Source organism: Lampetra planeri, chromosome 6, assembly GCF_965212315.1.
Source record: "Lampetra planeri chromosome 6, kcLamPlan1.2.h2, whole genome shotgun sequence".
In the NCBI taxonomy this organism is placed as follows: Eukaryota; Metazoa; Chordata; class Hyperoartia; order Petromyzontiformes; family Petromyzontidae; genus Lampetra; species Lampetra planeri.
In genome coordinates, this window is record NC_136112.1 from 13,891,305 (window position 1) to 14,021,972 (window position 130,668).

Consider the following 130,668-nt stretch of genomic DNA (forward strand, 5'->3'; position numbering starts at 1 on the left):
AAGTTTAATCAAAATATGAACCTGGCCCTTTGATTTTTGGCGTAATAATTGTATTTTCTTTCTCTTTATTTATCCACTGCTGGATGCAGGCCTTCCTATTTTGCGTCGGGCATCAGGGCTTATTTAACCATACTTCCCCATTTCCGATTGGCGCCGGTCAGTGAAGGATGGAGCACGGGGACCGGTTCAAATATCACTCACCACTTCATGTCAACCGTAGCCGGGAATCGAACTCAGGTTGCTGGGTTGATAATGACCCAATGCACCAACTTCTGTTTTTGGAGCGTGCGGTGAAAAATGCAGCTTTCTTACAGCAAATTATATTAAAACATTCATCGGAGAATTATGCTAGGGGTTCGAACACATTCCTGCGGAGGGAGCTGGTAGGAACGTTGGGTTGCTCGGTCAATGGCCAGGGTCAACGGCGGCGTGGTGTATTCCGCAAATATGCCCGACTGTGAGAGCGGGCACAAGCCGGCGTGAGTAGGTTAAACGTTGAGTTTTATAAGGGCACCACGGGGTGACCAGCCCCTCCCCACCCAGCCCCTCCCCACCCTCCTCACCCAGCCCCTCCCCACCCAGCCCCTCCCCACCCTCCCCTCCCCACCCAGCCCCTCCCCACCCTCCCCACCCAGCCCCTCCCCTCTCCACCCAGCCCCTCCCTGCACGACGGACACAATAATCCCCTGTGGGCTGGTATAACCAGGAGGTTCCTACCAGTATAATTTTTTTTACTGTCGAGCACGCGATGTGCGCAGTTGGCCTTGCACGCTGTTGCATCATCTCTCCCTCTCTCTTCAGAAGTCAACACAGGCTACAGCCGTGATGCTTTTAACCGAAGCGTAGGCTTGTGGAGGGAGAACGGAAACCAGCCTGCATGGCACTCCTCCCCATCCAACCTCCTGTAATCCTCTAGGGCATCCACCACCATCATCATTATCATCATCATTATCAGACTTAGGTCAATCTGCTGCCAAATGAATGCCACCCAAGTCGTCGCCATCTCTTGGTCCAACGATGTAAAAAAATATATCTACTACCGCTACGTGAGCTGAATTCATCGCTCCATCTCCATGGTGGACAACTTGGTTGTGGTTCCTCCTTTGGCTGCCACTCTCAATATTTAGTCGCGAGCATTGGCCAGAATCCCTTCTATTTCTGTGTCTTGCCCAGGTCCACTTATTTTTCTTAATCGTAAATGATGGATACAAACAGTTTTTTACAATACACAGGATAGCATCTGGAGGGGCTGGCTCTCGTCATATGAATGTGTAATGTACACCAATGGCTCCAGACCAGAAGTTAAAATTTGAGGTCTGCATGGTCTCATTGCCTAGTTCACGAACTTGAATGACCAAATAGCTAAAATGTGTAAATGTGAATACCTATCAATCTACATATTATTCAGCTATCTCTTGGGAAGGAAATAATCTCTGGAGATTTTCACTTGAGGAAAAATATTGTTATCTTAAATAAGCTGTCATCTGATTAATGGGACATTGATGGTGGTGATTTAATTAGTAGTAATTTTAATTAGGCTGACATCTAATTAATGACACGGTTTAGAGTGAAGTTCATTTCCTTTTTTTAATCTCTAAAACGAATTAACATTCTTTTTCACACCTTTGCGAAGGAGACCTTGAATTCAAAACCGGTGTGGAAATGGTCACCAACGAGTACAAAGCTGATGAAGCAGACGTACATGGAAATCCACAACTATGCTGTGTGGCTTGGTCGCATCTATTCAAACGCCAACAATGGCTATGGGCTTAGCACAGGAAACCACTCATTCAGCATCATAATGGGCCCTACATAAGTGTGTGACACTTCCTGCGATGCCGTTTTGCAGTCACATAATAAAATGTAACTTTATTGTAAATATGTTCATGAGGTATATATATTTTTTTCACACTCAGTTTTTTTTCTGATATATTACTTTTTCTCATACGTTTTATTGCTAAAGGAATTCGTTTTCAATCTATACTTAAAAGTGCATAGCTCCAGTGGCTTCCTAATACAGTATCGAATTTCAGAAATGTCCGTGTCAACTTCGCTCATGTAAAATGTCCCACTTTCATCGGGGGCAGCACACTTGTGCGGTCTCAAACTACAACTTCAACTCTGTGTGCCCCCCCCCCTCTTTCTCGTTGGGTTTGAAGAAGGCCCATTTATTGAAATGTTAGCCGGTCTGTTACGTACGGCATAGCGATCCATGTATAGATACCTCAGTGATTTATGATACGCTAATGTTCTTCTGAGCAGGTCATTTGATGTTGTGAGAAATTGATGTAAGATGCGAATCTTAAGTCTATTGAAATTCGTGGGGGACATGCAGAGGCCTTTAAATAAATTGTTGATTTCCCTGTAATTTACCCCACATTATTTGAGTGAGGTAATTACACGTGGATCATCACCCTGTGTTGTGATGTGTGCTGTAAGGCAGTAGTGACAGTGGACGAGTGTGGTGGATGTATTGTTTTTGCTCGTGCTGTGTAAACAAAATCAAAACACCATCACAACAACAACAGCAACAATCACCACCACCACGGAAGCGTACAAGTAGATTGTAGCAATACGCGCCCATTGTGCTCTGGGAAATAATTTCCATTGTGTTGGGAAGCGAAGTGCCGCTGTTTGTTAACACCGTTGTGGGAAGCCCCTCTGTATATACTGATGGTGGTCTCCACTCGTTGTTATGAGCTTGTATAAAAACTTATTTTGTTAGCAGCGTTTCCATGAAGGATGAGTAATGTGCCGAACGCAGACCCAACGCGCGCGCGCGTGTGTGTGGACTGTATAGAGCGAGCTTGTGTTTGTGTTTCCTTGTGACGCTGTCCAGAGAAACCGGTTTACAGTCGGCCACGTTTCTTTGCCACAGCACCAGGAAGTTTGAAGCCGCCCTCCCTCCTCTACCTACTCACAGAACGTTTGAACAAAACAAATGGGCACACAATAATGTCTCTTTCACACATTTACGTCTGTCCACATCATAACAAAAAATAACAACGGTGATTCTTACGCAATCCATCAACCGATACAGTTGTTTGGGGGCGCATAAAATCAGCAATATTGATTCGAGACAAGCAAAACTGTACCGGTTTCGACTTCTAGTGGCTTATCAGCAGAGTCAGGCTCGCTTGAATCAATGCTGGTGAAATGTCAGATATTACCAGCCAATGACCTTTGCTTTTACAATATGTGACCAGCGATTTTAAGTCATAAAAAAAAACATCCACGAAACTCAACAATCTTACTGCCGTAACAAACTGTCAAATCGAAAGTATACTCTTTGGTTCTTTCAGTAAATCAAGATTGAAACTATCACGTTACATTTTATATTCTCAGTTTCAGTCGCAGGCCAACGAAAATACATCTTGGGTGTGATACATTTCAACCGTGCCAATAATAAAATGTGCCTTTCACGATCCCTGGTCTGCTCCCCTTTTAACGGAGACAGCATTTGAAATGCGTCCCCACGATTACGCAATCTCACACTGGAAATGTAACGGAGACAGACGATGACCTTTATGCGTGTATAAGAGGGTCAAAATAGTTGTGGTGCATTTGTACACAATATGAGACAGCAGTTGGAACTGCGGTTGAATGTTTTGCGTTCAGTGAAGGGGTAAATAAGGTGTTTGGCACAAACCAAAGAGAAAGGCAGAGTGATCCTTATCAGCGCATGACAAAGAGGAGTTGACACAATCACAAGTATGTTGAAGAGCACTTGGGACTCGCATCTCAATGCGATGTGTAACCAATAGGACGGTGGACACATGAGAGGTGTTTCGGGATCAGACTTTCACAATAAAAAAAAATACTTCATCAATACCAATGAGTAATTTTGTCAACATTGCTTAAACTATACTCTTTGGTTCTTTACGTAAAGTCACGTAGGTATAAAATATAAAATCAATTAAACCACGACGTTTAGATTGCAACACAAGCAATCATCATCAGGTGTGAAAACTACAGCAAGAACATTTTATACCCACGTGACTTTACCGACAGAACCAAAGAGTATGGATCCCTGCAGTCACGAAAACTTCAAATCTAGATTACTTAAATTGCTGTCTATAACCTCTTTTAAAATAATCGATTATACCTATACTGTATGGATAACCTGCATTTGTAACTGCATGTGGCGGAATGTGAAAAACATTCTGGACATTTGTGATAAAAGAGCATCATAGCTCATCGGATTTCTTCAGGATAAATACATGTTCTGATTCTATATCACCTGGAATGCGCGTCGCAATCTCGTGGTGAGATCTGGGAAGGCAAGCTGGGTTTGAGCCTTGCTAATGCTTTGATGGGTGGTGACTCACTACTCACCAACGTGCTGTCATCATAAGGCTCGGGGCTACGATTGGCATAACAGGGCCATGCAGCTAAATTGTTGTGCAAGCACCTCCCATACACATTGCTCATAAAATGAGTTGAGGTACACGTTGCAATCTCGGTTAGGGGTCGACTTAAACTAATATTCATCCTTAGTGCGGTATAATAAAGAACCAGCTTGTGGCTGTACTTACACTGAGAGACTGACCACCATCATGGGAATGTGGAATTTCCACAGCCGGCTCAGGTCCGACTAATTTTGACGCCTGCTGTATATTTGGAGTTTGCGTGTATTTTTCTCCGGGTCCTAAGGGTTTTCCCTCCACATTTAGAATCAACGTGCTTTTCGAGTATTTTGCTGCTAGAAATTTCCACGTGATAGGCTACTTCCTTAAACTATCATCTGTGATGTCCAGGTCGCTTCTGAAAAAGAGCTGCATAGCTCAGTAGGCCTTACCTGGTAAAATAAAAAAAAATATTCTAGAGACAATTAGACACGCATGTATGAGGGTGCGTGGGTGGGGGGGGGCATAGAAGTACAATACAACGATGATTTCGGCTGGCGATCTGTAAGATATCTGCGCATCCGGCACACCACATCCCACAGTCTACCCTATTTGATAGTTCTCCGTCAATTCACGTGCCACTACCTGCCCTACCAGTGAGGTGGCGATAATTGTCATCAAGTATTAATTATTTAAACCGCATCTCCCGTTCAGCGCCTCATTTCGAAGCGTCAGAACAAAGGGCTGGGCGGAGGGGGGAGGGGGGCATCTGAGAAAATTACTCAGTGCGTTACGAAACACAACGTTCAAAAAACAAGACGGTATCGGACATATACGCAACAAAGGTGAAGGCGCAGCCCCTGCAAATGCTCGCACACGCCGCTGCTGCTGGCAGAAGAACCTCCACCACCAGAGAGAGATAATGTTGGCCCACTCTTCCACGTTTACTGGACGTCTCGGATGAGGTGGTGGGAGTTATCCACATTTTACCCCACGCATTGTTTTTTTTTCTCTCCCTGATAGGTGGACAGGCTGCAGGTAGGGGCAGAGGGATGTGGTGGTGCAGGTGGGGGGGTTCCCTTAAATTGAACTGCAGCACCGGGAGATCGAACCGACGACCTCTGAATGAACGTCCGGTGTCACGACGGAGATTACGCACCGAACACGATGTCACACTCTGTCATGTACATACAGTATTTAAAACAAGTTTTGCTGTCTGGCTGGAGGGACGGACGAACGATTGATCACGTCCAAAAGAACGTTGCTAGTTTTTGTTCATTTAATAAAATATACATTTGTTATTGCCATTCAAGAACCCAGGATGAAAAATAGATTTTTTTTAAAGATGGAGAGAGGGGGGCGTCGTTAGTTTTTAGTTTAAAAAACGAACGATCACGTCCAAAAGAACGTTGCTAGTTTTTGTTCATTTAATAAAATATACATTTGTTATTGCCATTCAACAACCCAGGATGAAAAATAGTTTTTTTTTAAGATGGGGAGGGGGGAGGGGGGAAGGCGCGTTGTTAGTTTTAAGTTGAAAAAAAAAACACAAAAATGAAATCCACTGCAGACGACATAGACACAACACGGATGAATAAACAGGCTCGCAGGGAAGCGCAACGAACGTCGTGGGCTCGACGAGACCGTGGGAGGCCCGGGCGCTTTGTGCGCTCGGCATTTGCGGAATGTGGATGAGTCACTTGGCAGCAGTCACACGCCCGCCGGTCGCGGCTATATTGGGGCTGTGGGGGAAACATCACGCAGGAGGGGGGTGGTGGTGGTGGTGATGGCTGCTACACTCACACACTCACAGGCACACACACACACAAAGGGCAAACACACGCAAGAGGGTGATGGCTGCTACACACTCACAGCCAGGCACGTACGCAACACGCAAAGGGGAAACATCACGCAAGGAGGTTGATGGCTGCTACACCCACTCACACAGCCAGGCACAGGCACACACACAGGACACAAAGGGCAAACATCACGCAGAGGGGGGTGGGGGGAGGGGTGATGGCTGCTACACTCACAGGGGTACAGGCACAGGCACACACAGCACACAAAGGGGTAACGTCACGCAGGGAGGGGGTGATGGCTGCTACACACAGACGCACAGGCACACACACACACGAAGGGGCAAACATCACCCAGGGGTGGGGGGGGGGCTACACTCACAGGCAGGCACACACACAGGACACAAAGGACATACACACCCAGGGGGGGGAGGGGGGTGATGGCTGCTACACTCACATAGACTTAGACTGTAGGGGCAAGTGCTGTTATCGAGTAGCAGCACCTATGAAAGTCGGCGCGGCACACGAGGAGGTGGGTGGCCATCACCTCTCCCGGCCGTCTTTGTCTCCCCAGTGCTGATGTTTAGACACCGCACCAGAGACTTATTAAGGCTGAGTAGACCTAGGGGATGCCCAGGAGCGGTACAGATATTCCTCGCTGGTGTTAGCCGGGTTCAAAGTGCAACGCGCTAACCACTGAACCACCGCTCCTCAAAGGCACACACAAAGGGGATATACATCACGCAGGGTGATCGCTGCCACAAAGACAAAGATCCCTCGTGTAGCCTTAACAGGCTGTGGGGGCAAGTGGCGTTAGCGAGTAGCACCTATGAGGGCTGACACGGTGGGTGGTCAGCACCACGCCCGGCCGCCTTTGTCTTCCCAGTGCTCACGTTTAGACCAAAATAACGCAGACGCTCACAGAGAAGTAGACGGGACGTCCCGTCCCAGCCGAGAGAGATCTGAGCAGAGGACTTTGCTTCTGTCGTGGATTGTTCCTTTATTTCACCACGATAATAAACGAAGCCCATTGAAATCCATGAAACCGCATCGCCTATTTTACAAGGGCGACCAGGGTTACATCAATTTAAGAACGCGATATTTTTTTTAAAGTAACAAATAAATTAAATTATAGCTTCAGGAAATTACTACAGGAGGCAATGGAAAACCAGGAGGCCTTCTGTTGTAATAGGAGGCTCAGAATCTTAATATTTATGATGGAGGAATTCGATGATCTGTAAAGCGCTTCTTCGCAGATGTCCATTGAGGCTACGGCTGACACATTCATAGCTGGTGTTGTTGTTTGCTTAGGGGCCGTCTATAAATGACGTCACGCACTTAGGGGGGGGTCAGACAATTGTGACGATGTGTGACGATGGGGGGGGGCGGGGGGTTGAGAAATGTGACGTCACATCAAAATGCGCAACTTTAAATAAACATAGACAACACGTTCTACTTAATTAAATATACTTTTTAATAGATGTTTTCTCCTACAACATCAGAGTGCAGCGCCACATTAAATACGCACTACAATGACAATAGTTTAAAGCGATTTGAAGCATGTTTTTTTTTTGGGGGGGGGCAGAGCTTTGTGACGTCATATTCGAGGGGGGTCTGACTTTGTGTGACGAAGGGGGGGGGGGGGTCAAAAATCGTCCAAAATCGCGTGACGTCATTTATGGACGGACCCTTAGAAGCAACGGCTTGATTTGTCACTGAATACGCGTGCTTTCTGGGTTGCTGGGAGGCCGAAAGTAGGTGGCATGTAGCCACAGTCATTGCCGCATACTGGATGTGGTGTGCCCGGTTATGGATATATGTTCCAACATCACCAGACCCGGCTGAAATGAATGAATTCCCTTAGCTTCCATCCAGCCCTTTGTTGTATAGAAGAAGCGTGGGTCTGAGCTCGTCAGAGGTCACACTGTACTGTACTACTAAACATGTGCTCCCCCCTCGTGGTCGGAGTGAGAATTGCACCGAGTGAGTTCATCACCTTGCGATGGTCAATGCCCGAATTGTCAGTCCACTGCTGGTTGAGGTGGGTGAGCTTCTCCACACTCGCCCAGTAAACGTGGAAAGTTGTGGCCAACGTTGGGCCAACGTTGGTCCGATGGTTCCCTCTACAGCGCCACGGTGGCGAGATGTTTGCATGTTTTCCCGGTGGTCGCGTGGATTTTTCTTCGGGTCCTCCGGGTTTTCCCTCCACATTTAGAAACGCGCGTTTCGAGCATTTGGCTGCTATAAATGTCCACGCGGTGATAAGCCACTTCGTTGAGCTATCATTTGTGTCCAGGTCGCTTCTGAAAAAGAGCTTTACAGCTCAGTGGGCATTGCCTGGTAAAATAAATAAAAATGTGAATCGTTTATAGTTTTACACTCCAACAATGTGGCCCAACGTACTGGGAGGCCGCCTATGACGTACATCAGCTGGAATGCGCCCGATCTCGTCGAAACATTTGGAAGAAGCTTAACAGAGTTGGACGGGTGCTTTGGTTGGACAACCACCGTGAGTGACATGTGTTAAAGGCTACGGGGTAGGTCGTGAGTTTGTCGGGGGGTGGGGGGGGGTATACCACCATACTTCACCACGTCGGTCAGGATGCGTTGAAGGCTACGAGCATAGACTCGGGAGCGTAGAAGTTGAGTACAACACTGGATTTTTCTGCACCGCTCTCTGTTGTCCATCACAGATTATATCGCGCGTGCTGTGTTCAAGGAGTGCTGTAAGTTCAGTTGAGACCCGAGTTTCTGTTATAATTGGGTCAAAGGTCACCTTAAAAGTGTCCCCACTACGATGAGCGTGGGACCGTAGGGATACTCGTCTCCACTGGTGGCCCTGAGCCAGTGGTGAAAATTCCACATTCCTATGACGGCAACCAGGGTCTCCAAAGTACTGTTATAATTATACTGTTAGCTGCACTGATGTGATCATCGTGGAGGAATGATGGGCCAAGCCAATCTCTAACCACACTCTGAGGACCTGGTATCATTAAGAGTGATCATCTGACCAAATCATTCGGAATGCACCAGATCCCATCACACGCCTTTAGATCTCGATAGCTCAGCAGGCCCGAGCCTGGATGAGTGCTCGGTTGAGTGACTACCAAGCACCAACAAAGTTGGCAGCAGAGGGCTGTACATCTTCACCAACCCGCAGTGACCAGTGTGGTGAAGTATGGTCAATTAACACTCACGGGCTCACACGACCCAAAGATACCCTCATCCAGCGCAGTGTATTTGACAATGCTTGTGATTAAAAATTTTAACATGCAAACAAACATGCTCCGCACCTCCGATTAGCACGGTTGGCTACGTAGGGCGCGAAAGAAGTTCAACATACAGTACGTGTAAGCGGGCAAGTGCATGGGCATGCAGAGAGTCCGAATCCACCGGCGCCAAGCGCCCTAACCACAGCGCCACCCACCGTCACCTCTAAACCACGGAGAGTCACTCAGCTGGGCGATGCCAGGTCCACCCCCCCTCCCCCCCCCCCACAGAAATATCCCGTAGCAGCATTTACTGCGGGCCAAACAAAGACGTGCCCGAGCAAGTCCAGGCCAGCAGGGCTACGTGAATCGGGGTCATATCCAGGCAGCGGCAGCTGTTGTGAGCGAAACATCGGTTAAAAGTGTCTGAGTTTTATTCTCTTTCACGAAGATTGTATATTTTGTCTTTTCCGTTCAAATGTGATCCGCATTGTGCCATGGGTGTCACGTCGTGAGACCAAAGTGTCTACAGGATATTTGAATATCTCACCAGAGAGCAGCGCAATCGTCGTTTGTGTTCGTAAACGGCTGCAGAAGTGGATATCACAGAGCTACGTCTAAAAGCTATTTAAAGTGAACGTTGGTCCTCACAATCCGAAAGTACAGTGACATTAATGTGTCGTATGACACTTAAACTAGTATTTTTGGTTCTAGGGGCATAAATTGAACACATATTAAGGTCCGTAAAGAACCAAAGTGAATGTGACGGATGCTTCTTGCGCAATCATTGGCGAATGGGCTGAGACCATCCAACTCTCGACATTCTCTTGACGGTGCCCTACGTCTCTCTTCGTGGGCCCTGTCTTGCGCGGTAGCGTCGAGGGCGGTTTGGCTGAACGGGTTGAGATTTACCAGAGTCGGGGTCCCAACTGGTGACCTCAATATTTACTGCCGGCAGTCACGTGTGCGTGGTAATACGGGGGTGGGGGGCATTTGCTGCTGCTGTTTGGGTAATTTGTTTGACCTTTCTTGTACTTTGCACGACTATTGTTGTTATTTTACAAGCTTTCTATGAACTCATTTTGTCTGTTGTTGTTGTCGTATCCTCAAATCTTGTAGCTCAATTTTAACCCACTTCCCAATGTGGTATCGACTACAAACTTGGTATACTTATGTCATACTGATGACAATACTATATTCTATCATAAAAAAATGAAAAAATATTTTTTTACAATTTTTTTACACGCTTTCTATTAACTCACTCTGTCTGTTGTTGTTGTATCCTCAAATCTTGTAACTCAATTTTAACCCACTTCCCAATATGGTATCGACTGCAAACTTGGTATACTTATGTCATACTGATGACAATACTATATTCTATCATAATATATATATATTTTGAAACAATATTTTTACACGCTTTCTATTAATTTACTGTCTGTTGCTGTTGTTGTCGTATCATCAAATCTTGTAACTCAATTTTTACCCACTTCCCAATATGGTATCGACTGCAAACTTGGTATACTTATGTCATACTGATGACAATACTATATTCTATCATAAAATATATATATATATATTTTGAAACAATATTTTTACACGCTTTCTATTAACTTACTCTGTCTGTTGTTGTTGTTGTCGTATCCTCAAATCTTGTAACTCAATTTTAACCCACTTCCCAATATGGTATCGACTGCAAACTTGGTATACTTATGTCATACTGATGACAATACTATATTCTATCATAACAAATAAAACAAATATATTTTTAAACGTACTTTTTTATATGTTATGTTTCGCTTTGGGCCTAATTGTTCACGCTCAACTGACGTTGGCTTTAAATCACCACGGGTCCTTACGTTATGGCAAGCTTCGGGGCCACTTGCTGGAGTCGTGGAGTTCTTCCATTACTAGTACGGTACATTTAATTAAAGCGTGTTTTAAAAAAGTATTTCTTAAATATTACTTTTTGTACTGATTTGTTCTTGTAACGTTCTTACCCGCCCCGACTGGACATCTGTGAAAAAGAGCTTTATAGCTCATCGGGTTCCTGCAGTATAAATAAAGACTCTGTTCTGCCGTCGTAGTGACAAGGGAGTGGTCCTTCTTAAGTGATTAAGCGCCAAAATAACCATTCCATAAGTGGCCTATATTTAGCCGGGGCGAGAACGCTATGAGATTACGTATTTCCCTTCCGAGGAAATACTTTCACCACTGTGAGGTTAATTTTGCTCAAACAATTGGGGTGGAGGGGGGGGCTCACATACCCGTAAAATTAACAGCACATACGCTCTAAAGTTGAAGAGACCAACCCAACATTCCAAGGGGGCAGATGACGATACAAGGCCGCCAAGTTGAACTTGGTAACAGCTATTCCGTTCCAGAACGATGGCCAGACAGAAAGATGAGCATGCCCGACACGCCCAGGATAAAACGAGCAATTCGAAGATCGCATTCGATATGAAACAATACGTCTCCTACACATACCTACTATAATCACCCAGGAATGTCTGTCCTTAACGCTCGTGACGTCACTCCACATCGACCAGCCCCCCTCATTAATATTCATGGTCAGGTGACGTCACTCCAAATGGACACCCCCCCCCCATTCATGATAATTAGCGGCTGACGTCACCCCACATGGGGGGGCCGAGGCGCCTCCTCCCCCCTCCTCGGCGTCAACTTACAACCCTCACTACAAAGGCAGAGAACCCTCGCGTCACGCGGTCTCCGTAGCGCTATTGAGACATATAAGTAAAAAGGACGTCGTGATGAACAAGGGATTATTACCTTTAAATTAAATAAGTCTGTGACACCGCGGCCTTACAAATTGCACACGAATGGATGCAATGAATATCACGTCGCGGTCTGCTTTTCGCTTGCAAGTTTCAGATTTACTGCAATACACCCGTCCTTGGACGGGCAAAAGGCTAGTATCCATATAGTCTGCGTACGAGAGAGGACGTATTCAACACGTGGTCCGACACTTAATACCACCCGTGGAGTTGACGTTACACTTGCGGGGTCAACTTAGCCCATCGTGGCATCATTGTGTGGGCACATCCCAGGGTCAATAACGTGAGCGCCACTCGTCCTTTGACTTCGCAGCCACTCAGGTAAAAAAACAATTCATGGCATAGGAATGTGGAATTTCCCAAACATTGGCTCGGGACAGTCAAAGGAGATAAGTGCAACTGCATTGTCGTTTGTGCAGAGATGCTATGCACGAGGCCACCTGTGATTCAAGAGCCGAATGGCTCGCAGGGCTATACCAAATAAATGAAACTGAAAAATGAACTGAAACAGCATCTTTATTGAGCGCTAGAGCACCCTCACGTGCATAAAGAGCGTGCTTTACACGAAATATAATTTACATGGATTTCCAACGCTTTTGGTTTAAGTCTTATAAAAATAAACGCACCCATGGCAATATAGTAACACACATAACAAGTGCTTATACGGTATTATAATTCGGACCAGTTGCTAACATCAAGGAATAACATGGCAAATGCCAAAACTCAGCTCTCCCAAATGTTTGTGGCCCAATGTAGATGCAACAAAGAAGTACGTTTTGAATGACGTTTGCATTTCATGATTTACTTTTTGGGTCAGAGCGCAAAAGTAAAATGTGTGTTCAATCCTTCTCCGCCCGACAAAACCGATTAATGAAGTTGTCACGTTATTCAAACACTGCCAAGATGTTGAGGAGTGGAGTGCTGACGTCAGGTCACACTCGCCTCGGGGGGAATACCGTCAAAGTAAAGTGACGTCATGCCCCCCGGGGTATTTGAGGGAAGACCCGTGACGTAGACGGGGTCTTCGCCGTGAGCCAGAGGAGTGGATCACACGTGTGTGTGTGATCCACCAACTCTCGTTGCCTCCACAGTGCTGGATTACAGGCCACTCGCTTAGCCACCACCACCGTCCAGCTATTCTTAGTCACGGCTCGGCTGCGGCTTGACCTCTTAACATGGATCGGCTCAGATTCGAGCCGCTAATTCTCTTCCAAAGAGGCATGGGCGAGCGGCTCAGCAGTGACTTGGACTTAGGCTCAACTCATTTAAATCCTCACTCAGCACGGCTGGGAACATGCTCAAGAGCCGGCTGGAAGTTGATAGGCATGGATTTGAGGAAGCTCACTTGAGCCAGAGTCATAACTGTCAATCCATACGGCTTACCCGTATCCTTGTACATGGAAATTAAGTTATCAAGTCCATACGGCGTATAGCCGTTTCAATACGGGCAAAAAAAAAATGTGTCTATTTGTTTGTGTTTCTCCCTTGTGATGGGACCTTGCAGGATGTGATGGGACTTTCTAACGTTGAGATTTACAAGGGCACGGGGTGACCATTAATGTCTGAAATTGTCTGTAATAAGGTAGGCACTGATAAGCGGTTTACAGCTATGCAGATCCAAGCCTGAGCCGAGCGGCGGCTAAGACCAAGGCAGTTGCATTCTTTACTGGCTGGAGACATTGAATCGTGGTGACGTTGGCTGAGCTGCTCATGGAGCCGCCAGATCGCCGTGCGGGTATGACGACGTGGAGGCTGAGACTCACAGTGGAGCAGATACCACGAGTAATTGCTCAAATGGTGATACGCATTATCTCCTCAGGTCCCTTAATAAGAAAGAAAAAACAGTGATCGGGAGCCATGTGTGTGTGTGTGTGATGAGCGACGTGCGTGCATGGTGGTGAGACCACGTGTGTGTGTGTGTGTGGTAAGCCACGTGTGTGTGCATGTTGGTGAGCCATGTGCGTGTGTGGTGGGGAGTCGGGCATCACTATAGCGCTCAAAATAGCACGGCCGCCTTTGTGTTCCTGCAGGACACGAAGGAGGGGCAGGCAGGGGGAGGCAGAGTGTTTTTACACACACACTACCCTTCATGACAATACATAATACGCACAACACACACAATGCATTACATAATCACAATACATGACACGATAAATCAATTACGTTACCGACAATATATACAATACGTTAAACACGATATTATACAGTACCCAATGATATAATACATTTTATACAAACTACGTTACATCATCCATAACAAATAGTACACAAAGTAAAATACAATAAGCTATATACGATTTATATCTAACGCGTAATATCATCTGGACAAAAACAATCATGGTTGGATTTTTGTAGGAATACACTCATTCCTTTGCACGTCCTGACAATTGTTTAATCTGTCACAGTTCAATTTCCAAATACAGCGAGAGGCTTTGCACACACGAAGCTAATAAGACGTGCCCTGAACGTTGCGAAAGCCCCACTCTGAAATGCTCTGGCAGTGTGGAAATGATTTGTCATCGGCGTTACTCAATGTTACAATCGCACATTCAAAAACATGAGCGGAAGTGGGATATTATTGCGTATGACTATACTTGCGAAATAAATTCCAGAGTTCGTGTGGATTCGCTTTTCCTTCTCCTTGATCCCGGTCTTCAGAGCAACCACCAACCATTATGAACATGCCATGGAGGCGGAGGGAGGGCATTCATCTGGAAGTGGATTGACAAAGGGCACGAAAGTTATTATTACACATGTAACCCAAGTTCTCGACACGATAATTGAGTTTTCTTTTGTAAATATTGTAATCTGGGGCAAAAAAGTCAAGCTGTATTTGCTAAGTACCAGTAACCTGATTAAGCACTCATAACAGACCACTTGTTACTGGTAGGAACCCACTGGTTACACCAGCCCACAGAGGATTATTGTGTCCGTCCGTTCCGTCGTGCAGGGAGAGGCTGGGTGGGGAGGGGAGGGTGGAGAGGGGCTGGGTGGAGAGGGTGGGGCTGGGTGGGGAGGGGCTGGGCGGGGAGGGGCTGGGTGGGGAGGGTGGGGCTTGGTGGGGGGTGGGAGGGGCTGGATCACCCCGTGGTGCCCTTATAAAACTCAACGTTTAACCTACTCACGCCGGCTTGTGCCCGCCCTCACAGTCGGGCATATTTGCGGAATACACCACGCCGCCGTTGACCATGGCCATTGACCGAGCAACCCAACGTTCCTACCAGCTCCCTCCGCAGGAATGTGTTTAAACACTGGATTACTACTCGTACATGATGACAGCAAAGTCGTACTTTCCAATGTACAACACGCACTTCCTGCCCTTCTGTCAATCCACTGCAAGACGAGGGCCTTCCCACACCCTGACCGCGTTGTTCAGTGCGGGTCATTGACAAGTACACAGGAGCGGTTCGACTATCGCTCACCAGCGATGTAAGTCTTGGTTGGGAATCAAACTCAGGTCACTTGGGTGGAGCGAGCCATTGCTCCACCAAAAACCAGGGCTTGGGTGAATGCAACACAAAAGCACTGTGTATGACTCCCTCCAACAATTGACAGCCATGCATCTACAATCGAGTTTAATGCAGGATATAAGGAAACGAGGTACGAATATTTCAGTGCTAAATGAGAACAAATACATTTTTATAAATTGATAAGTATAAACTGTGGAAACGTCTAACATTCGTGCCGAAATTTTATTTTAATATTTGAATGCAGAGAATGGTTCTCAATATTTAGCGAGGAAAGCAGATCGAGTCTCAAGACCGATTTCCAGGAAACTCTTGCAGCACGATGTTTGACTAATTACCTTCATGAGTGCGTGGCATGGCGGAGGAACTAAATATGATCGGTTAAAAAAGAATAATCAGCCAATGTCTATCTACTGCTGGATGAAACCCTCCGATGATTATCGTCATCTTTTATGGTTCGGAGATTTTAAACACTATCAATTTCCCTCCTGCACATGAACTGATCTGATCGCTCTATCGCGTTGCTGATTTCCCCCCTCGATACGTTCCCTCTTTTGGCTGCCATTCCATCACTAGTCTCGCCCATTTGATTAAAAAAATTTCAATTGAATGTGATAAAGCTTTACAATGTAGAACGAATATTTAAATCTTTACCTTTTGGCGTACATAACGAATACACATGGTATGGATGTACAGCATGTAATTTAGCAATCACATCGTTGAACGGGAGAGAAATAAACGACGAGAGTTTTATTTGGCACTTCACATGTAGCTAGCTATGTTACGCAACAGTCTTCGTGCCGCGTTTGTGTTGCTGATAAAGATGAAGAATATTTCGTAGATTCCGCTGCGTACGGGTTCACGGTTGTGCTGCACAGCTGTCCGTAGAGCATGTTGCTCAGAATGACGTCCAACGTTATGCTCCACGTGCCGGGATCTTCTTCACGAACTGAAACGTCAAAGACGTCTCGAACAACGTGCGGAAACACAACCCGAAAACACACATCGGAGTGCTGTGCTTTGTCGATTGCCTGACTGACCGTCGGGACAAAGCGACTTATTTTCACCTTCACCCTTCATCATGGCTTGAGGTCTGTGCCTCTAGAAAAAAATAGATTAGCATGCAGAGCGCTCAGCTGCGCGAATCCGTTTAGGGCCAATTGGGAATTCCCGACGTATTTTTTTTTATTAACGCGATGAGTACATGGCTGTTTCATTGCAGCAAGTAATGCCGTGTTGCACGTTTTACGTGTTCCGACAGTCATGTGATACGTAACGCATTCATCTTACCACTTCAGTCGATAAGTACATGACGCACGGCTGTACTGTACGCGAGCCGTTCTTTATTTTGCAAGGTTACGAGCCAGTCTGGTTCACTCTCACTTTTGAAAGACCCTGGTAACCATAGTCATATTTGGGACTTCATCATTTTTATCGGGTGTTATTTTTCCCCCAAGGTTTCTCTTGAGAGAGAGAGACCTTGGTATACCTAATAAATGAGAAAGACATGCATCTCAATGGTCTCTTACCTATGTATCCGACAGCTGACATTTCATCACGTAGCTGCCGACAACAACAACAATGGATATTCACACCAGGTTCAGCAGTGTCCACTTTGCAGCACATCGCAGGCTTTTTGGCAAATCCTGTAAACAATAGCAATTGCTGACCGGAAAACCGTAAACTTTGGGCGCAATTGTATCGTACACTACTCAGATTGTAAACAATCCATTCAATTATAATTGAGTTATACACAAACACGTCTGTGTGAAATTAATAAACCATTAGATTTGATCAACCGCAACATCCAACCTAAGTAATGTTTTTTTTTATCATCGCCACTAAAACTTATTTTGCCCAATTGCCCTTTTAGGTAAAACAAATGTAAACGTATCTATTGGCAGTTTTTTCATCATCGAATTTCAGAGTAAATGTTCATTGCCTCATGGCTGTGGCTTCTGTTCCAACCACGACCCCCATACTGCCCCGGTGTTTTCATTCATGTCAATGTGTGTTGGGGGGACATTTGGCCTATCTTAGTAGGGCGTTACTCGGGGCCATCTGTCAACCGAACAATTGGGCCAAGCCTTGGGAAACCCTGGCCCGCCCATGGGAACGAAGGCGCCTTTGTCTTGCCAGGCTGTTGTTCACAGTGTGGCGCAAGTCAGATTTATAAATGTGGCTTTTTGGAAGGGGTTTTTAAAAAAAATCAACGATTACATTCTACCACGGGCTGTCACAATTCTGATGCTGGAGTCATAGGTGTAGCGACTTCCTCTGCAAACGACCTTAGGCAGCAGAGCCTCACTCACATTCACTGGAAACCGAAATGAAGGCACAAGATTCACGTTTGTGGCAGATTGTGTAAAACACGTTACTACTCGATATTCACAGAAGCTATGGCAAAAAAACTGAAGGTGATTTATAGGCACAAGAGCTTATTTAATGGGACTTATACATATCGTAGCTCTTATGGTGAGTGAACGGATGTACAAAATAAAATCGCCTTTGTCAATTAACTGTTAAAGCCACCTTCCCCCCCACAAACAATTCGGCCAAAAGGGTTATTTGAACCTCATGGCGGGACACCGGGGTCCCATAAGCCCCCGGCTCTCGCATAAACTGCGTTGCGACGTAATTTGATGTCTGTGGAAGGCGAACGATACGGCAATCTATTCATCTCGACGAGCTCTACACGATGCGCTAATAAACCTTTCAAAGTTTAGTTTATTCTGCGCATTCGTCCTCACTGTTGCGCTTGGACATGACAACAGAATGATCCGCGTTTATGTGCGCGGTGGGACGGAGTCGCCAAAAATAAACAAATTCATTACGATTTTGACTTCCATTTATTCGGGACCCCGGGGTCCCGCAATAAGGTTCAATTGACCAAACCACGCTGGTCAGTGCGGATTCAGTCTACACTGTATATCACTCGTCACTGATGTTAGCCGTGGCCAGGAATCATAATCAAACCGATGGGTTAATAATACAATAGATTTTTTATGACTTGTTTTTTTAAAGAAAATGCTCCTTCATTCTCTTGAAATTAAAGAGCGATTTGACGCATGTTCGCTGTTATGTCCATTTTATTCCTAACTAAACTCCTGAAATTAAACAGCGCCCCACAGCGCTTGTGCACGGGATTAGTAAAAAAACGTGAGACCCCTGGCTTATAACGTATTGCCATACGGAATAGATGTTACAAACACGCTGTTATATCTCCGTAGACATCTATACAACAATATATGCGGTGTGTATTCGCTCGGATGAAGGGACAATGCCTGAAACGTCGCCTATCGTGTATATTTTTTCATTTAAAGCAGCGGCGTTCATGACGAATGTTTCGCGTTTTTTGTTGTATTCATTCGGGTCACTTCCTGCGGCCACTAGAGGCGCTACATTGACCACTGTTTATTAAATTAAAGATATTCCTGCGGAGGGAGCTGGTAGGAACGTTGGGTTGCTCGGTCAATGGCCAGGGTCAACGGCGGCGTGGTGTATTCCGCAAATATGCCCGTCTGTGAGGGTGGGCACAAGCCGGCGTGAGTAGGTTAAACGTTGAGTTTTATAAGGGCACCATGGGGTGACCAGCCCCCCCTCCCCACCCAGCCCCACCCCTCCCACCCCCACCCAGCCCCACCCCTCCCTACCCAGCCACTCCTCACCCAGCCCCTCCCAACCCAGCCCCTCCCTGCACGACGGACGCAATACTCCCCTGTGGACTGGTGTAACCAGGAGGTTCCTACCAATATCACGACGTTTCGGGAGCAACACAAGCATCCATCATCAGGTGGGAAAGCATGGTCTACTGCTGAGGCAGACTGAAAGAACCAAAGAGTATGGATTCCTGCAGTCACGAAAGCTTCAAATCAAGACAGAACATACACAAGTTCCACAGAAAGGTGCTCGAGTCAGGAGTCGAACTCTGACCCATCTTGCTACGAGGCACGCGTGTTAACCACTGTCGCCGTGACATCCGTAGCAATGGTTCGTAGCGATACAAGAGTGAATTGAGTGAATCGGTGAGTTACTATCACTTTGAACACTACTGCTTTAAGCAATAATAGAATAAGTACGATGGCATGTTATACTGTGATTATGGCAGCATGACTGACACTTCATGTGGAATGTTAAGCATGTTAATTATTCGCCCCCCCTTTGCCTTACTACATGTCACGACTTGTGGTCACGATGCAAATAATGATACTGGTAGGAACCTCCTGGTTACACCAGCCCACAGGGGATTATTGTGTCCGTCGTGCAGGGAGGGGCTGGTTGGGGAGGGAGGGGCTCGGTGGGGAGGGGCTGGGTGGGGAGGGGAGGGTGGGGAGGGGCTGGGTGGGGTGGGGCTGGGTGGGGAGGGGTAGGTCACCCCGTGGTGCCCTTATAAAACTCAACGTTTAACCTACTCACGCCGGCTTGTGCCCGCCCTCACAGTCAGGCATATTTGCGGAATACACCATGCCACCGTTGACCCTGGCCATTGACCGAGCAACCCAACGTTCCTACCAGCTCCCCCGCAGGAATGTGTTTTATTTTATTGGATGTTCTCCCCAATGTCTGCCAGGGGTTTCCTCCCAAAGCGAAAACAGATTGAATAACTGGCAAAAAAACAGATTGAATAACTGGCAAAAAAAAAACACTTCACTGGACGTGTGGAAAAAAAAGCTTCATAGCTCATTGGATTTCTCCAGCATAAAGATTCTGATTCAGACTTGTATTTGCTCGCACACATTATTGTAAACCTGCCTGCTTTAAGAAACATAATCCATGCTGCTTGCAATTTTGGGTCGTTGAGCCTGTGCTCAACCTGTGTGATACAATTTTTTTTTTCAAAGTTATTTAGAATTTTACTAAACTTCATAACACGATGCTACCATTAAGGTTATCACCCATATGTATGTCTACTCCTGGAGGAATCCGATGAGCTACAAATCTCTCATTCCCAGTAGTTTTCACAGAAACATCAAGACGAATCCACGTGCTCCTCCAGTGTGGCAAAGTGCCCCCCCATACCCCAATCATCATCCATGGTCGTTTCAAGTTTAATTTATTTGGTGTAGCCCTGTGAGCCATTCGGCTCTTGAATCGGGTGCAACCGCAACAAACAAAAAACATGAATAAAAAAACATCTTAAAATGACTATGTGCAAACAGAAAATCCAAGAAAAGACAGCTAAATATTGCAGAAAAAGCACCATACACCAACGTTGTGTGCAAAAATCCCAGTGGGATGCAAGTCAAACAACAACCACAAGACAACTTAGATTAAGGCCATCAGTCTAACTCCGTACTACAACAAACAAACATGGCCAAACCAAAAAAAACTTTTCGAAAATCACCAAAATAAAGCCATAAAATCTATGAAACACCACACTCAGCACAGGTCGTCGTGAGCCACTTGTCAACACGTGGCCTCCTCCTTCAACCTAAGAGCAGCAAAACGACACGAAATCTCAGCCACAAGTCCTCGTCGGTGTCGTGGCGACAGCCCTATAACAAGGAAGGGTCATGGGTTCGATCCAGATGCCCGACGCCTGCTGTGTATTTGGAGTTTGCGGTGTCTCTCTCGGTTCCTCCCACCCCCCACCTCCACGTTTCGAATCAACATCACCCACGCGTTTAGTATAATTTGGCAGCTATAAATGTATCCATGTGAATGTTCACACGATAAGCCGAGCTATCGTTTGGGATAGCCAGGTGGCTTCTGAAAAAACAGAGCTCAGTTGCCCTATCCCTGGTAAAGTCAAAATAGTGAAGTTTCTATTTGTAGTTTAGCAATTGTTGAGGTCTCAGTTTAATGACAGGCAAGACGAAGAAGCGACGTCACCCAGACTGCGTTAGCCGAGTGCGTGGTGTGAATGACATGACGTCACGGTGTGAGATGACGTCCGTTTATCGGTGGGGAGGAGGGAGGAGTTTGAGGAAAGGGGCGAGGGGAGTGACATGACGTCAACACGCGGGGTTTTTCTTACGGGGAGAGGAAGTGACGTCACGGAAATTTAGCGGGGTTTTTAGTCTGAGCAAGGGGACGATTGGAGGCAGGTCACCAAGAGGTGTTGGAAGTGACGTGACGTCACGGGGTGCGATGACGTCAGTTTTCCAGTGGGGGGGTCGAGGAAAGAAGCGAAGGACGTGACGTCAGCGCGGCTTCTTTCCGGGGAGAGGAAGTGACGTCACCATAAGTCGGCGCCGTTTAAGTCTGAGCGAGTGGACGCGTGGAGGCAGGTCACCGAGAGGGTTATCGTTTGATGTGTGACGAGAGGTAAGTGTCGTCGTCGTCGTCGTCGTCATCATAAAATCGGCGGGAATGAGTGACTGTACCGGATTGTTCAGGTAGAGAGGAAGTGACGATCCCACGAAGAGATACGCGTTTGCATGGCGGGAGGAAGTGACGCGAACTTTACGCAGCCTGTTTCTCGATCCCACCTGAGGACGATTGCTTGCGTGGCGATCGAAACATCGCGATCAATTATTTTTTATACCTACATGAACCAAAGAGTAGGGAGTCAACGTCTTTGCTGAGGGGCGGGGGGGGGCACGGAGTGACACGGAAGGATGGGGCGATAGGACGGATGTGACGTCATCAGTTTAGGCGGGAACACGCAAGGAGGAAGTGACGTAGCAGGCACGTCACGTGTTCCCGTTGTGTGACTGGACGGAAGTTGTGTGGCCGGAGGGGGGGGGGCGGTTTACATGACGTCAACGCGCGATTAGCGGAAGTGGGTGAAGAAGGGGGCGTGGCTTAGTTTTGTGGGCGTGGCTGAGCTTGAGGGGGCGTGGCTACAGGGAGCGAGGGGCGGGGCCTCAGCGCCGCCATGTCGCGCTCGGGGCTCGCGGGGGGGAAGATGGCGGACTTCTCTCTCGGGGTCGCGCAGGCGGCCGCGGCGGCGGCGGGCGTCGGCGCCGGGAGCCTCAAGCCCGAGGTGTTTGCAGACGCCGTGCAGCGCGCGCGACAGGTCTCGGCTCGACACGCACTCGTGGCCGCCTTGCGGAGGCGTCGGGGGGCGGCCGCGACGGGGGACGCCCCGAGAGTGTGTGTGTGTGTGCGCCTGCGGCCTTCATGTGCGCTTGCGGCCTTCGTGTGTGTGGCGGGTCTAGGGGTGGTCTGTGTATGGGTCGGGGGTTCCTTTTGTGTCTCTAAGCGTGTCTGCTAAGGTGTGTGTGTGTAGGGTCCATGTATGTCTCGTATGTGTGTAAGCCATAAGTGTGTCCATGTAGGGCCCCCGTGGGTGTGGGGTGGGCCGTGTGTGGTGTATAGGGTCAACGGGGTTCGGCGTCTCTTACATTCACGTGTCTCCCCCGTTTGTAGGGTCGATGTGCGGCTGTGTGTGTAGGTCCGAGTGTCCATTTAGGGTACGTGTTTGCCTTTGTCGCATTGTGTAGTATCTGTCCATGTGTTGTAGGGTTAATGCGTCTTCTTTTGTAGATGTACAAAGCACGTGTCCGATTTCAGTGTCCGGCTCTGTCATTGTATGCCAGTGTCTGTGTATTTCGTCTCCATGGGTGTGTGCCATAAAATATCTATACAGTCCGTGTGTGTCCGTCTGCCTCCACGTGTCTTGTGTGGGTCCTATGCTGGCCCATGCTTCTCGAGGCTCGCTATCATTCCCGTGCCGATGTACATTGAGTTGCTTTGCACGACATTTCTCCGTGCAATCTGACCCCTGGCTCGTGATGCGAGTTTGTGCGTTATTATAATCGGTGCTGTGTGTTATTATAATCGGTGCTGTGCGTGCCATTGTAACCGTGGCGAGGCCTGGAGCTAGGTTAGCGGGCCGCGCTTTGGCGCGAACGCGGGCGATCGATGGTAAAACCTTCGTCTTGGGGGGGACGACGTGGGGCCCAGGGAAGGGGGTTACTTGGGGCCCATGGAAAGGGGGAACTTGGGGCCCAGGGGGGGAACGTGGGGCCCAGGGGGGGAACGTGTGCCCCAGGGGGGAACTTGGGGCCCAGGGAGGGACGTGACCCCTGACGCACGGGGCCCAGGGAAAATCTATCCGCGGCCCAGGGAGTGTGAGACCTGGTGTCGTGGCCACTACTCGGGGGAGCGAGGGGGTAACGTTGTAACCGCATGTGAACACGGGTCGAGTCAAACACCCGCTATTACCCAGGGGACAAGTCCTAACCTAGTTTTGTTTAGGAGCCATGGAACGGGGGGGTGGGTGGTCCATGATGGTCGACCTGTCCCGGAATACCGAGATTCGTGTTAAACTCCCCACCACCCACTCCCCACGTTTACACTGGAGCCCCGCCTAGAGGGGGCGGGGGGTGCTTCGTCGCGTCCCCCGTGCCCCCGTGGCTCACGGGGAGGGGGGGGTCCCTTATTCTAAAGGAAAGGGTGTAACAGACGGCTCACAGTGAGAGAGAGAAGAGGGGGTTACCTGCTACGCCAGAAGAGGGAGAGAAGACCCCCCTTGCCCCGATAACGTGGACACTTTAAAGGAAGATCGTGGAGTTGGGAGCCGTAATCTCGTCGCGGCCTGTAGTACAGTAAGTCAGCGGGGTGGTGTGGGAGGGCCTTGCCGAGGTCGTGTTAAGCACTGCGAGGCAACGTGTCTGTAACCTAAATTTAAACCGTGTCGCCGTGAATGTTGGCATCAGCAGTGGGTGAGCGCGAGAGAATAAGGGCCCGAGTTGAGTTGAATCGGCGGTGGAAGGCGGGGAGAGTGTGGGGATGAGTGCGGGAGGCGTGCGCTGCAGCCCTGGGCCTTTCCACGTGGACACGTGTTGAGGCCTCCATGCAGCCCGCATCGTCCTAGCCGACCGCTTCTCCCGCCCGCGTGTGCGCGTTCGTTAAGAGTCGTACTGTTTTCTAGCCACCGCTTATATTGATTTATCCGTCGTGTGCTAGCGTTCGAGCCGCTATACGCTAGCCGCGTATTTACTCCGACTGCTACTTGAGTCGTAAGTCTCTTGTGTGTTACGCCGCATTAGGCTACCATTGTTGAGCCGTTTTTGCTCTCCAAATCCGCAACAATGCGTCTGTATTTTTTCGCGTGTTTCGTTGTTCTAAAGCCGCCTCTTCCAACTTGAACGTTCGCTTTAATCGTTTCGTTTTATATTTTAAGAGGGGCTAGTAATTTGGGTTGAAATCAAATCGCGCTGTGTACACAGCAACTACTGTACGGTGTCGGGTTCGAAGTTTTTTTTTGCGCGGCGCGTTGGTTTTACCACTTGTTAGGTAGATGGATATAACGCCGCGTTACGACTGGAACTTTGTGCGATGTGAACGTTAGGGTTTGTCCTTCGAATAGACTGACCGCATTAGGAATGTGGAATTACCGCTGTCGGCTTAGAGGGCCGCCCATGGTGATCATTTGAGCCGGTGGTGCGGTACACAGGTAAAACCCACTCGCTTCGTGTAGGTTTTCTCGTGCTGTATTTCTTTAACCGGGAGCATGAAACCCACGTAGTATTTGTTTCTTGTGTAATTGTCCCTAAATTAATCCGCACTAACTAGTCTGGTTAAATGAGGTCAAACCCCCCCCTCCCCCCACATGATCGGCGGCGTGGGTAGGGGGGGGGGCTCCATTCAGTCGTGGATTAACAAAAATGTGCAGTGAATGTATACAAATTAACAAGTCCTGGTATTTATTGTCATTGTATTTAAGTTAACTTTGACCCGTCCTTTGGTAAAAAAAAACGTATTTATCATAGTTTGTCTCGTCCGATTTATGTAAAGTTTTAAACAAAGATATCTAAAATGTGCAGTGGTGATGAGGATATGGGGTGTACAGTCCTTGTGCACTTAAGATACCGCCCGACTAGTTTAATGACGGTCTAAAAATGCAGCACAGTACAATAGACTTGTTACATTGGGGCCGCACCTCGAATTCAACCCCTTTGTAGTTCCAGGCAATGCTAATTTTGTATGACTATAGGTAAAATTTGATCGTGATTCATGATGTAATGAGAAATGGGAGCAAAAAGTGGCTTGTGTTTTTGCACCGTCATTGAGTGTGCAGTACTATTTATTACCTGCCGGCCGATTTAACAGCAAATGATTATAATTTACCCAACGTTTGGAAAATTATTTGCAGAAAGTTGCTCTTTCACCTGCGCTCGTCATTATAACAATCTTCAAGTCTTAAGTATATTCCTCTAGACGGAATGGCTTTCGTGGGAGCTAAATTAAAACGCAAATGTTCATGCTCCTATTATATAAATACACGGGGGAACTTGATAAAAAGGGTATGCAGTACATGCAAGGCGAACAATGACGAGGGTAATGACTGCTACTCACACAGGTGGTTTTCACAAAGTTTCTCGAACATGGCGCGCCGCAGGGGTTTACGCGGGCCAACTGTAAAGTTGGCCTTTCTGATCGTTATGTAGCTGCGAAGAGGCCGTGCCACAGATACTCGCATGCCTTGCCGTCCGCGCGCTTTGTCGTGTGCTTACAGTTGCCCATGGGGAGATAAGAGAGCCCATCGCCTGGCACGTGTTCAAGTGAGCACAGGCGAAGCGCACGCGTGGGATGTATCTAGAAAGGCGCATTGCCTCCCCTGCCTCTATTGCCACTTGTTGTTGCGGACAGCTTTACAGGTGTGAGAGAGAACCACCCCCCCCACTCCCACCACCACGTAGGGTGAATGAAGCGATCCGCTTGCCGCGAATCAAAAGACGGCTCTCATCTTGCGACTGGCCCCAAGCGGCATCAAAAGCGTCGTAGCAACGAGCACGTGATGACGCCGGCCCCGCTTGTGCCCACTGAGCGTCGCGGGGCCTGCCAAGCGTGATGAGAGAGGCCGGCCCCCCATCACCCACCTCGCTCGTTAGAGTGTGGAGACATTGCGACTCGACTTTACTCTCATCGAGCAAATGCGAGTGGGGGAGGGGAGTTGAATTCGCACTGTAACTCTTACGTAATGGCCCTGTATACATTCTGGAGTGATTTGCAAGGAATTTGCACGGAAATAATTTGGATTAGGCATGTGTATTCTAGTTTTTGTTTTGTGTGTTTCATTCTTGCACTTTTGATTGACTTGATATTTTCTGCGAAGCATACGCATTCCAAATGTCTTTGGTTTCGGTCTCCCAGCAAGACATTTGATGTGCACTTGCTTATATGTTTCTAAAAAGTTATTTAAATGTACCTGTTTATGTTACCCCATGAATGGCGATGGATAAAAAAAAATCCTGCTCTACTGGAACAGGCATGCTTGTTGTCGCCTTCGGTGTCGTTTTTTTCGAAAGCTGCATGTTTAATTTGGCGCTGTGACGGCATCCGTTGAGAAGTCTGTGCTGTTGAAGTTGTGATTTGGCTTTGGAGTAAAGTATTTATGCGATTGCGCTGCATAGGCACAGTACACGGTCACATCAAAATGACCAATCGTACGTATGTATTTACTGTGTTGAACTGCTTTCTAACCATATATAGCCAACCATGCTCATCGGAAGTGCGGTCAGTGCCGCTGTAGAGCACATTTTTTTTCTTAATTTTTACTGCTCACCTAATTGTGTATTTTAAAGGTGCCGTAATGTTAAAATTGAGATGAATGATCACTCGGTGTTAAAGGCCAAGGCATTTACTTATACCTGACAACGTAGTTAAAAGCCACTTGTTTGTTTTACGGAGTCATATTTGGCCAAAATATCTGCTACGGCATCGCTCGCATATCCTTGAGTTTGTTGGCCTTGTTTTTTAAGCGTTGGTGTGAAGCCCGGCATTGTTTTCTTTAACGAAAGCACACCGCCATTGAATTGACGCTGGATCGATTGCTTGGCACGGCTTGTTTTTTATGCATTGCGTCATTACTCAAAAACACAGCTGCTTTGGCCACGGCAGCATAGCTTGGCTGCAAGCTGGCGACATGAATCAGTGTCGATTTGCACACGCACATCTGGTCATGTGTAACGTTAGAGAACCTATAATGGAGGTCGTTAAGTAATGTTTTCGTAGGCCCCGGTAAACATACTTGCATTTCTCTTAAGTTGAAATTAGGAGTGCCAGGTGTTTTTTTCGCACGTTATTGAAATGCTCATTTATTAGCGGGCTAAAGTTTCTACCATTAGAGTGTGTGAAAATGGTAGCTGATTAAAATGTTTTAAATCTTACTTTGGGTTTAATCCCACCATGTGTAGTACCGACGATGCTCATTGGATATGCCCAAGTTAGTGTATGCCTGCTCAAGTGAGTAATGGAGCTGCACTCATTACCATTGACAGTCCTGAGCCAATGTTGTAAATTCCACCTTATCCATGGCTGAGGTCACTTTCACATAAGACAATTGCTGTTAACTTCCCACTCACCGACCACAGAGAGCTCATATGCCGAGTTGACCCTCGGACAAATCGGGATTTTCAACCTTGTGATTGAGTCAGGCTTTTGAGATTAGAAAATTGTATTTAAACAAGTGCAGTAAAAATAACGTGCCATATTTGTATGCATGATTAAATTCTAAGCAAGTCTGAAGTGCAGCACAGTATGCCAGGCTTGACGAAGTTGACGAGACAACCATGTTTGTGCAGTTGAGAAACCTGATTGCAAACTGTTTTAAAACTTTCCACAGTGTTACTGCGCTTTGCATTGACATTAGATGCATTCCTGACGGGGTTTTTTTTCTTGCACAGTGTGTTCGGTCTTTTGAGATGCTCAAGTTGATGATTTGAAAATGCCCTTTATTTCTCAATGCTGACCCGTGTTGCGCTGAAGGGAACATAATGGCCGACTCATTGCACTTCACGTGGTCCTGCAGGAGGGAGGAGATTTTGTGTTCCTGGTTCGGTTGGTCTGTCGAACTCACTGGTTTAAGTGTCTTAGTTTGATGTGTGCGTTTCCCCCTTTTTTTAGTAATAAAGTAGTTTTGTGTTGTAGATAAAACGTATGGGTTTTGCATTAACGTGATAAATACACGCTACCACCGATTGTAATCCGTGAGTCATGAATTTAGGACACTGCACAGTAAAATGCTGCTTCAGCTACATTTCTGCCTTCCCTGTGTGCTGCTGTAAGGCAAGGCCGTTGCTCTTAATGTTATTGAATGACAATACATTTCTACTCGGAAGGCAGAGATAGTTGTACATGTGGGAAAGGAGTTTAGAAGAGACATCGCCACCTTTGTCACGTGGGAGGTACACCATTGACTCGGCGTCACTGAGATGAGTGCGGCGCCATTGCTCTTTGGAGCAAAGAGGGCCATTTCAATCGCGTTTGACTTGAAAGTATTCTCAGTCCCGGTATATAAGGGTTAGGGTTTCAGCCTCTGCTTTGTACAGTGACATCCATTGGTGTGTGCCTGTCACGTTTTAAAAAGTCCAACGAAAGTTTTTAGCCGAATCTTTGTGTTTGTGTTACTCAAGGAACATTGTGTTTGAAATCTCTTGCACGTTTGTGTATCGGTTACCGACCCTTAACCAGGCGAATATCCACGGAGATTGGGAATCTCTAGTAAGGAGAGATGAGGAATTATGTGCCTAGCGTCTGGGACGTCCGCTGTGACAGCAGCATGCATTGGCCCGTTTCTGCGAGTAACAGCGTTTCAAGATATTTCATTTGAATTTAATGTTTACTGCAGGCTCCAGTACTGATGTCTAGAGATGAGTGCATGTGTTAGTGCATACGAGAACCGCCTGGCATGACTTGCCTCCTGTGGACCTTGAGACTTTTAGTGTACACCTTGCTCGATAGTTTTCATGCAGGAGTGCATTAAATTACTTTGCTGTTGTGGTGCTCGTGTCAATCAGATTCGAGGAATCGCATTGTAACGTTTCCCCGCTCGCCTGGAAGGCTTGCTTATTGAGGAACTTGTCAACGTAAAAAGTCTGCGTTAAGCCGCTGAAGGTTATTGCTGTGACTAGCTGTGTCGAGCAGTGCCATACACACCAGAACGTTTACGCTCCACGCAAGTGTCGCTTGCCCTCCCACGGGTCCCCCCCGCATATGTAGGTCATGCCCACACGCAGTGATGAACGCATGCGCTGGTGCCGTCACGGTGACTGACAATCGCCGAACGTGAGCGCTGGGATTGCACAGAGTACAAGCACTAGCATTGAGTTGAAATGTTTGCAATAGGTGTGCTTTTCTATATTTATTTGCTCAGTTGTAAAACACATTAATCCAGCAGAGGAGAGGTGAGGTTTAAAATACCATGCGCATGATTTGTCGATGATTCAAAGCTGTGTCTAGAGCCATACTGTGTCACCACTTCTCATAAAAATAACCGCCTTTGATGACCAAACGATGACTCCTTCACATACAGATGTGTGTTGTTATTCCTGTTACAGCTGAATTACAGTTCTGTTATTTTGGAATAACCTCGTTTCATTTATGATAAAAAAAAATACCTGGCCCAGAATAGCTTTCAGTTGTCTGTGTTGTAGGATTGAAACGCTTGCAAGAGAATGCCGGCCTTCTCTGTGTTGGCCATCTTAAAAATTGGGGTGCCAAACGCCTTTTAAATAACTCGCACATTTCCCGACCACGTTATCACCGTGGCTGAGCCCCCCCCCAACCCCATGAAATGCAGACTAAATCTTGACACTGGATGGGCCAAACTGGCAAATTGAGCATCAATGTTAGTCCCACGCGGTACAGCTTGGCCTGCGGTCGGGTTGCAAAGATGCTCGGTTTATTATTGACTCCCCTTAAAAGTTTACCCCAGAGGTTTGCAACCATGAATTAATTGTCGGTACACCCTGCGTCAGCAGTCTGTGGACTCTGTCCATAATGCTCCAATGTTCCGCTGCTGCAGCTATCGGTTTAGCGACAGCGCTGCTCCGCCAGGCATTCCGAACATTCACACGCAAGTTGCGCCAGAAGAATACGTGCTTATTGACACGAAAGTGAGCTTGGTGGCGACTGGTCTGGGGTCTCATGTACGCTACAGGCCGTACGAGTTAAAGGGGGGGGGGTGGACCCTACACCTGCTGCCCCGTACGCGCCCGTGCGTGTGACGCACTGTAAATTAAAACGGCCTTTTAAAGCGAAAGAGTTGCGTTGCTCAAGTGGGTGGCACACAATCTCTGGGGGACGCGCGTGCGTGAGCGCGGGCCTGTTCTTGTGCGTGGACACCCCCCGGGGGAAGGTGAGATCGAGTTTCCTGGGCGTGCACACTCGTGGGGGGGCCAGGGCGGGTGTGGACATCGGTCGCGTCCTCGCGTTGTTGCAGGCGGACGAGCAAAACAGAGCCGGACGGTTAAATTCGGTCGGCTGCTTGGGCACGTGTGCGTGAAGCACAGTCTGTGTTTTTCTCGTCTTTTCGCAGTGAAACCGCCCAGTGTGTATGGTGGCAGGGTGGCAGCAGCGCACGTGTTTGAGTTTTTTCCCCCCCTCAATTCTTTCATCGCTGCCCTTGCCGGAGGGTGTGAAATTCCGATCACGAGGGTGAATGCTGTCTATAAAAGGCTGTTAATTTCAGCGTCAAGAGTTCCTGCCCACTCGAATAGTTTAGTGACTTGGTATAGTTTTAATGTATCTTGTGGCTGTTACTGGTACCAGCTTAGCCTTCGAAGGGATTTTAAGACATTTGTACTATCCCTTGTTTACTGCTCGACACTTACACCCGTGGGATTTGACAAACTTTTTATTTCTCCCATTTGCCCCTGGTTTATGCTTGTCCTTTAGGTCATGGCACTTTTGGCTGTGCACCATTATTATTCATTGACTTTATTTCAAATTCACCGATTGCAGTAATGAGCATCATCTAACAGGTGGCAAATATGATAGTGTAATATATTATCGCCGACGGCAGAATGCTCGAACGTTATAAATTACCGTGGTCATTATGGGCAGTATTAACGTGTAAGTCCTATTATATTTGTATTTAATCGTAGGTACTGGGGGGTCACGTGTATGATGCGTGCATTCATGTAATCCAGCTTATTTGCACACAAGGGCGAATAGTAGAAGTAAGAATGCTTCGTACTGTTATAAGTGGATGTTATCACCGTATAGGCTTAGATTACAACAAATGGGAAACAAAACTACATTTTGGCTGTTAACACCAGTCCCTCAGTTCCTCCCCCCTTCCCCCACTAACCTTGTCAAACCAACAAGCCACAGTTAAAACCAAACACGTCTGTAACGGTCATACACGAAAAAGTGGACTTCTCTATCACAAAAGGCATGATATTGACCGTTGGATCTGGCCTCCAAACATGCCTTGCATGTCATATCACTACACTTCGTGAATAATACAGACTACCTTGTTTTAGGCCAGCCTCCAACTCGGAATCAAAATGATCGCCACGTTATTATAGACAGCAGCAGTACAATGCGACTACTGTATGCTGTTTTCCATCCTCTTTAGGACACGTCAGGTCCATGATTTTTTTTTATCCTTTACAGAAATGTTGGAATTGGTTTATACCCAGTCGTCATTTACACTACTCGTCCAAACCCGCCTCCAGGTTTCCCCCAGAAAGCACCATCTTGTGGTGACACCGCAAAGCTGAATGTAACATTTTGCAGCTTTCGGGCCTTGAGTATGCATTGCCGGTGTGTTGGGAGTAATTGGTTTGCACAGAGCACGCAGGGGTGCATTTACGGACACTGCTGCGTGTGCAGTCTTTGAGGGTTTGCATGTCATGTGTAAAGTTACTGTGGTGCAATGCGATTCTAGTACTTGTACACGTATAGGCTTTTTTTCGTATTCCAAATGTTGGATGAGGGGCCTCCTGAAGTCGTGCGTATAGTGGGGGTCATTTGAACATGCTTCTCCACACTGCTCAATGTGGTTTGGTGAAGGTGGGGAGCAAACGTTGAAGCAGTCGACATTGGACGTATACAAGTACCGTACGACTGAATTTTTCGAAGTTTTCTTGTTGGTAAAGCCTTTAGAGACATGTATAATGTAATGTGCCCGTATGAAAAAAAAAATTCTGTTTGTAATTTTAGCATGGTAGTTTTTGTGCGTGGAAAATGGAAATCTTGCCTGTGTTGGCATAAGCAAGCGGTTGCAGGGCAGGATCTGTACCTTGGTGCCTAGGTAAGTTCATTTTGCCAGTTGAGGGTAAAGCACTGTCTTTGGCAATCCTACTGCAGGGCACGGTGGCCCTGGGTGTTGGGAGGATGCATGATGCATCGGTGTGGCCTCAAACAATAGCGTCACGTTTGGCAAGTAATATTGGTGCCAAACCTCAGGGGGTGGGGCGGGCACAAGATGTACACATTGGTTATCGCTTCGCCCTAAGACACTTGTTCGCTCAAAACTAGTTATTGCTTATCCCACCTGTGGGTTTGAACCCGGAGTGTGCTGTGTCGAACCACGCAGTCGTTCTGTTTATTGGCAGTGCTTGTAAATATTCAGAATTGGAATCTTTTTATTTGGACTGCAGGAGGAATCCGATGAGTTCTTAAGCTCTTTCAGAGATGGTCCAGTACGGGTGGGTTTGTAAGTTACAACATCAAACAAAATAATGATAGGAGTGCAAAATAGCGAAAATGGTAAACAAAGGCACTAAATATAATTCATTACTTATAAAAGTCCGATTTTATCAGGACTCTTACTCTGGTAAAACGTGCATTGCAATCTGTGTGTAGTAATCGCATTTTTTTTTCAATCCATACAAGCGTAAAGCAAACATTGACACTTCGCTTGTCATCAGAACGATCAAGACGGAACAAAACACGTTGCAAAACAGACGGATGCAAACCAGACAGAATGCGTACGATATGAAAGATTATTCAAATGAATGATGAACCCGAAAGATGACAGCTCATATAATCTTGGGAGGGGTTGGAGTGGTGGTCTACTTACAATTCCTAATTTTCCGAGCGGATACAACCAATACGACTTCCAGTTCAGATCACTCTTCAGACATCTCTGGTGGTGTAGTTGGGCGCCTCTGTCTGACGTGAATCACCGTCGATGTGTGGCGAAGGTTGTGACGTACGCTGCGAGTAGTTTTTTTTTATCCCTTGAGCTGGAAAGGCGTGTTGCTTCGGAGTGCATGAGCACGTGGCTCAAAACTCCTCGCCCAGTGGCAGCGGAGAGAATACAAAGCTCACGTCGTGTGTCAGTGGGCTTTCATTGTGCGAGCGCTGAGAGCCATCATTTGTGACGACTTTGAGCAGTAGTCCTGACGTACTGGCAGCATGGCAGGCACTTGGGGAAATTGAGTGGTGCTATTTTACGCACCCGCGCGTAGACCTCGGCAAGGTAAGGTAATTTACCCTTTTTACCGGGTAAAAGGGTAAAGGTAAAGGGTAAAGATGTCGACATGCCAAGGTGTAAGGTAAAGGGTAGGGTAAAGGTAGCTCGGAAGAATTACCCGGTAGGGTAAAGGTAGCGTGAAGTATTACCCAGTAAATACGGTACCTTGTTTACTGCTAAAAGCTCCGTGGCGCAGTCCGTGGCCTCCATTTAATAAGTAATATTAAAACAAACTTTATAAAAAACACGCTTTTATGAAATGTACTCGTCATGGCAGAACTCCACGACTCCAGGAAGTGGCCCCGAAGCTTGCCATAACGTAAGGGACCGTGGCCAATTACAGCCAACGTCAGTTGACCGTGGACAATTAGACCCAAGCCGAAACATAACATATAAAAATAATGTTTAAAAATATATAGATTTTTTTTTATGATAGAATATAGTATTGTCATCAGTATGACCTAAGTATACCAAGTTTGCAGTCGATACCACATTAGGAAGTGGGTAAAAATTTAGTCTCAAGATTTGAGGATACAACAACAACAATAACGACAACAACGACAGAGTGAGTTAAAAGAAAGTGTGTAAAATTGGAATCATCGAGAGTATTCTATATGTATAAAGCGCTCCACCTCGCATTTACCGTTATAAACCTTGTTCATGTGTAGTAGTTCTCTAGTAATTGCCCTGTAATTGGGTAATTTGTATGGGGTAAGGGTAAAAGGTAGGGTAAAGGTAAGCTCGTTGCTTATTACCTTGTACCTTACCTGCTAAAGGGTAAAAGGTGGGGTAGAGGTAGGCTCGTTGTTTTTACCTTTTACCTTACCTTGCCAAGGCCTACCCGCGCGCATGGCATTGTTCGACTCCCACCATTATTTAGCAATGCTCGGATGTGTTGAGACTTTTTGGTCGAGAATATATTTTGTGGAAAATTCATATATAACGGCTACCATATGACACTTGTTGAGTGTAATTTCTGCTTGGGTGGTAAGGCTTTGTAACATTGGCGTACACTGAAGTTGGGGCCATAGGCGTGCCTTTACTACTGAGCGGTGAAAGCTGTATTATTTTTGTCCCCCTTAAATGTTTGGAATGTGTGCTATTTCATGTGCTGATCCAGGGCCACTTTTGCTTCTGTGCAGCATTGAATCACGTTTCTGGGGAACCAATTCAGATGGCGTGCATTCACGTTTTTGTGCGTCGTTATGGAGTTTACGAAACAAAATAATTGGTGCTGCAGAACAAAATTTTGTTTTCCACATCTGCTGCATGCTAGATACGCGTCTAATATTTTCCATTCTACACCACATTCCTGCAAATACCCACGATTGATAATTTATTTGTTTTAATTCCGCATCCTCCACTGATAGGATGATTTGCAGAATTGGCTGGTTGCGTTGAATGTATTGGTTTATTGTTTTGGCTGTTGCATTCTGCTTGCTGTTTTTAACGTAGGCTTGAAGTACTGTATATCAATAATAAAAAAAGGTGTGATGCTTTGAACGATATTTTTGGTCCAAATTAAAAGTAGTCTCTTAACTCAAACTAATTGTGTTTTGTGTGTGTGTGCCTGCTTTCCTGCATGTGCTTCTGTGCCTCCTGATGTTCGTGTTTGGTTTTTTGTGCAATGTCCTGCTGTTAATGGCTGTTTTCTCGTGTCTTCTGTGCATGCACATCTTCATTTTGTTTGTTTTGTGGCATGTCTGTTATGCCTCATCTACGTGTTTCTGTCCGTATGTGGTTGTCTGTCTGTATGTGTGCGTGTCTTTCAACGTGTATGTGCATGCATTGCTGTGCGTGTCTGTCCGTGTTTATCCACTTGCGGTTCTGCTTTATCTGTGCGTGGGTTTTTATCTTTCTCTACCGTTCTTTGTATGTGCCCATTTCTGTGTGTGTATCTCTGTTTTCAATTTATACCCATCTGTGTAACATCGGCGTTTGTGTGTAACTTTCTGTGTGTATCTCTCCGCACTTGTTTCTGTCGTGCTCTTGTGCTTTATCTCTTTATCTTTGCGTATCTGTATGCATTTATGTTGTTTTCGTCCCTCTTGTGTGCCTTGCGTGTCCCTGTCTGTGTGTGTGTACGTGTTGTGGGTCCCTCTGTGTGCGTCGCTCTTTGTGTGGGTCCCTCTGTGTGTATCCCTGCGTGTACAGATAGCAGCGAAGATCGGCTCGGACACAGTTCCGGGTGGTGCTGCAATAGACATGGCGTCGGCGTACGGCTTCCCGGGGCAGAAACGTCCACTGGAGGATGCCGGTTAGTGGGACTCGGAGCACACACGGGTGCTGCCTGCCGGCCCCCCCCCAACTGCACACACACAGAGGCAGCGCAAACACACAGACACAGCCCGCTCGTTGACAGTGCATACATATGTGTGTGCATGGGCTCCCATTGCGCATAGGAATGGGATGAAGCGTGGACTTGCGCATGCACGGCTCATTCGGTCACCCCGTTGAGTGAGGCGTCGTCATTTCACCTGCGTCTATCATGCACAGCGATCGGGCTGGTGTTAGACCTGCTCTCTGAAAGGCGGCTGCTGTGTGTTCAGAGCTCCGTTGTGGTCAACTCAGTCAATAGTGAATGTCGTATGGACAGACTGGCTTCCATGGCAATGTGGAATTTACATCGATGGCTCCGGGCCGATAGTCGGAGCAGCAACATTAAGTTTAAAAAGGGAGACAGTTTTGACGTGTAAAAAAAAAAACCTACACTTTGTCGAAATACATTTTTATTCCAAGCGATTACGAATACTGGGGAATTTTCAATGATAGATTATGCAAGATCCAGAAATGGGACAAGGCTATGATATCGCATTTTGAATAGGAATTAAATTTCAAATTGATTATTTCCAAAACATTTCGTACGGAATTTTTTGTTTTCAGTTATGATTGTAATTGTCCCCGGTCATAATTATCCAGCTGCATACAACTGAACATTGCAATAACAAAAATAACTTGCAGGCAATTTATTTTCAGAAATAACTGTTGGGGTTTAATATTTTTAAAATGGGAGAAAAAACCCCCCATAAAACTGAGAGAACACTTTGTAATACATATTCCATTATGACCTCAATTTGGATTAATAGGAAAATCTAATCTCCATAATATATGTAATTGTAATACGTTAGGAAGCAATACAAATACATATTGTATTGTAGGTTACATGTGCCATAACTTCCTTTTTATATTATACAGCGGTAGTACTGATGCGTGTTTGGAGTGTCTCTAGCCCACACGCGAGTGCATGCACTCGTTTAGTCGTCGGCGTCCACGCTCGTTTTTCGACACTAGGCAACAGCTCCCAAGTTTTCCAAAAAGTCCCACGTGTATATGCTAGTCGCTGTCATCACGCTCTAACGGTCTTTTGAACTACTTTTAAAAATATAAAACCCGGATGCTTGGGAGTGTTGTTGACCAACAACCACTAAATTTAAAAAGCACAGCCGCTCTGCATGCAGTAAATCGCCGCGGCGATCCTTGGCGACTGATTGAAGTATGAAATGACTCGTATTGACAGGGCCTCATTTTGCTAATATTTCATCATTATTGAACATTTTTTGGGTCATTGCCACAGTAAATACATTTCAAGCACCAATGCAGACATATCAGATGGGAAAGAATAGGATCATTTTCATGGAACGTGAAACCTTCTCTATGCACGCTCAGGTTCAATAGAGCACCGAACAATACTGATTTGCCAAAATCAAAATGTTTTCCTATTCAAAGAAGCAATGAGACTTCATTAATATGGTTGCCACGAGCGAGTGGTATAAACATGGCCAGTGTCAATTCACACGAGGACCACTGTTGACTAAACACTTAAGTAATAATTTAATCAACCATGGTTTAATGAATGGCTGAGTAAATTCTGACCAGGATTTTAACTGGTACACATTTTAATGTAAAAATCTGCACTTTACCAGGTTCTCTGTTCCCCTAAGCTACCATTTTCTTTACATGGCCTTGTGTGTTAGTGTCACCGCCCACTGCATGACGGTAGTAGAGTACAACGTTAGTCCAGTGGGTGGCGACACCAACCATCTCAAACACGTTTTTAACCGAAGGTACAAACCAAATGTAAAGGACAGCAACAGGTCGGTGCACTCACATCTGTAGAACATTCCACAAGCGTGTGCTTCTTTGCTGGCAAGCGTTGTCGCCGAGACGCTGTCGCCTTGCTAGTTGCATGGGTAGAGGCATGGCCGAGCTGCGCTCTGCGTAGCTGAGTAGCGCCCGACATCGCATGCACCCAACTCGCATAGCACACGCGCACACAACAAACCCGTACAGCGCACACAACGAACGTGCGCACGAGCATCCAGCACCGACCAACGTAGCCCCCCCCTCCTCGCCTGGGACGTGCGGGGGGGGGGGAGAGCCTGGAGAAACGGACGGACTTTGCATGGCCTTGCATGCACATCAACAAAATCGTTCTCAGGCATCTCATTCCTGAGCTTCATTTCCTAATAGAGCTCGTAAGATACTAGGGCCTTTGTGGGAACGTGTATTTATTGCTATGCGCTTGATGGGTGAAATTTATACTTGTTTGCCAAAAGAAAACTGGGCAGAAAGGAACATGTCAATTTATAAATTGAACCCTATGAGTGTTTGTTAATCGCACCTCCGTTTAGCGCGGTTGGCTATGTACGGTGCGAAAGAAGTTCAACATTCATGTATGTATATATATCATATTGTTTTCTTTGTTTATATGGGCAGTGGCATGGTGCTCATCTGCCTGCTGAAAGACCTCGATTATAATTCTTTGGTTAAATGATACATCAATATAATTAGTTTGGAAAGTAATGCATTTTCTGGACAACGCCTACCAAAAGATAAACCGTTTGTTTAAATATTTAACTCAATAGTAGCCCTTGTAGATATGTATTCGCCTGTTTTCTGGGATACTAGTATCCTCATTGTTGCTTTGGGGACTGTTATTCTTAACTGCATTTATTGTTTAGAATGGTGCGTTTGATAGTGAGGGTTTGGCTTGTTAAACCGGCACAGAACTGCCTGCTATCACAAATGACGTCATAGGGTCTTTGAATGCCTCGTTTCACCTGAGAGAGTGCACGCTCGGGTAATTGCATCACAAAGGTCACCAGGCGATTGCAGGAGTTGAGCCGTTGGCCGCGTTAACCGACTTTGCGGCGTACGACGCTAACCTCCAGGCTCTCGGGTTCAGGTCGTTACGTGGCGACGTTAAAATGAAGCTCTCTGAATGAGATGTCCTCCCACCCTGACCATACCCGGATGCCACTCATCCGCACGCTTTCCAAGGCGATACAAATGCTGCTGCTGTACCCATTGCCCCCCCCCCCCTTCCCGCATGTACAATCCCCAAGGCGCAGGGATGTGCCCTGCGTCAAAATGCGTTTGTGTTGCCGTGCAGGTGCACGCCTGTGCTTTTGCAGGGCCCTACTGATGCTGGTTAAGTGGAAAGTTCACTGTGAAAATTGCGCTTTTGTAAAGTTTTCTAGTTATGCACTTCACAGGTGAGGCTGTGTATGGTATCAAAGTGATCTTTCAAGAAAAGGGTTAAAAAGGTGCGAGCTGGCTAGGTAGGCATCGCCTTCGTGTCGATTAACTCTGGCGTTACGTGCAAGACAAATTGTTGGCACGATTAAAGGAAGTTCCACCTTTTGTCGAGATGCATTATCACTTAAACCAATAATGGATTAGCATTGCTTTACGGGGAATTGTGTTCATTAAAATGATACAAGTTTTAAAATATATAAATATACCGTCTCCCTGATCAATCAAACATTATTGCAGCACTCACCGCCATTGGCAACGCAGAGCCAGTATTGCCCAGTCTCTCTATAAAAACAACCACAGTTGACGTATCACTATTTTCTTCTAATTTAATTCACCCTCGAGGGTTAATGGTCTCGGCCGATCCCTGACAATGTCGATTGTCGTCCCCCCCCCCCGTTATAGTGCCACTTGACCGAATAATTACAAGCTGCGTTTTGCATAGCATCAACAAGTGAAACAAATTAATTGTTTTTTTTTTTGTAAATCCCGCAGGATGCAGTATCGTAGGAAACAATGTCCTTTAGTTTGGAAAATATTGTGCTCGATTTCAGCTTGAATTGAAACCGGCAGCTGCAGAATCAATCGACCTGTTGCACGGGGCGCAGCTTGCCAGCGCCTGTCCCATATCGTCGCCTCACCGAGCCACAACGTCACCTCGACCCCCCCGCCCGCCCCCGTGTTTACATGTTCTGTTGTGGGAAGCCCGCTCGCCGCGCGGAACCCACCCTCCCCGCTTCCCCCCTCCTTACCCAAGCTCCGCTACACAACAACATCGTGCATGCGCCCCAACGCATGTGCACATCGATCCAAGGCGCGGACTCCACCAAGAAAGCCCTTGTCTCCCCCCCCCCCCCCGACGACGCAACAAGTGCACTTACTACAGCAGAGTGTTCATGGCTTCTGATCGTATGATGCCAATTGGCTGCCGATTTGCAAATTTAAATGACCGCACTGGCTCGTGTTGATTTGTTTTTGAAAGCGCCGGTTACATAGCGACGGCTAACCGCTTGTTTGTCGAATCTGATGGAATTAGGCCGCGTGACCATTGACGCAGAACTGAAACTAATTGCTGCATTGTATCCAAATTACAGCTTGGGACATATTCGGCGACAGTAGGTATAGTAGCCGTTTTCTTTGCGTTGATTTTTTAAAAACCGGATTCAGTTTTTTTGCGCTCGTTAATGTTTTCACAGCTCTACATTTTTCATTGAGCTTTATTTTTTTATTGCTCATTTAAATTTTGAGTAATGTGAATTGGCAGATAAAGGTATTGCATAAAGTTCTAAAATGCTTTTTAAATGTGGGGGAATCCATGTGTCTTGAAACTAGTTACCGCAATGCTCCGTGCACATTTTTGAAATTGGGAAAAATGTTAATATTTGTGACAAAAATACATGCTTGCCATTCATCCGCGCTCATTTATTTTCAAACGTGGCATTTTTTTAAAAGATCTGCATTGGTCGGCTGTCGCTATCACACAACAACTCTCCCCAAGGCCGCACCGCTGAAACGCAAATGTGCCCGTCTGTGGTATTGTGAATTCGGCACCGAATTGAGGGACTGTGTGACCGAAGCCATGAAGTCGGTGTCGTGCATTTTCTGCTGTTGTGTGAGTGGCTTTGTCCTGAAAGTGTAAAGACGCACTCGCTGAACCAAAGAATAACAATAATATTAACAACGAAAGTAATGGACAAGGGTAAAGGTAATGGTAATAGCGGTGAACCAGTGGCCACTGGGGCCCTCAATGCTCTCGCCCAAACTTCACAAACCCCCCCACCCCCACCTCTGTTTTCATTTTCGTGTTCATTTCCCTTTTCTGCTTTCGTGTCGTGTCTCTTCGTTTTAAGTTTGTTTCTATTTTCTAAAACGTGTTTTTGTTTGTTGGATGTACATCTCTCGTGTGTTGTGTACTTTTTCCGTCTGTGTGTGTGTGGGTACATTTTTTTGTTCCTTAATTTGTTTTCGAATTGTCTTGGTGACTACCTAGGGTATTAGGTACTCGTGCAGTGTTGCTAGATAGATGCGTGTACGTTGCACGTGAATTGCTTGGCCAATTTTACTCACAGGCACTGCTTTTAAGGATGGGCAAACTTGAATGAAATTTATTTTATAATTAATGACTGCAAGCTATGCAAACAAACTGCTCGTTAAGAATAGAGCAGGAATGGAGTAAAAAAACAACTACAAATATTTATACAATGCCGGTTAAAATTTTTTCTAGCACTTTGCATAAATTATTGTACTTTTTCCTTTCAATTAAGAGCATTTATTTACACGGCGAAAGTGCAAGGTTTGTGCAGTTGATTAAAATGTAATTGTTTAAGCAAGTGTAATAATCAATAATAATTGAAGGCTTCAATCCTTAAAAGTTTACCGAGTCTCAAATGTTTCCCGCAGAGTTGCTTGGACTAAGTAAACAATTGGAGCTTTTTTGCGTGTTGAGTTAACGAGAGTGCACAAAGAAAACCAACCCTTGTGTGCAAGAACCTCGATCCAGAACCCGCCTGCTGCTGTACACTGCCTTCTAGAAGCACCACCATGTAATACGATCCCACAAGTAGACCTCCAAGTTGCTGAATTGCCACCACACAAACCCCATCACAGCCTGTGGCTGCACCGCTTGCGATTCTAAATGTGTTGGGTGCCGGAGTTACTCTGGGTGTGATCTCTGCAAGGTTTCAAGTGATTTGTTTAGGCATCTGTGCGTAGAATTGAATCCAGCTGAACAGCTGCTCCGAGGATTGTTTTTTTTATTTCCCGAGTGGAGAGTTAGAGAAAGAAATAGCTTTGGACTAATGAATGTTTTGATTTGCATTTGAATGCTGTAAAAACTAAACACTTGCAAATACTTGCATGAGCACGCGTCGCATTGTAGAATAGCATATGCCCGTTAGATGAATCTGTTGCCATGTTAATCTTGAAAGGTGCTGGTCGAAAAGCCGCTGGATCTCAAGATTTTTACTGCGGTTGTAAACGTGTCTCAAATGTTCTTAGCCTGCCAACTCCACTTAAATGCATAGCAGATAAAAGTCCCTGCCTGTGCCATAATGTTCGTCGCTACAGCCGTAAAGATATCTTGCGTTAATGCGAACAGAGTAGTGACACTGGTTGTGCTGCCGGGTGAAATTGCTGACGCTGGAGGTCGCAGCGAGACAGACTTAATAGTTGTGAATGGAGTAAGGACCCCTATGATGCCAAGGATGAAATAAAATATCATTGGCTGCTTGAATGGTGCATCCCCCTGAGCATCGGGCATTGGAATTTCCTGTGCTGGTACAGCCCGTTTAGATCTTGGGTTTGAGTTACATTTGGACCTTTTCCCCAAACGTTTGTACGATATCAATTAATGATTACTCGTTGTACATCATGTTTGATTTGGGACGGAAAATGAAGAGCGAGATAGGCACTCCTGTTTAATTAACCAGTTACTAATATATTATGATTTACTGTGGCCAATGTTAATGTCATCTTTATTGATTTATCAATTATGATATATCGGTGCAATTGGTGAACAGAGTGGTGTCTGCAGAAAGTAATTGTAAAATTTCACGTCATAGTCTGCGGAGACAATACCCTGCCTACGTATTGCATACCTTCTGTAAAAAAAAACGTTTCTGTAAAAAAAACTAATTTGGATCGTATTGTGAGTTGGGGGCGTTACCTTTTTTGCCGATTGAATTCCCCTAAATAAGTGTGGGTATTATAGCTATAAAATTCCACAGATGCTCCTGTGCACTTGGCCCAATGTCTTGGCACCCAGTTTTTTATATATGATTTTGCAGAGATAGCGATATTTGGCACCTGTTTTTAAATCTCAACACATTGTTAACCCCCTTGAAAACTTTACATGCAAACGTTATTAGTCCAAGTATTAGGTGGCAATCTTTTGATGACATCCCCAGATCCAAAGGTGTGAATTCCACATATCAGCAAAATTGTACAATTGAGACAGGAAAAAAATAGAAAGTACAAATGCAATTGTTAAAACGAAAATATTATTTTTATCAAGTCGTGACCCTAAATTATATTAATATATAAATTTATGTGTGGATGAATTATGTGGTAGTAGACGACACCTGACCAAAAGCATTACTTCAAAAATAAAAGATTTGAGAATAGATTGTTATTATTTTGGATATCCGTGGAGTTGATGTGGTTAGAACGCTTTATTCGCAATTGGTATCAAACTCCGATTCTCTTTGGCAACATATCCTGCTGTCCTCATGGAGGGGGTCATTAAAATGTGAACCATTTTGTCATAAATCCACAGAAGTAATCCTTTGAAAGTCAGTCCCCATTTGCCCCCCTGCAATCGGAGTGTGGAACTTGTCCCGTTAGCCAAAGGGGGCCACCAACAGAGACGTGCGCAGCATTCCCAGACTTGGCTGCTTTTTGAAGGCCCTTGTCACCGGGGTGCCGCGGTGACTCGCGAGATGTTAACTTCCCTCGCCTGGCATGCAGTAGGGCGTGGGTTCGATCCCAACCCTGCTGACGCCTGCTGTATATTTGGAGTTTGCGTGTCCCCTTTTCCGTGGTCGCATGGATTTTTTTCCGAGTTTCCTCCGGTTTTTCCCTCCACATTTAGAATCGACATGCGTTTAGAGTAATTTGGCCGTCATAAATTTCCACCGTGATAAGCCACTTTTTTGTTAAGCTATCGTTTGTGACCAGGTCTTCTGAAAAAGAGCTCTATAGCTCGGGCCTTAATCTGGTAAAATTTTAATAACTTTATAGTTTAGTTTCTCCACAGTTGAGGCGAAGGGACCAATTGACGAGAGCCCTCTCGGGGTTCGTGTTGGGTAGGTGGAACGAGCGAGCGGCGGGGCTCAAGGCTTTGCCGGACCCTGCCGTCCGTTGTGTGTGGTTGTCTCCTAACCGTGTTCCCCCCTCTCTCTGTGTCCATGCGTAGATGTCCCTTGGACGGGCCCCCCGCCCACTAGAGCAGGCTTGGAGCTCGCGCTGTCTCCTCCAGGCAGGGAGTCATGTTCCATTTCGTTTCCGCTTTTGAGTTTTTGATTTTGGACTTTTTGTTTTTAACCGAAACAAAAAAAAAATCTCTTTTGCCATCTTCCTTCTGCTTGTCTTTTTCTTTGTGCACGTGGTTGCCCTCAGCGAGCTTGAAGGAGTTAAAATTGGAACTCGTGTTTCTTGACAGGGTGGTTAAATAACAGTTTATTTAGCACGGCACTTTTGGCTCTCAGGTCTTTGCCACGATTCTTCAGCCGCCATATCTACCTCTGTAATGCGATCCAGTACCCTTGATAGACGTAGAACAGGAAACTTTGTTTTTACCACCGTTAGCGAGCATAGGCCCAAAATGTCAAGCGACCAGCAACAAAATAGCGCATCAGGCCACACCTCCAACCTAACCGTCATTGGCATCTTTTTTCATAAGAGGCTGTGAAACTGGCATTTTCCCTGCCTGATTGTTTTCCCTTTACTGACACATGTAACCAGTTTCTGCTTCAAGGTTAGTGGTATTGAGGTAGCAGCTGTACACGTTGACTCTGAGGATGCTTTCATGAGTTTGTCAAAACATCCTGATTTAATCTTGATTCAACTGGGTAAAAAAAAATATCAAGCGAGTTTTTCCCTGTTCTGAGAGAGGCCTGTGGATGCTGATTGTGTCTTTGTTGGCAGCCCTCTGACAATAGTGGATTGTTTTCAATATATTACCCGAATCAGCCACCACCTCACTTTCAGCAGGAGCTAAACCTTCAAACCCCTTGGTTCGATTAGCTTTGTACCACCTTGAAGGATGTGTTCTTCATTAGATGTTTCTCTTGAGCATTGTCCCTTTCTAGATTTGAAATTTTCGTGACTGCAAGGATCCATACTCTTTGGTTCTTTCGGTAAAGTCACGTAGATGACAAATAAAAATAATAAAATGAAAATAACTAAATTAAATCACGACGTTTCGGAGGCAACACAAGCTTCCGTCATCAGGTGGAACAGCCACAGCAAAATTGCTCTTCACTACAGTAATGTTGTAATTTTGCTGTGGTTGTTCCACCTGATGACGGAAGCTTGTGTTGCCTCCAAAACGTCGTGATTTAATTTAGTTATTTTTATTTTTCATCTACGTGACTTTACTGAAATAATCAAAGAGCATTGATCCCTTGGCTTCGTTCATGAACTTCCTCGACCGGTGTGAAGTGATCCTTTACGTTAAGGCAGCAGAAAGATTGTCGCTGCCTGCTCAAGAAAAATATTTTTCATTTTGCTTTGAGAAGGGAGATCGGGGGGCTAATTGTTAATCATTGGTGTCGCCATCTGTAACAGGCTCTTCCAGCAAGGCTTATTGTACTTTTACTCGACCACTTCGTCGTCATCTCAGTTAGCCATCAACAGTCCTGTAGGTTGAAGTCTTCCGCAGTTTGTAACGATATCTCATGATGTGGCGATCTAATAGTCCACAGGTACACAGCGAGTGTTTATCATGTTGCACCGGTGGTCTAGGTAAAATGTGAAAAATGGAGACATAAATGCACAACACAGGAAACCTGATCTAAATTGGTATAGGATATCGATACTTAACGAGGGTGACCGTTAACCTATAGGTATTGATTTATGATAAGTTTTGGTTGCATTTGGGGCTGCTTAAAGCCATTTACAGCTTAATGCTGGCATATTTTGGTGGCGAATAAATTAAAGCAATGGTGTGCCTTGAGAGGTCGCTCATAAGTACATCAGACCTGATTGATTTGTTTTTATAAGATAACATCAGTGGGATATATAGATATAATTACATGTATGCAGATGTCGTGGTGTATTTAAACTTGTGAAATTTAGGCTGCGTAACTCCGTGCGTGGTGGTTGTGAACACACCAATTTGGTGGCTGTAAAATGGTGCATCCGTTGATGGAAGTGGGGTGCCCAAATGGAGCTCTCTCAGCCCATGGATTTTAGTTTTGCCGATAATTCATTAGGCCCTGATGGCTACGTGATACTTTCCTGTCTTATATCTTCCAAACGCACTACCCCCCCCCACCCTTCCTATGGATCAGGTTAATTTAGGACGCGATATCAAATCTTGTATGCCGTTTTCGTCACTTTCGTTTTCAGCTTTACTTCATGTCTAAACTAAATGCGTTCATTGCGAAAGGTTTGCTAGTTTGGAAACACATTAGCAGATGGAGATACAAATTTGGCAGTGTTTTTTAAGTCTCAGTTGCACCCCCCCCCCCTGCCATGATATAAGAGACTTGGCATTGGTTTTTTAAAATAATAATTTGTTGAATCATACGGAGTCTTTTGTAAGTTCTGGCTACGAAGTGGGGGATTGCTTGCTGACATAATACATGGTCACCTCGTGAGTTATGGATTTTCTATTTGTCGTTGTGAGGTGGCTCTTAATAGGGCTGTCAGAAACTAGCCTGGGGTTGTTTTTTTATTGACATTGAGACAATGACCTACATACCATTGTTAGTGACAAACACAGCGTTGCGTTCCACCTTTGGAGCCACGTGTATCTTCGAAGTATCTTGTAATGCAATGCCACACTTTTGTGATGTCGGAGTAGTTGATAAAGGTGGCAATTATGGACAATTGTGGCATTATGAAAAGGAATTGAGGAAAAGCAAAATGATTGGCCCACTTGTTCTGCATCGAGGAGCCAAAAGTATTGTTGTGCCATTGCCGATGAAATTGTTAAAACAATGAAGTTCATAGTGCAATGCGTACACGTTGAAAAAGGCACCAAATTTGCCTGGAAACAACACTGCCTTGAATTAAATGCAACCTTCGTCCAGCTGAGGGCAAACACCTCCGTCACACCAAGTGACTCCTTCATCTCTCTCTTAACTAACTTGCCTTCCTTTTACTTTGCTTGCGTGTTTGCCTGTTTGGAAATGTTTGTGGTGACGGTGGTGTCGTCTTGTGATTTTGCTTTATTTTTCTCTCACATCCGCTTTGTTGTCATTTCTGCTGATTTTACCTATCCTTCTGTTTTCTTTTTTTGGTGGGGTTCTTTCATTTTTTAAAGGTGAAGGATTTTGGGCTTAATAAAGTAATGTTAAAAGAAAAATTCTTACCGGTTTTTGAAAATTGACGCAGAGATATCGTTTTACGGTGCCTGACACTTCACGTACAGCTGTGCTTAATATAATCTCTAATCGATGTATATTTTTTGAGCAAACTCTGCTGGCACAATCCACTTGAATCTCTATATTCTGTTCCCTAACCGAGCCTTGCGGGTCTTGTTCTTGGCACCGTGAGTGTGGATCTCTCAAACGACTTCCTGCCTCCCCTACCCAATCCCCCACCCCTGCTGTGTTTCCCCAGTGCCCGCGGATGCTTGGCCGCTTCCCTACCTATGCGTGTGTGCGTGTCACTTGTGAATGTCTCCCGTTTCCATGGGATGATTTATCAAGCCCCGTGCCGCGTGAGCGATAACCCCCGCCACGTGCTGCTGGCGCGTTTCTCACGCAGCGTTTAGACATCTGGGATTCGAGATCAAGGTAGTCTAATTCATTAACTCGAGAGGCTTTTTCCTCTAAAAACACGTGTGCACATTGTTGCTCTTCATTTTACTTTTTGTGGCCGAAGAAGCTGTGTGCATTGAAGTGAATGCACTGGTTTGATTATTGCTGGTCGGCGGGCCCCCCAGTGTGTGTATATATGTAAAAAAGAAATTTCTGTGAAGCCAGAAAGACAACGACATTGTCCCATGGACACCTGCCTGGTCTGCATGCATGTGTGTGTTTTACTTTGTTCTTAAGAGCAGAGTGGTGTGTAGGCACGCGTGTGGTTTGTGTCGTGCAGCTCTGAATGTTAAGCCAGATTTTAAGTGATCGCACATGTTCGCTTAGAAGCTTTTTGAATTAAAAAAAAGTAGAGAATCGTAGGTCAGATGATTAACTTTCAATAATGACCGCTCATTCATCTGGAATATTGCTGTAAGATTATAATTAGCTCCAATAACTGTTAAGGTAGAAATATATCTTTAATTTTTAGCCTTTCTGTTTCGGTGTCATTCCAGTAAATACTAACGGGGGTAGCGATTTCCCACACTCCCACCTGTCTTTGGAAATTTGATTCATTGTTGGGTATCAATTATTATTAACATTGCAGTCGTTGGTGAAAGTGGCAGCTCCTAGTGGCTGCATGGTAACGTCAACCTATCACATGGCATCTATACCAACCAAAAATATATTTATTTTTACACATCCATTTCACTGTATGTTATGGCCAAAATGCTACTTGATAACAGTAAATCTACATGTAAAACAATGGTTTAAATCGCAATTGTTTCGTAAGTTTCAAGCCGTTTGTTTGGAAAGACGGATGGCTGCCCTAACATGCGGGTTGTGCATGTGACCGCTCCTAAATAGGACCCATTAACATCAACCAAATAATTTAAATGGTGCGCTTTTATTATTTTGATTAGGTACGATACACCGAGCCCTGCTGTGTCTCTGAATTGTAAACTTAACAGCACAGGCAGTGAATCTCCATCATCAAAGACTGTCCATAATAGAGGTTAGATTGCGTAAATATTTACACGATCCAACCAAAAAACCTCTTATGGATGATATTGGTCACGAAAGCCTTCGTGTTAAATAATCTCTCTCCATTTTCGATCTTAACGTTACGTTATAAGAGAAAAAATATTTAGTTGGCTAATATTTCCAAGTGATTGCCACCAACTTGTGCTCTTAAAGGACCGTTTTCCAAAATTATAGCCTGCTGTCCTCCCATCATGAGCCAGTATTGGCGACGCAGGTGGTGATTTGTTTTGGCTTTTACTTTCTTACGCTAACTACAAAATGCAGTTGCTTAAATTTATTCAAAATTGCTGCAATGGCAATTTCGGGTGCGAGAGCCAATCTTGTTATGGTTTAGAAGTATTTACATTTCACGGAGTAGTTAGCAGCGAGCCGTTTGCTCTGCGTATGTCGCTGTACCTGTGTGCGGATTTGCGCACACGCACGTGCGTCTTCCTGTGTTGTGAGCGATTTGCTTCCGCGTAAACCGTAAAATATCCTGGTGCGTCACGCTACACGTGTGTGCCTTGTCTGTGTACCTGTCCCCCCCCCCCCCCCCCCCGGTGACCGTCTGTGTGCCTTGAAACTTGTGCGGCGTCTGCGTGTGCACATTTCGCTTCCTCTTGTGTCTGCGTTGTACTTTGGCGTCCCCGACCCTCTCCTCTGTCCACTGCCCACTTCCCTTCACTGTAACCCCAATGGGGGGGGGGGGGAGGTTACGGCAGCGCTTGCGCGCTCGCAGAAAAGGGGTGGGGGGGGGTCCCTTGTGAAGTTTGGTCGAGTTTGCAAATTCAGGCACTCGGATGTGCAGTTTGTTTGCGGACTTTCTTTCCCTCCGTCCAAACGAGGAGCCGCCACCGCAAACAAGCGAGCAAACTTTACTATACATATATTTATATTTGGTCAGCGTGTGTCTCTTTCTCTTGCAGACAATCCTGACAGCAAGAAAATGGCGCCTCAAAGTGACCGTAAGTAGTACCCCGTGTCCATTGGCATGTCGTCACCCAGCGGATTTCCTGGGTTTCTCAGCTGCCTCCTCGCCTCTCTGTTGGGCATCGTTGTCACCGTTGAGTCGTTGGTGCTCGTGAGTCGTAATCGTTTGTGGCTCCTGCATTTCCGGATATTCCGTTACGAAGTTTTTACGTGATGGGGTGGTGCGAAATTGTGGCCTAATTATTCAAAACCATTGGGTGGGAAAACTGCAAAAAATTGCTTAAGGTTGATGTCCAAAAAATATATCTTCTTTGAAATCTGATGTGGGAACGAATGGAGATGTCTGATCGGTATTATTAGAAATGATGGGTTTTAATTGTCGAAAAGGGTATGATGCCTCTTCCCCATGGAGTCATAGGGTAGCTCTCGTTTATATTGGCTGCCCTGAGCCAGTGGTGGAACTTCCGTATTTCTATGCTGGAGCCTGTCTCTTCGTAAGATAGCGACTGGTGGACTTCATACAAAGTTTTTAATTGACCTCGAAGGGGTGATAGTGTCTAGTCAGCCCTCAACCAGGATTTGCACTTGTGATCTTATTATTGCTCGTCGAACACTCTTCACCTCAGGGCAGGGAACATATTGTATGGCTTAACCAATAATGATTTGCCTCTGCATATGGGAGATGCAAAGAGTGACACGCGGTGTGTCTCCAACCTCTTGCGCAGGATGTCATGGGGTCTTTTGAGGTCACTGTTGACGTGTACTTGAAGCCTCGTAAAAATTACTCGGCGGCCGTTTGGATTAACAGTGAAATCGTACGCCAATTTAGCCCGTCTTGGGAGCGGTGGTTTTATGCGGCCATCCAAATTTCAATTGTGCTCTTCTCATAATCGTAAATAGGTGTGAGGTGCGTGCGTCTCGCTGGAAAGCACACGGGTTGAGTGGTAATGAAATATTTAGTGGCGTAATTATCCATACGGCCTCATTTGTAGTAATGTGAAGAGGGGAAAAAGCAAAAAAAATTACTTTTCACATTTGGGCGAGTGGGATTCCACTTTTGTCTTGCTGTTATATCGTAAAGTGGTACATGGTTTGCTAGGGTTGTGAGTTCAAGGCACATGTGGTGTGGGCATGTATCGCACATAATTGGCGTATGCTGAAGACCGGCAGATAGGGAGTGGGTATTTAAATTTGTTACATAGAGAATCTAGGAGTTAAAGGTGAAACGCAGGTTGTCAACAAAACGTTTCAGGAAAATCTTTAGTGTAAATAACGTCTTTTGTGTAATTTATAGAAGGCAAAAGTTCTGTTTGGCGAATTGTCAGAGTTGAAGCGCTTACTCATGTAAAAAGTGCTTTATAGCCCACCGGGTTTCTCCAGTATATGTAAATATTATCATTCTGAAGTTCAAGAAGGAAGGATGTTGGGACATATGGGAAAAGGGCAAGCGGTAGAAAACGTAAGCCACTGCTCGACAACTGGATGTAAGAAGGCGTCCACCTGACGATGTGACGAAGGAAGTGTTCATTTGAATTCAAGGAAGGAAGCTTTAAACGAAAGACCTGCCCCTTAAGCAGACAAGATGGGTACGTAGGATTGTTTATACATTCTCCAAAAGGAACATTCAGTCCATTGTGTGCTGCAGCCCTTCCAGACTACTCCATTGCAGGAGCGTTTGCCGGTACGCTGCTTCCAAAGATACTGAGCCTCATGAGCAACATGAGGCTTGATAAACCAGTGGTACTCTTTATGCATTTGTAAATGATAAGATATCCGCTAATAATGCGAGATCTCGAGAATATCATTGCAGCTTTGGGTCCATAGTTTAACAAAGCTCAATATTCTTACTACATGTATCTGAAGAAGCTAAGGGTTTAATCATCATGGGACCTCCTTTGCCAGTACCAAAATATGAGAATAGGCTTTCTTCTTTTTTTCTGGCAACAAAACAGTTGTTAAGATGTTAAAACACCAAACTGAAACTTTTTACAAGGAATCATGTCTGCATTAATCACAATACTTGTGGTCAGAATGCAAACAAAAAAACATACTCTAATATATGCATTGTCTTTGAAACTGTTGGCCCACACCAGAGACAACTTCGTCTCAAACGGTGTTGGCCCAGAGGGCGCCAAAAGGCGTTTTTTTATAATGCTCAAAGGTAATTTAATTAATTTGATCCGCCTTCCAAATTAGTGCTTGGAGTGAGTAAGGGGGAAACAAAATCTAGGTCTCCCCTGAAGAGCCGCCTTGTCCAAGTGAGCTCTTCAATCTTTCATTTGTATGCATACGCAATCCAGACACGATGCATGGAAGCATGCGCGAACATAGAATGCCGGTGGGGTGTACACAGGTCATGCGAGGCACATGGGCATATAGATGGTGTGTTGCTGTCCATAGGCAAGTCATGATTGGAGGTGGAAATCTTTTAATTATAGGTCCTTAAATACTGTATTCCAGAGACAAACGCGTGTTGGAAAGGGTTACAGGACACGCATACGCATGGTTTTCCTTATTTATCATGGGGGGGGGGGTAGCTTAAGTAACTGTAGGGGTGGCATGTACCCATTGCGTACAGCAAGGAGGGATAAACATTAATTCCCTTGCGATCTGGTGGTTGCGCCACGCGCTTAATAATTGCTGTGAATCAAGTACGGGCACCCTTCCGTAGCGCCGACCAAGTTCCACTATCGATTATCATCAGTTCTCGCGCTCGCAGCACGTGAATAAGATTGTTACTCGCAAGACTCCATTCTATGTGATTCATGCAAATGACACGCGAATGTTTACGTTTCTGATGAGGAATCGCGATGAGTAATCCCACTCTCCGCGGAGTGGTGAAGTGGGAGGTGGTGGGCGTCAGTCGTGGGGAGAAAATGCAAACTCCAAATATACAAGCGTCAGGTTCGGGATCAAACCCACGACCTCCTGTATACCAGGCGAGGTAGTTCACATCTCACCGTGGCGCTCCTATATAAGCACATCATCCCATTGGGAGCAATGCCAGATGTTTCAGATGTTGCCCATTGCCCCCAACCAGCGTGATTTCACGTAAGGGTGTTGCCTATATTAGATGTGCTTATATCCACCACCCACTGTACTTTTATATCTCTATCTCTTGTAATGGTTGCGAGTGATTGTAACGAGACTTGAGCGCGTCCTCATTGCTTGTTCGAACAGGGCAGACGGCCTTTTGAATCTGAGCAACGGGCGGCAGCAAGCGTTACTGCGAGAGATATTGGAGCGTTTCGACATTGTATACCAGGGAGATGTGACCGCTTCCTGTTTATATATGTGGGCCTTATACGTTTTCCACACAGGGCAAAGAAGCAGGGATGTGGCAATATGTCGGTTGTTCTTCTCGCGCGCATTACGTGCCATCGAATCGTTATAGTCCATGGTATCTTCTTAGGTTTTTTCGGTAAAGTCACGTAGAAAGTAAAATAAAATAAAAACAAAAATCACGACGTTTCGGAGGCAACACAAGTCTCCGTCATCAGGTGGGACCGTCACAGCCAGATTAGCTGTATCAAGTGAGGCAATGATTCAAGATGTAATCCCTTAAAAGCGAGTTGAGGGGGGAGGGAGAGGGAGGGGGGAGCTCATCAGACTATGGTAGCCAATGAAAGGAACGTATCGGGAGGGAGGGGGGGCGAGGCCAAAAGGGTGGGCGATGACTTTACCGAAAAAACCTAAGAAGATGATTCCTTGCAGTCACGAAAGCTTCAAATCTAGAATCCATGGTATCTTGTTTGTTTGCCAGTATCAAAATGATAAAACAATGATCGACTTCATCCTTTTCGGCAATAATACAGGAGGTGTTGAGATGTTCAGACACCCCATTGCAAGGCATCAAGTCTGCATTTACCACACATGCTTGTGGTAAAAACATGCAAAAAAACATGCTCCGCTCCTCCGATTAGCACAGTATGGCTATTTCCGGTGTGAAAGCAGTTCTACATACATGCTCTGATAAAAGCAGTCTTTGAAACTTATTGGCAGAGGGCCTTGTCTCACCAGTGTTCGACCACTTTGCACAGATCTCTTGCCTCAGTGTTTGATACAACAGACATGTACACAATTATGGCAGTAGAGCAGCACGGTTACTCTTTGCTGATGAGCCTTTGTGAAGCCGAAACCACAGCACAGATTCCGTGTACAATGCAACTCGCGTGATCTGATTCCTGTTGAAAGCCGTTGAATTAAATTATTCGAATCTTCAACCTTTTGTCATTCCACTATGGGATGAAGGCTACCCCTCCCCTACCCTGCCGTGTGGGTCATTCGATGTTGTTTGACCGTACTTCACCACTCCGGTCAGTGTGTGTTGGTAAAAGGTGGCTTAGGACCGTTTCAGTTATCACTCTCCTATGTTAGCCGTGGCTTAGAATCAAACTCGGGTTACCAGGTTTATAGAGCATTGCATGAACCACTGCTCCACCACTGTTTATAAATCCAAACTCTTGGCAGAGGTTCTGCATACAGGGCAACTATGAAATACTATTTATCTGTGTTTGAAAACCACTGTATCGCTTGATATGCACTCATCATTAGAGAGATTAGCATAGGCTATTGTCAAGATTAACCTATTGTCAAGTGCGCACCCTTTCTAAAGGAAAATGCAACCCTGAAGCAAACATTTCTGTGCAGATGCGTATCTGTGTTGTTGTGTCCTGGGCTGTCCCACATTCGCTGCTTTAATGGCAAAAAAATACTTCAAAGCCCAACGCCTGTAGAGTCCGAACGCTCCTTAGGATCACTTTGAAGTATTTTTTTCCCCCTCCATCTCGAACAAAGCTTCAGGCTTGTGTCGGGCAGTCCTCGCATCCACCTCCTTGATGTCTGTCCATGAAATGAGCACTGTTTGGCCTTTGGGTTGCATCTTTACGTATGCCAGCGGTGTTCCGAATGTAGTTTATCACTATGTATGTATTAATCATCATCAGCCTCGATTTGCCGACTGCTAGATGAATAGCTTACTACCCAAGCTTTTGCCATCTTTCGCTGATCATAAGATGCAACAATACATAGCTCCTGCACACCAGCTGGTTTTATTGCTCCATCTCTGGTGGACGTCGTCTCAGTAGTGTTCTTCTCCACCGGCTGCATTTCTGCCACCGGGCCACCCTTCTTAAGATGTATCCTGCCCCAAGCCTACATACTTTCTTATAAGTCAACAGCAGTGCCTGTAGAATGAGTTTTTCTCACATCCATTTGTTCCCCTTTTTTTCGTGTCTCATCGTAATTCCAAGCATGAATCTCTCCTATGTTCCTTTGTGCATTTTTCAGCTTCTGTGCCTTTTTCTTTCTCAGTATCCATGTTTCTGATCTGTCTCGTAAGGACGTGAAATTTCTTTTTCTCGTATTTTTCTTGAGCCCAACTTTGTACCCTTGGGTTTTTTTTTCAGTTTTCTGTAATTAATTCGTATTGGTTGTATTGACTGCCATCAGCAAATATTTAATCGGTAATGTTTCTACTTATTCTTTTGATCATTTCACCAATGCAATTTTAGTGAAATATCTTGCGTTGCCGTGAGTTACTTGAGCGACAGGTTATCTTCGTTTCTTACTGGTTTCTCCCTTCGATGTATATTTTCTTACTTTAAAAACGTTACTTTGGAAGTGATGCAAACGTTTTGCAAGAATAGCATCAGCAACGCTGATACCATTAAACACTTGTGCCACATGGGGAGTATCGTTCCACCAAGACCCTGATTAATGCTGCCACGCATCCTCTGTAGTGTGGATTCTAAAGGTATTCCTTTGTCATGGAAGAGTCGAATTCTTGCTAGGCTTCAAATTGAAGAGACCCAATTAAATAGGAAAATTGTTTTGTTGATTTTGCGCTGTCAGTGGTGCACAAATAGCAACAAATAATAAACAACACATTCGTCAAGAACAGTGGCTTAAGAGGAATGAGCAGTCACAGGTGACAGTGTTTGGCAGTGGCCCTTCACAGCACATGGCTACCTCTCTGGCACCTCTGCGCTGTGTAGGATGGCCATTGCAAGAAATGTCACCAATTATGTGTTTTCTTCTTGAGTAACGTTCCATTTTGCTATTGTTCCCCTCTGCTAATACAAAATGTACAAGCTTACCGCTTGATAAACATTTCAGTGGCTGTTGACGGTTGTGTATGGGATGTTGTGTATTTTGAGGCAATTTTCCTTGCCTGCTTTTCTATATATGACCTAGCTTTTTGGATTTCTGGCCATTACACTTCTGGGTTAGTGTCTTATATAGCGAAATGTTATTTTGCGTTCGTCTTGACAAGCACGTTTTTACAAAGTCCTCTGTCAATAACCTTCAGCGCTCCCAACTCCTCATGTCGGAACGCGTCTCCTACGCATTGTGCACGGGCGTTCCCGCTGTGCCGCCCAGTCGGAAGGGAGCAAAGATGCGGCTGGTTGGCCCAGCCCATCATCACCCCCTTGCACGTAAATGAGTTTTATTTTGTTTTTTCCAGTGAAGTTACTAGGCCCTACGATGTGAATCAGGATTTTCATTACTAGCACGGTGGGGCATATGGAAATTGGCATCGTTTCACGTTCATTTGAGCAGGGAAACATTTTTACTTTTCTTTATTCGGTACGTCTCCCTCACTGTTTCGTTGTACCGTTTTCATCGCGCACGTGCGAGAACTTCTGCGTGTACACCCGCGCCTCGAAGTTACGACACGTGTTCCGTGCCTGGTCTCACGGTGACGGTGAATGTTCTGTCCCCGTCCATGTTAAAATGTCCAATCCCTTGTTGGATGCACTATATATGGTTAATACCCAGGGCTTTGCACGCTTATTTTTAGACCCAAACAAACTCATTAAGCTGCTGTGAGCCAAGCCGCGTTGCTACACTTACAGTAATTTTAACCGCAGAATAAATGGCCTTGATAGAGGTAGCTGACCTAATTACGGTTTTAATGCTGAACTTCAATGTTTTGTCAGTCAATTTCAACCATCTTTGTGCCCGTCTAAACTTGTCTGATTCAAAGCAGCACGTTGGCAGCAGCTGGATATTTCATTTATTCATCTTTGAGTTCGTTAAAAGGACTCCCTAGCACTGACCTGCTATTATATATTGTTGCTGCTGTGCCATTTTATGGAAATGCTTACATATTTCGTTAAATGTGTTATTTGCTCATTTAGCGACGTTTTCGTAGATCTTAATCGCCGCTTGTGCTTATGGTAAATCATTTTTTTAAGAGAAATATGTTTATACAGTACTGTGTGTGTGTACACCGATGAACTCTATAAAGTGGTATTTAATAGGGTGACAAGCGTTTGAACTCTTGACACTTGCATATTTATGCCTGCAGTGTGTAAGCAAGCTGCATTTATACCAAAATGTGTATTTGCGTGGGATTTTATTACCCAAAATCAGCCGGGGTAGTGGGTAATAATAATTTTGGGCACGTTTGCCGTATAGTTTTCCCTCATTCGCGAGGGATATGTTCCAGAGGTGTTTGTGAATCGTAAATTTCGTGGATAATGATGTTGGCCAACGAATATTGTTCTCGAAACGCCTGCAAATGCTTCTAAAGCTTTGAAGTTTTCGCTCTCGTCACTTTCTCATCACTTTCTCTCGATGCAGTCCGTGCAGTGTTCCAGATGCGATTCGCGGACAGCCAAAATTGCGGATAGGAAGTTTGTGAATCATGAGGGGAATACTTTAACTGCAAGTTATCACTTGGCTTGGCTCTCATTCGACAACTGTTGGTATTGCAGTCTTTATTATACTCAAAGGAAACAAGGCCTCTTATTTTCTTGAGGGATGCTATAGATGGAGGAATTAATAGTTTGTTGCGGCACACTGGTGCTCGTCTGTCCACGCGTCTCAAGCACCCTCTTGTGGTAACGTTTATAATCCGACGTCGTATTCGGGGCTATACTTGGTTCCGCAAGGTTGCTGCCATCCATCGTATTTATGCCTACACCTGTGACTCCTCTATAGGAATTAAATACATTTTCTTTTGTGTATCTATCATAAAAATAATGTACTTAACATACTGCTGGTTGAATATGTTATTGCTGAGAGCTTTCCCTCAGCAATGGGGATCCTTACTCTTTGGTTCTTTAGGTTAAGTCACGCAGGTATAAAATAAAATAAATCACAATGTTTCGGGTGCAGCGCAAGCATCCGTCATCAGAACCAAAGCGTATGGATTCCTGCAGTCACGAAAGCTTCAAATCAAGATTGAATGGGGATCCTCTTGGCAAAAACATTATATGATCCTTATGGTGGTACCCCGGGGTACCAAATAATACAAAATGGCCGAGGCAATTAAATATGTTATTTCTGGGACACTATTTTTTCCAGGGGTGTACTTAACTCCGCGACTGGGGTACCAATCAATCCGAAATCGGTGCTACTCCGCGATGTCGAAACGCAGCGGGACGATTGCGCTGAAACCCTTAACGCTCGTATGCACCGTAGCGGTGCATCGTGTACAGCTCGTCGAAATGAGTTGATTGCCGCATCGCCGACCATCGACAAACTAAAAATGGCTGCTCCACGGACATTATGCGAGAGCCGGGGTACTATGGTACATCGGGGTGCCGCCATAAGGTTCATATGCTGTGTAAACTCATTATGCACTGCAAGGGAGTATTTTGCATAATTCATTATATTGACACCCAATCTGTATCTGAACATACACAAGTTTCTCATTCTGGTGCTCCATTGTCCTTCCAATATGATGCATTTTGAACGAAGACACTTGTCCTGGTGGGTTAAGTCAAGATCTAAAGAAGAAGGCTAAACCATACATTTTATATCAAAGCTCTCATATGAGCACTGCACGTATATTTAGCAATGTTGTGAATGTCATGAGCATATGTTAGAATGTTTTATTACGTATACAAGTTACATACAGTTCACATGCTCGGTATCAAAGAGCAGTTGACACCCATGTACCACCGCTTATTAAGTCAACCCACAAATCTAACCCACAGTGTTACATTCATTCCAACCCTAAACACATTGCTTGTCTTAATTTCTATCTATAGTGAAAATCGAGATTGAAGTTGTAACAGTAACACTGGTTAGTGTTCGTCAGCCACGTATTGAACATGGTCTTGCATAGGATGTGGGAATGTGTAGATGTAAGTAAAGGTGCCACCTAAGCATTGAGTTGGCATGTCTAAGTGAATTGTGATGTGTGATGCCGGTGAATTAATGCCACCATGTGGATTGTGTTGTGTTTTTTCTCTCTCGTCAGCAATTGGTGCTCAGTTGGCAGCGATACAACAGCAGCAGAGGTGTGTGGAACTCGCGCATCCAACAGCACAGTCAGCCGTCCATTTCTATTTGCACTTCATGGGCAGTTAACGACTTGGAAGCGTCGTGAAAAAGCATAAAAAAATCCTTTTGAAATCATGGCCGTGTCGACATGCAGGAGATTCACTGCCATAGTGCCCCCTAGTGATGTCGCCGCCGCATGGCAGGCCTATAACCCTTACGATGTGAAAGCTGAAATACCCACAATGTTACAATGCAAAGCTGGTAGCTGCTTCCGTGTTAACCTGTGTAGCCTGGCGCACGGGGGGGGGGGGGGGGATTTTAAAACTGTAATGGCAGCGCTCTGTCCTGTGGCCAAGAGCTCGGAATTGAGTGGTGAATCGAGTTTAGTTTTTTCAGAAGAAAATTTGGACCGGTTCTTTTGCCGTGGAACAGGACTTGTATTGATGACCAAATCACCCGGAATACACACCCTATCTCGTGACACCCTATCTCGTGAGACCCCGGAAGCTAAGCAGGTTTGGTCATGTATAGTGCTTGGATGGGTTACCATGTTCAAGAACAGGTGTTGTAGATAATGTGACCAGGAGAGGGCAGGGCAGCAAAATCAATTGGTTCTCTACTCCACTTGGTTAATTTCAAAATAATGCATTTGTGCTGTAACCCCCACGCAAAAGTAATTTACTTGTCATTACAAAGGATGTTGGTAGCACAGTGGACGTGCTTTGCTAACTCTGTAAAACTTCCAGGGCAGCTGCTGTGGGAATTGTGCAGCTCTTGTCTGACCCAGCAGTGAGCACAATGGATCGTGATGCATTGTTAATTTGGTGGGCATTTATTTATTCATAGTCTCGTCGATGAAAACAGTCGCACGTTAAGTGCATTCGCAGTTATTCAAATGATGATGCGAGAGGCGCCCAATTTACCCCTTCCCCCCCCACCTCCCACCACCACAAATTTTCCCAAGTCATCCAATCGGTAAAGGCTACGCATGTACAACCAATTACCATTATTGGTCCGACTAAATTATTTTCGTCTTTGTCGTCATTAAGACACACAAATTTAATTTCTTCAAACTCCGGGCAGAATTTTTTTTTTATGGGTAGCTGTTTATCTCATCATGCTCGATCTCTGTCCACTCATGGTCACCGTTGAATAAAACAACACACACGTTGTCAATTTAATATTTTCGTCACTAATTTCGTTTCCAAAATAAAAACTGCTTCAATGTCACTTGATTTTTCTTTCGTCTTCCATGTGAAGAAGCCCAGACCTCGTAGGCCTTTGGCATACCCACCCGTAACCGCGCCTTTGTGAGCCGCGACTAATGTCAGCCTCTCGTTGCAGCGGCAGAGGTGGAGACGCCCCCGAGATGGGATGGTCACCACCGCCCCGGTTCGACTCCCCGGACGGGGACCCTCACTGGCCACCCTCCCATCACGGTGGAGGCGGAGGCGGAGGTGGTCTCAACCCCAGGTGTGTGCGTGTGTATGCGTGTGTGCAATAGTGTATTGGTGAGTGATACTACACTGCGAACCCGGCGATCTGACTTAGATTCCTGGCCATGGCTACTATTAGTGGTGAGTACCTAAACTGGTTCCTGAACCTCCCCTAGGTGGACAGACTTAATTAAGTAACCTGGTGTGGTGTGTAAAGATCAGGACTGGAGGTGGCTGCGGTGTTGTGTTGCTGGTTACTGCCACCTGCTTCTAGCTGGTCAATACGTGTCGGTGAAGGTGGGGAGCGTAGATGTGGGAGCATTGAAGTAGAGTACAATAATGTGTTTTTTCTGTACTGACCTCATGACCCGCACAGCATGGGGCGACCCTTATCCAGCAGTACATTGACATAAGCTTTGTACCTGTACATGTGCATATTGCTGTTGCCAAATTCTTTGTGGTGAAACTGAAAAGCAAATCACGTGCGTGATTCTAATACCTCTGCCTGTTTGTTGTGCTTCGTTGACAGGGCCCAAACAGAGGAAATGAAAATCCCCGATAAGATGGTTGGATTCAGTAAGTGACGCAGTGACACACAACACACGTTCGAGGCCCCCATACGCACCGCACGGTTGTTGTTACCACCCATTCACATTACAAGTAGTGCGTTAGACGATGGGGGGAGGGAGGGGGCAGAGACTGGGAGATAGAGGGGGGGTAGAGGTGGAGCTGAAAGGTGAGGGCGCAGTCCAAGTGTGTTAGACAATGGGGGGAGGAAGAGGGTAGAGATAGGGGGAGAGAGAGGGGGGGTAGAGATCGGGAGAGAGAGGAGGATAGAGATGGGGGGGGGCATTGCACCTCACTACGCCCATCCACACTGCTGACGGTAGAGGCTGACAAGAAAACACAAATCAAGTCATGACCCAAATTGGTTGATGACATCTTTCCAATGATTGCTTAATTTCAAACCGTTGTCTGGGTTGAAATTGTGTCTTGTGTCTCTATATGGATGGCTTCGTGAACGAATCTTTGATAGCCAGTCGGCTTGCAAAGTACTATCGTCTTAGAGAAATCAATTTCATGTGAGCCAGCCGCATTAAAGGAATGATCAGCCACGGCAGAATTATTGGTCCTGCCTTGTTACAGATCTGCCTTATGTTCACGAACATGGTCCGAGACATGTCGTTTATTTTCCTCCATGTAACTGCTGCTGCAGATACAGCTTAGTTTGGAGACGCCGGGATATTGCATGTCAGGAATCTTGTCCTTCACAGATGGGATCAGGTCACGAATTTTATGCACTGTGTTAATTCGGACCTGAATCTTGTGTTCAAGCTGTGCGAAACATGGTTCCTGTGGTGGAGACCAGTCTATCCACAGGCCAGCCTACCACTGATTTCTCACATCTGGTTTAGGGGCATTGTGAAGCTGCTTTTGAAGTGAAGCACATTACCCGGGTTCGAATCCTGCAAATGTACATTTTAAAGTGTGTTTATTTAACCAGGTTGAGAACTTAAGAGACGCAAGGATAGTTATTTTTTTCAAAGAGTAACCTGGGGTGATTGTGCTTAAAACCAGATCTCCCTCTGTCAGATCCCTTAGATCTCAAACTAAGCAGGGTTCGTCCATATTAGTACAGTAAAACCTTGGATTGCGAGTAACTTGGTCTGCGAGTGTTTTGCAAGACGAGCAAAATTTAAAAAAAATATTAATTTGATAAACGAGCGAGGTCTTGCAATACGAGTAGTACGTATACGCGTTGTCTGCCGAGTGTCACGTGATCACAGCTGATATACGAGTGCTTTGATATACGAGTACTTTGAATTACAAACACGTTTCCGGAACGAATTATGCTCGCAATCCAAGGTTTTACTGGACATGTATGTGTGACTCCCTAAAAGTGCTAGGTGTTGTGCCTTGGGCCGTGAAACAAGCAGATGGTAGTATAGAAGTGGATACTTGAACCCTATTTGTGTGCAAGGCACAGTGACTGTTAACCCCTTGGGATTGTGGTGGGTTTTTTCTGGAATGTTCTAGCTCAAAGGACCCTCTTGAAAAAATAGCTTTAAGAATTTGGTGATACAAGTTTTTTTATTATGTTTTGATTATTTCCACCTTCATATATTTTACATCGTTTTTTGTATAAATACACCACCTTTACAGCCAGATAACATGGGATGTAATTGCATTGAATCTGTAACATAAGGGCTTTTGTATGTGATGATATAAACTAGCGGCAGCTGATATGTTCAACATTTTGATCATTAAACTACTTGTATAAGTGGCCGAGACATGGGCCCAAGTCAAGGTCGGTCATTTATAGGAACACTGGTATCTTTTTGTTGGGAGCTGCAAGCACAGATTGACACAGATTGGTGATTTGTTAAGATTATTTTTCTCTCTTATTCCTCCTCCCCACGTTCTAAAGTGATGTTTTTCTCCACATTGCATTGTCCACAGTCATTGGCAGGGGCGGCGAGCAAGTTTCAAGGCTTCAGACTGAAACCGGCTGCAAAATCCAGATCTCACCAGGTATAAAATAATGCACACAATGCTCTCCCTTGCTGGGCTGTACACAATAATAATGCACAGGAATAATGAAAATAACGTTTAAAGTGTGCTGCTTCCTGCTCATACAAGGCATGTGGCAGCACTCGCTTAACTCAACACAACCGATTAGCGCGGTTTGCTACATAGATAGAACTCCATTGATGGCGTTGAGCCATTGGTGAAAATATCACCTTGTTTTCGGGTCCCATGGGACCATCACGGCGGGTTGCCCGTAGTTGTAATGATTTAGTTTGATTCACAATTGGTGATGATGATAATGGGGTTGATGAGTCAATCTCCAACTGCTCAAATGAAACTGGTTGTGGGTTTACTCGCCATCACACTGATGTGCTGAAGTAATAGCTAATTGGCATGTTTTGGTCACGTGACAAGCTTCACGAATTTGCTGTATCAGGTGGTGGTGGTTTAACGACACATTTACGCAATCTAACCCAAAAATCCCAACTGTTTTTTGAGCGCTCATTCGTCCATTTGTGAGTTGGGTGCACTCAACAAAAGTGCCACCTGGCTGGATTTCAAAAACAGATTTTTCCAAACTATCACAACCAATGTGCTTGAGTAAGCGGGTCACCATGGGCCTGTTGTAATTCCCTAACTAAAGGCATATTTTGGATTCTTTAAGCTCAGAATAAGTACCTCAATGGTCCAGAGCCAAACATTTGCAATCAAATTGAGAATTGTTAGAGAAATGTCCCAGGCTGACAAATACATGTTAAGGGTCTGCGTTACAGGTGGAGAACAATCGCAAGCAAAACAAATATTACCTTCTGCATCATGAACACTGCTTTGTAACAGGAAAATATGTAAAGTAATACTCGCATTTTGATCAGTGGCCATTTTTCAGATAAGTGCCTTTGGCTACCGCTGTAAGCCATCCTTGGAAACAGAAACTTATATCCATGGGTTGACTTTTTGTGCCAAGGCCCTTCTCCTGTATTTCCTATTCGGGCAGTGTTAGCGGTGGTTCTTGTTTTGTTTCTGCGTTGTTTGATGCTCATTCCCCTGCTAGTGTTGTGTGTAACCCGTTTCGGTCTGGCCGCGTTTACGCGTGTGAGATGCAGTTGTGGATGCCACTGGCCTCATGGAACGTACGTGCATGCTCATGGGACCGCCCGAGGCCATCCAGTGAGTGACGCACTCACCGCGCGCTGCATGCACTGTAGCGCAGCGATCCTCATCTGCTTTGTCCCCCTCCTTGACTGACGTCTATTGGTCGCGTGGCTCCATCGGAACAGAATCGCACGTCAAGTTGGGAGATGACCCGGAAGTCCTATTAAATATATAACTATTGTGGGTAATTACATTTTAAATTACAGTTCTATTTTTGTTGGGGACTAACCCTGTATGTAGCCAGGCAACTTTGTGAAAGGGTTACCCAAAACTTGGCAATAAAAAACCTCTTCTGTGCGCACGCTGTCATTATGTGCAACATTATGTATCGACGTCACATGTCACTCGTCGTGTGGTCACGTGTATTTTTCTCTTGGTCGTCCGGTTTTTCCACGTGAGAAGGCACTTCATTGAGCTATCATTTGTGGCCAGGTCACTTGTGAATAGTGCTATATAGTTCAGTGGGCTTTACACGGTAAAATTAAAAGTATGTTGGAAAGAACTGCATAATCCGCATGTGGTAACCGTTATTTATTTGCTTGGCTTTGTGTGGCAGGCATGCCAAGAGTCTCATCGACCAGATTATCGAGCGGTGCAGGAACGGGGGCCCCTCGGAGAACGGCGCTGATGGAATGGTCGAGATCATTGTCCCTGCCGACAAGGTGGGGCTGGTCATCGGCAAGGGAGGCGAGACCATCCGGCAACTGCAGGTACGTGTGTACCCCGCAAACGTGCCACGCCGCCGCACGCCATGTATCCACAAACTCTACGCACGCCTTTGCTGGGCTCACGAAATTGATTTCTCATTGGATTAATCTATCCAACTGGGCTGATGGGTCTGGTCATTCTTAGGCGTCGTTTCCCAGCACGTGATGGGTCCGGCAACATCATAGACCTTGTCAATGGCTTGCCCTAACGGTTCATGAAGACGACATCAGATACCTTTTCCTTTTGCCCAGTGGTATTAAGACTTCCCTTGGGTAAACAAGCGGAGTAATAAATGCCTAATACGTGATTGTGTGTGTGTGCATGCGCGCACCCACTTGTATGTATCAGGACCGTGCTGGTGTCAAGATGGTCATGATCCAGGACAACCGGCAGAACTCAGGCGTGGATAAACCTCTCCGCATCACCGGCGACCCTTACAAAGTCCAGGTCGGTGTGCCGCCACTGCAGCAGGGCAGGCTACCTCCCAAAAGCTCGGTAATTGGTTAAAGCAAAAAAACTGTTCGGGCTAAGATGAATTCTGCTTGCTTGTAATTTTGTCCCACCCACTTTTTAATGAGTTAATTTTTAACCTGTTAATTCTAAACGGCTGTTTCTTCAGGTGAGATTTAATCGATAACCTTAGTTTCGTATGCCATTGCTACTTCTAGCTGCAATTTAGCCAATTATGCTAAACATGCATCTTGAAGCACAAGTGGCCACTGCCCCTTATCCGTTTGTCAGGAAGAATTCCCTCCATAGGGGTTAACCACTTGACGTCCCACGAAGTGGTACTCATTCGATGGACCCCATACAGCCTGGTCTATGACCAAATTGCCCGTAATGCAGCCAACCTCTTAGGATCTACAAATCCTAGCAAGGTCGAGCCTAGATTGTGCTTGGCTTCGCAACCATTCTACACAACATTTGTTATAGGCTGTGTGACTATCTTGTGGGCAGCAGAGAGCAGTGCAGCAGCGAAATGCATTGTTTTACTGTTCTCAAATGCACCGCCCCTACCAACGTCTATTCCCCGACACCAACTCGCGATGACCAGTGTGGCGTAGTACGATCAAATAGCGAAGTACGATCATATCAACCTCCTGATCCGCACGGTGTGGGGAGGCGTGCGTGGATTGATAGAGAAGGGCTCCACGTACGTGTATGGGCTTGAGCCGTGTAACTCTTAAGGGGGGGGGGCGGGGAGGGGGGCTGGTTCGCTCGCCTGCCCACCGCATCGCCCGGTGGGGCACTGCTGCCGTGTTGTCTCGCTTATATCGGCGACGTCACATTGGGTTGGTGCGTCCGTGAGCCCTTTTGTGCACATGTACTTGAGGGTGTGCGTGCGTACGTGTCTCTGCAGCAAGCCAAGGAGATGGTCATCGAGTTCCTCAGGAAGGAGGACCACCGCGAGAGGTTCGGGGAGTTTGCAGGCCGGACGGGAGGCCGCGAGTCTGTCAAGGTGAGCCAAACTTCGTTGCTTCATCTTGCGTAGATGGGCAAGGTTTAGAAGCTGATCTCATTGTACTTGAGAAATCTGGGTTTTTTTCCATATGGTTCTCATAAGTACTTGTAAATTCAGCCATGTCTTCTCAGCACTTGAGATGCTTGCGCTGGTTTGCGATATCATTGTGGACGAACTATTAAGATTGCTTGCCACTCCTACTCAGGAGTCTTCCATAGGGCATTGCCATCCGTTCCTTCAATCTTGGTTCGGTGGGAGGTCGTTCATCCTCCTTTGCTGGCTGCAAAGTCTAATTATCCCTGGCCATCCAACTGCTAACTCCGCCTCCCACCCCCATAGTCAAATCCAGGCTCGGTACTTTTGTACAGTCCTTTACTCTGTTATCCAGTTTCTAGCTGACACAATATGCTGCCCCAGCTATCTCAAGGCTTTAACAGGAAGACTTGGTCTGTGGCTTTGTGCGTGCGTGCATGCAGATCGCTGTGCCTCGATTTGCGGTGGGCGTGGTTATCGGCCGAAGTGGGGACATGATCAAGAAGCTGCAGAACGAGGCTGGAGTCCGCATACAGTTTCAGCCTGGTAAGTACCTCCCCCTGGTGCCCTGTTGTGGGGAATGTTCATCCATTTGTTGGTGCACTGCGTTACGAACCCGACGACCCAGGTTTGATTCACTCTCGTGACCAATAACGGTGACAAATATTTGAAATCGTCCTGGGTCACCTGTAGGTCCTCGCAGCCCCTTGCATGAGTACCTGGTGTGATGTGTAAACACCATTATTGATGAGACAAATGGGACCGGGCGTGGTGTCAGCCACCCAGCCTGCACGTGTGCTGTGCCGGCCTTATTAGGTGCTAACTAACGGCGCTTGCCACAACCAGTCTGTCACAGCGATTACGGGGATCTTTGTCATTGGGATGTGTTGGTGGAATCTATGCTAGCCAGTTTGCTTTAATGTTGTAGGTGGTGTGAGTCTCTTTGCTCAGGGTGTGGCACGTTTGTGTTGTGGCCGATGACCAATTCACCTGGAATGCGCTCAATCTTGGGTTTACAGAAACACGGGAAAATGGGGTACACGGCAGTTAATCCTACTCGGGCCTCGTCAACAACAGCAACCGTCATTCGCCACTAAGTGGTGGTGACGTCACCATGGCACTTGCACCAGGCCAGGTGCACGTTAAGGGCACATGAAGTGTCGAACGGCCGTTGGCAGGAGGTCACGGGGCAGACCCAGGTATCATGCTATAGGACTGGTCGTGTCTGGATAGTGCTTGAATGGGCAACAACCAGGCACAAAACATACGTGTCCAGCCAGATGATACGTGATGAACAATTCCTCATCTGTGCTGAAATGGGGGATAAGATCATGCATGAGGATTTATTGATATATAAGAAGCATTCGCCTGCAGCTTTTAACGTTTTTAAAGCCGTAACAGAAATGTTTCGGGTGTGCCACTCAGAGTAAACTTTGGGCATTGCAGACTCTTGTTATCGATCCTGATCTAGTGGTAAGAATTGTACATTCCTACAGTAATTATACATTCCTTTGGCCAAGGTTTAACCTTCGCCAACGTGACATATAAATGTCACGTTGTATGAAGGTTTAACCTTCACCGTTGGATCTATAGAGCGAGTGGTTTCGTCAACGTGCCTGTCTTCCCCCTCCCCCCCCCCCCCCCCCCGGGGCTCCGCAGATGACGGCAGTGGGCCAGAGCGCATGGCTCAGATCATGGGCGTCCCGGAGAACTGCCAGCGAGCCGCCATGATGATTATCGAGCTCATCAATGGCATGCAGATGGAAGGGGTACGGCCACTGCACATGCTCGCTCGTTTTTGCGCATGCACATCAACGCACAATTCACTCACCTGTCCACACTTGTCAGATTTGAAATTTGCCCGCAAATTGCTCTATTAATGGCTGTTTTCAGGCCGGGTGCCGGGACACCTTGTGCCCACAGGGCGAGCTGCCACTGGGGGGGGGGGGGTGGTGCTCTTTTAAATGTGTAGAGACCAGATGTTGGGGAAGTTCTTTTCGATTCTCCAGCTCATTGAGCACTGATGCTAGTTTGTTGTCCTTCCCCGATACCTCTTGATTCGCAGATAGCCAAAATCACAAATAGCAAGTTGATGACTAACGCGGGAATATTGTGTACATAGCTCACCAATGTGTTTTCGGCTCTTACGTGCTAACTTTTTGTGACCCATGTGTCCATAGTTATGAAAATCTGGTCACAACACATGCACACACGTCTAGCAATATTATAAGATGCACCAAAAACTATTGTTTAAAATCCAGGAGAAAAAAGTGCACCTTAAAATTTGGAGAATGTGGTACCACTTTATCTTGGCCTCCATCTTAATCGTGTAAATTTTCTCGCGCCGGTTTAGAGCTGTATGCAAATATGAACGGCCCATGCATATTTTAACTGATGCACACGTGGCCAAGTTATGCCCAAGCGTATAGAACGTGTTCCCCCATTTAACAAGATGCTTAGAGCGATTAAACACGTTTCTCCGACTCAGTCCCTGTGATAAGTGAACGCATGCAACGCCGACAACTAAAACAACTCAGCCCAGGCATGAGTGCAGCGTTTCCCAAACTCCAGTCTTCACAATCTACCACGCTCGTGTCTTTCTGGGTTTACCAATTTACTGCCCTTCAAATACAAATTAAGTAATTACATGCTGCAAACGCCCCGCATGATTATTAAATACGCCCCAAGGAATTAATGCTGTCTTGAGTCACGTGGGACATGTGTACACACACGCATTGAGATCTCAATCTTAATTTGAATTAGATGTTTATTTGAAATGGGGGTAAATTGGTGAATGTGAAAAAACTTAGCCTGGTGGGTTCCGACAACTGGAGTTTGGCAAACCCTGCAACCAGTGTGCGTAACTCATTTAAATTCAAGCCACCCGGTTTTACAGTGGGACATGCTTCTGGTTCACTTGGTGGTAACCTTTTGTTTCACATGGGGCAGGAGGCGCTGAGCAAATTGAGTTTGACAAGGGTGACCCGAATTAAATAAATAAGTGTGGAGCAAAGTTAAGAGGGTACACTCGCAGCGATAAATATTTTTTAATTGATGTACTGTATTTGTACTTGTGGTCTGTGTGTGTGTTTCGGTCTCTGCTTATATTTGTGGTACATACCTGCATATTTGTGGTACATACCTGCATGTATAGTTTGTCTGCATGTGATCATAGCTGGTTGCGTGTCTTTATATCCTTGCGCGTTTTGCGTGAACGCATGGTTGGGATGCGCACTTGAGTTTGTGTGCGTGTTTTCATGGGCTGTGTGTGAGTGTAAGTTTATTGAGAACGTTGACAAATTGGTCAGCGCACTGCGCCATGAATCTGGTAACCCGGGTCTTGATTCTCGGCTACTACTAATTTCAATGGCAATTTATAACAAACTTGGTCCTCCCCTAGCTGTTCGTAGCCATATATGTGTATTACCAAAGGCAGCCTGGACAATGTTGTTAACCACACTATCCTCTCGTGTGCTGGGGATTTTTTTTGCATTTTCTGCCATACGTACGTGTACTCATTGGCACGTTGCCCGTCTGTGTTTGCTTACAGCGCGAAGGACCCCCTGGCGGCATGGGACCACGAGGGAGGGGTGGCCGTGGGCGGGGCTTCGGGGACTGGAGCCCAGGGCCTCCGGGAGGAATGCAGGACCAAATCACCTACACCGTGCCCGCGGAGAAGTGTGGCATCATCATTGGCAAGGGTGGGCACGACACGCCGCAGTTCAGTGCACATCGTGGGATATATCCCATGCTAGTGCAGCCTGACTCCAGCGTGTGAATCTATACATTACGTAGCTTCGTTTGTCCATTGGTCGGTCGGGTCACTTTATTATTCACAACACTTTCTCGAGTAATTATTCTCATAATACAAAATCCAGCTAGGTCCTCGTTGTGATCAGAATAATCCAGGCACCTGTTGGACCGCATCTGATCCTCATGTAACCTGTGCGACCCTTGTACTCATCGTGCCAGGCGGGGAGACCATCAAGCACATCAGCCAGACATCGGGCGCACGGGTGGAGCTGCAGAGGAATCCTCCCCCCAACACCGACCCCAACATCCGCATCTTCCTCATCCGGGGCTCGCCGCAGCAAGTGGACCACGCGAGGCACCTAATGGATGAGAAGATGGGGCTTGGGGTAAGGGCCCGCACTGCTAAAAGCATGAGCTCCCATTGCTTTTTGAGACTAAGGTGGCCAGCATGTGAGCATATCATTGATGATATGCTCGCATACATTGTGTGGTGTGATTTGGTGGTTTTGGGGTTATATTTCATGCTTAGTCGGTGTCTGTACACTTGGCAAGCACCACTCAAGTCCTGGATTCAAATCCACCCAACATGAAAGTTACTTTAAAGGATCATGAGTTAATTGTCTCAGCCTGGTCACCAGATTTAACGGTCAAAATTTGTAAATACAAGTTCTGGAAGATTAGGCGAAGCTCAACATAAGGAGTTTGGTTGAGTGTTACCCGTGTTGGGTGAAGGATGTACATGGCACAGGCCTGTGATGTCTCCTCCAGGGCCTTGCCCTCATGACCACGTGACATTTCTGTGAACTAAAGAGGTCCACTGAACATTCGTTTTGACCTCGTGCCTTTACTGATGGCACTCTTGCACGGTCTCGTTGTTAATTCTCTCAACACATGTGGGAGGCCCTAGTTTAACAGGTGTGCAGAGTTGTAGCCGACTTAACTTTGGGGCGATGGTTGTGTGCTTCCCGTCTGCTCGTCCAATGCCCTCTTCTCACCTGCCCTGCTGCTGCTCTCGTGTCACCCAGGGACCTTCTGCTTTCGGGGGAGCACCTGCCCCTTTCGGACAGGGTCCCTATGGACAGGGACCCCCAGGCCCTCCTCACCAAAAGTAAGCGGCGTTCATTCTGCTACCATCGCGGTCGGTGGCTGGGCACTAGCAGGCAGAACACCGACCACTGAGCCAGTTTTTGTATGCTTCCATTCCCATAACTGCTCTTGCTTTCAGTGGTAAAACACCAAGGTGCGCCAGCACACTTTGCCACTCCAGTGAGCTGGTGGTGGAAATCTAACTTCACTGCGATGTGAGACAATCTCTGTAAGAGGATGAATGCTTAACTTCCTAAACACCGTGCGTTTCTTATTTTATCAAGGGTAAAGTCAACCTCTGACCAGTATTTGAACTCCCAAAATTCCTATTGTAAGTTGCATGTCCTCATCACCACACCATCTAATTGCAGAAATATCTTGTTAGCGACTGATCAGCGTTTGTGTAAAGCTGAGTGTTGGGTGAAGCGTAGGGTTACTGTATTGAACTATGAACCCGGCGATCTAAGTTCGATTCCCGGCCACAGCTAAGATCGTTGGGGGAGTGATATCTCAACCGGTGTTGGCTCCTCCCCCATGTCACCAAACTGCACTGATCAGTGTGTCGTGGAATATGTATGCTCAAACCAACCCCACAACTCAGACGGGATGTAGAGACGTTCATCCAGCAGTGGTTTGACAGTGATGTCAATTGAATCATAGTTTTTTTGAATTCGTGTTTTTGCTCATGGCAGTTGTTGAGGCCCCCTAAGGCAGTGTGGAAACTCAAGCTGTTTCATCACGCAAGGAGGGCTTATGACTTTCCCCCTATCGGGGGGACAGTAATTTAGACTTAAGAAAGTTAACAAGTGATAACTGAACCAGTGGCTGGCACACTCCCACCCCCTTCATCAACCAACACTCACCAGAGTGGTGAAGTATGGTCAAACAAACCTGTGACTTGATATAAACTAAAACCAAACTGTTTATTTTACAAGGTAAGGCCCACTGAGCTATGTAGCTCTTTTTCAGATGCGACCTTAACACAAATGATAGCTCAATGAAGTGGCTTATCACGTGGAAATTTATAGCAGCACAGTGGGGGGTCAGCGTCATCCAGCAGTAGATTGACAAAGGTCTGTGAACTATTACACCCGACTGTTGTTGAATGCACGAGTAATGCTTTGTTGCAGCCCTGGTGTGTGGTGTTTGGAGACCAGATCTTAACTGGTGCATGCGTCCTTAACACCCCCCCTACCCCCCTCCGTGCTGCAGTGGACCCGGGCAGCAGGCCTTCGCTCCCCAGGCGGGTGGGTGGCCCGGTGGATACCAACCCTGGGCACAGGGGCAGCAGCAGCAACAACAGCAGCAGCAGCAGCAGCCACAGCAGAACCCTGCTGCGCAAGACCCCAGTGAGTAGTGCTGCATGAGCGAGTATGCATGCCACCCACACACTGGTGTTTAGATGTACTGGGGAATAATGATGTGGTACTAAACCAGCAACAACCAGGTATTCACTTAAGTGAAGACTCAATTACAAAATACTTTTTAACAGCCGTTAGACTCGTGTGCCCGTCTGCATGTGCCTGATGTGCGTTTAAAGCTTTGTTAATGAGAACGGAAGTTTTACAACTTCTGTAAAGTGTGCCATTATTGCACTCTAGTGGCCTCACTGTATTGACACGGTGTTGAATTATCTGGCAGTCACATTCCAGTGACTTCACTCTGGCACACTTGACAAATTTCAAGTCATCTTATATTTAAATCCTTTATATTAAGTTTGCGTGCTTGCTTGCTTGCTTAGGACCGTGCAAATCTTTCGGTCGTTTTTTAACCCACTTCCCGTGATCCAATCGAGCTGACATTTTCCACACAGACTCGTTGTGCCAGACAATTATTGTTCGTGAAAAAAAATTCCCAAAATTTTACACTTTTTAGCCAAAAAAAATGTATTTTACATATATTCAAATAGAACGCATTCATGGCTTTGGCTGAACGTCAGAGTGTAAGAGCCCAGAGCGTAACCCCTCCACAGGCCGTGGCGGAGTAGCGCAGTTGGTAGCGCCCTCGCTTCCCATGCCAAAGGTCGCGGGATCGATCCCCGCGTCCTCCACAGGCGAATATATTTTTAAATCCTTTATATTAAGTTCGCTTGCTTGCTTGCTTACGACCGTGCAAATCTTTCGGTCGTTTTTTAACCCACTTCCCGTGATCCAATCGAGCTGACATTTTCCACACAGACTCGTTGTGCGAGACAATTAATGTTCGTGAAAAAAAATTCCCTAAATTTTACACTGTTTAGGGAAAACAAATTAAATATTTAATTACCAATTGCTTAATACTGGCAGACAATCATCTGACCCATAGGTGGCAGCCATCTCAAGCCAGAGGACGAGAAGACTCTAGCCGCCACGCATATAAAGGATTTATAGTGAAAAACTTTGTTTTTACGGGTTTACTTGTTTATCAGTAAAACTTGACGTGTGTTTTTGACTGGCAGCCTTTGTTGCATGTCGATAAATAATTGCCGTTTGATTTTTGTGACCTGGCGCCTCTTAAATCGAAATACCTGGCAGATGTGTTAGGTTTTGTTCCAGTTGCTAAGCTGCATTATAAGACCCGCTTGATTCTTGATATGAATGTTGTGTTGCGCTTAAATCTGATTTGGCCCATTACGTATAACTTAGCCCAATTTATACAAGGCGTTTGCAATAAAATCACTGGAATTTTGGCCTTGAGACGTCTGTTGGTAATAAGATATGCATGGCTCTGCTGTCCTCAAGAATCTGTTTTGTGATTCGCTATAGATTGTACAGTAATCCCTCGTTTAAAATGGTCGATGCGTGCCTGAAAAGTGCTACATTAACCGAAAATTACGTGAAGCGTGGCATTACTGAATCACGTTTTCACTTTAAAATCAGCCTGCAGTCATCCCATGGCAGGACAAAGAAGTGAGATGAGGTTACGCTGCGTACTGTATCATTCCGCGTACTGTATCGTTCCGCGTACTGTATCATTCCGCGTACTGTATCGTACTGCTCAGCCGCACAGCTCAAGAAAGTAGTTCGTTGTTGAGCTACTTTAGCTCAGAAACCGCTTTATAACGGTGCGCATTCCGTGATATGCTGAAAGTGTTCCCAAATAGAAGGACTGTCGTTAACAGCAAAAACGCGTTTCGTGAGGACTTGCCATATATACAACATGCCTGCAAAGTTATACAAAGTTTTTAGAATTATAAACTCTTAATTATTTGTATTAATTGGTCAAATTGCCTTCTTTGTACTTCAATACAGGCATCCTGCTTTGTTAGTTTCAAATGCATTTTTTTTCTATTGGCTTAATTTTAGCAAACAAGTTACCATTCCAAGAGACGTTCAGGCACAAATTCAAATGCGCAATAACTTAGAAACCTTCTATTCTCTTCACAAGCTGATTGGACTGTGCATAAACTTGAGTTTTTACCACCAATATTACACTCTAGTCATACTCTTATCCAACCCACACCGAGCAGCGTGGTGTTATGGGCTAACATCCTTCATAACTGACACGAGATGGGGGAAGCCTTCACCCAGCGGTGGATTGGAATCTGCCATGTTTCCTTACCGAATTAGTCACGATAATAATATCTGTGTGTGTACACGCGTAGGTAAGTCAGGAGACCCCAACTCTGCCGCCTGGGCTGCATACTACGCCCAGTATTACGGACAGCAGCCCACGCAACACAACCCCGCGCACACAGCAGGTGAGAGAGTCTCCCTGTACGCACGCACGTGCACACACACAGCAGGTGCGAGTACACCTCCCTGTACACACACAAGAAAGGTGTAGGTATACTTCCATGTGTACACACACAAGAAGGGTGTAGATACACTTACACACACGCGCGACAGTTTAGTGGCATTTCCTGCACACACACGCAGTGTGTGGAGCTCACCTCTGTATACACACGACAGGCACGGGTACATCTGCCTTTATGTTCACCAGTTGTAGGGGACACCTTTTCACACACAGGATGGACGTCTCCACACTTCCACTGCAGCACTTAAACCATATGGCAGGGCATTGTTTGTAAGTCTCTGTACGTGCGTGCATCAGCCGGTGCATTGCAAACAATGCTTCATCATTGGTACCTTCAGCTACTCCTGTTCTGTAATACTGGTGAGACCCGCGCTTCATTCTTCGCCATGCACGCCAACTGATCACTGCATCTGGTTCCCGTCAAGGTTTGACCCCTCTGTGTTTGTGTCACGGCAGATCCGAGCCAGCCAGCAGGCGGGCAGAACGGACAGCCTGATTACACCAAGGCATGGGAAGAGTACTACAAGAAAATTGGTATGACGATGACTCTTGGGTTACCTTTGTGTGTGTGTTTATGTATGTAGGGTAGAAATAATGTTCAAAATCTAGTGCAGTTGATTGGCTCGTAAGCTGCCATTTTATAACTAAATTAGTTAAAATCCCAGTCGGGGTTTGACGAAATCGCATCATCATTCCGGGGTCTTTAAGATGAGTGTCACCTGCTGAGACTGCACACTGTGCAGGCATGTCGACAGTGGTTGCCAAATCGTACCCACGCGTCTCAGGACAGACCCCCATTCCCCTATCCCCTCACTATTTTGTAAAGTCAAAGATTGATTGGCATGCGACAGCTCCATGCAAACAATCCCATTCCCAAGTGAACACACGTGCAGGAGTCTTAGGCAGGTGTGTGTTGTCCCGTGACTATTCCATCCATCCATCTCCCATGACCGGTCTAACAATGAGGTCATCGGGGCACAGTGTTGGCAGTTCTGGTTTTGAACTCCCTTCACCTTTGCCCCCCCAGTTCTTCCCAACCGAGCAGATCGTCTGCTTTGCGGTTTAAGCTCATCCATTCCGCCGTATTCAGAATCCTCCGTTACCTTCAAGGGGACGTTAACCTAGTTAACGTTAACCCCCCTGGTTACGTGTGCGATGACGATGCTGTTACGACTGCTTTAGCGGTGAATCACTGTTAGTGCGTGTGCGTGCGTGCGTGCATGATCGCCATTGCAGGTCAGCAGAATCCAAGCAGCCAGCAGCCTGATTACAGCAAGGCTTGGGAAGAATACTATAAAAAGCAGGGTAAGCTATGGCAAGCGTTTTTGTCATTTGTTATTTGTGAGCAATAGGGCATTTATATATAGATAGGACTTGACAGTTTTTTCCAAGGAGGCGCATGTTTCTCTGTATACCTGGGTATACGGTAGTTAAATAAGCGGTTGTGAATAGGGGGCATCAAATCTTCAGGGCCTTCCACTTGATTGTGAATAAGACTATCTTGGCACCTTAGCAATCTAGTTGTCATCAACGTTTGCCTGTGCATATTTGTTCAGGTAATCTAATACAAACACCATTTCCCCAAATGCCCTGATTACAAACAGTGCTCCAAACTATATTGGCAAAACCAATGCTTGTGTCTTGGATTTGAAGGTTAGCAGTTAGTGACTTTGCTGTCCTCCAGTATAGTTGGGCTATCTGACACAAGTTGTCATTAACGAAGCTTCGTTAATGACAAATCGTATATTACATTCATGAATACGTGTGTTTGTCATGGCATAAAAAGGTGTCACCTGCATACGCTTTTAACACACCAATCATTGATTTGATTGAATGCGCTATGTTGGCATGTCTGACCAATTATAATGTCCTAATATCTCAATAAAAATGCAAAGATGTGTTAGGACAGCCTGGAACAGGAGGCAGCGTTGAGCTTGCCCTCACGGTAGCACGTTCGCCGCTGTTGTAGAGACTCGCATTTCTAAACCAGCAGCTGCCCTGGTTCATGCTGCAGGTGAATTAACCTCAATAATGCGAACTGAACCGTCTGCTTCACAGCGGAATTAAAAGATCCCACGATGTCATTCGCAAGAGTAATAGGTTGTGTGCTGCTGCATCACGATCTAAAGTTGAAAAATTACCCGCTAATTACTAACCTGGAATGCGCGGAGTAATCATCGCCCTGTCCGTCAAAAACATGGCAGGACCCTCCTGCAGTGAGTCGGGCTTCTCTGCATGAACAAGCATAATGATAAATAGCACACGGCCTAGGTATATGTCTACGAGACGAGAGTTAATTTGTGGTTTGGGATATACATTTAATCAAGGGTACCTTGTGACACATTTGTGGGTAATTCACCTCTGTTCTAAGACAAATCTCACACGTACCAAAATGTATGTAAGTAAAACACTTCGCACCGTACATAGCCAACCATGCTACTCGGGGTGTGTGGGGGGGACAAGAAACTAAACCGATAAAGCGGTTCTCAAGAAATGAGTTCGTCAATCTAGATTATTCAAAAGTGCATAGCTCCAGCGGCTTCCTAATGTCGGAAGGAAGAGTGTTCCAGATGGCCGCAGAAGCGAGATCTGAAAGTGCCACGCGACGCAGGTAGGCGGGGATGGGTGCCTCAGATGGCTCGTGTCTGGGCGCTGAGAACCTGGGTTTGAGTCTGGTCAGCGGACGGCGAATAAACCAGCCTTTTTTCAGGCGTAACGATTCGGTGGTCTTGGTCTAGTTGCCACAGAGACTGCGTGCCAATCATGGTGAATTTTGTGCTATCATATTTTATTTGACAACATTCTTGGTTTGAATGTCAATGGCCAATACCTAAAAGCATGGAAAGTCAGACCTTGGTGTGTGGGTTAGAGGTCACCTGCATGCCACGTGACACCATCACACACACTGCGTGGATTGTATGCATGTTGAACTTTTTTCGCACAGTACGTAACCAACCGTGCTAATCAGCGGTTGTGGGGGAAGGACAACAAGCTAAAACGCACAAAGCAGTTCTATAGAACTTAAGTTTTCAATCTAGATTTTTTTAAAAAGCAGATCGTTGATGACCCCTTACAGATGCCTAACTCGGGTGATGCGGCGCTCTCTGGAAGAGCCCCGGGGTGGAAACGTCTTGCAACAGGATGCTGATAACCGCAGTTAAAATACCAGGAGGAAAAATCTCTCTCCCCGACGGATGTTTATTTTTTGGTTTTTGGTTCTACCGTGTTGGTTGGCGCGATGTCCGATGTTTTCGCTCCACTTGCTCGGGAGCATTTTTGCAGGAGCGTTTCAACAACGTACAAACCCACAGTTGCAAAAACCTACGTAGTGGTCTAATTAGGGGGGAAAAAATACACAAAACACACAGGCACATGGCTGTTGTACATGGCAGGTCACGGAATCCACTCGGGGTGGCGGGGGGGGGTCCCTTACGATGTGATTTACAAATCTTCCGCATGCTGTTTTTTTCACCCACTCCCCTCTGCTTCCAGCCGAAGCCCAGGGACAAGGCAGCGGTGGTGCGGCCCCAGGATCGCAGCAGCAGCAGCAGCAGCAGGGGCAGCCAGGGCAGCAGGGGGGCCAGCCGGACTACAGTGCCGCCTGGGCAGAGTACTACCGGCAGCAGAGCCAGCAGGCGTACTACGCTCCCGGTGGGGCGCAGGGCAACCCCAACGCGCCGCAGGTAAAGAAACACTTTTCCCCCTCCGTCATTGTCGCCTACACCAGTGGCGGGTGTCAAACACTGTGCTAACCACCCACCCCCCACAGAACGTGTTTTTTCTTAGAATACCAACTATCAGGTGCGTGCTTTGCATATGAATAAGATTAACTAAGAAACGGTGGATCATTGTGGGTGGGGGACATAGCCTGGAGTTTAGAAACATTGACCTACATTGCTTCCACTGCTGCAATTATCCATGATTCGTAAATGTAGATTCTTAAGTTTGTGAAACATATTGTAATTTATTCTATACCATTTCACGTGTGTTCCTACCAATGGAGGTTGTATATGGGGGTACAGTGGGGAAAAATAACTAATATTTACAATTTGGATCAAGCCCCCCTGAATCGCTTAGTGTCTCCTTACTCGCGCTGAAGTAATTACACACTTTTATTGAGCAACAAGTACAAAATTAAATTGGTAAAAACCATGCGTTTGAATGCACGCACTTTGATTTGCATTCAAAATTTTTAAATACATTATTTTGACCCTGGAATTAGTAAAATTTTACGTGCTCAATAAAAGTGGGTGGCTTTCTTTCAATGTTTAAGTTTCTTTATGCAAGCCACCCACTTTTATTGAGCACATCAAATGTTATTAATTCGGGGGTCAAAATGTATTTTCTACTTTTGAGCGCAAATAAAAGCGTGTGCATGGTGTATATTCACAGCTCGATCGCCCACGAGTTGTGTGCTTGTCACATTCACCTATTTACTGAATCTTGAGTTTTGCAGTGGCAACATCAGCTTCAGTGGAGAATAAGACAAATGCGGGTGCTGATGACGCATTGAGGAAAAAGAGCCGCCTTTTATTCACGGTTCATAATTTGAATTTGGTTAGATCACTGTGTTAGGGTATCATGTTAAATTTGTTTTACTTACCCTCTAGTATCCACGTGGGGCAAATATGCCAAATGATTTGGTTTATCGGCACAAACTGAAGTGTTGAAAAGTATGCAGAATGTTGGCAATTTTTATTCTACATTTTACTAGAGATTACAGTTTGGATTGTTTTGTTAATGTTTTATTTTTGCTCCGTTAACCAGATTTATATGGTGTAGCAAGTCTCCATCGAAAATGAGCATCTATTACCCTTTGGGTTTTATACCTCTGCAAAAATAAAACCATACGTTACCAACTATGAATCGGAGAGGTGCGGGCGGAAGGACAACAAACTAAACACAAAAGCAGTTTTAAATAAACTGCAATCTAGATAATTTAAAAGTGCATCGCTCCAATGGTTTCCTCATATCGGAAGGAAGAGCGTTCCAGACTGCCGCAGACGCACATCAAAAGCACGCGATGCAGTGACCATCTTTGTTCAATGGCCAGCCAAAAGCCCCTGTCACTGCGAGGATTCATAATCGTGAATCATGATATTGTGGCTCATGAATGCCTGCATGTAAAATGTTTTCTGGTTAGTCGTATTTTACTCATGGCTGCTGCCCCCCCCCCCCATCTCTGTTGTATCCCACCCCCACAGGGCCACTGAGGGAGCTCTGAGTCGTGAGCCGCTGTTGCGCAATCCCGCCAGCTGACCCAGCCACCACCCCCCCCCCTCAGCGTTTAGCGCGATTGTGTGTATTGAACTCTTGTTAAAAAATAATAATACGATTTTTTTCTGCTATCTCTTGTTTCATTTTTCATGATGACGATAATAATGTTAAACGCATTGGTTATTTTGTTTGTGTCTAATGTAATGATAAAACCAAGTGGTATTTTATTGTGATGGTAATTTCTTTGTTTGTTCAATTTATAGAATGATTGACTAATGATTTTTTTTTCTCCTTTCGTTTGTTTTTATCTCACGTGCGTATTATTCTTCGCATTGTGTGTTTGTTGGGTTTTTTTTTGGTATTTTTGGAAGAAAAAAAAACCTCAAGAAAAAAAACGAACCAAGAGTCCGTAGACGATGGGGACAGTAAATTAATCCGTAATCTGGCACAGGCCTTGCAACGCACGCGCGCACACCCGCACACAGACACTGCGCGGTGGTTTGTGATTCACCTGTTAACCCTGCTGCACCCCCCTTCCCCCCCTTTGTTGGACTACAAAACGAGTATATATTTTCTATGTGTTAGAATTGTGTAACGGCGACTTAAGGCTTTTTGGGGGTTTTGGTTTGGTTTGGGAGAGGCGGGGGGACCGCTTTTGAGAGCGCCAATACGTGTGTGCGTTCCACACTTCGAGTTTCACGTCAGGTCATATGAAAAATACGCAGCAGGACTAACTTATTTTTAACAACGTGGTGGTAATGTGTTAATTATTTCTCGTGTTTTATTTTCAGTTGGGCGGGGGGGGGGGGAATGGGTTTGCTTTGATAGTTGCCGAAATGAAGTAACAGAAAACGTGTACACATACGACTCGGTTGAAACATTTTTAATAGTTTCCGACATAAACCTGAAAAAAAACGATGCTTAAAAGAAAGTTGGCGTTTTTGGCCATATGTTTCTTTTGATTGTTGTTGCCCTAATTGTAGGTGAAATGAGTTAGCGCGCTGTGTTTGGTGGTGATACCGCTGTGTTTGGTGGTGATACCGCTGTGTGTCTAAGTGGCGTGGGTGGACGTTTTTACGTGGCAGGGAGATTTTGTTGTTGTGTTCCGTTCGACAAAGGTTTGACAGCGAAGCCCAGGGATGAGAGTTGTAACTTTCACACATATCCAGCGTTTTGTACTTCAGAGTAGTGCCGCTACTCTCCCCTCTCTACTATGAACGATTTCCCCCCTCCCCCCCCAAGTCCAGCGTCGGTCTTAACCGCCCACAGGATTAGGGGCTGTGCTAAAAATGACACGAAAGAAACATATATATAGTTGGTGACGAGGAAAACTTTGTGCTGTGCCGTTTCATTTTTCTGCAGGCCTTTTATATAGGGGAACACGCTTTACGTATTTTGTTCGATCGACCGCCGCCCCCCGACCCCCCCCCTCTTCAGTTCCTCTTGTTGCTGAACATTGACGCCTACAACTGTTTTTGGATTTTTTGATTCTTTTAAAATGTCACGCTGTGTGCCGCGATGGCGGTTTTTAAATGAGCGAGAGTAAATTCCAAGAACATATTAAAAATGAGTGTGTACCACTGTATTTCAATGATTGCGTAAAACAAATGTGATGCGTCCGTCTGCAGTCGAGACGCGACTCAAAGACTTTTTGGCGCATCTCTTTATATGACAAAAAAATTATCTCGTTTTGCCAGTATCGTGTTTTTTCGCTTGTGTTCCACTTGAAAGCTTTGGACATTGGACAAGTCGTTTAAGTGTCGTATCGGAAATATTTGGTCGGCCCCACGATTCAACAGAACTATGTAAAACGCGTGATGTGGTATTTTTGCTGTTTTTATTTTAAAACGTAGCATGTGCACACGTTTTGTGTGTGTGTGTATGCTCTGCAGGTCGTCCGTAATGTGTTGCGAGATTTGTGTTTCTGAAAAAAACATGGGAGAAGGAAGTGGATCGTTGTGGGAGAGGGGAGGTCGCAGGCAAATGCACAATGTGGTGGTTGCCGCGGTTAGAGCATTTAACTCGGAGCCACGAGGTTTTCGGATGTTAAATCGCAGTAGCTGGGTTGACTCGTGCCCCATTAAATATTCAGGGTTTGTTACATTATGGTGTTTGTACCGTAGATAAGGCCGCAGGGTGGCGCAATTCCCAGAGCGGCTGTTTGAAGATGAGCGCCGGCCCACGCTCGTTCCAGCAGGGGTGAGGCCCCTTTTTTGAAATCTCCCGCCGTCTGTGAACCAAAATCGCGCAAGTGCTTTCGTTTCCTCCTCTCGCTACCAAAGTTAAAACTCCCATGATTTTTTCAACGATTTTCTTTGGATCTTAAAACGTCAGCTGTTTGCTTTCATACAGTATACATGCTATATATGTTTTATGTTCACATCGCGTCGGCCTCAGCTGTGTAAGAGCTAAGCTGTGGCGAGAGCTAGGGATGTGTGATGCGACAGCTACATGCGCTTTACACAACTGCCTCTGCCCACAAAACCTCCCCATTCCCTCTCTCCCAGTCTCCTTCCCCCACTTGTCAGTCCTGATAACAGCCCGTTGGCCACGCTATTGATTAATGTACATTTCGAATGAGCATTTCGAAACGTCAATTTAAGTGTATTTTTGAAAACGTTGCGTTCCCCCCTCCCCCCAACCAGCCTTGCGTTGGCAGCATTCTCAATCTAATGGAGACTTGGCGGTGTTGGCTATCGACTTGAGTTTGCTTTCCCAACTTTGAGCAGAGCTGCGCGCTGGCCGCGTCGCACTGCCACCAATCGGCGACGTGCTCTTGGTGGCAGCGCGGCCTCAACGGCGAAAATTTGAGACCCCCTCTGGACCCCGTTGTTGAATGTTGCATGACCCCCCCCCCCAGTCACCCGCGAAAGGTTTCGCTCTACTACTGATCGACGGTGCGAAAGCGTACGTGAATTAGCAAGTCTATTTGCAGCACTGGGGTTGTTGCCGACTTGACATCGTCGTAGAATATTGGAGGGAGACCGTTTTGTCACAATGTACGGTGCGCCTGATGCCAAAAATGCCGTCGCTGTTTTCGGTTCGTTTCCGTTTGGTCTGTTTGCGAGTTTTGAGGCTGGGGCAAAACAAATACTTCAAATGAAACGACGTTGCTGTTTAGGGCTGAGCGATTTGTTGTCTGTGATGGATTATTTGAAACGGCATCAGGCGACGCGACACTTCCTTGCTGGTTGAACCCATTTCACCTGTTTAGTAAGTGCAATTAGCAGCACGGTGAATGTGGCCGAGGCGGCTGCGTTTCATTCCACCGAGCAATTTCCGTGTTGGCGTTTGTCGCATCGGTTTAGCGTAGGGTTTTCTATGGTTGTTTGGTGACCTGCTAGTCAGCCTTTGCACTGATGAGCCAGTTGCAGGGGGAGTTTCTGGTGCAGCCAAAAAAATAATTCCTGTCGTTGAGAGACTGAAAAGTACACACCAGTTGCGTTTCAGTGGGCAATTTTAACCTGATTTAAAAGTAACGGGTTATTGATTCTTGCGTTTACAAGCCACATTTCTCAATTGGAACGTCTATAATTTGTATAAAACAAGTTTAACTATTTTTCGTAACAAGCCCCCCCCCCTCGTAGGTCTGATTTTAAAAAGCAATCGTAAATCAACCCAAAATTTGCACGTGCATTCTCTGGTATCCTGTCGCAGGCAAAAATAATGCTGGTGCATCCAACCAACTCGGCAGGAGAGAGGGCCTCTGAGAAAGCATCTCGACACCCTCATTCCTGGGCAGAGATTCCACATCTATTTGGGGAAAAAAAATTCCCTTGACTGGGGAAGACGAGGTGTCGAAAGGCAGACGCGTCACCGCCGTCACGGCCGCGGGTTTTGGCAGTGCGCAGAGTTTGGGAGCTGTGGCACCCTGTGGTAATATCGGCGGCGTCCGGGAATGATGGCCTCCGGCAGTAAGATGATGGGGATTGCCGTACGCGGAGGATTTCTTTGTATCGCTCAGCCCTGAAGTGTGCATTTGCGCTTAGATCAAGAGTAGCGTGGGTGGTGAGCCCAGTCGTAGACACCTGCGGAATCTGACCCCCTACATAACATTGTATCTCTCGCCTGATTAATTCTTAATAAGCCAACGTTTTGTTGTTGTGACTGATGGGAGAGTCCCTTAATTTCCTCCTGCCTCCCCACTTCCTCTCCAGCGCCGCAAACCCCTTTCTCAATTTAAAGCCACGCGGTGCCGTTTTCCAAGCGATCCCCTCCTCGGGTGTGGGGGAATAATTCCATTGTCACGTTTAATAAATTGGTGTCGCGAACTTCTTGCCGCGTTTGTCGGGCTCGGGTGCGCGACCCCCCCCCCCCCACCACTCGCTATTAGCACCACCAAAAGTTGGATGGGGTGGGAGGGCCTCTTTTTTTAAAGCCGAGAGATCTGTGCCTCGTTAATTATTTTAAATTAACGGCGGACAATTGTCGTCTAACCCCCCACCGTTAGCGGATACAAGCGCGATATTTGCTGTTGAACGCTGTCCCTTTACCCCTTCCCTCCCTGCCCCTGAGTTGTGAACTTGACAGAAGCGTTTGGCATAGAAGACAATTAATTGAAAGCGCCGCCGTTTCTATCGCTCATGGAGTTGCTGCCGTGTGTTGGAATTGTTTGTGCGTGCCGCGTGAGGAGGGGGGATGTTGTTAACCTTGCCACCAAGTGCGCACGTGTGTGTGTTGTTTTGTAGTTGGATTTTTTTGGTTTTTCTTTTTTCAAAAAATGGAATACAAACTGGTGTAAGCTTCATTGTGGGGGGGGGGGGGTGAAGGGTTAATTTTTGTTTCTCTGGTGAATGAGCTTTGATGTTTGCATGGGTCATTTTTTTTATCGTTCCCCCGGTGCTGATAGAGCGAGTATCGTCTCATGGTTATCTTGGCGCGTTGATTGTGGTCGCGGATTTGATTTATGTAATGTCTAAGATTACACGAGTATATAACCACATCTCAAGTTGCTCATAATGGGCACAATTATGAAACACGTAATGCGAAACATTGTAATTTTTAGAGCGAATTATTTGAAAACAAACGAACATTACTTCCAAAGTTTCTACGGATTGTTAGAAAAATAAAAAAAAAGAATAGATCTTTTTTTTATCCAATGTATTTCTTGAGAAAACATTTTGAGCCCCCTCCCTCCCCCTCCCTTCATCGCCTCGGATTTATTTTGCACATCAACACTTGCTGGCGCGTGCATCTCTCCCAGGATGTTGGAGAATGGTCAAGGATTTGGGTGGTTTTAAGAGCGCGCCCCCAGCCCCACGGCTGCCCCCCCCCCCGCCCAAGTTTGCTTGGGAAGGACGAGGCGCTTTGTGCTGCAGACCTGTGCGGTGAATGGTTAACGGAGGGGGGGGGGGCCCGATGTTCGTTAATATAATGTGGGTTTCTTTTTTTTCATACGTTGATGACGATGGTATTAATGTTAAATGATATAAAAGCAAGTTTTTGTGTTTTTTTTCCAGCCAATTCCAAGGAGAATAAATAATTTCACGTACACCGTTGGTTTATTATTAATATTATTATTTCTCTCTCGTGTGAAGTGAATCATTTTTTAACTTTACACTACAGTTCAGTCGAACGGTAGATGTCGTTTTTGTACAAGCGATATGGGGGTCTGAACTGTACAGCTTCGTTCAGGATTGTTTAGTTTTTCTCTCTTTTTGTTCGTGCGTGTGCCGTTTATAGCATTCAGCGCCCCCCCCTGCTCTCTTCTCCCGAATTCCCACCCCCCCCCCCTTGCCCTGCGTCCTAACGTTGTAGCATGTACCGAATGAGAAACAAGCTGTCTGTGTCATTTTACTGTGCCCATGTTTTATACTTAATAAATTGATTTGGGAAACATGTTGAAAACACTGCTCCGCATGGTTTTGTGGCAATTAAATGCCCCATATTATAATTCAGTGTTATTCCTTATACAAATGAGCATGTGCTCTCCATTTCCCTTTTGGTGGAAATTCCACATTTCTTTGGTGGGGATTTCCCTCCGTAGATTGACAACTGTATTTCCCACAAGTCATTCATTGTATTAACCCCTAAAGACACGATGGGCTGGATCGACTACCAACCAATATTTGAACAATCTTAGAATCAAGTGCTAAAACAACAGTAATCAAATAAAATGCATTTAGCCATTAGCCAGTGGGCCCTTGAGAATACAACACACCCTGGTGTTATTTTTATATAAATACAAAGGCAACCTTGTTTTTATGTTAATGCCACCGAATATCAGAAACGTATCTGCAGCATTAGTGTGCGGTGCCAGTTCGCTTATCGATTGCATGTCTTTATTATAGTACTGCATACAATAATTTGAACAAAAATCTAAGTGCAAGCCCTTTCTAAATCTTCGTATATCCTTTAAAATATTGGCAGAAATTGCGTTGTTGCCAAATGTGTGGGGTTTTTTTTGGTCCCATGGGTGTGGCTTTTGTGGGTAAATAGAATATTTAATCGTCAGGAAACACGAGTGTGGGTGAAAATTACAGTGTGGAAACATTTATTGTTTGTCTGGTAATTAATATGGCATTAAAGTAAAATTAACATTACCAAAGGATGATAACCTAAGAGGCAGTGTACATAAAAAAAATACACGGCCGTGTGTTGGAATTGTGAATCCGTGTTGATAATAGTTGAACTCAATTGTGTATATGCGTTAATTTTGATGGCTAATTTAACTCCGTTGACGCGTACGTTTATTATGAAAAAAAAATTTCTCCCAAACACCGCTCAACTGCAAATATAATTTTGCATATTTGTTTTTGCTCATGAAAAATTTGCTTACAGCCGCACGAAGTCAGCAAGTGGGTTGTCGATAGATTGGCAAGCCATGGATATGTGGAATTCCCACCTCTGGCTGAGAGGCGCGCGCCAGTGGCGGATTAGCCGTGACCACATTGCTCACGTGTGCATGGAGACACCTGGTCAAGCCGACGCGTCGGTGAAATACCCAAAGCGCATCGATGCCTGGGTAAATGGCTCCCATTGTTCGTAATGGACACGAGCACATCTTTGCCACAAGTCAGATTCCACAGGTTGCAGTGTAACTCTAGCGCTTTGACTTTTTAGCAAAGCTGCGAGAGAAAAATAAATTGCACTTACGGTATTGCATAACGACGTCAAGTGGCGGTAAAGGCGCAGCCCTGCAGTTGCTTCCCCACTGCTGCCGGAAAGACCTCCGCTAGAGGGAGCTCTCAGTAGCCCACTCGAGCGATGGTTCTTAACCTGGTGGTGCGAGACATGGCCAGATATTTCTTGAGAAGGTAAATCATCGAAACAAATTAAGCACGGGCACCAAAGTACAACTTTGTTTAATCAAGCCTACGTATTTATTAACATACTTTTACGATTGAGACCCAAAGAGGCGTGCAAGGCTGCAGTAAAAGTTAAGACCCACTGCTCCGGGTGGTAGTTTGGCCTCCTCGTTCACGCTGTCCCGACGTCTTAGAAGAGGCGGACGGGGCACCCTCACTTTATACAGGTAGGAACAACAGTTCCACACTGCCCACCAGGGATTATTTGTCTTGTCTGTCGTGCATAGCCACGCCCTCGATTTGTATTTCATGTAAAGCGCTTCGGACGGGCTCAGCACCACGTGACGCACGAATGCGCTGTCCAACCAAGTTCCTACCTGCCCACTCCGAAGGAACGTGTTTCCATCGCAAACGACCCCCAAGGCGAACTGCCCTACAAAGTGTGCCGTCCATTCACTGACTTCGGTGCAGTCCGAACTTGAGCTCTGCAACCTGCATGCTCGGCAACTGGTCTTTTTTTTCGACGTCAATGACGGCGTTTACGGGAATCTTCTGTATGCGTTACACGTGGCATGTCCCACCACCCCACCCCAGGGCCACTAATGTGTTCCACAGCAGGTTTTTGAGGCGGTTGCCACCACGATTAGCCCCCACACCACCTTACCCACAATACCCTTTTGTGAGCGGTGGAGGTCGTAAGATTGTGCATTGGTCACTGTCCCACAGCCTCTAGGTTACACAATTCGGGGGGGGGGGGTGATGACGGTACGTTTGCAATTGCGGCACCTAAACTCTGGAACTCCTTGCATCTTCGAGGTCAGGGCTTCAGAGACGCGTACAGATTAAATATCGACTAAAATCCGTTTGTTTAAAATGTATTTCTCTTTAGTTTTTTTTAACGCCTTCCTCACTTCTATCCTCGGTTGATGTTAAAATATTTCCGCCGTTCACGTGCGGAGCGCCATTAGAACGATGGTTTAATAGGGAGCGTTTAAATTGCTATTATTACAGTTACTCTTTGGTTCTTTCGGTAAAGTCACGTAGGTATAAAATAACATAAATCACGACGTTTCGGGCGCAACACAAGCGACCATCATCAGGTGGGAACAACAACAACACTCGTTTGGCACTCGTCGAATAACGGTTGTGGCAAAGGCATTTGCCACTCATGTCAACACAATTTTACTTTCATTCTCATGTTTGTTTTACTTCACTGTCTGGATGACACTGCTGGCAGCTTTGGAAAGAGAAGACCCCATGTCGGTCCTGCAATTAATTCCTCCTCCACTTTGCCTGCGTGGGTAGCACCCCGTGCTATTTTATGATGATTCGCTCACCAGCGCAGCGTTCCAAGGCTATTAAACAAACGCGTTGTGGAGGCTGTGACGGAGCTGTTTGGGCGCTCGCCTCTTAACACGGCAACCTGCGTTCAATCCCCGGTCACGGCTGACGGCCAGTGCGAACGATATCTGAACTGGTCCTTGATGTACGTGCTCCTCCCCCTTCCTCTTACCTTATATAATCTCTTGTCACAAGCAGCTCTTTTGCCCACTACAGCAATTTGTTTCTCGCTGTGGCTTTCCCACCTGATGACGGACGCTTGTGTTGCTTCCGAAGCGTCGTGATTTAATTTTTTTTTATACCGACGCGACTTTACCGAAAGAACCAAAGAGTATGGTCATTGGCTTACCCACCGTCTGTAATGAGTACGACCTGACAAGGTCCCTTATGGGGTCGCACTCATTACACACAAAGTGATTGCCACAAATGAATCACAATACTTTGGTGATCTCGTCAAGGAGCATAAACCGTCATGCAAGCTCCGGTCATCCTCGCAGCGGATTTTGGCTGGCAATCTAACAAAGGCGGCCACCGCATCGCGCGATTTCAGATGCGCTTCTGCGGCCGTCTGGAACGCTCTTCCTTCCGATATTCGGAAGCCACTGGAGCTATGAACGTTTAAACCATCATCTAGATTGAAAACTAATTTCTTTAGAACTGCTTTTTGTGTTTAGTTGTCCTTCCCCGCACATCCGATTAGCACGGTTGGCTACGCACCGACCAAAATATGATCCAACAACCCCCATGTCTCGCATGGCATGGGGGAGGCCTTCATCTAGCAGTGGAGCGACAAAGGGGCCTGAATACAATTTTACAAACATTGTAGATTGAGCAATCTCCTCTCACACGGCTGTTGTAGTCTTGTGGTCAGCACATTTTCTGCTTCGGCCAGTGCTGGATTATCCTCGAAGCACTTTCAAGGGCCCCGTGCTTAAACGCGTTCAAGCTATCAATTCCAGTTCAGTGATTCTGCACTTGCTCTCTTACTATAGTACTATACCGCCTTTAACTTTTATGAACGGCTGGGTGTTTAAGGTTAGAGATTTGTCGTATTATCTGGCAGTATAGCAAATGAAAAAATACAATTAATTTACTATGCAAGTAAAAAATGTATGTGTTTTAATTTTTACGTGTTTTTATTTTATTTAGGGCCCCTTTATAACATATGCTACAGGCCCCGCACTAGCTTAACCCGGCACTGACTTCGGCCACCCATACCATGAAGACGAGGTTATTGAACACGTGCGCGTGCGCTTCTGTTCGACACAGACCCAGCGACCCCCCCCACCCCGCCTCCTTAACGAGCGTCAGCCGTTGTTGGCCAGTGCCCGCAACCCCAAGCGCTGTGAGCATTAGTGGACAAATTCTTTCGTCAAGGCGCTCTTCCTCCTCCAACCCAGCTTAAATATACGCTGCCAAGCTTGGTGGTGTTTCATTCAGACGCTGTCTTTCCGACAGACCTGTTCTTCACCTGAGGACGGCTGCTTGCGTTGTGGCCAAAACGTCGTGAGAAAAATTTTATTATGTTTTATTTTTATTATTTTATTATTTCCCTTCTACGTGACTTTACCGAAAGAACCAAGAAGATGAATCCCTGCAGTTACGAAAGCTTTAAATCGAAAAATATTAGTGGACAATTCAACGTTGTGCCTACGACAGGGCGATCCATTTATAGATACCCCGTCCCATTGATGTCCAGTGCGATCTTGTTCACTTCTCAGCAGCTGGTTGAATACAGGAACACCCCCGATTTACGTCGTCGCAAATATGTCGTGACACATACACGAAGGTGAACATCGCAAGCGATGCACTACTCCACTGCTCCTGAACGTGACTGTCTTGGGCTTCACCGCCTGAATGTGAAATTGTATTCGTTGCTCTGCACCCACATCAGCCGTACGAAAGAATAAAGACTTTATTATTACCGCTGCCTTAGTTCGCCTCGCCTCAACCCACACGCACGTCGCTGACCGCATCGTCGTCCGTCGTTTCTCGTGATCCGTCGCCTCTCAGCCTTGCGTCTTTGGTTATTCGCCGTCGCACCTATCAGGAACGCATCCCCGTCCTAAACCGAGGTATTGCTGCGTTGTGAAAGCGGTGGTTCCCGTATCGTCGGGAGGAGAGAGCGAGTGGCGTGTGTCACAAAGGGTGTATTCCAATTGGTGGGGATGAGGTGCAGTAAAATGTTTTTAGGGGCCGTCCATAAATAACGTCACGCGATTTTTGACGATTTTTGACCCCCCCCCCCCCCCCAAGTCACACGGCATCACAAAAAGTCAGACCCCCCCCCTCAAATATGACGTCACAAAGCTCTACCCCCCCCCCTAAAAAAAAGGAAACATGCTTCAAATAGCTTTAAACTATTGTCATTGTAGTGCGTATTTAATGTGGCGCTGCACTCTGATGTTGTAGGAGAAAACATGTATTAAGAAGTCTATTTAATTAAGTAGAACGTGTTGTCTATATGTATTTAAAGTTGCGCATTTTGATGTGACGTCACATTTCTCAAACCCTCCCTCCCCCTCGTCACACATCGTCACAAATGTCTGACCCCCCCCCCCAGGTGCGTGACGTCATTTATGGACGGCCCCATAGGCATCTTTTCATGTCTCAACATTGTCACGTTAGTCGGATGTCGATGTATGGATCACCTTTGTACGTCAATTGCTCGCACACATTCATTCATTAAAATAATCTTTTTTTTAAATATAGCGCGTAGCGACTCGACATCTGTGAAACTCCTTGACATCTGTGAAAAAAAAGCTTTATAGCTCATCGGATTCCTCCAGTATAAATACATATTCTGATTCTGAAATTGTACCGAGAATCGCGCGCGACTTATTTCAATCACGCAAGCACAAATACTGTACGTCGTAGAAAAATACATTCGCGTGAACATCGCAAGAGCTGATGATGGTCCGCCCTCGTAAATGGCAATTGAATAATAATACTTTGTAAAGGAGTGCAAACGTTTGTAGCTCAACTGCTAGGCCAGAGTAGTTTCAGGAGTTTAAATAACCTCGCTTTTTGAAAAGTTACTCTGTGCGCTTAGGCACTGTGAGCGATATTCACACAGCCTCCTCGATCGATGCATAATCAATGAGTAACAAAACAGCGTCGTAATTTCTGGACTTCATAAGTTTATCGTTCACACCGTGCGACCCGTTTATTCTTTCTCAACCACTGCGGCATCCCCACACTCGCGTTGCATTTCAATCGTTGATTTTCTCTTAACTCGAGTAAATTAACTCTTAGTTATTGAAAGGCGGGAGGGGGGGATGAGGAGGAGGGGGTGGCCAAGCCTGGTGACTTGTAATTCGGCTTTGAACAACGTTGTTTTTGATTATAACAATGTATGATTATAACAATGCATGGTTATAACAATGCATGGTTATAACAATGCATGGTTAGAACAATGCATGGTTAGAACAATGCATGATGATAACAATGCATGGTTAGAACAATGCATGGTTAGAAAAATGCCTGGTGATAACAATGTCTGGTGATAACAATGCATGGTTATAACAATGCATGATGATAACAATGCATGGTTAGAACAATGCATGGTTAGAACAATGCCTGGTGATAACAATGTCTGGTGATAACAATGCATGGTTATAACAATTTATGATTATAACAATGCATGGTTATAACAATGCATGGTTATACCAATGCATGGTGATAACAATTTCTGGTGATAACAATGCATGGTTATAACAATGTATGATTATAACAATGCATGGTTATAACAATGCATGGTTATAACAATGCATGGTGATAACAATTTCTGGTGATAACAATGCATGGTTAGAACAATGCATGATGATAACAATGCATGGTTAGAACACTGCATGATTATAACAATGCATGGTGATAACAATGTCTGGTGATAACAATGCATAGTTATAACAATGCATGGTTATAACAATGTATGATTATAACAATGCATGGTTAGAACACTGCATGATTATAACAATGCATGGTGATAACAATGCCAGGTGATAACAATGCATGGTTATAACAATGCATGGTTAGAACACTGCATGATTATAACAATGCATGGTTAGAACAATGCATGATTATAACAATGCATGGTTAGAACAATGCATGGTTATAACAATGGATGACGTAGCCAGGCGCTGCATTGATTTCTATGTAATTAAAACGTTTGCATAAACGAACGCGACCTCAGTTCACGTTAAACATTTCCTGATTACAGGCAAGGCACAGTCTCCTCGTAAGCCTCCCTCCGAAGACAGCGACTGTAGTTCAGTGATTTGTGGGTTTGTTCGTCCATGCATTTAGAGTAAGTTGGTACGGGACGTCTCTCTTCCTTACGGAGGGCCGAATTTCAAAATACCCCTTTGGTGAGCCTCTGATTATAATCGATAATTATCACCTCCGACGAGCGCGGTTGGCTACGTACGGTGCGAAAGAAGCTCAACACACCTACGTACAATGCTCACGCCACAGCAAGTGGCCTTCGCAGTGACAAAAAAAATAGCGTTGACGAGCGAGCCGCCCCCGGCATGAGAAACACAGGATCGTTGTCGGGTCTCGAGTGCTCCTCTCTCTCTAGTACCCGATTAGGGCGCGGCTTCGGTGCAGGAGGTCGTAGGGGGCCGTCAATAAAGGACGTCAAGCGATTTTGGACGATTTTTGAACCCCCCCCCCCCCCTCAAATATGACGTCACAAAGCTCTGCCCCCCCCCCCCCCCAAAACCATAAACATGCTTCAAATCGCTTTCAACTATCGTCATTGTAGTGCGTATTTAATGTGGCGCTGCACTTTGATATTGTAGGAGAAAACATTTATTAAAAAGTATTTAATTAAATAGAACGTGTTGTCTATGTTTATTTAAAGTTGCGCATTTTGATGTGACGTCACATTTCTAAAACCCCCCCTCCCTCGTCACACATCGTCACAAATGTCTGACCCCCCCCCCCCCCTCAGGTGCGTGACGTCATTTATGGACGGCTCCCTAGGCCCTCGCGTGGCCACGGGCCAACCCTGCAACCTGGCTTAGAGCGACAGCGTTGTTGTTGTTGTTGATGTTGTTGTTGTTGCGCTGTTGTTCGCGGATCGTCTTAAGCGTTCGCGAAGACGTACGTCGCCGTTTGTTTGGCGGCGTCTGCCACAGCACGATTCACAGTTAGGCCTTTTGCATTTTTACAGGTCAATGTAAAAGAAAGAGAAAAAAAATCACGACTATTTGGTACAGCCCCTGTCGGCTTACAGCTTGCACTAAAGCACGCGTACACACACAAAATAAATTATCAAATAGTCCGCATTGCTGAGTGGAGCACTTCGTTGTTTGCAAGAAGAGTCATCTTGCCTGAGCGAAACGCATGTAAACGTCCCGCACGTGTGTGCGTGGTGCCAAAACACCGGCACCCGAATTGTTCGCCCTCGAGCGAGAAGCGTTGGTCACTCATTCGAGTGGCTTTCAGAACACGAGGAGTCGAATGCCACATTCTTATCGGAGACGCATGAATGCCCCAACCCTCGCGTACGCAACTCTCGCTTGACCACCGTGCTGCACACAGCAAAACAAAAATCGTGCAGCTCACATTGAATTAGTGTCGGGCTCGTGATTCAAGTCCAGGTGTCGAGACTCTTCGTAGTTTTGGAACCAGCGACGGATCGTCCGGGGTTCCCATTGTGCGGGACGACAAACTCGCAGTCGGAGCCGCCCTTCAATCAACTTGCAGCCTGGAATCCAAATAATCCTCGTCTTCTTCAATGAATAAAAGACAGACACACGAGGGACGACGACATTTTCCTCCCCGGCGGATTTCACGCATTCCATTATCCTGACGTTCAGAGTCCTCTGTGACGGGCAGCAGCTGTCCACGACTCCGCTGCCGGATGACAGCACGCAGGCCGCGCGCGGTCACCGCCGCGCTCACATTTGGAGTTTGGCCGGGATGACGAGCAGCGGCTCGCCCACGCTCGGCCTCCACATGAGCACCTGCGCCCCGTTGGCGTTGGGTGGGCCTAGCACCTCGTCGGGCACCGCGTGGAGCCACGGGGCCAGGCCGCAGCGGCACGGCGCGCCGGCGGCGTCGCGCGTCCACCGCTCGCGACCTTCGCCGACTCCCGCGAGACCCCTCAGGGCCTCCTCCAGCCCGTTCAGTCCGTTCAGCCCGTTCAGCCCGTTCCCCACGCTCGGCCCGCCGCTGCCATCGCCACTGTCGCCGCCCTCCCCGCGGCCCTTCGCGCCGTAGCGGCACACGCGGGGCGGCTCCTGCAGCGCCGGCCCCAGGAGGCGCGCGCGCTGGCCCAGCGGCGCCCCCGGCTCCACGGCCACGCGGAGCCGCATGCGCCACGACACGGTGGCGAGCACCACGGGGCGCGCCGAATCGCCGCCGCAGCGCGCCGCCAGCCACGACACGAAGCTCTGGTCGCGCAGCACGACGGTGAGCGCCGGCTCGCCCGGCGAGACCAGACAGGGGGAGGAGGGCGCCGTGAACGACGACGACGATGCCGCCGCCGCCGCCGTCGTCGTGGTCTTGTCATCGGCTCCGCTGCGGCCGAGCGGGGCTTGGCGCGTCGCACCGTCGGGCCGCGCCGAGCTACAGTCGCGGCTGGGCGACGTCCGTGGCGTTTTCTGGCTGCTCGTGACCCCTCCCGGGTCGGCACTGTCGGTGGTGGTGTCGGTGGTGGTGTCGGTGGTTGTGGCGGTGGTTGTGGCGGTGGGAGGCCGTGAGCCGCACCGAGGCGGTGCTGTGACGGGCCTCTCTCTCGGCGGCCCTTGCTGCTGCTCCCTGGACGATGCTGGCATTGAACGGGCAGACGCAGCACACAGACGCCGTTCAGATTCACGCGCGGATCATTCGTGTTGCCGATCCACCGCTGCGTGAGGGGGCCTGGCCTGCCCACGGCGTGCGAGTTGCGGGGGTTGTTTGACGACGCGCCGCCACGCTGCTCCGCGCAGCTTTGTGCAGCAAGGCCGCGTAAATTGTGGCAGCATTTAAGTAGAGTCCAACAATGGATCTTGCTGCAAAGCCCCACCACGTAAAGTTATATTTAGCATTCTTAAAAATCAATTATTTGGTGACGCTGCTGCTGCATTGGCAGCGGTGCACAAAGCACGATTAACACAAAAATTACGCAACACATTCGTCACTAACACTGTGTGGCCTTAAAATAAGCAAAATTTAATTAAGGTGACTTTTAAGGCGACAGTCTTTTTTTGGCAAATCGCTGCTGCCGAGCATACGGGCCTCTAAATTACAAAGCAACCAGCGCTAGTTATATAACAATAACATTACAGCGGATTAGATTGAACGCGCGCGTTGATTTTATCGAGGATCTGGGGACGTTAGAAAAGAGAAGATGACGGGAGAGAGAGAGAGAGAGAGTTCCAAAGCCAGTAGCTTAGAGCACCAATGGTCGCGCGCGTCTTGACTTGAAGCAAGGTTACATGCGGGAAGTCGGATATCCGACTTTGTTTATTCAGGGTCTCGGCGCGAACGGATCGCAAACGTACAGTGTGCAAAGTCGCATGGAGATTTGCACATGTGGAATTCGACGATTGATGATGATGATGTTAAGAACACGGGAAGATAAACAATGGGAGGAGGGATTTCCAGAGTTTACACCTTGCAAATTCTACTGAACAGCGAGTCCTCGTTTAACGTGGTAGATGTGTTCCTGAGAAGTGCCGCGTTTGAGCGAAAAATGCGTTCAGCAAAAACAATCGCCCCATAAATGATGTAACGATAAAGTTTGGCGAGATGCGATGTACAACTACTACTGCTACACACACCGCGCAGTGAGATGGTGGGATAAATAACTGAGGGTATGCCGCCACGTTATTGCATCATTCCGTATTGTATCACAGCAAGGCCGTAGCCATGGAGTCAACATTGGGGGGACCAAATCTTCCAGGGGGTCTGGGGTCCCCCCCCAGAAAAAAAAATCTAAATTTTAAAACGAATTTCCTGCCTAAAATATAAAAAAACTTCACTAACACACAGGATGGACTTTTCATTTCTTTTTTACAATAATGTCTAATAGTGTATTGCATTACATTGCTCTGTTTTTTTCTTTTTGACCTTTTCTTGTTTCATTGTTTGTAATGGCAGAGATTAGTGATTAATAAAGTACAACCATAACCACAATCATATAAACAGAAATCTATTTTATAGCAATATATTGGGGGGGACATTTTGAGCATATTTGATTATTGGGGGAGGATGTGTGTCTCCCCCCCCCCAATATATTTTATAATTACGGCCTTGTATCACAGTACCGTTCAGCCGCGCAGCTCATGAAAGTAGTTCTTAGGCGACCGCTCAGGAAGCTCACTAGAGGGGTGTACGTTCCGCGTCACAATGGGACGCGCGTTGAATGTAGTGCGAAAAGTATTCCCGAATGTAAGAACTGCGTCCCAGTGAAAACGCCTTAAGCAAGGACTCAGCATGCACGCTTTAAGAAAAAAAAGTTAATTCGAAAAATATTATCGTAAAAATTAAACGTGTCCACAATTAAATTCTACATTCGCACTTGATACTGTGGGATGTCGGCAGAGTGTACACAGATGGAAGGCATGAAGAGAATCGTCATTGTCCTTATTGTGAATAACTGCCCCTGACAATTTGATTAACGCGTAAATTGTTAAATAGCTAGCAAACGAATGGCCGGGAAAATAAGTGAATCAGCGAGTTAACGAATCTTGATTTGAAGCTTTCGTGCCTGCAGGAATCCATACTCTTTGGTTCTTTTGGTAAAGTCACATAGGTAGAAAATATAATAGATCACGACGTTTCGATCGCAACAACAAGCGACCGTCTTCAGGTGAGAGAATCAGACTGCTGTAAACGAGACATCAACGAATTAATAGACGAATGTCTGTCTGTATGTTGAACTCTTTTCGCACCGTACGTCGACAACCGTGCTAATCGTAGGTATGGGGAAAGACAACAAACTAAACACAAAACGCAGTTCTGATTTAAAAGTGAATAACTCCAGTGGCATCCTAATATCGGAAGTAAGAGCGTTCCAGACGGCCGCAGAAGGGCACCTGAAAGCGCGCGATGCGGTGGCCGTCTCTGTTCGATGGCCAGCCAAAATCCGACACTCCTGCTGCTGCGAGGATGACCGGATGAATGGGTAAATTAATGAATAACCGAGTGAATCATGGGACCTCCTTTGCCAGTGTCAAAATATAAAATTAGGTTTTCCCCTTTTTCGAACTGAAATCTTTTGCAAGGAATCATGTCTGCATTAACCACAGAAACAAAAACATGCTTTGACAAAAAACTTGCTCTGTATATACAATGTATATACAGAGCAAGTTTTTGTTTGTATTTTCACCACAAGTATCTGTGGTTAATACAGACATGATTCCTTGGAAAAAGGTTTCATTTCGGTGTTTTTACATCTTAACACCTGTTTTGTTGCCAGAAAAAGGGGGAAAACCTATTCTTATAAACCGAGTGAATGAATGAATGAGTGAATGCGCGCGCCACCTTCTCTGTGTGCGGACCCCGTGGTGGCGTCGGTGGCGGCGAGCGAGACGGGCACGGCCCAGGTGACGCTCGGGTAGAAGTTGTCGCTCATGGCCAGCGAGAAGGTGGTGGGGGTGAGCGTGGGTCCTGTGACGGTGAGGACCTCGCCCGAGTTGCCGTACCACGGGTAGAGCGAGCCGTCCGCGTCGCTCACCGTGCGCACTCGCCCGTCGCGCAGCGGAGGCAGCTCCCAGCTCGACCTGTCCACGCGGCGGAGGGAGAAGGAGGAGGATGAAAAGGCGACGGCGTCGCAGACGTCAAAGCGGCACGACCCGACGGCACCGCCTCCCAACAGGAGCCATCGAACAAACATCGGACGCAAATTGGGAATACTTTGTGGCCGCTCAGCGCATTTTCTTCAGCGTGCCACGGCATCTCCCAGCCTGGCCCTGTGTCCGCTTGCACGCGCAGCGGTGATGGAGCGGGATATCTGAGCGCAATCAACCCATCAGTCGGACACCTGGTTTACATGGCAAATAAGGATCATTTACAATAACTGAAACTTTTGAAAAATAATTTCACCAGGTAAGTCCAACTGAGCTATTCGCTTCTTTTTCAGAAGCGGTCTGACCACAAATGATCGCTCGACGAAGTGGCTTATCAAGTGGACATTTATAGCCGCCAAATATTCTAAATAACACGTTGATTCTAAATGTGGAGGGAAAAACCAGAGGACCCGGAGAAAAATCCACGTGGCCACGGGGAGAACATCCAAACTCCAAATATACAGAATACATTTTTATTATCATCATCATCATGCACTGTCCATCCACTCCTGAATGAAAGCCTCCCCACACCGTCGCTGTCTCACCAGCGTGGTGAAGTATGATCAAACAGAGCCCCATGGCCGACACGGTGCAAGGAGGCCTTGATCCATCAGTGAATTGCCAAAGATCTGAAAATTAACAGTAAAAAATGCACTGTACACATGAGGCACAGCGATGCTTCCCATGAGCTATGTTCAATTCTGAAATTATTTTCACTTTAACGGGGTGGAGCGGTGGCGCTATCTGAACCGGTCCATGGTCCCCACCGCTTTCACCAACCCACACTGACCAGCGTGGTGAAGTGTGGTCAATGAGCCCCCGTGACCGACACGGCACAGGGAAGCCTTCATCCGGCAGTGAACTGACGGAGATGCTGTCAATTTTCATCTTCACGGCGCCACCCTCCGTTGACATCCCCTGGTGTCATGGTTAACCGCCTCTCCGCCCATCCGCCACGTGGTGGCATCGATTTTTTGAAATGTGTGCAGGCGATGCAATTGCACTGAGGCCTTCCCCACAAGTTGGAGTGGGGTGGTGCGGGAGCCGGGTCACGAAGAGGGAAGGAAGACTGAGGGAGAAAGGCTAGCGGGTGGGGGTCCCCCCCCCTCTCCCTACCCGCCTCAACCGCGCCACTCACAGGCCCAGGTCTCCGTAGATGTTGTGGAAGGTCATCCGAGTGCACGCTTGGATCCAGCCCACGTGCCACTGCTCGGCGGCGCGCGGGACGGGCGGCACGCGCACGCGCGCACGCGCCGTGAAGTGCGGCGTCACGTAGCGCAGCACCAGCGCCGAGTCCTCCTCGAGCCGCGTGGGGCACTCCTCGATGGAGGCGTGCACCTCCTCCAGCACGAAGTCGTCCGCTGAGACGTCCTCCCGACTCGGGACCTGCAAACGGTCGTGGCGGGGAGGTAGGGAGGAGGCGGGTCAAGACTCAGACTCGAATGGAATTACGCGCGGAAAATGATTTACGTATTCATGCGTAAATCCGTCAACTCAAAATTATCGGCGATTCATATTCTTTGGGTCTCATTTAACTAAAAATAAACTTTTAATTTTACCAGGGAAGGCCCCACTGAGCTATGTAGCTCTTTTTTTAGAAGCGACCTGGTCACAAATTATTGCTCAACGAAGTGGCGTATCATCATGCGGACATTTATAGCAGCCAAATACTTCTAAATGTGTGATACCACAAGCGCATGTTTCTAAATGTGGAGGGAAACACCGGAGGACCCGGAGAAAAATCCACGCGACCACGGAGAGAGAGAGAGGCCACAAACTCCAAATATACAACAGGCGTCAAAGGTCGGAACCGAACCTACAACCTCCTGCAATAGCAGGCGTCAGAGTAGTTGACATCTCGCCACCGCGTGTAAAAAGACACGCTCAGCTCGACAGATATTTCCATCGTCGAGTTCATCAACAAAGCGAACGCCGCGCTCACCTTATGCTCCCCGTGGAGCGCCTCCCAGCGCCCCAAGCCCCCCACGGAGCGAGGCCCCCCGTTGGCCACGACGCCGGCCCGCGGCGGTTGCGGTGGCGGCGGCCCCGGCTGCCCCCCCGGGTCGGCCCGCGTGGCGGCGATGCCCGTCACCGAACAAGGCCCCCGTGTCCCTCCCAGCAGCGGCGCGGCGTCCAAGCTGCCCGGCTTCAGGGCCGCGCCGTAGTCGGATGTGCACGGCGGGGTCACGACGGTGGACGAGGAGGTCACGGCCCCGTTGGACGTGACCGCCCCGGTGGACGGCTTGCAGCTTAGACAGCCCATGGTGGCAACTGGGATACCTGGTCTAATAGAGATGTGTAGGTCTTTTATTAGGGGTAGGTAAGTTTAATAGATGTGGGCTAATCTCATAGAGATAGGCAGGTGTAATAGAGGCCTGTGGGTGGTTTTATGTGGCTTCCACGCGGGTGCCACACAGGAGATGGCGTGGTTGAGCGTTCTGGCTCGGGTCAGTGAGCCTGCAGGCTCAATGGCTACAGAGGCACAGGGATTGGGACGAACGCCTCGGAAAGCCACGGTGCCATTCACCCGCGGCAGTGCACGTGATCTTCTTCCAGACTAAAGCACGGTCCGGAAAATGTCGCTTTAACACACACATATATGTTTAAATAAATCGTACACCTACAAAAACGTTCATACGACCCGGCGACTTTATTGCATAATCTCTTGTGCATCGGGCGTCCGAATTCATGGGTGATGTTGCTGGCAGGACTTCGCCTTTATGCCGGTGACGCGAGTCGCCGACGGTCCACCACCTTCCCAGGGCGTGGGGGTTCAGAGCAGCAGCAGCAGCAGTAGAAGCAGCAGCAGCAGCAGTAGAAGCAGCAGCAGCAGTAGAAGCAACAGCAGCAGAATCTATGGCTCTGTTAGAAACGCTCTCGGTTTCTGACCTTCAGCCGCAGTTTCTCGCGCTACAGACTCCGGCAGCGTCTTCTCAACAGTTCTCGAAGAGGATCGCTAAACAAACATCCTCGGTGGGACTCAGAATCATCAGACTCATAATTTATCCTGGACAAATCCGATGAGCGATGAAGCTCTTCTTCACAGATCTCCAATAGCTCCTCGTCGAGGCTGCACGTCGAGTCTCGCATGGTGGCAGCCTGTCCCCGTCACGCCGAGATGAACGGCTCCTGGATCCATGACCCGACCTCGGTCAAAAACTCTGAGCGCCAATGTTTTAATTGCTGGTCAGACATTGCCACTTTTACACCACCTCCTCCCACTCAAACGTTGATGATTGCTATGAACGCATGCCAGCTGTGGGTCTCGTGGCTCTTGGACAGCGGGGGCTTTAGTCGTCTCAGTTGCAGCATTGGTTGGTGATATCAGCAGCGCCGGGCTTGTGGTGCCCTCCCTCCTCGTCAATAGCAGCAGGTGCCACTGGGGTCTCGGCCTCTCCTTTTCAGACTATTATTTTTTTCCCTCGCTCGCTCGTCTGGGAATGCTCGCGTTTGTGCCCTGGCTGTTAGGCTTTGTAAAATCTAAACGCCTCTCCTCTTCCACTCCCCCCCCCCCCACCTTCTTCTTCTTCCTAGCTCTGCTGTGCCTGTCACGAGTTTCAGTTGCTTTGGCGCATCACGTTGCGATTAATCTTCTCGGTGTCGTTGGACTCGGAACGACGCGATGGGTGTGCGGTTTGTGCGACTGCTCCCCGTTCTTGATCCACGTCCCGACGTCGGTTCTGTGTTTACATCCTGCCGGGTTGAGAAATACAAACGCAGACAAAGACAAATTATCCCCCATTATAGCCTCAACAGACTGTTGGGGCCAAGTGCTGTTCGCGAGTCACACCGTCTCTCCCCTACTCGTCCGTCCGCTACGACGCTGTGACCCTTTGGGGAAAATCCTGCGAATCGAGGAAAACGGTCGCCTTCCCATTCATCAGGACCTCAATGGCGTCCCTCGTCATCGCTTGAAGTCACGCAAGCCCCTTTTGGAACCATCCGTGTAACCTTAGTCAATACGAATTCAAACCCGATAAAGCTTGGAGAGCTCAATGGAGTTCAAAATAACTCACAAACACCTTTTTGCGATATAGACCCAATACAGAAGATCCCCAAGTGTTTGACCTTCCACGAAGATCATGGTCCACCCTAAATCGCATCCGTACAAACCAGGGCAGATGCGGATACCTGATGCACAAATGGAAATTGAAAAACTCTCCAGGAGTGTGCGACTGTAGTCATCCAGAACAGACCATAACAACAATTAAATACTATTTGGTTCTTTCGGTAAAGTCACGTAGAATATCAAATCAAATAACAATAGAATACGACGTTTCGATTGTAACAGTGTCCAGACACGAGCCATCTGAGGCACCCGTCCCCGCCTACCTGCGTCGCGTGGCACTTTCAGATCGCGCTTCTGCGGCTGTCTGGAACGCTCTTTCTTCCGGTATTAGGAAGCCGTTGGAGCCATGCACTTTTAAATATATATGAAGCACTAATTTCTTTAGTACTGCATTTTGTGTTGAGTTTATTGCCCTTCCTCTGCACCTCCGATTAGCACGGTTGGATACGTACGGTGCGAAAGAAGTTCAACATACATACATGAAGATGTGTTCAGTCAATCGCTGAGTGTTTATGCAAGTGGGAGGAAACTGAAGCACCCAGAGAAAACCCATGCGTGCGAGGGGGCAACACTCTATCCCACACATACGGACCAGGTGAAGTTCACATTTTTGTTGTAACTCCTTCTCCGAGCGATCCATCCTCCACGACGCCCACGGGTGTAAGGAAATTTCACAATCCCATCTGCGTGGTGATCCATCAACCCTCTCTGCTGACTGCACAGTGCTGGACTACTTTCAGTGACGCGCAGCGTAACCATCATCACTGCCACCACCACACGGACTCTGCCGAACGCCTCTCTCCGCAGGGGTCTCAATCGCCTCTGAACTGCGAGTTGGGGCGACTCGCGCGACCCTGGCGTTGTGTGACGGTCTGCATCGAGACACGGGGGGCCCTCTCTTGGTTTCGTGCCCTTTGGATGAGCTCGCCAGGGCTACATATCTGGCCGGTGCATCATCATCATCATCATTGTCACGCCCCCCCCCCCCATACTCGAAGAACCGAACGGAAAAGCAAACGGGAATTGGATACACGGGAACAGATATGCCATAGAAACGCGTGCGGTTGGCGGGCACCTATGATGGGCAGATTGACAGCATCACGACAGATCCCATTGTCTGCTTGGTCATAATGTTCACACACTTCCTGACGTACTTATGCGAGGATGATTTGACCGAGGGGAGGCCCAATGGAGGTTGTGATTCGTAAGTTAATTTAAGTTTCGTCTCGCCTGGAATTGAACCATTGCCGAGTGCGTTAACTACTGCACCACCAATCCCCATGAACCATACAAATACACACGCACACGTACACGCACACATACACACGCATACATACACCCACACATACAACAACAACCGCCTTTCGCCACTAAGTGGCGGTGACGTCACCACGACGCTTGTGCCAGGCCATGTGCACCTTGAGGCCACGTGAAGTGTCGAACGCCCGCTGACAGGTCACGGGGCAGACCCAGGTGCCACGGGTCGACTGACTGAGATGACCGAGATGACTGGCTGATGCACCACCTGTGCCCCCCTCCTGTGCCAACTTGCTGTGCTTTAGCCACTCGGCGCTCCGCTCGTTGTTGTGAGCGTCGCTCCTCCGCCCTCCGTTGTTGTTGGAGGGCGACTGCCTCCAACTGCCCAGTAGCGTCCTTCACGAGCCTCCTCCACAGAGGCCGATCTTGACACCGCTGGTACCAGTCATCGGCAAGTCCACTCAGCTCCACGTCCTCCTGTACCACATCACTCCATCTCTCCTCTAGTTTGTGCCGCGCCCGTTTAGCCCCCTCGATCCGGCCGAACAAAATATATTTAGGCATGCGGTGGCTGGGCATGCGGGCTACATGGCCCAGCCAACGCAGCCTTGCCTGTCGGAGGAGCTCACCGATGGGACTTTGCCCAGATCTTTCAAGGATTTGTGAGCTCCTCACACACACATACACACACACATACACCCACACGTACACGCACACATACACACGCATACATACACCCACACACGCACACATACACACGCACACATACACCCACACGTACACCCACACATATACCTACACATACACGCACACATACACGCGCACACATACACACGCACACATACACCAACACGTACACGCACACATACACACGCACACATACACCCACACACATACACACGCACACATACACCCACACACGCACACATACACCCACACATACGCACCCAGACACACACACATGGGCACTTACGCGCATGTGCACTGTGCTTGCTATGAGTACATCAGTCAGTCAGCCACAAACATTGCGTTTGGGCAGCAGTAATTTATTTTTTTATCTCTCCCAAGTCTCTTTTCCAAATGCTGAGGAATGACCGGGGCTAATTATATCTCGTCAGCTCACACACACACACTTGTGTACTGCGATCGAAGACGGCGGCTGCGATTGCCCCCTCCTTTCTGTCACCTGTTTTCCATGAGGCTTTGCACGAGCGTGCTTGGTTACATTTTTCTTTTTCACATTTATTATTGTTCTACACGCAGTGTGTATATATACATACATCGACTTACGAACGGGTCACGTTTCTGGGAGCCCGTTCGCAAGTCGATTTGTTCATACCCTCGGAACTCAGTATTTATCTGTACGTAACTGTCAGTGTTATAAAGTGTGTTGTGTTTTGACTTACAACTTTCGTGACTGCAGGAATTCATATTCTATGGTTCTTTCGGTAAAGTCACGTAGATATCTACGTAGATATCTACGTGACAGGGAAGGGGATCTGCAGCTACAGCAGCCCTGACTGACAGCAGGCCACGTGATAGGCCAGAGAGGGATGTAGGGGAAAGGTTACGAAAGGGGCACATAGAGAACCCGCTAGTAGGTTCCAGAAGAGGGGCGTGGCCGGGGGCGGAGCCAGGCCACGCTGACAGTATAAGAGGGGCCCTGGGAGGGAACCTCGGGGCTGTCGTGTGGAGTGGGATCACCGTCGTGCTGCTGGATTCTTCGCCGCCGTCTCCGTCTTCACCATCTCGGCGTCCCCAGTCAGGCAGTCTACCAGCTGTCCTGACTGGGAACCGTAGTTACCCAGTGTGAACTGTTAAGGCTGTTTAATAAACAGAGTGCCTCCTACTCTTAGTGTCTCTGACTCAGTCACTACATTTGGAGTCAGAAGTGTTAAATAATTAGTCAGTATGTTCAAGTCGGCAAAGAAGAAGACTCCAACTATTGTGTCCTCGGATGATGAGGACGACGGGGAAGTTATCCCCCCGACAGCCCTGGAATCGAGAATCCCGGAGATTAGTCCTGAGGCGGTGATCCTTGAGGAGCAGTGTGAGAGGGACGTCGACTCCTCGCTGCCGCCAGCTGGAGAAGGGTAGTGCGAGGACAACACATGTCTCGCAGGCTTGCTCTCTGCTGCAGCGGAACTGGTTGCCCAGCTCGGGGTTGCAGTGCCTGCGGAGGATGCTGCAGCACGAAGGCAGCGGACGGGCAGCTCAACCATCGCCGTCGGGCAAGCACGGGAAACGGCGGAGCTCCAGCCTGCGCAAGTGGCCGCCATTTTGTCCGCCGTGAGCGGGGTGCCAAAATCGGCCGCCATTTTGTCGACTGGGCGGGAAACGCTTCCCGCCAAATTCGACTTGCCATCGGCGTCTCGTCCGGAGGTGCCTTCCCTTCAGAAGCGGCTGCCGTTCGTCCAGGAATTTGTGGCTGCGCGGGGTGACTGGACGGCTTTCCAGCGCCGTTTTGCCACTGCTTACGCCCTCGCGGGATGATCCGACGAGGAGGCGCTGCGGGCTCTGCCCACCACTTTGGACAATGACTCCTTGATGGCATTCAAAGCCATCTCCGCAGCAGACAGAGCGACACTGCCTCAAGCCTGTGCCCAGATGGCTGACATTTTCGACCCGCCATCCAACGCGCTTTGGAAATTCGTGCTGCGAAGATGGGGGGAGACCAAGATGCCCCCCGCCTTTCACAGCGTGTTGCTGTGACTGGGCCACGTCGCACATCCGCAGATCGAGCAGATGGCGCTGGACTCTCTGGCGCTTGAGAGATTGCTATCGCTGGCCAAGCAGATGAGCGTTTCTCTGCCTGCCACGGAAGAGGACGACTTAACATCCTTGAAGCTAGCCTGAAGCATCCAAGCCCATTTCAACTTACAGCGGTGGTCCGGGGTGGCCGCCTGCGCAGGGTTCTCGGAGGACGAGGACGAGCCGGAGCATCAGGAGCCGTAGCAAGCCTGAGTTTCGTTTGTCAGGAGCCCGCACTGGATGGATGGCGCGGGATGATGACGGGAGCGAGAACGGCAAAGAGGGACCCCCCTTTCAACGTGGAGGTCCCCGGTCACTTGCTTTAAGTGCGGCCTGCGGGGCCACATCTCCAAGGGATGTCGCGCCCATTAGGCCATTTATACATCGTCCCGGGGGTCCCAAGGAAGTCCATTCTTGTCCTGCCTGGGGGCCCGGCGACGAGGACCCGCTCTAAATCTGTTAGGTTTCGATAGCCCGCCCCTTTTTGTTGTTGACCAAATTAGTTCCAACGCCGTCTGGCGGGTGGCCGCAGACTCGAGCCAGGCTGTGACTACTGGTTGACCTGGGGTCCTTCCCGACGCTAACGGGCTGCGGCACGCTGGCGATCGTCGGACATTGTTCAATCCCTGCAGTCCGGGTTCATTACTGTGGGTTCTCGTTGGTATTTGTTAATTCTCCCAGTTGGTTTTATATGGTTCTTGTAGTTCCCGCTATGCGGAGGATGGATGCCAGGCGGGACTGCTGTTTTTTTTTTTTTAATGGGGGGCGAGGGTGATGTAGTGACATAGAAACGGTCACTTAGCAGCACAGTGCTGGCTGCTGGCAGGGAAGGGGATCTGCAGCTACAGCAGCCCTGACTGACAGCAGGTCACGTGATAGACCAGAGAGGGATGTAGGGGAAAGGTTACGGAATGGGCACGTCGAGAACTTGCTAGTAGGTTCCAGAAGGGGGGCGTGGCCGGGGGCAGAGCCAGGCCACGCTGACAGTATGAGAGGGGCCCTGGGAGGGGACCTCGGGGCTGTCGTTTGGAGTGGGGTCTCGTCGTGCTGCTGGATTCTTCGCCACTGTCTCCGTCTTCACCATCTCGGCGTCGCCAGTCAGGCAGTCTACAGATGTTTAATAAAGAGAGTGTCTCCTACTCTTAGTGTCTCTGAGTCAGTCACTACATACATATGCAGGGTGGCCCAAAAGTCAGGACACATAGGGTTATTATATTAAGCTTAACAAATCACATAGGGTTATTTAAATTATTGTAAGAATATTTAAACCGACTTCCTTTAACATTAACGTGTGTGTACATGAATTATTTTTTGGAATTAATTTAGTTTTTTTTCACGTTACAGGAATAATGTTTGAACATTCATCACTTCTGCTTTGTCTCAATTCATTCCGGGTTCTTGGTCGAATTTTTTAAGCGACGGATATAAGGTGATGCCACAGGGGAAAAAAACCCAAATATTAATAATGACAATGGATAAAATATTAACTTGAATAACAACCAAGGAATTAAATAACCCAACGGGTGCTGATTTTTTTTACGGCCACCCTGTTTTACCGTACAGTACGCGGTTTCTAAAAGTAATTTATCCGAGCCAAATTTAGTTACAGGAAGTATATTTGTATTTATTTATTTATGTTCGTTCACTGTTTTATGTCTGCTGCGGTCACTTTTGTTGTTTGCTCTGATTTTTATTCGGTTGTCTCTGCTGTTATGTTCATCCTTCTGTCTGGAGTTCTGGTAAGAGAAAATCAATTGAAGTTGAAACTAGACTTTTCCAGAACGCACTGACACACGTTCTTCTGCAGAACGGCAAGAAGCATCTTCTAGGGGTATATTGGAGCGACTCTACAGCTGGTTCTCTGGCTTTGTCTTCGTAGGCAATCCCTGATATCAAAACTATTTGAAACTAAACAAACAAATACACTTTTTATTTTACCAGGAAAGGCCCCACTGATCTATTTTTCAGAAGCGACATGGCCACAAATCATAGCTCAACGAAATGGCTTATCACGTGTAAATGTATAGCAGCCAAATACTCTAAACACACGTTGGTTTTAAATCTAGAGGGAAAAACCGGAGGACCTGGAGAAACATCCACCCGATCACGGGGAGAATGTGCAAACTCCAAATATACAGCAGGCGTCAGGGTCGGGATAGAAACCCACGACCTCCTGCATGCAGGCGAGGTAGTGAACATCTCGCTGCCATCGTGCCGAGATGTTAACTATAACGACACGAGGCGCCGCTGAGCCAGCTGATTCAGCAAAAGCGTTGCTTCATATCGTGGGTCATAGCCGTCCGATTTCACAATGAGGATATCATATGTGATGACCCCCCATCCCCCACACACAATAAAGAATAATAATCAAACAAGCAAAACATATAAACGATTTGGGAAAACGCATGTTACTGTATGTAAGTCCATCTATGTACGCATGTCAATGTGTGCATGTTGAACTTTTCGCACCATATGTAGCCAACCGTTCTAATCGGACGACAAACATGCCGACGGATTAAAACTCAGAGGTGGATCGGCAGACGAGTGGTGGAGCGCGCCAAGTGGACATCTGTGAGAAAAAAAAGAGCTTCACGGCTCATCGGATTCCTCCTGCAGTATAAACACACATTCTGATTCTGTGCGCAGGTTACGGCTCGACTACGAGGTCGGGGGCGGGGGGGTCACGCGGTGGCGCGCGAGATGGACCGCGACCGCGCGGGACCGGCGCCGCGTGTCGCAATCTGGGGGGCCGCGATTAGATTCGCGAGTGGATCATCATCCTCGCCGCGTTCGTGTTGTTGCACGTCCCCTTTTTCTTTCCGTTCGCCTGGACGTTCAGAACTCGCGGACGTTCTGTGGGGATTGTAAACAAACAATACATTCTCACGCCGTTGTGTCCACTACGGGAAGGCTCTGCAAAAACGAATTGTCATCATCGCCATGCTCAATTCTCCCGTGACAGGTAAAGACGCAGCCCTGCAATTCCCTGCTCGTGCCACTGCTGGCGGAAGGCCGCTCAAGAGAGACAGCACCCTCTCGGGGAGTATTTGTCCTCCCCTTCCACGCTAGACCAGGCGTCTTGGAAGAGCTGGGAGTAACCCACACTGTACCCCACCATACGCGACCTGCCAATCGACTCACTGTGGTGGTATCCATTGAGACTGCTGGGTGGACTCGAGGCATAGGGATTTGAGAAACTCGGGCCCCATTGTTTCAACTGTCGCACCGGGGGATTGAATCGATCCGGCGACCTCTGGAGTGCATTGGCTTCTGGTTGTCGAACGAATACATTATAAGGTCGCACCGATTACACGCAAAGTGCTTGCCACCAGAGGTGTGGACTCGAGTCATGTGACTTGGACTCGAGTCAGACTCGAGTCATGAATTTGATGACTTGCGACTCGACTTGGACTTGCATAACAATGACTTTGTCCCACCTATGAGATGTGGACTCGAGTCATGTGACTTGGACTCGAGTCAGACTCGAGTCATGAATTTGATGACTTGCGACTCGACTTGGACTTGCATAACAATGACTTTGTCCCACCTCTGCTTGCCACAAATGAACCACGATAAATTGCTGATCTCGTCAAAGAGCATAAACCATCACGCAAACTCCAGTCATCCTCGCAGCAGCGGATTTTGGCTGGCCATCGAACAAAGACGGTCGCTTTTAGATGCGCTTATGCGGTCGTCTGGAACGTTCTTCTTTCCGATATTAACAAGCCACTGGAGCAATGCACTTTTAAATCTAGATTGAAAACGAATTTCTTTAAAATAGTTTTTTGTGAGTTTAGTTCCTTGTCTCCCCCCCCCTCCGGCACCTCCGATGAGCACGGTCGGCTACGTACGGTGCGAAAGAAGTCCAACGTGCAGCACATACGTACAAGTCCAGTGCGCCGTACCCATTTACACCACCGTGGCAGCAATCCCAGAGCGAGCTGTCGTTTGCCGCTTGTAATGCCGGCGGTAGCACGCGGCTCACGCAGCCACGCGCCCCGCCTCCCCTCCCTGTGGGGGATGCCCGCGTGGCGAGGTTCTTTTTCATCACAAGCCATTTGCACAAGAGCGGTGTCATAACGCGAGTGCCGTTAACCACTCACCCCCCTTGCGTGTCTGGGGGGAACGGAGGCTCGGCTGCTCATGAAAGAAGCATTGTCGCATGGCACCACGCACGCATAGACGACGCTGATTACGATGATTATTATTCTTCATGCATCCATGCACGTCTGTAAACAATAACAGTTGTGTGTAAGTGGTGTCATAAGCCATCTCGCGCGAAGGCAAAGATGAAACGTGGATTTTATGCTCCGTAAGTAAAAAAAAAACAATCTATTTAAGCTTTTGTTTGGCCAATTACATTTCTATTTGGTTGTTCTGTTTCTGATTCATTTTTTGTTCTTTTAGCTCTGTTTTCTATTTGGTGAGTTTGTCTCTGGCATAGCGGAGGAAACAAAAAAAATCGCCAGAGTTTGTCAATCCACTGCTGGAGGAAGGCTTCCCCATGCAGGCTGCAGTGATCACCGTGGTAAATTAAGGTCTGTGTTCGGGAGGGGGGGGGGGTGTTGGGAGTCCAGACTTGGTTGAGATATCACCACTGAGATTATCCGTGGCTGAGAGTCAAAATCAGGTTGTCGGGGCTCAAATCCCAGTGCGCAAACCATCGTGCCACCGCTCCGCTCCTACCAAATTAACAAGTTCCCCTAGTACGGTTGTTATTATTTGAATATTCAGCAACAATCTCACAGTTGTGGTGTGTGTATTTAGGCCACGTCATGAAGCTGAATGAAGGCAGAAACATCGATCAGCCAGTGGGCACAGCGAAACGATCGTTGCCGGCGACCTTCCCCATCAATCGGCGGCGAGAGAGGGGACTCCGGTGAAGTCACAGCTCGTTCAAGTTCCATAACGTAGCGGTGTCCCTGGGATGGCGGCGGTCATTTGACACGGGGCGTATCTGTTGCCCTTGGGAGCTGTGTGGGGCAAGGCCTGGCTTGAGCATGAAATACAAAATGAACGATGACGCGTCTCTGGGTTTGCACGGTTTTGGGGGGGTCCGCGCTGTGTGGCCGCCGCGTCACCTAGAACCACGCGGGAGCCTGAGGGGTCGGCCACATAACGACTCGTGTGAACACTTCCCTCGGTTCACAAAAAGTGAATTCCTACTAAAAAACCGGTAACTATTTTTGTTATTTTATTTTACCAGGTAAGGCCCCACAGAGCTGTGTAGCTCTTTTTTTCAGAAGCGACCTGGCTATCACAAATGATTGCTCCAACGAAGTGGCTTGTCACCATGTGGAAATTTAGAGCCGCCAAATACTCTAAATGCGTGACGTTGATTCTAAATGTTGGGGGGGAGGGGAAAAATCGAGGCGACCACGGGGAGAGAGACACGCATACTCCAATTATACAGCAGCAGGCGTCAGGGTCGGGATCGAATCCACGACCTTCTGCACACCAGGAAAGGTAGTTAACATTTCGCAATGGTCTCGAGAACTTCGAATGATTTGTCCCACCTTGCGATGTGACAAATTGCCAACGGTTGGGGTTCAATAATTTATTCAGATGTTTCTGTCATGGTCAGTGTAGCAGCCTCTAGTGGCAGCAGGCGTAACACGAACCCATCACAAACACGGTTTACGCATTTACATTTTTTTTTACGATTCTCACACGCACGTGTTTAAGCATTATCTCAGGAGTATGTTCGGAGTGAGGTCAATGGATAGGGCTGAGGGATGAAGACGTAAGGAAAAGGAACAGGAGGGTCCACCCGATGGTGCTGCTGTCGAAGCAGAAGAGATTCGAATGAAACTGGGCAGGGGAGCGCCCGCGATGACAACCGCGGAGAGACAAGTGACAGAATCAAGCGACGTGAGCGGAAGACTGCAGAGAGGGGAAGAGAAGCAGAGCGAGACGGTGGCACTCAGATTGGCGCAGTTGGCTGCGTACGGTGCGAAATAAGTTCAGCATGCATGAATATATTTTCAATCAATTTATGAGTGATAATTATACAAGTGTGAGGAAGCTGGAGCAACCAGAGAAAACCCATGCATGCGAGAGGGCAACACTCTATCCCATACAGACGGAGCATGTCGAGTTCACATTGTTTGTTGTAACTCCTTCTCCTGGCGAGCCAGGGTATGACACCTCCATGATACACACGAGTGGAAGGAAGTTTCACAACATTTGGTGTTCATGAACCCACCAACCCTCCTTGCTGCCTGCAGGGATGGCAGCAATGAGATCAAAATCGAATAATTCTGAGGCCGCTACTGGACAAGAACAACCCGAGGCAAGGAACATTTTTGAATAAAATTTGAGGGAGGCCTTTGCCTACCAGTGAAAAGTTACAGGCCGAACATAACAAGAACAACAACACGACTAAATACGCGCGTTGTAAGCGTAAGAACTGACACTGGCCGCCGATTTAATCACGGGCGCATGGCCAGATTCAAACCCAGGATGTCAGCAGTTCTGGGTCACTGCACCAACGTGGCCGCCATGAGCCCCTGAGTCACTCAGTTGAAGGTGTTTAACGTGTACCACCACGAAGGGGCCAGATTCGCAATAAACAGCGCAATCGAATTGAACAAGGGTACTGTAAAATCTTTGGAAAAGAGACAATTGTAATTACTGGCGAAACGTCGTACTCAGATTGTAGATGTTGTGGCTTGGCTCTCCAACACACCGGTGTGCTGTACTAGTAACGAATTGACCACGCTCTGTTTACGTGACAACCCTTACTGGTTGGCTTTGTCGGGTGGTGGCGGGTTTAACGACACATTTATATATTTACGCGATCTAACCCAAAACAACCTCTATTATAGATGATATTGGTCGCGAAAGCCTACGTGTTAAAGCAAAGAGACAATGATGGGAGAAACAAAAAGAGTTGTGACCTGCAGTGTGCTGACTGGGTGAGTGGGTGAGTGAGTGGTCGAGTGATTGAGTGGGTGGGTGAGTGAGTGAATTAATGGATGGGTGGGTGAGTGTGCGAGTGTTTGTGTTCTAGTGATTTGCAGTGTGGTGTGTGAGTGGGTGGTTGAGTTAGTTAGTCAGTGGGTGGGTGAGTGTGAGGATGAGTGTGTTATTGTAATCTGCAGTGTAGTGAGTAAGTAAATTAATGGGTGAATGAGTGTTTGCGTTTTAGTGATATGCAGTGTAGTGCGCGAGTGAGTGTGTGGTTGAGTTAGTGGGTGGGTGAGTGTGAGGATGAGTGTGTTCTTGTAATCTGTAGTGTGGTGCTGATTGAACACAGTGTGGTCGATGAGACGAAACAGTCAGCGTCTGGTTCACCGCATTCCTCAACGTGGGTGGATGAATCAATGAGTGACGTTCACTGGTACAGCCACCATTTGACAGGCGACTCGCCGAGTCCCACTTAGGGTAGCGGCTTTTGGCTAACCATCGAACAAAGATGGTCACCGCGTCGCGCGCTTTCAGATGCGCTTGTGCGGCCGTCTGGAACGCTCTTCCTTCCGATATTAGAGAGCGAAATATAAACTTTTAAATCTAGATTGAAAACCCCATTTCGTTGGTACTGATTATTGTGTTTAGATTGTTACGCTTCCTCCCCGCACTCCTCGATTAGCAAAGTTGACTACGTACGGTGTGAAAGAAGTTCACCATTCATACATAAGGCATGGCACCGCGTTCCAAGTTACAGTACCTCCGTGCGGCAAACGAGCGCGGGGAATTTTCACGAGCACCACGGTAAATCATGCCGCTCGCTATAAATACAGGAGTCATGGGGCCGGCCTCGAATGGAAATGCCAGTTGGAATGTCACCACGAATACGAGTGAAGCCATTGTGTGCCGACCGCTGGTGTCACGCAAAGCGAAGGAGGGAGCCGATCGGGCTTGCCGGACCTTTTTTTGACACGAGTCAACAACACTGCGGCCTTAAAATAAACATGGATAATTGGCGACGTTTCGGGCAATGGTCCTTGAGTGTGTTTAGTTGTTTTTGTTGTTGTTGGCTGTGCTTGTGCACCACTTCCAGCACAGCAGCAGCATCAGCAGCATCACCACCAACTGTACGTTGAACTTCTTTCGCACCATACGTAGTACATATACTGGCAATCAACCCCAATGCTATCTCTGAGCCAGTGGAGGAAATCCACGTTCACACATTGACGTGTTGAGTGGCATAGCAGCACCGGTCTAAGAAATGACACTGGGAGGGGGGGGGGGGCGCCCTGTCAAAGATTTTCCGTCCTCGTAGCCCGGTGCCTGGACCCCTTCAGCCCGAGCGCAATTGCACCGCCTGCGCTCCTCACAGCTATGCGACTGCTCACGACAGACGCCAATTTGCCATATAATTGGTAGCGCGGTGAGATCCCACAGAGTTTACTCGTGTTGGTGACCCTGGGGAGATGGTGATAGGTTGGCTGGCCTCCTGCCTGGGATTTGAACTTTCCGATGCGGAGCTGCTCGCTAAACCAACTGTGCCACTCACCTGGAAAGAAAGAGTGAGTAAACGTCTCTACTCAGCCGGACACATATGTGGAACGTGTCTAAAGTATAATAAAATGACTCGTCTGAACACAACCGATTGTAAAAAAATAGTGATGTCTTTCCAGGATGACCTAATAAACCCACATAATTCTGTTAAGCAGTGGCGCAGTGGTTAGCGCACTGCACTACGAACCCAGCCACCTGAACCGGTATTGGTCTTGGAGTCCCTCTCCCCACCCCTTCACCAACCCGCACTGATCAGTGTGGTGAAGTATGGTCAGTCAAACAACCCTCACGCTCGACGCGGCGTGGGGTGGCAGTAAGAGTAATTGTATAAGAATGGAAACATCAAATTCCAAGTTGGAAAATCATGGTTGGGCCATCGGCTGTTGGGTGATAAATGCGCCTAGAGCCATCAGAACTTTTTTCAGAACCCCAACCCAGAGCTCACGAGCTACATAGCCACTGTTAAACGACACCTGGTTATGATAAAAACAAAAACAAGTGGTGAGCGGTAGTTCAGTGGTTAGCACGCTAAGCTACAAACGCAGCGACCCGAGTTTGATTTCTGCTCACGGTCCACGCCAGTGACGATCATCTGAACCGGTCCTGGGCCTCTCCTAGGTCCACTCAGCCTTAAAATTAGTACCTGGTGCGATGTGCAAACATCGCCACGTGGTGTGGGCCACCCCCTTATGTGCGTGTCGGCCTTCATCGGGTGCTGGCAAACAGCACTTGCCCCAAAAGTTTGTTAAGGCTATACTGGAGATCTTTGTCTTTGGTAAGGATAACGGTATTCACGCAGTAAAGCTATTACTTTTTTTTATCGCATTGGCTACAAAACAAAGCGGCCAGGAACACACAGCACTATTGAAATGACAATAGGTAAGCGTCAACAAGTTTCTTGCATCGAGTGAGGTTATGATCAGAATTTGTGACAAGAAGCGATGATGGGAGGAAGTAATTCCAAAGTGCCATATTGCGTGATGATAAAAAAAATGCCACCAAGATATCTTCTTGAATAAAAAATAGTGATACGGCTGGCGGCTCGTGGCAATTTCTTTGCAGGGGTAACAAGTCGTTGACTCTTTGTAAGCGAGGCGTATTACACCTACAACAACAGTCAAATAAAACTTTAAGCTTAAATTTAAAGTCAAGCAACATGGCGCTCTCCACGCGGTCGATTTGGCAGAACATTGCATTTGTTATCGATTAAAAGGAACGGCATCTGTTCTAAGCTGCGTCATCCGATATGATAATCATAGTAAAAAAAAAATTGTTGAAGAAATGTTCGCTTGTGATATTTTTTGGCTCACCTCGTTATTTTTTTGTCTTCAATAAATGTAAATTAAATCTGCTTATCTGCGGCACACAGAGCGAACTAACCATTGAAATTCGGGCACAGACTAAATAATGAAGGTGTCAGCGGTAACGACGACAGTCCAGCGGAGTGACGGCGGAGGTAGGAACATTGGGCAGCAGCAGTAGCGACTGTATAGAAAGTAATCCCTGAAGTCCGACGAAGCAGAAAGTTCCTAGGGCCGACAATAATCTTCATCCGGCCCTGGTGTGGTGGTGATGATGGTGGTGGTTGAACACGTTGGCGATGAGACGAGACATTTTTGGCATTCCCATACCTGTTTACCCCTTATCAGTGCCTACCTTATTCGGACCTTATTGGTCATCACGTGCTCTTATAATTCTCGAATATTCATCCTACAAATTCCCATCACAAGGGAGAAACACAACACCAATAAACGAAACTATGTTCGCCCGTATTGAAACGGCTGTACGCCGTATGAACCTGCAAACTCAATTTCCCTGTACAAGAATACGGGTATCCCGTATGGGTTGACATGAAATGTTAAGCAATCAATAGAAGAGTGAAAAGGAGGCTGTTTACCGCCGGTATGAGAATGACTGCAGAGTGAATCGGTGACTGCTAGAAGTCGCCCCGAGTGTTTAACAATGAATTATGTTGAGTAAAGTGAAGTAGGAATCGGTTGCTCCACTCCAGATATGAGAGCAGTATTCCCAACAGCATGGTAAACATTCACAGTACAATACGGGTCGTCCATATTTCTTGCAACCCCTCCCCGCCCCCACCAGTTAATTGGCCCCTAAATGTTTTCCCCTTTGTATATTCATTTCTGTTTTAAATAAACGCTACTTAAAAAAAAATAAGTTTTAGAGAATTAATCGGGGGTCGCAAGACATCTGGGGCACCATCCACAATAAATAAAAAAATACCCCAGTTTTACGATGCGTTCCTGAAACGCGCGACGAGGAATATCTAAACGAGGTTCAATCAAAGCGATTTACAGGGTCGGTAGCTGGAGGCGACGGCTGACAGGCGACGGATAGGAGAATTTAGAATCATCACATTTATTTACACCGGAGGAATCCGATGAGCTATAAAGCTCTTTTTCCACATATGTCCAGTAGTTGTCCTGTCTGTCTCTCACTGCCTGCTTCCCCTTCGCTGCTTCTGACCTCTCACTTTGCCCGTCTATTCATTGACCCGAATGCCCAACGCTCTGTCCCAGTTTAACACGGAGGCTTTCGCGACCAATGTCATCCATAATAGAGTTTTTTTGGGTTAGATCGCGCGAATATATAAATGTGTCGTTAAAACCCGCCACCAACCGACACAGCCAACTAGTAAGGGTTGTCACGTAAACAGAACGTGGCCAATTCGTCACTAGTACAGCACACTGGTTGTGTGTTGGAGATCCAAGCCACAACATTTTACATCCGAGTACCGTAACGTTTCGCCAGTAATTACAACCAGCTTCATCAGGCGACAGCCAGATTTGTGGAGAATTCCTCAACCTGCTTCGTTCCTCTGTCCCACACATCTCTCTCCCCACGTGCGCGCGCGCGTGCGAAGCGGTAGGGTTAGCGGTTAGCGTGCTGCGCTACGAACCCGGCGACTCGAGTTCGATTCCCGCTCACGACGAACAACACCGGTGACGAGACATTTATCTGAACCGCTTCTGGACTTCACCCAGGTCGAGTCAGCCGCGCATGAGCACCTGCTGCGGTGTGTAAACATCGCCACTCGGGAGACAAAGGCGGCCGGGAGTGGTGCCGGCAACTTTACCCAACAGTCTGTTAAGGCTACACGGGGCGGCGGTGGGGGGGGGGGGGTTTGTGTGCGCTCCTGTCCTCACCCCCCCCCCCCCGTACGCCACTCATTCAAACCCCACGAGGTGGTCGCCACAGCCGTTCGCCTTCCTACCTCAACGTCGTTCCCCTCGTGCTCTTCTGCGTCTCCACGCCTGCCGCCGCCGCTGCTGCCACCACGCGCTATTGTTCCGACCACGCGACGTTGAGCAACCAACGCGGCTAGTTGCAAAGTGGGCCAACTCGCGGCGTAATGCTCACCCAGGACACGTGCAGGAAACTGCTTGACGGAGCAGATAAGGAACTGGGGGGTGGGGGGGCAAGCAACACGCGTAGTGGCTCACACCGTTATGCGCACAAGTCCCTACAGTGTTGGCGGTGCGCTGGGCAGCATTACTACGATCGGAGTGTAACCCTATATTGATCTATACTGAGAGCTGCTAAAAATATTGTCTGGTTGGGTGGGGGGGGAGAGCCCGCTGTTGGGTTGGGTTGTGGCCGGAGGTGGCGGGCGGGTGGGGAGGTTGATGTGGGGGGGGGTTGAGAGAGCGAGAGGGGACATGGTGCGCGCGTGCGGGCGTCGACTGATTGACAGCGTGTGTGTGAGTAGTGAGGGGGGGGAGCGGTGGCGCAGCGGTTAGTGCGCCGCGCTGTTCATTTAATTTATTTGGTATAGCCCTGTGAGCCATTCGGCTCTTGAATCGGGTGCAACCGCAACAAACAAAAAACAAAAACACGAACAAGAAAAACATCTTCAAGTGACTATGTGACTATGCGCAAACAGAAAAATCCAGGAAAAGACAGCAAAATCTTCCAGAAAAAGCACCGTACACCAACGATGTGTGCAAAAATCCCAGTGGGATGCAAGTCAAACAACAACAACAACCACAAGACAACTTAGATTAAAGCCATCAGTCTAACTCCGTACTACAACAAACAAACATGGCCAAACCAAAAAACATTTTCGAAATTACCAAAATAAAGCCATAAAAGCAATGTAACAGTGATCATAGGAACTGTGACCGAAATTTCACAATAAACGACATAAACAACATGTACCACCAAACCCGGTAGCCATAGCTGGCTGCATGAGTCACTCCACAACATCAGGAGCATCAGTAGGAGTATCAAACATTTTCAATGCACCTTTAAAGATCAGCACACTAAATGAAAACACAAGATCATACTTTGCAGCGGTCATCCGGAGCGAAACATGCTGTGAAACCTGATCACGCGAGTTCGATTCCCGCTCAGGGCCGATGTCGGTGACGATTATCTGAACCGGTCCTACGGCTCACATGGGTGGCCTCAACCTCAAAGTTACGGTGTGTAAACATCATCGTGTGCCGTGCCGGCCTTCGTAGGTGCCTCGCTAGCAACACTTGCCCCCAAAAGTCTGCTAAAGGCTATAGTAGGAATATTTGTCTTTGTGTGCGTGGGAAGCGGTGGCGCAGTGGTTAGCACGCTCTGCGAAAAAAAAACTGATTGTGGCACAGCCTAGAATGCTTTGGTGTGATCATAACCCCAGCACTTTGACAGATCGAGGCAGTTGGGTGTGTGGGTGTGTGTTACTGCTGCCACTCACCACGTCCCCACACAGTCCTAATAGATAGTGACGAACAAAACTTGCCTAAACAACAACGAATGTATGGATGGATGTCTGTTGAATTTCTTTCGCACCGTACGTAGCCAACCGTGCTAATCGGAGGTAGAAGGCATGAGAGAACCCGTTTCTCTTCGACTCAGCTGTGTGTCAGTGCTTGAGAGAGATTTCGTGAGGGCAGAAGCCTGTCCGTGCCAGCAAAAACATGACAATTGATACAACTGTATATCATCATGAACAATACGAGCCAGGGGCTATCCACTGCTGGATGAACGCCTCTCCAACCCAACACCATCCCTCAAAATATCGCCAAGCAACAATACTTCTCGCCCCGTTGTACACCAGCTGGTCATTCCATTTTCCCTCTTCCTCGCAGTGTCATTCCAAGCAACGATTATCCGAGAAACTGCCCTTTGTGTAATTTTCAGCTATTGTTCCAATTTGTTTCATGGGTCTGATCCATGTTACAGTAGGAATTAAAAGGATGCACGATGTTTTTTTGTGTTCAGTTTGTTGTCCTTCCCCCCCGTGCCTCCCGTTAGCACGGTTGGCTACGTACGGTGCGAAAGAAGTTCAACATACGACATTCGAGAAGGTAATATACACCGATGTACTGATATATTCATATACAAGCGAAGGGTGCAACCCTGCAATTGCTTGCTCACGTCACTGCTGGCAGAAGGGTCTCCACTCGAGTGACCGCTAGAGAGCCCCCTCTGGATGGTATTTGGCCTACTCTTCCACGCTGGTCAGATGTCTTGGAAGAGATCTGAGCTACCCACACTTTACCCCACCACACGCAACCTGAGAAAGGACTAACTGCGTGTATTTTCTAGGTAGGCAGAGGCAGGAGGATGTAGGAAAACTTGACCCATTGTTTCAACTGCCACGCGGGGAGATCGGATAGACCCGGTCATCTCTGCAGTGCGCTGCTAACTAGGGCTGAACGATTTGGGGAAAATATCGAATTGCGATTTTTCTGACAGATATTGCGATTACATTTTTTAAAGTCAAGCTTCAGTTCAATATTCACTGTGTAATAGATTTAAAACATGTGATGGAGCATTACCACATGATACCATCAAAATATGAACTGCTCTATATATTATTATTCAAGGATGAGAACTTAAAATATATTAATCGTTTCCAACATGTATTTATTAAAATGTTTTAATTGAAATAGAACAATCAAACATAGAACAATTGGTAAGTTAAATAAATAAAGTTCTAATAATAAAAAATAAAATAATTCCAATAAGAAAATCGATTAATCGTTCAGCCCTACTGCTAACCATTACACCGTTGTGGCAGATGTTTCCATACATACCCAGGACGAAACATTTGAATATACATTTTTTTAAAGCGCCGATTCTCTCCGTTATTCTTGCATACTATGGTAATATGGTTCAGGAATATCAATGCCAGTGTTGAGGTTCTTCTGGCCACGACGACAGGGCTTCAGGAGTTTGTCCGTGTCGTTTTATCTGTTCCTGCTCCTCCTCCGTTGAAGGAGCGCAGGAATGAGCACTGAACGCAGAACCGTGGCCTGACAGTGACCCACATGCGTGTGCAATCGATGCGTAAAACAGGCAAGATTTGCCCAGACGTGAAGACATTGCGCGTCATAGCTAGGGATTTCCGTTCTAGCGGTGGCGCCGATGGTGAATCACGCACGCGGGCGTGTGTGAGCGCGTTTCCACATTGGCGATAACACAATTCTGCCGAGGGAGCTGGTAGGAACGTTGGGTTGCTCGGTCAATGGCCAGGGTCAACGGCGGCGTGGTGTATTCCGCAAATATGCTCGACTGTGAGGGCGGGCACAAGTCGGCGTGAGTAGGTTAAACGTTGAGTTTTGTAAGGGCACCACGGGGTGACCAGCCCCTCCCCACCCAGCCCCACCCCTCCCACCCGCCACCCAGCCCCACCCTCCCACCCAGCCCCACCCTCCCCACCTATCCCCTCCCCACCCTCCCCTCCCCACCCAGCCCCACCCTCCCTACCCAGCCCCTCCCTGCACGACGGACACAATAATCCCCTGTGGGCTGGTGTAACCAGGAGGTTCCTATCAGTAAAACATGCGTGTGGTGTGGGTGTATGTGCGTTCCCCATCCAATGAATTGACGAACCGCTTACAACGCACTTCAGCATCGGGGAGGCGGAAATTATGAATGCGAACAAAGCTGTATCGTACACTCTGAAACATGAGCAATAACAAAAAATCCATAGATTCTCTTCTGTACCAGGTCATGCAGGGGATATTTGTGTGTCGTGGGGCCATGGTCACGGAATGCGTATCGCATCTGAACGGAGCCTCCTGACTCTCCACTAAGTCAACTCAGCCCAAAATTATGAGTTCGTCTACTCGGTGTGATGATCTGATCAACTTGAGTATTGGGAGGCAGGCAGGCCAGTAAGGCATGTTGCTGGCCCACACACACACTGGGGTGGCTTGCCACCTTATTAGGCGCTCGCTAACCGATTTTACACAAGTTTTGGGGTGGTGGTGGTGGTGGTGGAGAAGTGGTGGCTGGGTGTCATTCCTGGATACATCATCAATGCCAATTGATATTGAAACCTGGCCCAGGCGAAGTTCCCATATTTGATCAACAGATGCAAACTACAACGGAATTTTTTTTTTCCTGCGTAGGCTTTCGCGACCAATACTATTCATAATAAAAGTTATTTTTGGGTTAGTTTGCATAAATATATATGTGTCGTTAACCCACCACCACCCGACACAGCCAATTAGTAAGGTTTGTCACGTTAACAAAACGTGGCAATTAGCTATTACTTCAGCACACCGGTGTGTTGGAGAGTAAACCCACAACGTTTACAATTCGAGTACGACGTTTCACTGTTGATTACAATCAGCTTCATCAGGCGATTTGCCTGATGAAGGTTAACAACACATTTATATTTACGCGATATCACCCAAAATAACCTTGATTGTGAATAAAACTGATAATAATGTTCGTATGTTTCATTATTCGGTAGCGTGTATTTTCATCTCAAAATGTACCTGCCTGTTATTGTTATTTTGTTTATTTGCACAAAGTTACAGAAGATTTTTTGTTTGCTTCTAAAACGATAACCGGTCAGGTGGCTGAGCGGAAAAGCGAGCGGGTTGCAATCGGAAAGTTGTGAGTTTACATCGTGGGTGGGGGGGGGGTTACAGAGGCCATCAATCCTCGTGGGTTGATAAAATAAATAACACTTTCTAATGAAGTCAACAACGGTTGTATGTATTTTTCGATTTTAAGCTTTCGTGACTGCAGGGATTCATGTGCTTGGTTCTTTCGGTAAAGTCACGTAGAAGGGAAATAATAAAATAATAAAAAGAAAACAATAACAAACAATAGAAACGTCGTGAGAATGTTATTGTTTTATATGTATTATTTCCCTTCTACGTGACTTTACCGAAAGAACCAAGAATATGGTTGTATGTATGTTTACATTCGTTCGCACCGTACGTAGTCAACTGTGCTAATCGGAGGTGCGGGGGAAGGACAACCACTTGTTGTGCTTCCCCCGCTAATCCTGCCATAGAAATGTGGAATCTCCATCACTGGCTCAGGGCTGTGCCCAGGTGATGAGCACCGCCTAAATGCTCACGTGAGCTAGAAATCACTCTTGACTTACAGAGAATAATAATAATAATAATGCACGCATTAACCACAGAAATCTCACTACTTTCAGTCCCTCATTGGGATGTTGGCCAATTGTTTTTTTTTCGTAAAAAAATATTTTCCCACTTGTGTATTTTCTCTTTACGTAAAATTTTAATCAGGCCTCCTTTGCAAAGTTCATTATGTCCCAATGTGTTCTGATCTCGTTATAAATAGGGACTTACCTCGACATCAATTTTTTTTGGTATTTGTCACCGCTAACAGATTAAGTGGTGGCCACGCACATATAACTGCCAAGTTGTTCATAATAACAATACCTTTTATTGCCAAGTGTCATCTTCAGGACGATCCTATATTGACCAATTACATTAACACACGCAATGCATTGTTGTACATTACTACAGTAGAGTCCTTTCCACCTTAGAGCCTAAGCCTATATCACCTGGAATGCACATTTGATTAATAACCAGGCTCAAAGCTGTTTAGCTTCATAAAATCGGGTGCATTCTGTGTGAATTGTATTATTAAATGGAAGGGGGTATTGTGTCTTGGCACACGCGTGTGTGTGTAAACTGTGTGTTTGTGTGAGCTTTAGTGCAGCACAATGTATGTTTAAATTGTACGTATGTTGAACTTCTTTCGCACCGAACATAATCAGCCGTGCCAATCAGAGATGGGGGGGGGGAAACATCAAACTAAACACAAAAAAAGTAAAATGTACTACAATATCGGAATCCTTGCTTTCATTCCCAGTCATTCACCAAAATCTGAATTTATTCCTGCACCTCCTCGATATTGACTCGGCCTAAATTTAGTACCCAACACGATGTGGTCGACCTCAACAATGGGACCAGTCCTAAATAGGCACTCCGCCAACAGCACTTTCGCCCAACAGTCTCTGACACGAACAAGCGGAACCCTTGTCTTTGAGTTTTATAGACTGCATGAGTTTGAGATCGGCCGTGATGTGTGCACAACAGCTGTGGCAGGGGCTAATTTAGGAAGGGCCCCATTTTTTGTCACAACAGCTGTGTTGGTGTGGGAGGGGTGTTGTAGTTGTGTGCGGGCTGCCCTGTGAATATGACGGGGCGGGTTTCTCTCTCTGTGCGACAGCCTCCACTTGTTCCAAGGCTTCTGCTTTCACTCGACGACAGTGACTGTTTGTCATCGTTCGGCAGCGGAGAGCAAAGACAAAGATCCCCCGTGTAGCCTTAACAGACTGTCGGAGCAAATGCTGTTAGCACGGTACACGAGGGGGTGGGTGGACGGCTCCACGCCCGGCCGCCTTTGTCTCCCGAGTTGCGATGCTTACACAGCGCACCAGTTACTCATTTGTGGCTGAGTCGACCTTGGCGAGGCCCACGACCTGTATCAGATATTTTGTCACTGGTGTTGGTCGCGAGCGGGAATCGAACTCTAGCCACCGGGTTCGTAGTGCTACCGTCCCCATAGAGTAGAGCAAGGGCACACACACATGTCCTGCTCCTCTGCTGCCCTCCCTGTGTCCAGCTGCCCTGCCTCGGTCTCCCAAGTGAGATGTTAACCTCCTTGTTCGTGAGCACGGGTCCAAATATGGGCACCTACACGGGCTGTCGGCAGAATAATGATAGGAATACAGATGCCCATTATTTGCCAAGAAGATCCTTGACTGAGACTCAAGGCTCATTTTCGGGACATAACTTTTGAGTCTTTTGTGTTGTTCTATAAGACCGAATGAAAAGCAACCTAGCAATATGCCCAAAGGTGAACGTGTTTCAATCAGTGTACATTTCCTTCTATTATTTATGGATCAAAAACACGAACAATGACAAAGGAAAATGTAACCAAGGCTGACAATTTTCCAATGAAGGTGGAGAAGTCTACGCTTAGGAATTAGACTAATGGACAGGGAGATGAACACGAGGATTTGAGAGAATACGCAAGTGGCCTCGGGCATGACTATGTTGCTGCAAGGGATGACGGTCAGTGGACAAGACGAATGACAGAGCGGCAGCCAAAGGCGGCGTCACTCCGGAGAGGACGTCACCCACGGAGATGGAGCGGTGACAACTCCCGTGCAGGAGCTGGACGCATTGTTGCCTCTTAGGATTGTGAGAGCTTACGGCAGCCTGGGGTGCCCTTTATTCGGCAGTGCATTGACCACGACCAGAGGTCAGCAACTTCTTCTTGTTATTTTGGTTGCAGACCCGTGATCGTGACTGATGATGAGGAAACAGAAGTAACCAGGAAAAAAAAGCCACGGATTCAAAAATACTTCACGCTCAATACAGATAGATTAGCAGCGTACTATGTGTACTGCCTCACGCAAATATATTGTTGCCTTGCGCTGCTGTCTGTATTTCAACGTGATCTCTCTCCACTGCCAACACAGTATCGCCAAATAATTTGATCTCTTGAATGGCTGTTCAATCATTCTTACCCACGGGTCATTCAAAGCTCACATTGCTGTGGTTGAAGTGTGGTCATTTAAAATAATACTTTTAAAAAGTTTGGGGTGTCCCAAGTTATCAATACGAAGCCACGCGTTGCAAAGCTTACATGAAAATAAAATAAAAAATCATATTTAACCATGGATGCTAGAGAAACGGAACGGTGGGCTCACTGTTTTAATACGGTAATGTTTAAATACATTTAAAATCACAAGAACATAACAAACGATTGTCTTTTTCATAAGTGGCTTTATTTTGTATCTCCTATTGTATTGTATCAGTGAGCCCTCAAAATACTGGGAATATTCAACTCATGGGTGCCCTAGTAAATGCGTTTTGTCAACGAGATTAAATTAAGTCCATTTACAGAATTACCGTTATTTATATTGCGTTTCTATTATGAATGCATGTATGTTGAACTTCTTTCGCACTATGCTATACGACCGTGCTAATCGGAGGTGCGGGAAAAAGACAACAAACTAAACACAACATGTTTTAAAAATTATATGGTGTGTAACAAAATAAAATAGAACTTAAAATCACAAGCCAAAACTGGAATTCACAATCCAACGCTTACATCCATTCATGTACTGTTCTTAACTATTTAGACCGGTAAGAATCAGATGAGCTATTAAGCTCTTTTTCACAGATGTCCAGAAGAGGTAGGTCAGAAAATCACAACAACAAACGATACAACAACAGATAGGAGTGCAAAGGAAAGGAAAGCTGAGCAAGTCACTAAATATGGTACATGACGTTTCTGTTCGGCGTGGAGACGCAGCTGCCCAGTAAACATGCAATAGTTTGATTCTAGATTTGACGTTTTCGTGACTGCAAGGATCCATACTCTTTGGTTCTTTCGGTAAAGTCACGAAGGTGAAAATAAAAATAATAAAAATAAAATAAAAATGAAAATAACTAAATTAAATCACGACGTTTCGGAAGCAACACAAGCCTCCGTCATCAGGTATTTCTTGCTGTGGCTGTCCTACCTGATGACGGAGGCTTGTGTTGCTTCCTAAACGTCGTGATTTAATTTAGTTTTTGTTTTCACCTACGTGACTTTACCGAAAGAGCAAAAGAGTATGCCATAGTTTGGCCAATATTGGTCGACGTTGGACCAGAGTATTAAGTATTGTTGAATCTGTGGCTTTTGAACCAACGTTGGCCCAATGTCAGCTAACCGTGTGTCCAACGTCAACCCACCGTGGGCCAACGTTTGCATGTTTACTGGGTAACATATCAATGTTGCTTTAGACACCGTTCCATATTTAAGCTTTGGTAGTGCGATTTTAAATTGTTATGGGTCTCCCAAGGAAACCCCTGGTATATCCATGGCATATCCGCCCCATTATTGTGAAGACACACTGTACTCGATATGCAAATTGCTCCCCAGTGGAGTTTCATAAGACAAGGGAAGTCATTTTGGAAGTTCTCCATTTTGTACGTATAGCATCACCAGCACACAAAGGTGTGCACTGCGTGTGCAAAGACCCACTCGTTCTGTCATGGAGACATTTCTCACCATTTACAGATTTGGCAGATTCTCTGGAAAATTGTGCCACACGACGTCGAGCTACCTCAGTAGAGGCCTTCGTATCCAACACTCATCATCAGAATCAGAATATCTATTCACGGATGACCAGTAGTTATACAGATGTCCAGTAGTTTAAGAGATGTTTGGATGGATTCAATTACAAGATCTCAGAATTTACACACCTGCACCAGCACTCACCAGCGCGGTGAAGTATGGTCAGACAATCCCTACTACTGACACAGCAGAGAGATGCCTTCGTCCAGCAGTGAATGGGCAAAGGGATGTATATTTATTATCAACATGCGCACGTACAATGGGACTCCTGCAAAGCGAGGCGGTCTGCAGAATATAACAGTTATGTTCTCTTCTGCCTCCCTTTATGTCTGTCTGTCTTGCGTCTTGCCCTCTCGGTAAAAATATATAAATCAATCAATACCGGCCCACTTTTCCGAACTGAATCGGGTCATGGGGGCAGTGACTCCGCCAAGCCCTTCCATCCTCACCTGTCCTCCGCCAGCGGCATCAACGGTGGCAAAAATATAGATCTCCTTTAAAAAACTAAATACTGTAAATAAGCAGACAATGTTTCCTTTGTAGAAAATACAAGTATTTTTACACATCCCATTGGCCACACGGCCTTCTAGGAATGCATCATTTTGGCAGCATTGATTCAGTGCAAGCAAAACACTGCACTGGTTCGAGATTTTAAGCTTGCGTGACTGCAAGGATTCATACTCTTAGATTTTTTCGGTAAAGTCACGTCGGTAAAAATAAAACAATACTCTGATAATTTACAATGCATAATTGATCAGAGTATTGTTTTTCTTGCATTTGACTGCAAGTATTGTGGTTAATGTTAACATGATTCCTTGCAAAAGGTGTCAATTTTGTTGCCAGAGAAAATTGGAAACCCCCTATCAGTATAGTTTTGTACTGGCAAAGGAGGCCTCATGATAGTCCAGATTTGTTTTTGTTTCGGAATCAATGCTTCTGAACTATGGGAACCTCATTTGCCAGTAAAAATAACTGGCAAATGAGGTTCCCATGGTGTAGATGCTTGCCTCGAGCTCTCATACTCTGATGGTGCATTGTCTTTGAGTTGTGCGCCTTTTGGCGTCATCTGGTCCAACCCATGTGAGACTAGGCTCTAAGGAAAGCTGTCTCGGGTGTGGACCAATCAACTTCAAGGACAGTGCACATTATCAGAGTTATGTCTTTTGTTTGTATTATGACTGCAGGTATTGCGGTCTATGCAAACATGACTCCTTGTAAAAAGGTGTCAGTTTTGTTGCCAGATAGAAGGGTAAAAAACCAATTATCATAATGCTTCTGAACTTATGCACTCCCAGAACGCTGTGTGGATTATGGGTTGTGTAAGAAATATACATATTATGTCTGGAGATGGATATATATACATGAAGGCGACTTTATATTCTCTAAGGACGCTTATGATTAGTTTTAGTTACATATTTCTACCTACGTGACTTTACCGAAAGAACCAAAGAGTAACATAGTCATGTTTGGACAGCTCTTGACACAGCCATTATGAACTCCCTCAAACAGAACAACCCACAGCAATGGGCCTTCATTGTGCTGTCTCATGTATCTCTCTCTGGTGTTGCCATAGTTACCCCACAGAGAAGTCTGCCACCCAACCGCCTCTGGTTGTCTTCTTGGTTCTTTCGGTAAAGTCACGTAGAAGGGAAATAATAAAATAAGAAAAATAAAACATGAAAAAATGTATATTTAAATATATATATAAAACATGGTTCAAAGCGCTTTAAACTATTGTCATTGTAGTGCGTATTTAATGTGGTAATAAAATAATAATAAAACAATAAAAAACACATTTTTTTTTACAAATTTTTGTATTTTATTATGTTTTCTTTTTGTTTTTCTTATTTCCCTTCTACGTGACTATAAAAAAAAATTGTATTTTATTATGTTTTCTTTTTATTATTGTATTACTTCCCTTCTACGTGACTTTGTGAAAGAACCAAGAAGATGAATCCCTGCAGTCACGAAAGCTTTAAATCGAAATTTCGCCTCTGGTTGTGGTATTGCGACGGCTGCGATGTGTCCACGTGCACCCTCTGGTGGATAAACTAAGCCCTTTGTATTTGCCATGGCTTCAGACCACTCGAAATGGTCTCAGATAAACAGCTTGTCAATTCAATCAATATGCTGTATGGGGCCGTCCATAAATGACGTCACGCAATTTTGGACATTTTTGACCCCCCCCCCCCGTCGTCACACGGCGTCACAAAAAGTCAGACCCCCCCCCCTCAAATATGACGTCACAAAGCTCTGCCCCACCCCCCAAAACAATGCTTCATATCGTTTTAAACTATTGTCATTATAGTGCGTATTTAATGTGGTGCTGCACTCTGATGTTGTAGGAGAAAACATTTATTAAAACGTTTATTTAATTAAGTAGAACGCGTTGTCTATATTTATTTAAAGTTCGCATTTTTGATGTGACGTCACATTTCTAAACCCCCCCCCCCCCTTTGTCACACATCGTCACAAATGTCTGACCCCCCCCCCCCCTAGGTGCGTGACGTCATTTATGGACGGCCCCTTATCAAAGAACACTGAAAGGTTGGGCTCAAGGTAAATATAGTATTAGCAAAACAAGTTGGAGGAATGCCACCAAGGCGGATTAAGTTCACGTTTCAATGTTGTTTAACCAGATTAGAACCCAAGAGGCCACTAGAGTGTCATTTGTAAGTGAGCTGGGTCAACATCAAAATGATACTGGTAGGAACCTCTGGTTACACCAGCCCACAGGGGATTATTCTGTCCGTCCGTCCGTCGTGCAGGGAGGGGCTGGGTGGGGAGGGTGGGGCTGGGTGGGGAGGGTGGGGAGGTGCTGGGTGGGGAGTATGGGGCTGGGTGGGGAGGATGGGGCTGGGTGGGGAGGGGAGGGTGGGGAGGGGCTGGGTGGGAAGGGTGGGGCTGCGTGGGGGGTGGGAGGGTTGGGGCTGGGCTGGGCTGGGTGTTGAGGGGCTGGGTTGGGAGGGTGGGGCTGGGTGGGGGGTTGGAGGGGTGGGGCTGGGTGGGGAGGGGCTGGTCACCCCGTGGTGCCCTTATAAAACTCAACGTTTAACCTACTCACGCCGGCTTGTGCGCGCCCTCACAGTCGGCCATATTTGCGGAATACACCACGCCGCCGTTGACCCTGGCCATTGACCGAGCAACCCAACGTTCCTACCAGCTCCCTCTGCAGGAATGTGTTTAAAAACTCAGTGGTTGGGCAGTTTTTGGACTTTCTACAGTTTTGAAGAGCAACACAACAACAATGTGACTAAATAATTGCTACTATAGATAGCAACAGTTGCACACACGACTAGATTTCTTTCTGCGGATTGTAACAATGGAAAGTTCTGGAAGAGACGCCGGTGTTAATAATTGATTCCTTATAGA

The 130,668-nt window shown here is 46.8% G+C and overlaps 2 protein-coding genes and 4 long non-coding RNA genes across 26 annotated transcripts; 2 read left to right on the forward strand and 4 right to left on the reverse strand.

The window, feature by feature from the left end:
• Nucleotides 1–12,649: 12,649 nt before the first annotated feature.
• LOC144719574 (uncharacterized) lies at nt 12,650–22,166 on the reverse strand. The gene is made up of 2 exons (XR_013585613.1): nt 21,940–22,166; nt 12,650–14,857 (listed from the first exon to the last, which is right to left on the reverse strand). It is a non-coding gene; the product is annotated as an uncharacterized LOC144719574 (long non-coding RNA).
• Nucleotides 21,759–85,864, forward strand: LOC144719570 (far upstream element-binding protein 1-like). Of its 19 annotated transcripts, none has more exons than XM_078595637.1 (23): nt 21,759–21,880; nt 35,868–35,970; nt 44,161–44,223; nt 49,666–49,704; nt 58,884–58,923; nt 60,251–60,379; nt 60,872–60,918; nt 62,803–62,874; nt 63,969–64,038; nt 64,580–64,733; nt 65,080–65,226; nt 66,092–66,190; nt 66,670–66,772; nt 67,886–67,995; nt 69,777–69,927; nt 70,199–70,365; nt 71,005–71,087; nt 72,278–72,414; nt 74,649–74,744; nt 75,257–75,334; nt 76,037–76,105; nt 78,293–78,483; nt 80,005–85,864. In XM_078595637.1, the coding sequence occupies exons 2-23, from the start codon at nt 35,919–35,921 to the stop codon at nt 80,011–80,013; spliced, it is 2,106 nt and encodes a 701-aa protein (XP_078451763.1). In that variant the 5' UTR covers nt 21,759–21,880; nt 35,868–35,918; the 3' UTR covers nt 80,014–85,864. The 19 variants fall into 19 exon arrangements, with proteins under 19 accessions (XP_078451763.1, XP_078451765.1, XP_078451767.1 ...); XM_078595622.1 differs by lacking the exon at nt 21,759–21,880 and adding an exon at nt 22,427–22,574; XM_078595623.1 differs by lacking the exon at nt 21,759–21,880 and adding an exon at nt 22,427–22,574 and having other exon boundaries at nt 69,777–69,921.
• LOC144719577 (uncharacterized) lies at nt 68,516–79,955 on the reverse strand. The gene is made up of 2 exons (XR_013585616.1): nt 78,023–79,955; nt 68,516–77,031 (listed from the first exon to the last, which is right to left on the reverse strand). It is a non-coding gene; the product is annotated as an uncharacterized LOC144719577 (long non-coding RNA).
• LOC144719575 (uncharacterized) lies at nt 80,235–90,848 on the reverse strand. The gene is made up of 2 exons (XR_013585614.1): nt 90,531–90,848; nt 80,235–87,235 (listed from the first exon to the last, which is right to left on the reverse strand). It is a non-coding gene; the product is annotated as an uncharacterized LOC144719575 (long non-coding RNA).
• Nucleotides 90,849–93,305: 2,457 nt separating this feature from the next.
• LOC144719573 (uncharacterized) lies at nt 93,306–118,483 on the reverse strand. 3 transcript variants are annotated; one of them, XM_078595642.1, is made up of 5 exons: nt 118,163–118,483; nt 100,330–102,080; nt 99,526–99,773; nt 98,083–98,321; nt 93,306–95,383 (listed from the first exon to the last, which is right to left on the reverse strand). In XM_078595642.1, the coding sequence occupies exons 2-5, from the start codon at nt 100,648–100,650 to the stop codon at nt 94,512–94,514; spliced, it is 1,680 nt and encodes a 559-aa protein (XP_078451768.1). In that variant the 5' UTR covers nt 100,651–102,080; nt 118,163–118,483; the 3' UTR covers nt 93,306–94,511. The 3 variants fall into 3 exon arrangements, with proteins under 3 accessions (XP_078451768.1, XP_078451770.1, XP_078451769.1); XM_078595644.1 differs by lacking the exon at nt 118,163–118,483 and adding an exon at nt 110,370–118,101; XM_078595643.1 differs by lacking the exon at nt 118,163–118,483 and adding an exon at nt 110,316–118,101.
• On the forward strand, nt 110,021–111,487 carry LOC144719576 (uncharacterized). Its single transcript, XR_013585615.1, has 2 exons — nt 110,021–110,776; nt 111,232–111,487. It is a non-coding gene; the product is annotated as an uncharacterized LOC144719576 (long non-coding RNA).
• Nucleotides 118,484–130,668: the final 12,185 nt, after the last annotated feature.

What these genes read in the sequence shown, in the direction of transcription:
- LOC144719573 (XM_078595642.1), bottom strand. Translation starts at nt 100,650, where the DNA reads ATGGGCTGTCTAAGCTGCAAGCCGTCCACCGGGGCGGTCACGTCCAAC. An exon ending in CGCTCCACGGGGAGCATAAG is followed by an intron (nt 99,774 to 100,329) that starts GTGAGCGCGGCG and finishes GACCGTTTGCAG; the next exon opens with GTCCCGAGTCGGGAGGACGT. An exon ending in ATCTACGGAGACCTGGGCCT is followed by an intron (nt 98,322 to 99,525) that starts GTGAGTGGCGCG and finishes CCGCGTGGACAG; the next exon opens with GTCGAGCTGGGAGCTGCCTC.
- LOC144719570 (XM_078595622.1), top strand. Translation starts at nt 22,434, where the DNA reads ATGTCGCGCTCGGGGCTCGCGGGGGGGAAGATGGCGGACTTCTCTCTC. An exon ending in AATGGCGCCTCAAAGTGACC is followed by an intron (nt 49,705 to 58,883) that starts GTAAGTAGTACC and finishes CTCTCTCGTCAG; the next exon opens with CAATTGGTGCTCAGTTGGCA. An exon ending in GAGGCCGCGAGTCTGTCAAG is followed by an intron (nt 66,191 to 66,669) that starts GTGAGCCAAACT and finishes GCGTGCATGCAG; the next exon opens with ATCGCTGTGCCTCGATTTGC.